The sequence below is a fragment of the Sceloporus occidentalis genome, unplaced genomic scaffold (genome assembly GCF_023333645.1).
Source record: "Sceloporus occidentalis isolate IW3139 unplaced genomic scaffold, rSceOcc1.0.p SCAF_4, whole genome shotgun sequence".
Lineage (NCBI taxonomy): Eukaryota > Metazoa > Chordata > Lepidosauria > Squamata > Phrynosomatidae > Sceloporus > Sceloporus occidentalis.
In genome coordinates this window covers 169,375,410-169,487,727 of record NW_028316984.1, presented here as the reverse complement: position 1 = coordinate 169,487,727, position 112,318 = coordinate 169,375,410, and the positions used below count along the sequence as shown (strand labels likewise).

Here is a 112,318-nt window from a genome sequence, read left to right as displayed (position 1 = left end):
AATGTCTTGCTGAATGTCTTGCATGCTTTCTTTTGTGATTGGTCATTGGAAGATAAATACAGGCCTAATTTGCCAGTCTGATTTATCAAGCTCATATCTCTGAAGACATTTTGTTGTGGGTGGGAAAACAGGTCCATGCATAGGAAATGCACTGTCCCTTAATGTTGGATTTGACTCTAAACTCCAGTCCAGTACTTCCATGAGTTGTTGGACTGAAACTCCCCTCAGCATTGCCAGTGGTTGAGGATTGATGGCAGTTGCAGTTCAACAACATATGGATGATTGCACGTTCCCCATATCTGCTTTACCCATTTTTTGACAACGGGGTACCTTCTGAAACTACCTTCAGTACAGTTGATTCTCATGTTGTTGTACTAGCTTCATTCTGCATATATGGGCGCTGGATGCCCATTCTGTATGGCTTGTTTTCCTACCATATAGTGAATTAGTCATGGCAGACGCAGGATCTGAACGGAGAACTCCCTATATAGCTCAAAGCCTGTTTACCAGGATGGAATGAAGACACTTGTATGTGCTAGAATAAATCAAAGGCCATGACATTTTGCTTCTGGTCAAGAAAAACACTTTTGAAATATCATGTTTTGAAGGTCTGACAAAATAGTTTTTATTATTAGAGTAGAAGAAATAACTGTTTTGCATTAATTAACTTATGTTAATTAGTTCAATAGATAATTAGATAATTCAAGGGAAGTATTATCCATATATGTAATTCCTCAAACCAGCAGAGGGTGCAGCAATCCACGTTCTGTAAGACTAATTCTACAGTCCATGGTATAGCAATACCTTTAGGCAAACCAACATGGCACGATTTTTTGTACACACTTTCAAAATGGATTCTTCATTGGGCGATGATGGTTTTAAGAAGGACAGAGGGAAGGACTCTAAACATTGCTGCTTTTAAAATGAAAAAAGCCTATAGCTTCAAAATAGTTTTTGTGCCTCTTTGGTTGACCTAAACATAAACATATGCCAATGCTGTGGGTTGTGCAATTTGTCTTGTATGGCTGCCCTATTGTAATCACAGTAGGGAAGTGTTGTGTTTTAATGTCACAGTTGTCCTGCACTTCTTACATAGTGATAGTATGCTGAACAACCATAGCATTATTTTTGACTCTTGTATTTCTTTTCTTCCCCCCATATTGGTATAGGCATGTCAGGTGACTTTTCATTTGATGCTAAGAAAAGAGTACACTGTCTCTTCAACAAAAACTAGTCAATACATGCTTCCATACTTGTCTCAGCTCGATCTTCTCACATGCATATCGCACCCTATACTGCCAAGATCATTGACACGCATCCCCTCAAATCCCTGCCCTCAGTCCCTACACTAGTTTCATGTTGGGCCCAACACAACTGCTAGTCCTTTTCTTTCAAACGGTGGTTTATCTTTCCTTGAATGTATCAGTACTTCCGTGCCAGTGACCCTTGCTGTCCAGCCTCACTTCCCAGAACCATCCAAAAATCTTCTACTTCCTTAAAAGACTTTGCTATTTGCTCTATCTTGTACACCTCTCATAGCATAGCATTCATACCACTTACTTTCTTTTCTGTGAACCCTTGGGTACAAGTAGCTAGTTCTCATACCTCATTGAATCTACAAGCATTTTATTGAAACAACCATACACTGCCTTTCCAGTTTATCCCTGCCTCCAGTTCCCAGACTTTTCTGTGGAATTTTGAATGGTAAGCTCTCTGGGCCAGGCTCTCACTAATGTATTATATAAAATAATTGCCATGAGTTTTTATGTACTTAGGCCAGGATTCAAAAGCTTACACCCCGAACATAAAAATCAGGAGAGGGCAGCCTTCCCTCCACTGTGGCCATGCAACAGTCGTGCAATCAGGGTAATGTGAGCACTTGTTTGTTTAATGCCTGCATGAGACCATAGTAACACAAAAAAGTGATTCTGTATGCCTTCAAGTCATTTCTGACTTATGGTGGACCTATTACCAGGGTATCTTGTCAAGATTTATTCAGAAGGGGGTTGTTGTACCTTCCTCTGAGGCTCACACAGTATGACTTGCCTAAAGTCATATAGTGGGTTTCCATGGCTAAGAGAGGATTCAATCTGATTCCTAAACTCTGGCCTTGCAAGTGTTTTGGATGTCGGCTCCCAGAATCCCAGACCATTGGCCAAGGTGGATGAGGCTTCTGGGAGATGAAGTCCCAAAACCTGGAGGACCAGAGTTTGCCTGTAAAAGTCCAAGTCCAACACCCAAACTACAGTATCAGTCACTAAAACTAATATAAATTATAGTATTCGGCTTTGTTAAAATATTTTAGCCAGACAGAAACAGGACTGAGGTTTTACTTTATGTTGCTTAGCTTTGCTAGGGTGACATTATGGAGAAGCCTACAAGTAGTTTTCATTCATTGTTGTTGTGTGATTTCAAGTAGTTTCTGACTTATAGCAACCGTAATGTGAACCTTCACAGATTTATGGGGGGGCAAGATTTGATAGAGGGTTCTTTTGAGACAGAGAGTTGACTTGCCCAGAGTCACCCAGTGGGTTTCCATGGCTGAGCAGGGATTCAAACCCTGGTCTCCAGAGTCATAGTCCAGTGTTCAAACCACTACACCACACTGTCTCTCATTGATAGCCAATACCTCTTTAAAATATAATATTCGGGGCAATTTGATTTTGTTCTTTTTTAATTATTAGGTAATAAGTGTCCTCTAGACAAATGTATATACTAGTATCCACTCTAAGATACATGCCTATAAGAGATATTTGAATCTTGGGAGGAACACTTCTAACTAAATTTGTTCCAGTAACTCTCACACACCCATATTTCTCAAGGGCTTTTTACAGAACGCATTGGAATCAACAATAGTGACAAATATATATTCTGGAAATTAGCATTTGAACTATATAAGGCATTATAGAGAATTGATTAGCTCATAAGCAAAGCATGATTTGATGCATACCAGGTACGTAAATCATAGAATTAAAAATGACACAATAATAATCCATAAACCAGACTTGTTTATGGAAAAATTAGCTTAGAAATGTGCTCACAGTTTAAACAGGTCAGTAAAACAAAGCCATAGTCATATTCTGGATCAACTGACTGAAGTAGGTTGGATCTCAATTTCTGGAAATTTGCAGAGATCAAGGATAAGCAAACCGGTGTTCTGACAGCAATGAAGAAAATGAGAAAGGAAGAATAGGGAGAAGGCAAATGAAAGACTCTTGGAAGTGAGGACAGCGGTTTCCTGTGTGTAGTGATAGTACAGAAAGGGATCACTAAAGTAAAAGGAACAAGAAATGCTCAGTACAATAACACCCAAAATCCACAAAACAGATATACCTTTATTGACCAAACAAAATGCACAAAATACATGTTGCAAGCTTTTGAAGCTCTGCTGACTTCTTCATCAAAGATGTTAAAGATCATACAGGAGAGGAAAGAAATATCACAACGTTAGTCACAAGCCTGCATTTTGAAGATGTTGCTGTGCTCAGTTCAGGTGTTAGACATTCATGCAGACCAGGCCCTTCTCCTCCTGGCCATGTGGATACTTCAGGAAAATAAAAATTAAGTTTCATTAGCAAGTCAAATAGAGATGCTTCTAAGTGTTTACACAACCGCCTTGAATCCAGTTTTGGAAAAAAAAAGTGGGATATAAGTCCAATAAATAAATGATACATAGATTCCCAGTGTGTTTGCTCTGTCTGATCCTTCTGCCTTTCCGCTGCATCTCCCTTTTTGCCGGTCACTGAGATCCAGTGTGGCATAGTGGATTGAGTGCTGGACTAGGATTCTGAAGACCAGAGTTTGATTCCCAGTTCAGTCACAGAAATACACTGTGTGACCTTGGGCAAGTCACACTCTCTCAACCTTAGGGAAAGGTAATGGTAAACCTCTGAACAAATCTTGACAAGAAAACACCATAATAGTGTGGTCATAGGTCTGAAATAAAGTGCACAACATACAGAGACACAAGACCAGATAGTGTAGCCTGACGGCTTCTAAAAGACATTGACACATGTGGCACAGGCCACATACCAGAGTGAATAATAAGGGCTGGAATGGGAAGCCCAAGCAGGCCTGCCAAGTAAAAACTGGGTCTCCCTACTGTCATTTCCATAAACTAACCAAGGAAATTGATCGAGAATATATTTTTTTAAATCCTCCTAAATACATGCACACATTCCAATAACAAAGTGGAGAAATATGTGCAAGCCACATACAGAGGGGACCTCCAGGAGATAGAATTGTGTTTATTTCACTAATTATATTCATTTCAACAAGGAAGATTAAGTCCCTATTTAAAACTTTACCAGGAAAACAAGTGGAGCTGAAAGCTGTTTAACCTTGGTTGGTTTGTGCCATCAAGTTGTTGATTTCTTTCATTTCTGATCACAAGTAAAAGTTGAGTTTGGTTCTGCTTAGAGCAATAATACACAGAAGGGAGTTGGACAAAATGAGAGAATGCTGAACAAAATGACATAATATGATCTCACTCCACAGCTGTCAGCTATCTCAGTCCCTTGTTGGAGGACTCCCTATTGAGGTTCCCTGCCCATTATTCAAGGATGCTCCAAAGCAGCAGTAATATTAGTGTGGAATTTTTTAGACCTTGGAAAGTTACTTTAAACAAGTAAATATAGTGCTCAGCAATAAATCACTGCAAGCAATGAATCATTTATGATTAATTCCCCTGTTTCAATAACCAGAGCATAACTATACCACATTACAATTGTGAATTAATCCTCATCTAGATAGAATTAGCCCTCATCTAGATAGATGGGGCATTTTAGTATCGCGACATTATGTTTGATTGGAGAATTTATACAGAACTAAACCTACATGATAGGAATTTTACTTTATCACATCAAGAGTTTTAATGTGTCCCAAAGCTTCAGTTGTTTTGTCTTTTTTAATTAAAAAAAACCCTGATAATTATCTCAAAAGATCTATTGGATTTTGCCATGGGGTATTTTTTGTCCCACACAATGAAACAGAACAAGAATCCCATGTTGATTTGTAGTTGTAACATGATGCAGAGTAATCAGTGAGAGTGTTCAAATGAGAAACAATAGTTGGTTTCTGGAGGCTGTGCATGTTGCTTTGGAAGACAATTATGATCCAACTCCTCACAGTAGTTCTTCTGACAAAGACTTCACTAGATCCAACACCCTAGTTTATTATCAGCTAGTTTCTAATCTTTTTTAAAGGTATTTTGTTGTTGTTGTTGTTGTTGTTGTTTACTTGAATGCAACTGGTAGCTTCTAACTATTCCAACTTGTGTTTAGTCTTGGGTTTGGGACAGAAATAGCCTTTGTCATCTTGGTGAGTGTCATAAAATTTAAATTTGGTAAGGAAGAAGAAATCCTTGTTAGTTTTACTAGACTTGCAATAGTATTTTTTACCATTGATCATGACATCCTTCTGGCTATTTGGCTGATGTGGCACTTAAGGGAACTGTTTGTGATTCTGGTCCTGTGTGGCTGAATTACAACCAGGTCTGGCTACAGGAAACACACAACTCCCTTGCTTTTTTTATCTGCTGCCCTGCTCTGTGTGTTTGCAGGGGGGGGGGGAGTGATGTGGTTTATTTTGTACAAATAAGCATTATACCTTAGGTGTTTGGTTAACGCACCGTCTGCCAATTTTAATCTAGTGACCAGATTGTATCTCACCGGGAAATATTTATTAGACTACTTGCCCAGGTTAAAACCTTTGAAAGGATATGTTGTTTTAGCACTGCAGCACCACCACAGTTTTAGGCCATATTTTTCTAATGTACTTGGCATACATTGTACTTCCAGAATATGTATTTATCTATGAATTCAACAAGCTGTAAATCAAAGATGGGATCCATGCCTGACATGTTCCACTTTTGAAACTGGTCAACATATCTACGTGTTCCAAAAGGCAGCCAGTTTTCAATGACTCTGCTTCTTCTTGTTTTGGTGGTCTCAGACCGCACCTACTTTGTAAGTGTACAAAATCCGGTCTACTGTTTCTCTACCATGCCCTGGAACTAGATGCCAAAATTCTGCCAAGGCTTGATGTCATCCATGATGTACACCTGCCAGGAGTAACTGGCCAGCGTATGCTCAGTGATGTGAAGGAGCTTTCACAAATTCATTTGGGAAGGATCCCTCTTTTTCTGTTCCCTGAATACATGCTGTGCCTATTTGTTCTACTGATGATGTGGAAAATATGTTTTTCTTAGGGGCAATTCAAAGATTTCTAGCACTGTTGGGTTTTTGCATTTGATTTGGCTTGGGGCAGTCCAGAATGATGTCTCTTGCTGCTCTTAGGAAGAACTGTCAATGGATGTCTCCATTAGGTTCTTCCAGCCCTGCTGCCCTTGACATCAGTATCTTTACTTGGTTCGTCATACAAGTTCATTCTGGTACTGCAGACAATAGATCCAACACCTTCTGGACACCTTGATTGATACCCTTGATCGCTTCCTCAAATTCGGCTTGAATCTGGTCTAATTTTTTTGGCAACTGCCTTCTTGGCTTTGGACTTGGCATGTGACTGTTTGCTTCATTTGACTTTGGACTGTCTATCTAGATTATACTTCTGCTTCTATAGACATTGTTATCAAAATGGGACTGTACTGGTTTCCTCTGATTCAACCTCCAGAGGTATATACTTCTGGGTACTTTCCTGGTTTGGAAGAGAACACTCCACCCTTGGTCTTCTGACCTTTGGACAACTATTTCCATCAGACCTGTTCTACATATATTTTGATGTGTTGCCAGAGACTGCTTTTTTGTACTTTCTTCATTTTTGCTTCTACCTGTGGAAATGGATATCCCCTCTTGCCCCATTGAGAAACAATAGCATTGTGGGATCATTTATATCAACCCATCCACCCAGACCACTACAAATTACTTTAGATATCCTACAAAAACATAGAATCATAGAATCATAGAGTTGGAAGAGACCGCAAGGGCCATCCAGTCCAACCCCCTGCCATGCAGGAAATCTCAATCAAAGATAATGGGGCAGCCAAGAATGATCATCCTGTGAGCACTAACTCTCCCAGCAGGGGTGCCACTAAGCAGGTGCAGAGTGTGCAGGCTTCCCTCAGATGACACCCTAAGGGGGGTGATACTACTACTACTCAATCATTTTCCTTTTGATAGGAATGGTTTGTGGCATTCCCCTACATCTCTTTAAAATGTTGAGGAGATGGGGTGAGTGGGATGAGGCTCCGCGAGAGGAGAAAAGAGAGGTCCTAGTCATTATTTTTTTAAATTAAATTCTAATTAAATATTAAATTTAAAAAATCAACAAATTAAAATTATTATTTTTTTAAAAAAAAGCATAACATCTTACTACATTTTCACTTTAACCACATGGAATTATACACTTATAAATACATTTAAGCTGTGCATATGATATTGTAATTTAAAGGTATAATTTTAATTTTGCTAATTTATGTCACAACTATTGCCATTACATTCAGTGATATATGAGAATTAAGATTTATGAGTAATATTAGTACTCTGCCTAATTTTAGCACTGGAGCCAATACCAACAGAAAATTATTCATCTTTGGGGAGATTCTGAACAGTTAATTGAGGCAGACACTTGTCCAATTTTGAAAGGTAAATTTGAGTGTATTAAACCTGGTTGTATGGACAAATTTCTTGGGCCGGTAAGGACAACTTCTTGTTTGTTAGGTCCACCCTAGTTCAATACAGCTGATAGTGGAGAGCTGACCATGAATTTTGCAGATGAAAACTGAGATATGTGTGGCCAAGCAACATCAGAGTGTGGTCAAGATGGCAAAAGTTATTAATGAGGAAGAACACATGAGCTAGGAGAGGCTGCAGCAGTTTGCTTTTGCTTGATTCCAGCCCCTCCTCTCTTCTGCCCCTGATGAGTTGAGTCCAAACTATGGTACTTTTTGCCTTTTGAATATTTGTTTTCAGCAGCTGAAAACAGGGGGAGGGGAGAAATTGGGACATTTTAAAAATTAGCTGAAAAAGTTGGATGACAATAGATCAATTGGAACTGCCCCTGCCAAACTTGAGATAGTTGGAGGGTATGCAAGTACCAAATACAATGGTGGTGTAGTCCTTGCTCGTGTTTACATCAGGGATATAGTCTCATTGCCATTCTCAGAATCTCATCAGAATTCGCATTCCCTCCCCGCTCTGTATCAGGTTGCAAGACTCCCCCACCTTCCTGCATGAACATTTGTGGATATTTGGGGTGATGTTTTCTTTTTGTATGCCTACATTTTTGTAACAATGTTTCCATTGCTAAACTCTGCTTATGCACTCTTTTCAAGCACATACATGTTTGCTGATTACATTTTTGAAATGTATGTACAGTATTGCACCCCTTTTTATCATTCAAAATGTATTCAACCCTTTCAGACCTATAGGTGTCTAAGGCTAGATGTCCTCTCTCTCATTGCCAGGTCATAGGAGATGCACCATGCAAATGTTTGTCCAGGCATGTGAATCTAACCATTTTTGTTCCATTCATAGCACACACTGACAGGACAGAACAGTTCCTTATCTTATGGCCTGCTACGTAGCTAAAGGTGTCCAAAAGGGAAAACGTTACTCTTCAGTGGCTTCTTAGGCTAAGAAAGCACCCTTTTTATGTTGCACAAGGAAAGTGTGGGAATTCTGAGAATAAACTACCTACATTTTCATATGAATGCTTTTCATTTTCAGAGAAAACACCAGCTGCTTGGAATGAACAGAAGGGAATATTATAATGTGTTGATGCTGATGAAGTATAAATGTAAAGCATTCTCTTAAGTTGCTTATTTAAAGGGCAAGGGCCAAGGCCATGCTTAAATGGTTTTGCTCACAGCATGATTTAGGCCTCAAGGTAAGTAACAGTGTGCAACTTGCAATGGCTACAAAAGTCAATAAGACTGTGCACATTAAATAGAGTGACATTAAATGAGGGAATATATAGGTTAATAGTGCTATATGGTGCTCCTTTTGAACTGTGTTCTATAGACACTGTGTGGAGTGGCACGTGGCACCTTGGGAGCAGAGTGAGAGCATGCATCATCTAGACGCGACACCCCAACTCCACCCCCACACCAGCCTTTTAGGCCAGTCTGTACTGGGTCTGTATCTCCCTGGTATGAGCCGGCCTGGGCTCTGAGATCCTCAGGAGAGGCCCTTGTCGCAATCCCATCACCATCACAAGCACAGCTGGTGGGGACAGGGCCTTTTCCGTGGCTACCCTCTGACTCGAACTCCCTTCCCAGGGAGACCAGAATGGCTCCTTACTTGTTATCCTTCCGCTGGCACGGTAAGATTTTTTTGTTTAGACAGGCATTTAAAAGAGAACACTTTTAAAGAATAGACAGGGCTGTTGTATTGTTTTAGAGTGTTTTAAACACTTTTATATTTTTTTAACTGTATTTTATTCTTTTAACATGCAATCTGTTTTCATGTTGTAATACAGTCAGCATTCCTTATCCATGGATTCCCCCCACCCCCACTGATTCAAGCATCCACAGCTTGAAAAATATTTTTAAATATAAATTCCCAAACCTTGATTTTGCCATTTCGTATTACAGACACCATTTTACTATGCCATTGTACATAATGGTACTTGAAGCATCTGTGGATTTTGTTATCCATGGGAAAGGCTGTTGGAAACAAACCCCAGCTTTGTTTTATTTTAACGTATCACTTTTGTATGTCTTTAATTGTACTGCATTTTAAATACTGTACGCCGCTCTGGGTCCCAATTTGGGGGAAAGAGCAGGATAATAATAATAATAATAATAATAATAATAATAATAATAATATGATTTATTTATATTCTGCCTTTTCCTTACAGATTCAATGTGGATTAGGAAACAAAGGCATCAAAATACAATATACACCCCCCATCAAAAACATCACAGCAATATTATACAAAAAACAAAAAATAAATAAAGAATACAGAGTACAAAATCCAAAATACATAGCACAATAATTTAAATGGCAATCCCCAGCACTTTCCTGGCAGCAGAACAACTACCAATATCAAATTACATATGTTAAAATAACATGACATGGCATAATAATCAAACATAACATAACAAGCAATATAACAATCCCCAACTCTCTCCCGACCACAAAATAACAAACAAGTACAGACTACATGCTTAAAATAGGCATGATGATGATGATGATTAAATTATTGTTAGAAATTATTATTGTTATTATTAATTTTATAAAACAGGATGGACTATAATTATTATTATTATAAATTAGAAATTGTTGTTATTATTACATTATTATTAGAAATGAGAAGATAATGCTACCTGCATGCTCCATCTCACCTGGTGGGCTGCTGGCCTCAGACTGCTTCCGGCCAGGACCCAGGACGCAGGTACCCAGCCAGGAACACCTGTTTCCCTTGGGAAGGGGATAAAGGCTGGGTGCCTGCTGCAGGCGGGCCCACCGTCAAATAATATAATTATTATTAGAACTTAGCAGAAATTATTACTATTACTATTATTAATAATTTTATAAAACAGGATAGACTATTTATTGCTATTATTATTAGAAAGTATTGTTATTTTTCAATTATTTTTCAATTATTATTCTTAATAATACAGTAATAATTTTATAAAACAGGAAGGACTAATTATCATTATCATTATTAGAAATTATTATTTATTTTATAAAACATTATATTATTATTATTATATTATTATTTTATTATTATTATTAGTCCAACCTGTTTTATAAAATAAAAATTATCATTATTATCATCATCATTATTATTAAATATTGAATACCTGCAGTGCAGATGCAGCCCTGAGTGTAGGGTGGGTGATATAGGGTTAGGGGCTGGGCTGAAGGACCCTCCCCTTTCCAGCCTGCCCCGCCCCCTGCTTCCTCTCCAGCCAATCATGCTTCTCTCTGGCCTTCCTCCAGGCTGGGGATCCCTCCCACCAGAGAGCCTTTCTGGGTCTTTTTACCCTGATTCCTCTTGTCTCCAAAGGAGGAGGAGGAGAGGGAGAGCCAGGCAGAGGAGGCACCTTTGCTTTTGCAAAGCAGGGGCTGGGGCTCTTTGCTGCTGCATCCCTGGCTGTGGCTGGAGCAGGGAGGGAAAGGCAGCAGACCCTTTCAGGGGAGCTTTGCCATGATTGCCTTCTTCCCCTGAGGCTGAGACAGTGTGACCCAGGGGGGTCTCCATGGTCTCCAGAGGGGGAGCAGAAGCATCCCTTTCCAGCCCCTGAGCCAGGCGTTGGGTCTTGCTGGGAAACTGAAGGAAGCAGGTGGAGGAGGGCTGGAGAAGCAGGGAGCCCTTCCTCTCCTTCCAGGTAAGGCAGCTGCCTAGCCTTTGTGTGTGTTTGTGTCTCTGTCTGTGTAGCAGAGGCTGGCTTTGGGTTTGGAAAGCCTTCCCTCTTTGGGGAAAAGGAGCTGGCGTGGCTCTGGGCAAAACGTGGAGGCAGGCAGGCAGCCTGGGACCAAGGGAACAAAAGGCTGGAAGGGAAGGAACAAGGGACCCTGGTGGCTGGGTCTCTCTGGCAGGGTCTCTCTGTGTCTGTGTGTGTGAGAGAGGGGGGGTTTCATTTTCTCCTTCCCTCCACCCCACTTCTTTAAGCCCCCCCCCCAAAAAAAATTGCATTCCTAGGCTGCATCCACACTGCAGAAATAATCCAGTTTGAGACCGTTTTAACTGCCCTGGCTCAATGCTAGGGAGCTCTGGCAACTGTAGTTTTGTGAGACATTGAGCCGCCTCTGCCCCAAGAGACTTCTGGTGCCACAGTAAGCGACAGGGTTTCCCTAGCACTCAACCCAGGCGGTTAAAGCGGTCTCAAACTGGATTGTTTCCGCAGAGTGTTTTGGAGCTTTAACTGCCATGGCTCAGTGCTATGGAAATCTGGGAGCTGTTGTTTATTGTACATCCACATTGTAGAAGTAATGGCACCAGTCACCACAATTCCCAGAATTCCATAGCATGTAGCCATGCCAGTTAAAGTGGTGTCAAACTGGATTATTTCTAGAGAGTGGATGCAGACCTTCTAGTCATCAGAATGTGACTCAATGCATGCAAAGTCAAGGAGGGAGATCTGGGATCGCCCTAGGCTTCCCCATTTGAACCAGTGCAAAAATAATAATAGTAAAGCAAAACAGTGTCTTGTATATAACCTGTGAGTGTGACTGGAAGGAGTATGTGTTTGTGCATGCCTAGTGATCTTCATGACTGAGGACTCACTATCTGGTGTTGGTCTGTTGTGATCCTCTGCTCAATTTGCCTACTTTGTGTCACAGTTCTGTATGTGTCTACTCAGAAGGAAGTCCTTCTGAATTCAGAGACATAGCTGGGCCATTCTGGAAAATCAATATGCAAAGGGATCTTGCAGCACCTCTGAAACTAACTAAAAGATCAAAGTTGGTAGCATGAGCTTTCCTAGACTTGAGCCTACACCAGGAGATGCATTTGGTGGCCACAAAATGTATCTGAGTGAGCCAATGTGGCGTAGTAGTTTCAGTGCTGGTACTACGACTCTGGAGACCAGGGTTTTATAGCCGTTCGGCCATAAAACCCACCAGGTGACTTTGGGCAAGACACATGCTCCCAGCCTCAGGGAAAGACAATGACAAACCTCTTCTGAACCAATCTTGTTAAGAAAATCCTTTGATAGGTTCACCTTAGGGTTGCCATAAGTCAGAACTAACTTGAAGACACACAACACACACACACACACACACACAAAAGCATCTGAGGAAGCAGGCTCAAGTCTATGAAAGCTCATGCTATCAATTTCTTTCGGTTAGTCTCAAAGGGGCTGCAAGATCCTTTTACATACTACTAAATTTGGTGGAGTTTACCTAAGCTCAGTATGTATAGGACTGCAGTTAGTTGCCCAACCTTGAATTACCCAACCTTGAAGGACTCTTGTCCTTCAGGGATCTCTATTCAGCCTGTTCAGACATCTGCTTAAAGGGGAAAGGATTGTTTTGGTCATCAGTCCTAGTCTTGGGTTACTCTGTCTCTCTTCCCAGACAGCAGTGGGTGGGGAGGAAGCATTTCAGCCAATTCTGATCAATAACGTGTTGAAATTGCTGCCTACCTCTTCTCAACACAACCATTACTTAATTTCCTCTAAGTTTCACCTACCCGATCTAGCTGGTACATATGTTCCTTGTTTTAAGTGGTGCTCCAAAGATTAGAAAAGTGAAAAGGTAATTTTTAATTTACAGAGGAGTTTATCACACAAATGAGATCGGGGGTTTATCACGTTAATATCCCAGAAAAATAGCATAATTACACATAATGATTGCACACGCACAAAAACCGCCATTAAAGTGATCACAAAAAAGCATTAATGTGCATCTTTTTCACTTTCAGGATTTATGTGACAATGCATTTCCAATATCACTTGAGGTTAGGAAGACCCAAAACAAGCTCAATGTCCATTTTTAATTGTGGTGCCCAAAACTGGACACAGTATTCCAGGTGGGGCCTGACCAAAGCAGAATAGAGTGGCACTATTACTTCCCTTGATAGTGCCACTCTATTCTGCTTTGGTCAGGCCCCACCTGGAATACTGTGTCCAGTTCAGGGCACCACAATTAAAAAAGGACATTGAGAAACTGGAGCGTGTCCAAAGGAGGGTGACTAAAATGGTGAAGGGTCTGGAAACCATGCCCTATGAGGAACAACTTAGGGAGCTGGGGATGTTTAGCCTGGAGAAAAGAAGGTTAAGAGGTGATATGATAGCCCTGTTTAAATATTTGAAGGGATGTCATGTTGAGGAGGGAGCAAGGTTGTTTTCTGCTGCTCCAAAGACTAGAATGCGGAACAATGGATGCAAACTACAAGAAAAGAGATTCCACCTCAACATTAGGAGGAACTTCCTGACAGTAAGGGCTGTTCGACAGTGGAACACACTCCCTTGGAGTGTAGTGGAGTCTCCTTCCTTGGAAGTCTTCAAACAGAGGCTGGATGGCCATCTGTCAGGGATGCTTTGATTGTGATTTCCTGCATGACAAGGGGGTTGGACTGGATGGCCCTTGCTGTCTCTTCCAACTCTACGATTCTATGATTCTATGATTCTAAGCTTGTTCCATCTTCTGTTCTCTCAACCTTCCTTTACAGGGCTTTGTTTCCAGACCCTTTAGCATCTTCCTCATCCTTCTCTGGATATGCTCTACCTTGTCTATGGCCTTTTAAAAGAGTGGTGTCCAAAACTGGACACAATATCCCAGGTGACATCTGATTAAGAGAGGATGAAATGGTGCTATTACTTCCCTTGACCTATAACTACATTGGCTTTTTTGCTACCACACCACTGTTGACACATCTGCAAAGGGATCCTGCAACGCCTTTGAGACTAACCAAAAGACAGAAGTTTGTAGATGATTTTTCATAGACTAGAACCTACTTCCTCAGATGCATGTGGACACATGTTGACACATGTTAAGCTTATTATGGTCTATCAAGACTCCTAGATCCTTTTCACATTTCAAGCCAAGTATCACACATCTTATATTTGAACATCTTGTTTTTAGTCAAATGTACCTTACATTTATACCAGCTGAAATTCATTTTGTTAATTTTGGCTCAGTGCGCCAATCCGATGCTGTTGTCTTGAGTCCTGATACCATTTTCTGAGGTATTATCTCTCCTTCCCAGTTTTGTGTCATCTGCACCTTCATTGAACAGGCTCTCTGTTCTGTAATCCAAAAGGTTTATAAAAATGTTGAAAAAACTGAGCCCAGGACAAAACCTTGTGGCACCCCACTTGTCTATTCCCTTTATGAGGAGGAGGAACTGTTGAAATAAAATCCTGTGTATGTGAAAAATTGGTTGTGCCAAGACTGATGTAGAGGAGCCATTGAATGGAGCAGGAGACAGATTTCACCCATGGCATTTTGCCACCTGAGTCATAGCAGCCAGTGCACACACACACACACACACACACACACAAAACTCAAGACACCTGAGTTTCAAGATCCACCACATTGTTCTGGCACTTTAGGAAAAAATGCACAAGTATATCTTTTCCTCCCTAGCAGTAAAAAAAATGCAGTGCTGATAACTTAACTAAAACTTGCTTTTTACTGTCATTCAAAATTAGCTGCCTGCTATGGTCACCTGCTTTGCATAATCAAGGGCCAGTCAGGGTTATCAATCGGTTGCACATCTCTTGTTACACAAGCTTATGTTAAAAGTGGTTGAGTGCAGGGACTATGGCAAGTGTTAAGAGGAAGAGGGGTTTTGTGTACATTTACTTACTCTGGTTCAGTTATTTTGGGCCATTTTCCTCACTAACTTTTACAATAGGGAGGCACATAATCTCTTTATAAAGAGGAATAAAGCCTTTCTGTTGGAGAAGCAACAGTGAGTCTGCTTCTAAAAAAAGAAATGTTCAAAACACCAGTGTTTCTCCATAATTTCCATAGTACCCGCTGTCACCCTTCCCATGTTGTAATTTTTCCAGTTGAAGTCAGAAGTGTATGAATTTTGAAGAAAGTTGTTTTATAATATTGGATCGTGCTTATGGCAGTGAAGTGTTTGAGCTGAGCCTCTCCGATGGTATGGAATGGTGAAGGCATCCCTGAATGCAATGTGAAGAATTGTATGTTTTCAGGCATCTTTTTGAAAAGCAAGTGGAAGCTGGCAATTTGACAGGAACATTTATCCTACAGGGAGAGGTTCTTTCTGTTAGGCTGAAGGCTTCAAAACATCCCTGGAAAAGCTAAGGGGCAGAGAGCTTAGACACAAGTTGGCTGAAGAAAAGGAACAGGAATGCTGCAGCCAGGGTATTAAGCACCAGGGAAACTCAGAAGAAGAGTGGATGAATGACAAACCTAGTAAAAAAGAACAGAAGAGATGGAGAGCTGAGATCAGACAGCTGGGACTGGATGTTTGATTGTGAATATCTTGCCCTTACTCTGTAGAATTCTGCATCAGTAAATCAGGGCAACTACTCCAGATTCAGGGAATTTCATGTCTCACAGTTCTTCTGCACTACAGAAATGAAGCAGTTTGACCCCACTTTAACTATCCTGGCTTCATCTTGTAGACTCCTGAAATTTGTAGCTTGGTGACATATTCAGCCTTGTCTGTCAGAGAGCTCTGGTGCCTCACCAAACTATAAATCCCAGGATCCTGTAGAATAGACTCATGGCAGTTAAAGCGGTGTCATTTTGCTTTATTTCTGCAGTGTGGACACATCCTCAGCCACTTTTATTTTTTTAATTGTACTCTCCTTGTCCTAAGTAAGCATTCTAATTACAGTGGACCCTTGTTATATGCTGGGGTTTGGTTCCAAGATCCCCCGTGGGTAACAAAATCCGTGGATGCTCAAGCCCCATGAAATATAATGACAAAGCAAAATGGTGTCCCTTATAAAAATTGGAAAAACAAGGTTTGATATTTGAAATTTATATTTTTTTTAACATGTGGATGCTTGAATCCGTGTATAAAAAAATCTGTGTATAAGAAGGGCCGACTGTATTACAAGTCATTATGGTTTCATTTGTCAGCCCTTTGGCTGCAGGTATCTAGTCTTCTCCTTCAGTTATTAATTGTTCTTGTTTTGGTATTCTAAAGTGTCTTTACAAAAATTATTGTACATGGCTTGTTTAGTAGTGTGACTGTATGTCAGCAGCAGAAGCATAGAGACATAAATATTGCAGAGAAAAGAAGTGCTTGATGCCTCTGCAAACCTCTTCCCCCCCCCCCCCATCATCTTCAGGTATCATCTAAAAAAGGCCAGGATCTGAATATCATTTGGTTAGCTTTGGGATGCAAAGATCCTTTGGACCTATGGTTTCTATTTTCTCCCTCCCTACCCCTTTTACTTCATGGAAACTTCTTTTGAAACTCAAGGAAGCTGCAAAAGCAGACCTTGAAACAGTATACAGTATCATTCAAAAAGAAAGTATGAAAAAATTAAAGAAGGAAAGCATGCATTTTTAGGGATATATGAAAGTGGCTCTCTATGTCCTAGTGTCCGTGGTCTGCAGTGAGAAGGCTCTTTCAAAAACATTTCCGCTTTTGCTACAGTACATTTTTATTCTCATTTAAATAATTATGCCCTACTATTTTCAAAGTAGCTCACCACTTATTGTCATAATACTACCATTTCCCTTTTTTAAAAAAACCCAAACCAAAAAACTCATGAACTCGGCATCATTTAGTCTTGTGGCTGGTGGAGCATGCTTCACTTTGGTTTTCCAAACTCAGTATGGTTAGGAATGAGTGCACACACTAGTATTTCCTTAAAATAATGTTAAAAGCATGGCTTTAGTAGCCTGGATGTTGTGGAAACCAGTGAGCAATGAATTTCTTTTCCAGATGGATTTCTGAACACTGAAAGATCCTAGATACATTTATAGAGCTTTTAACAAACTTCCCAATGAAGTGTCTGCATCTTTAACCCTACTATCTGACCCTTGGCAGGAAGAGGAGCTAAATATTTATTTGTACTCATAGTTATCATTGAAGTTTATATTTATAAAGCGCTGTAAGTTTTCACAGCGCTGTATGTGCTGAATATACAAAGTATAATTAATTAAAAAGCTGCCTAGGGCGTGCAATCTAAGTACTGGGTTAGTTGTTTCCTTGATCATAAACCTGAACTGCAGGTTCAAATCCATGTTTTTATTTAAATATGGGAGCACACGAACTATTCTGTTCTGTCATACAGAACATCTGTGTAGCTCTGTAACTTTCTCCTGTTAAGATGCAGTTTTAAAAGTTAAAATAGGCCGACTGAATACATCTTACAAACCCACAAGTAGGCCATAAAGGCAATGAATAGCCTTCTGCTGAAGAAGTTCTTGTGGAAATACAGTCAGCCCGCCATACCATGAATTCTTTATCCACTGATTCAACTATCCACATACAGATTGAAAACATATTTTAAAAAAGCAAACCTTGATTTTTGCCATTTGATGTAAGGGACACCATTTTATTATGCCATTATATTTAATGAGACTTGAGCATCCACGGATTTTGGTATCCATAAGGAGTCCTGGAACCAAACCCCAATTCCTTGCAGTTATTGTGGTTGTTACCTGTTGGTGCATGTATCTTTCAAGTGTTTACCTAATCTCCTTTTTAAGCCATTTAAGTTGTTGGCCATCACTGTATCCCATGCAATGAATTCTATATTTTATGTATTGTGTGAGAGGCATTGTGATGTAGTGGTTTGAGCATTGGGTTTGATTCCCAGCTCAGCCATAGAAATCCACTGGATGACCTTGGACAATTCAAATGCTCTCAGCTTCAGGGGAAGGCAATGGCAAACCTCCTTGGATAGGAATGCTTTACTCACCATAAGTCAGAATGACTTGAAGGCACGCAACAACAATAAATGTATTATGTGAAGATGTAAATAAATACTAGGCAATGTAAAACGCCTGCCTGAGCAGATACTGGTTGTGAGGCAGGTAGCCACAGCAAGATGTTGATGCTGTGTTTTTCCATAGGGATTGTTGCCTTCAGGTGCAATGCAGGACATTTCTAACATTGAAATGTTTCAGTTATCAATCCAATCAGTCCTATAGCTGAAATGAGGGTAGTGGCATTCCCTTTTGTCCCTTGCTTCAGGCAACAAAGTGTTTGGGGCTGGGCTGGTTCTAGCACTATGATACACTTCCAAAAGTCATGACGGAGAAATACACTCTTTTGGCATTTGAGGGACATTCACATAATTCCCTGAAAAGTTAAGTTGCCCTTTCACCCCCCCCCCTTTTTTTTTTTTTTTTCTTTTGGATTCTTCCCAAGTGGAAAATATTCTTCCCCAATTGTCTTCTTTGCATGGGTCTTTCATGGCCCCAGGTTGTAGACCTTCCAGGGCAGCAGTGGTGGTTTCCCTTGGCACGGAAAGGAGGAGTTCACTCCAGGATGCTGACAAGTATTCCATAGGAATAGCTGCCTGCGATTTCAGCTTTTTATGGAAGATATTGCTTCTCAAGGAGCAAAACAGTGGACCCTTGATATCTGCTGGGGTTTAGTTCCAAGACCACACATAGATACCGAAATCTGTGGTGGTAGTGGTGTTTAGAATCATAGAGTTGGAAGAGACCACAAGGGCCATCCAGTCCAACCCCCTGCCATGCAGGAACTCTCAATCAAAGCATCACCAACAGATGGTGATTTAAATATCTGAGAGGGAGTTTGCCGGCCTGAGAGGGAGTTCGCCAGGCAAGTCCAGTTCCATCAGGACGAAGCCTGAAGGAAGGAGACTCCGCCCTCCACAACTGCCATCTGCCGGCCTGAGAGGGAGTTCGCCAGGCAAGTCCAGCTCCATCAGGACTAGCCTGGAAGAAGGAAGAGCCCTCCGTCCAATTCATCTGCCTTGGTCCATGTCTTAGAGGGAGAGAAGAACCACTGGACCTCATTCCCTTTCCCTCCATCATTCCCTTCTCCTTCTGTTTCTTGTCTTTTAGATTGTAAGCCTGAGGGCAGGGAACTGTCTGATTAAAAATAATATTGTAAGCCACCCTGAGAGCCATTAGGGCTGAAGGGCGGGATATAAATACCTAAATAAATAAATAAATAAATAAATAAATAAGATGGCCATCTAGCTTCTGTTTAAAGACCTCCAAAGAAGGAGACTCTACCACTCTCCAAGGGAGTGTGTTCCTCTGTTGAACAGCTCTTACTGTTAGGAAGTTCCTCCTAATGCTGAGGTGGAATCTCTTTTCCTGGACCTTGCATCCATTTTTCTGTGTTCTGCGTCCTGTGTCCTGTTCTCTGGAGCAGCAGAAAACATGCTTGCTCCCTCCTCAGTATGGCATCCCTTTAAGTATTTAAACAGGGCTATCATATCACCTCTTAACCTTCTCTTCTCCAGGCTAAACATCCCCAGCTCCCTAAGTTGTTCCTCATAGGGCATGGTTTCCAAACCCTTTACCATTTTGGTCACCTTCCTCTGAACATGCTCCAGCTTTTTCACATCCTTTTTGAATTGTGGTGCCCAAAACTGGACACAATATTCCAGGTGAGGCCTGACCAAAGCAGAATAGAGTGGCACTATTATTTCCTTTGATCTATTAATGCAGCCTAGAATCACATTGGCCCTTTTAGCTGCCGCATCATACTGTTGACTCATGTTCAACTTGTAGTCTACTAGGATTCCCAGATCTCTGAAGGTTGTTTGCCTTCAAGTCGTTTCTGATTTATGGCAAACCTAAGGCGAACCTATCATGGGGTTTCTTGGCAAGATTTGTTCAGAGGAGGTTTGCCATTGCCTTCCCTTGCTGCTGAGAGCGTATGACTTGCCCAGGGTCACACAATAGGTTTCCATGGCCATATAGGGAATTGAATCCTGGTCTCCAGAGTCCTAGTCCAGCACTCAAACCATTATGTCACACTGGCTGTGCTCCCATTAAATATAATAGCATAGTAAAATAGCATCCCTTTTATAAAATGGCAAAACCAAGGTTTGATTCTGAGAATTTATATATTTTTAAAAAACATTTTCAAGATGTTGATGGTTGAATCAGTGGGTATTTAGGGCTGACTGTATTTCAGCTGTGTTACAAAGGAAGCTTCTCCGCAAACACCATCTTATTTTTATTTATTTAGCTTAATATTTTTCAAGGAGGGGTGAGAGAGAGCCCTCCCGTTGTTTGTCCATCCGTCTGTCTGTCTTCTCCCATCCTCTCACTACTCCCCCTTCTCTACTAAGAGGAAGCCAACTAGGCCTAACCCCTTTGTGTTGCTAGGCAACTGCTCACAGAGCATCTCATTTCTAACATTTCCTTACCCCACCCCAGATGGCAGCATTCTTGGGACTATTAATTCTTGAAAGCTTATGCTCAGACATATATCTTTTTTTAACAGAATCCCTTTTAAGTATAAAACCTTACCTCTCAGCCAGAAGACGCATGTTGAACCATCTGGAAGGTTTTAATACTGTAATAATTACCCTGTTGTCTGGTGTGGGACCCATGCTCCCTGTAGTAGGTTTGTCGTGGTGAAATCAGTTTTTATGGTTTTCTGGTCTTTAAAACAGAGCCAGTGTGGTTTGGTGGTTTGCACATTGGGCTATGACTGGAGAGCAGAGTTCGAATCCCTGCTCGGCTATAAAAATCCACTGGATGACCAAGTAACACTATCTCAGCTGCAGAGGATAGCAATGGCAAATCCCCTCTGAAGAAACCTGCCAAGAAAACCCCTTAGGATCGTCCTAAGTCGTAAATGACTTAAACACACACAACAACAAAAGTCTTTAATTATTATTATTATTATTATTATTATTATTATTATTATTATTTGTATTCTGCTTTTTCCCAAAGGAATCAAAATGGATTCCAACAGTATAATTAAAACATCAAACAATTAAAACTTACAATTAAAAAACTCCAAAACCCAACCCTCCCCCATCATAAAAACAGTGATCAATCCATAAAAAGAGATTAAACATCCACATTTAAAACTGAATAATAATATCTTTATTTAAAACAACCTATTTCTCTTTTAACCAAATGAATCTCTCATCCCGCCTCTGCCAAGCTGACATGTAGATTGCAATAGTGAGTTCTTGTCCTGCTGTGTTAGAGAGATCATTTAGTCATTGTGTCCAAAAGTAGGAAAGGTATTTTGCTGCAAGTCAAAATGCAGGTATGTGGTTATGTCTTACCACCTGAAAACTTGCTGTAGATAAGAACCACTATGTCTGTCTGTTTTTCCCTTTCCTCCCTGAGAAGGAGAGAATTTTAGATGAAAGACCTGTAGAAAATAATTGGTTATGTAACAGCAAAGTGTTTGGGTTTTTATTTCCCCCTTTTGACAGATTGTCTGGCTCAGAGACTTCTCCCACCTTTTCAACAGGTTGGGCAGCGTGAGACATTTTTCAGCTTATGGCAGACTTCTTGGCACATAAATATATATAGCATAATTTATAGATGCTTCCACCTGTGTTCTGTGCAAAACTGAAGACAATCATTGAACGTAGGAAGGCTCATGTCTCTTCTGTGTTTACTACTAGAACCATTCCCCCCCAGTTGCTAGGGAAAAAAACCTATTCTCCGGCTGCGTATAAAGACTTTTGCCTGAGTAGAAATTAAATGAAAGAATGAGTCACTGGAAGAATACCCAAAGCGCTACCATTTAGAGGGAGACAGAGAAATCATTAGCCTGGAAAGACACACTTCTCTGCTGTGACTACACATTTTGAATCCAAGATGTTTACCTTCCCCTAGTATCTTCCTAATCATTGTAAGTTATTAACACCAATAATGGAACTAATGTCAGCCTCTGGCTTTATTATTTTCAGGTGCCTATGAGTAGCACCTGATGCCGCAGCCTAATTGATACGTTATTCTTTCTGTGGTGTAAGTGGGAAATTAGGTTATTTCATAACCTGGTATATTATCTTGCAGAACAGGGCAGGAGCAAGATTTTCCCACAAAAGGGAATGTATATTGATTTGCAAAGATAGATGAATGAAGAATGTAAAATTCATATTATTATTATTATTATTATTATTATTATTATTATTATTGCAAATGTTACATGGGAAACACATGTCCAAGAACCCACTGTTTTTTTTCTGCAATTGGATCTTTTAAGTGCCATTGCTCTTTGTGATTCAGCTTTAAATTTAAAGCAGATATGGGCAAAGTGTCGTCCTGAGGCTGCTTGCAAGGCTGTTTTGGTGGTCTTTGATCCTCTCCAGACCTCCCTGCCCCACACCCAAAAAAGTGAATTTCCGCTGCTGAAAGGTTGTAGAACTCTCCTACAATTTTAAAGATATTTTTAAAACTATTTTTAAAATCCAGAAATAGACACATATACACTTTCTTTGTGAAGTCAAAAGGCTTTCATGGCTGGAATCCATAGGTGTTTTTTTTTTGTTGGGTTTTTTGGCATTTTTCAGGCTATGTGGCCATATTCTGGAAGAGTTTATTCCTGATGTTTTGCCAGCATCTGTGGCTGGCATCTTTAGAGAAGATGCCAGCAACAGATACTGGCAAATTTCAGAAATAAACTCTTCGAGAACACGGCCAAATAGTTAAAAAAAAAAAACCCACAAAAAATTATCTCTTCCTTTCCTTTCCTATCTTTTCTTTTCTTTTCTTTTCTTTCTGAACAGTCTATGGCCTGTTACAGACTGCCAAAATAAAGCTGCTTCGGGTCTCTTTGGAGGTATGCTATTTAAATGATGCATGGGTCCTAAGAGTCCAGAGGTCACGCCAAAGCCACACTCCATTCCTAAGCACTGGAGTGCAGCTTTGGTGCAGCTTCCAGATTCTTAGGGTACATGCATAATTTAAACAGCATACCTCCAAAGAGACCCGAAGCAGCTTTATTTTGGCAGTCTGTAACAGGCCTATGTGTCACTTAGAAAGTGCCAGGAACAGAAAATTGGTCTCTGGACCTGCAGGTTTAAAGCATCTTAACAAATATGTACCACCTTGCAGCCACAGTGAGAGCAGAACACTAGATTATATAAGTCTTTGCTCTTCTTATGTTTTTAAGGTTGTGACATATGTGAGCCTGCAGAATGATCTCAGTGCCATCAATAGACAGAAAGGTTTGTGCCAAAAAGAGCTAACTTTGTGCCTCAACAAATCAGCTGTGTATTTGCAGTGGGTAGGTAGTTATAAAAATCATCTTTGTATTTGCAGTGCAGTTATGTAACAGGAAAATATTTGCACAGATAAATAATGCAGCATCAGTATTAAGCATCAAGACACAATGAGTAATGTTTGAAGCTGATCCTTTCCATCACTGGGTATTATTTTAAAAGGCTTAGGCAAAAGGCTTTTCTGCTACAACTCTGATGAGGCTATTTCACAGGAGAGCATCGCTTGCTCTGAACTAATGCATTTTGATTCCCCTCCTGTTGGTAGTATTACAATACTAGTTTAAACTTCTTTAGAGCCATACTTTTAAATATCCAGTAGGGCTGTACTCTCAACAAACATACACAGGTTATTTCTGTAAGGGTCTTTTGAAACTTGTAACTTCATTTTGGTAGTCAGTGATCCCATGGAAACAAAACAAGGAACCTTGCAGCTCATGTGCTGTAGTAGGAGTTTTTGTGGACCAGAGCTGACTTAGGCCCCATTTCCACTCACCCATTTGCCCTGGATAGAACTGGGCAGATCCAGGTCCCCCCACATTGAATCTGCCTGGAAACAGGTTTGTATTACCCTTTACCTCGATCAGGGCAATTTACCCCTCTGAAGTTCACATTTGCGGTACTGGTTTAAAATGGAGCCTCTTCTGTTGTCAATCAAATTCACTTCCACTTTTGTCAAAGGTGACGTATCCTACAGCCATTGGCCAACGGAATGGGTGCTTTCCCCCGTCCTTTTTAAAAAAAACTGGCAGCAGTGTGCACATATTCTGTCAACCTGTCAAATTTAAAAACTTCCAGGGGTGTGTGTGTGTGTGTGTGTGTGTGTGTGGTGTGTATTTGGGTCATTACAGATTATGGCAATCCTAAAATGACCCCATCCTGGGGTTTTCTTGGCAAGATTGGTCCCAAGGAGATTGCCTTTCCCCTGAGGCTGAGAGAGTGTGACTCCCCCAAAGTCATGGGATTCCACATTCACTTCCAGCTCAATGCTACCTCCAAAGCCCTTGCCTCCCCCCATGCCATCCCCTTCCCGTCACAATAATAATAATAATAATAATAATAATTCCTCACCCCAGAATGCCATCTCTGCATCCTCTTCCTTTGCTTTCCCTCTGACTGTGACCCCAGAGTGCCTTTACATATGTAGCAAAAGCATTCACATATTGTATCAATTTGCCAAACTGAAAGGGAAACATTTGTAGCATTTGCATATTACACACAAAAAATAATTTAAAAAAGGCCTCTTGCAAAGTGAAGTGCCCTCCTGGCAGCAAGCAGAAAGGGAAATGTAGCACAAGCACACACATTCTATCAATATGTATATGTATCAACCTGTAGAACTATTTGCATAGTCTATCAAAAATAAAAATTCCAAAAAGAGAGAGAGAGAGAGAGCTGCCTGTGAGAGGGGAGGCATGTTCTGCCCTCTGCCCTCCTGTGACCTAATCCCTCCCCTGAACTTGACCCTTCCTCCTGCTCCTTCCTCCTCCTCCTTCTTCACCCCGATCCTGCCCTCCATGGCACCCTTTCTCCTGCTCCTTCCTCCTCCTCCTCCACCCCATGAAGGGGAGGCATGTTCCACCCTCTGCCCTCCCTCTGACCTAATTCCTCCCCTGAACTTGACCCGAACATGACCGGGGCCAAGTTCACATTTGCTGGACCGGGTTTTTCTCAAAAAATACCGGTAAAACTCCACTTTCAAAACACCTGCGCCAAGGGGCATTTGCCCCTCAATGGGTGTGCAAACCTCAAATTCGGGTGTTAAAGAATCAGGGCCAATATGAACTTCCCACTTTTAATCCAGTTTCTGAACTGGGGTAAAAGTTAGTCTCAATGGCCCCGTAATTTCACACATCTAACTGTTTGCTGATTTCATCTCTCTTATCCCTGGGCTCCTCAGATGCATGATTGCTGCCTTTTTGACAGGTAATACTGGGCTGTCAACAAGCTTCTTATGCTCCCTACACATTGTAGTCTAGCCTGAATTACATTGGTGAAACCTTTTAATACTAGATAGCTTTAGGAAGTCATTGAATAGCAAACTGGAGATAGTCAGATGGCCTTCCCATATTTACTGTTGAGATGTTGCAGTATGCATACTGTTATTTTTGTTTATATAGTTAAATGGATGTTGTGGGGTTTGGAAAACTAGACAAAACTCACAAAACTACTAAAGATTAGGACTGTAAGAAATCTAAAAAGAAGTGTACATTTCCATAGCATATGTACCAGCATTGCTCTTGTTTCTGCAGCAAGCACACAGTTTAAACACACACACACCACCAATATATCCTTAAAATGCCCTGGGAATATCCATTGAACTAGGAGAGGCAATTCACACATTTTCCTTTCCTGCTTCCCATGTTATCTGAAGAATCTAAAGGTCAAGGATTTGTGTGGTGGTGGGGTGTTGTAAAACATAAATACTTCCGCTGCAAATGGCTTTTATCTTTTGCTTTCACATGAAGTTCCCTAACTATTATCAGAACTTGATTAAGGGTTTCTGAGGCCCAGATACCCTAAAGGCACCAGATCCCATCTGATCTTGGAAGCCAAGCAGGGTCAGCCCTGGTTAATACTTGGATGGGAGACCCATGCACACACAGTGCTTAAAAGAGCTGGATGCCACTGCCCAAATCTCTCCTGCTTACTGCACTTAGAAAATCCATATTGTTTTTCCTCTGTGTTCTGTTGGATATTGGAACTAGCTGTCCTTAAGAAATAAGAGGAATCCTCCACCTTAAGTGACAGAATAGGAGACATGGTAAATTGTGTTATATTGTGTTGCACATCCCTTCCATCCAAGATCTCAGGCAGAAAAAAGGTGTTTTTGGTGAGTCTGGCTAGGGCTGCTCTTTTGCTACAGCAAGACAATGGTTGGTGGGGTTTCTTGGATCAGCTGCCCACCTCAAACTGAGAGACCAGAAATCTGCAACCAGAGCAGCTTTCCAGAGAGCCGCTGAGGCAGAAATGTTTTTCCTGAAGGGTGATTTTCCTCAGAGAGAGGCATTTGGGCTTGACTGCAGTTCTCAGGAGAGCTATGCATTGTATTGCTACAGGACCAACTCTCCAGTGACCAGACCAGTCAGATAGGATGTAGTGGCAGAAAGGCTATGGACAGCTGTATATCCCATTCAGCTGTTTTGGGAATGTGGTGATTTTGCCACATTTTATACATATTTTTAGAATTTTATAAATTTGGAGGCATGGTTTAACTGGGAACAGGGCTTCATACTGAAAATGGAAGCTGTATATAGTGATTAAGGAGTTGAGCTTTGAACTGATCTCATGCACCTAGCACTTTCTGACAATGCCATTGCAACATCCTTAGGAAATCCAAGCAACCCATGCCTCCAGATCTAAATGATTTTTTTCCCTTTGGCTTCCTTAGGGTAAAGTGAAAGAACTGGAGGGATGGAGGGAAAGAGTATAATTCATACTTTCTATTCTTGGGCACCAAAATGTCTTTGTATAGCTGTGAAAAAGTAAGGGGAACACTAGTACTGCAGTGATCTTTGGTTTGGATTGGATCCTAGTATTTGCAGAGTAGGAAGATTTATCCCTGAAGAACGAGAGTTTATTTACCACCCAGCCCTGTGAACTGCCCTGTTGGCACAATGACTCACATAGTCATTAGAATTCTGCTCATATAAGAGTGCATATGAGTCAGTTTTGTGGTTAGGTACAAAACCACCTCTGAGCATTCTTTTCCTTTTCACAGGAAGCCCCAAGAAATTCATGGGGTCACCATAACTCAACAGGTGACTTGAAGGCATGTACACATACACACAGGTCCTTTAGACTATTTCTGCCACAAGGAACGTTTTTCTTTGTATGGCCAATCCTTGAAATGGCCAACCCTTGTTCAGGCAGTTCAGACATGAAAGTGAAGATCACATTCTGTTGCTCCAAAGCCTAGAACATGGGAACAATAGGTGCAAGCTACAGGAAAAGAGATTCCACCTAAACATTAGGAAGAACTTCCTGACAGTAAGAGCTGTTTGACTGTGGAACACACTCCCTCAGAGAGTGGTGAAGTCACCTTCTTTGAAGGTTTTTAAACAGAGGCTGGATGACCATCTGTCGGGGATGCTTTGATTGTGAGTTCCTGCATGGCAGGGGGTTGGACTGGGTGGCCCTTGTTGTCTCTTCCAACTTGATGATTCTATGATTCTATACCTATCCAGTTACAGTTTTTGATCCCTTCAACCTGAGAGCAATGAAGAATGCTAGAAGAGTCAGAGTTTGGAAAGTTTTTAGTAAGTAATTATAGTTCCATTTACACTTTTAATCATGCCCTCCCCAATAATTAATTACTGTTACAGTTGCATTTTTAAAAGTAAAAGTATTTACTTACTTTTTATTCAAACGTAACTGGAACAATTATTTTTAGTTACTTTTTAAGAATCATAACATTAAAACAAACTACTGATCTGTGGCAGAAAACACCCTAGATAGTTACAAACTAACTAGAAAAGTAACTACTTGTAATGTGGTAACATGTCTGTCACAGGAAGTGTGAACTGATCTCATGTTATGTTACCATTATAATGCAAGTTAGTTGTTCCTTAGTTACTACAATGGAAGGTTAATTAGAAGTAACTAATTATTTATAAAAGCATTATTTAGTTATTATTTCCAAGCTGTGATTATAATTTCATAGTAAACTATCAACTTGCCCAATTGTATAGTATACTTGTTTTTAGACCTTTAATTAGTTTTATTTTGTTTAAAGGAGAGTTATGTATGGTCTGAGTATTTTATGGGTGTGGAAAGGGAGGGTTGGTAGGTAAACCATGTCAAACTGGAGGGACAAATAATTTTATCCGAGCAGAAGCCTTTCTCCCTGTCTCTTTCCAAAGGTTTTTTTGGGACACTTAAAAGAAAAAGAGCAGGGTGGGAGGGAGGCAGCGGAAAGTTTTATCTTAGGCTCACCCAGTGTGTGAAACTCAAGATAAAGAGTTTTGCTTCTTCATATCCTACCCTCTTTAGATTTCCACCAAGACTTTCTCACTGAGACTGCTTGGGAGAGATCGGTCCTCTATTTGAAAATTACTCATGTTACAGTTATTCAAGCAAGCCGAAAGAACAGTTCAGATTAGCCAGGTGGGAAAAAAATACAGCGAGATATTGAGGTCAAGCTATCCCTCCCGGTCTCAAGGGCAAAACTAGAAAGAACACACACTGTTTGTGAACTTAAATGTCTTGAATGGAGGCCACAACAACTTGGCCTACTTATTTGAAACCCCACTTGATTTGTATGGAGTTAATTTTTTTTTAAGTGCATTTTACAGCAGCAGATGGTTTTAATGGGAAAAGACGGTAACAATGATATACTCAAACTTCTCAGCTGTGAATATAACTTGTCAGTTTGCTTCTCTGCAGTGAATAAGGAAGCTGTATAAAGATTAAAAAAACATGAACAGGGAAGGAGATGTGGAGAAATGCCAAGAGGAATTCATTTGAGCCAGGATTCATCAGATCTCAGCCCTAGAAGCTGTTTTCAATGCCATGGCTCAACCATGAGTCCTTGCTAAAAGGTTTCTGGATAGGATTCCTAACCTCTTTTTTATTTAATGGCAAGGTAGAGGTTTTGTACAAGAGAGCCAGTGTGGTGCAATTTTTTGAGTGTGGTGTAGATGATTCTGGAAGCCAGTGTTTGAATCCCCACTCAGCCGTGGAAATCCACTGGAAGATCTTGGGCAAGGCACACTTTCTCAGGCTCAGAGAAAGTCAAAGGCAAAACTCCCTCTGAACAAATCTTGCCAAGAAAATCCTGTGATAGGGTTGCATTAGAATCAACATAAGTCGGAAAGGACTTGAAGGTGCACAACAACAACAACAACAAAGGGTTTTCTGCTATTAACAAATTATAAAAGAGACAGAAATTCAAAGTAGTGGATTCACCATATTCATAGAGGGTTGGTGGTGCATTTGAATATGTAGCATTTTCCATCACTGCATCTTCATGATTGGAGAGCGGCACCTATTGGATGTCTATTTCTGCCTAGGAATCATGCTGGATTCTGTCTTCTACTATTTCTGGTCCAAAGATGTATACAGGCATTTGTAGACAACTTTGCTATCTGCTAGATTTTCTCCTCCCCACGAGAGGAGTAATAGTTGTTAAAACATAGTAATTAGACATGAGAGGAGTAATATTTGTTAAAAGATAGTAATTAGACAATTAGACTCCCAATTAGACATTTCTGCTGAGTTTCTTTGGCATATTCTATTCACAAACTGTACAGAAAATGAGCAACAACTGAGCAGAAGCTCACTGATTTGGCTGTGGTTTCTGGAATCCTGTTGAAATTTATGGTACAGTACTTGCATATTACATTCCCTGAATGTGTTGAGACAGCTTCTTTTTTAACCCACTGAATGGGCTGAGTAAGAGCTTCTCTGAGTGCATGCTTCCACAGCTACCCCTACACCTCTGGAATTAGAATTGGAAGTCACCAGCAAGAGGTATGTATGACTTTGAAGCAGGACAGGTTCTTCATTTTTTTATGGTCGAAGAACTTGCTGCTAGAGAGCTTTTCAGAAGTGAGTTTTCAAAACTACATTTATTTTTTTGGAATTTGGAGACCTGATGAATAGTTGCCTGTTTCTCAAGAGTCTCTATGAGAAGTATTCAGCAGTCCGTGTGTTAGGAGGCTGGCTGTATTCCCCTAGTTGGCTTTGCCTGCTCTTGCTTTTGGGTGTCTGGGTGAAATATTATATTTGAATAATATTTTAAAATGCAATCTGTGTAGGAAATGTCTGGGTACAACAAAGCCTTCTTCATTATTTATATTCTGCAATAAGAAGTTATGCATCCTGCTGTGGAAAATGAGGCATTTTGTACAAAGTTGTTAGAAAGGAACTGGCACTGAGTTTTAGCAAGAAATCTCTGAACTATATTTTGCACTATAATTACTGCAGAATGGGAAAGGAGATCATGTAGACCCTCTAGATTTTGTAATACTGAAGCCCCTAGCTTTCTTCACTATTGGCTGTGCTAGTTTTGAGCTGCTGGGATATGCAGCCAAACAACATTTGGATGTTCATATTATGCCATGGAATCATGACTTATTTTAAGACAGGGATGGGGAAACTGTGGCTCTCTGGGTATTTTTCAACTGTAGTTCTGTTTGACCCATGGTCATGCTGGCTGTGGCTGATGCAAACTAGAGTCTATTGGCACTTGGAAACCCACAGGTTCCTATACCAGTTTTAAAAATTTGTTGTTCCATAAGGATTTTCTTTGTTGACTTGGCTTTATTTAATTCCATCGCAATCGGTAGTGGAATTTATGAGATCAAGATCTTTCCATGGAAATTCTCAAAAATGCACATAGATGTAAACATTACGTTGGTTTCTGGGAGATTTTGTAACTTCAGACAAATACAGAGCTCAGATCCATATATTTCTATCTTTGTAGATGTCCCACTTGGATCTATGTAGTCTAGGAAGATGCCAAGCAGAATATTTCCAGGGTCCAAGACATTTTTAGCTAAAGCAACTCTTTATTTCCTTGTTTCTCACGGGTAACTGAAATAGTTACTGTTTCATTACTTAAAACCCTGTCTCAGTGCTGCAAGCTGCTAGCCTATGGTAGAAAACACACACTTTTCATAGGGACATAAGAACATAAGAAGCTGCTTTATACTGATTCAGATCACTGATCGAGCTAGTCCAATATAAATAATAAATAATAATAATAAAAGTTTTATTTTTATACCGCCCTTCTTGCAATCAGGGCGGTGTACAACATTACACAGAACATAATACAATAAAAAACAATTACAATTAAAATCACATTAATTACATTAAAAACCGGTTCTGGCCAGCTTGCCACTGCTGTCAGAGGGGGGGAAGACTAACTAGAGCCTGTATCCGGGAATGCTAATTTGAACAAGAAGGTTTTTAATCCCTTCTTGAACTGGGCCAGGGAGGTGGCCGAGCAGAGCTCTCCGGGCAGCGAATTCCAGAGGGTCGGGGCCGAGGTGGAGAAGGTCCTCCTAGATGTGGAGGCCAATCTTGCCCCTGGGACCCTTAATAGCTGCTGCCCAGATGTTCTGAGTGTGCGGGGCGGATTGTATGGGGAGAGGCGGTCCTCTAGGTATCCTGGGCCCAAGCCATTTAGGGCTTTATAGGTTATAACCAACACCTTGTATTGCGCCCGGAAACGTATGGGCAGCCAGTGCAGATCTTTAAGCACTGGTGTTATATGGCTGGCCGTGGATATGCCAGTGACCAGTCTGGCTGCCATATTCTGTACCAGTTGTAGCTTCCGGGTTTGGTACAAGGGTTGCCCCATGTAGAGCGCGTTGCAGAAGTCCAATCGAGAGATTACCGGAGCATGTACTACCGTTTCAAGATCCCTCTGGCCCAGGTAGGGACGCAGCTGGCGAATCAGCCGAAGCTGATAATAGGTGCTCCTGACCGTCGCATCCACCTGAGATGTAAGGTGGAACGACGAGTCAAGGAGCACCCCCAGACTGCGTACCGAGTCCTTTACGGGAAGCGTGATCCCGTTCAGGACAGGTGGAACCACCGCCATCCCCGGGCCAGGAGAACCTATCACGAGTACCTTCGTTTTCTCTGGATTCAGACTGAGTCGGTTTTCCCTCATCCAGCCCATTACCGACTCCAGACAGGCCACGAGAGGAGAGACGCCATCCTCAGTCACTGCATCAGTCAGAGACATAGAGAAGACTATCTGGGTGTCATCAGCGTACTGATAACCCCGCGCCCCATGTCTCCGGATGATCTCTCCCAGCGGTTTCATGTAAATGTTGAAAAGCATGGGAGACAGAATGGCTCCTTGAGGGACCCCGGATATAAGGGCCCTCTTATCGGAGCACACGTCTCCCAGCTGCACCATCTGGAACCTCCCTGAGAGGTAGGATCGGAACCACTGGAGCGCAGTGCCCCCGATTCCCATCTCTGCCAGGCGCTCCAGAAGGATACCATGGTCTATGGTATCGAAAGCCGCTGAGATGTCCAAGAGCACCAACAGGGACACGCTACCCCTGTCGATGCCCAGACGGAGATCATCGACCGAGGCGACCATGGCCGTCTCAACCCCGTAACCTGCCCGGAAGCCAGTTTGAAATGGGTCCAGATAATCCGTTTCGTCCAAGATCGATTGAAGCTGGATTGCAACCGCCCTCTCGATCACCTTCCCCAAAAATGGCAGTAGCGAGACTGGCCGATAATTATTATGCATCAGGGGGTCGAGGGAGGGCTTTTTTAACAGCGGTTTTACAATGGCCAATTTTAAGCTGGATGGAAATTGCCCGTCCCTCAAAGATGTATTTATAATCCGGTGTAACAATGAAGTTACCACCGGTCCCCCCTGAGCCGCTAGCCATGAGGGACAGGGATCGAGAGAGCAGGTTGTCTTCCGAACGCTTCTAAGGATCTTGTCCACATCATCGGTACTAACCTCTGATCCTAGCCTTACTCGGGCTGCATCCATACCACAGAAATAACCCAGTTTGATACCAATTTAACTGTCATGGCTCAGTGTTATGGAATTCTGGGAGAGCTTTGATGCTACCTCAAAGTACAGTTCCCAGAATTTCATAACATTCAGCCATGACAGTTAAAGTTGTGTCAAACCAGGTTATCTCTGCAGTGCAGATGCAGCCCTGGAGATCTTTCCCTGGTGTTCTCCCACCCAAATATTAACCAGGCCAACCATGCTTAGCTTTTGAAATCAGATGAGATGTGTTCATTGTGGTGTGGTGGGTATCCTGCCCATCTCATTAACACTTCAGTAATATAACAAGAAGGAAAAAACGTACTGAACCTTGTGGTAATCCTCCACCACCATCCATTTATGCAATATCTCTTTAAGTGTAAATGAAAAATGAATGAAATTATTCCTTGGTAAGTTACAGTTGTAAACCAATGCAGTTATACCTTTTGATTAGCAAAAAAAATTACAGTAATTACAAGAAACTATTTTGATCAATTAAACTGGTTACTTACAAGCCCTGGAGAATGCAGGGAAAGGAGGCTAGGCACAGAGTAGTGTAAAAACTTGATCGTGTTTATTAATCTCTCTCTCTTTCTAAATACTGTAACTGTATGGTCCAAAAGTTTTAAGTACCAGAAGGATGAGCAGCTTGGTTGACAAATAGCTTATCAGTGCCAATTTCAATTGACTACACCATTGGAAGCAAGTGTAGTAATGTTTGCCTGTTTCTGTGGCTATTGCCTGCTCAAGCAAAAGATTTATAAAAATATCAGAAGTCACATTTCAAATAAGATCAGCAAAATTTATTAGTATGTATCTTCACATATGTATATGAACATCACCAACTCTGCACCAGTGTTTTTCTGTTGTGAATCAAGATACACTTGTATGGAAATAAGTACCAATGGCTTCAGTGGAATTAACAGTGAATGAATGCTTTAGAGTTAAACTTACTTATTTTCTTTATTTTCATTCTTTTTTTTTTCTTCAGTGATTCTTTTGTAGAATCAAGCCTTCAAACACACCTTTTCAATAATGCTGTGTGGGGATTACAGTTTTTACATGGGTTTTGCCATCACCCCAAAATATTTTGTAAATAGAATTGCTGCAAGAGCATGATTTTTAAATCAGTCATGGAGCATTCTAGACAACAAGTTAACCTCTCCACTCACACCACAACTGTGTGCAATTTCCATCATCAGACCACTGTGGTCTGATGATGCTGGGGGCTGTAGTCCATTTCTTCTGGAGGATGCCGGTGGGAAGGCTGGGCTAATCTGATCCTTTCTGTTATTTGTATGATTTAATGTGTATCTCTAAACTTTTCTTCTTCCTGAAAGATGCTGCATTTCATATGAGAACAAGCACTTTGCAAGGTGAAGCACCTGCCCTCTGCTGACTGCACTATCTCCTAGTGGTGTGAAGATGACTAGTAACAAGCAACAAGCATGACCTCACTGGCTAGTATCATTGCTTCCCAGCAGTCTGAGTGGGTCTCTTTCAATGATGGTCCACACCTACCTGTTCCTTCACAGTGTGAGTTCTTTCTCTCTGATGAAATATACTGTTGTCATAGATAAAACTAAAATAGCATTCAGAATAAGGTCTTGACTTTTTTTTATTAGAGAGGTAATGTTTTTGAGGCAGATTCTTTGGAAATTGCACTTGCCAACCAACTTGCAAATGTTCTCTCCATGGTTTAGCCTTTTAAGGAGAGAACAGTACTTTCAACACTACTTCCAAGATAATTTGTTGCTCCAGAAAAGTTTTCACTGCCTTTCATTTTCCTGGAGAGAAGGTATAATGGGCTCCCTGTACACAGCAATAAAAGATTTGTAGCTCTGGGAAGACTAGAAGACTTTACTGTGCCCTCTGCTATACAGTGATACCTAGAGAAAGAGCTGTTCAGATGTTGCCTGAAATCATTTGTGACCTGTTAGTAGATCACATTAAGACTATTAAAATCATCATAGATCTCCTGTGAATTTCTAAAAATATCAGCAATGGACCACAAAGTGGATCTGTTGATTTGCCACATTATCGCCCTACCCTCTTACAGTGCTTCTGGTCGATTTTTACTACTCTGGCTGCCTCCTGTTGCATTCTGAGGCTTGTAGTTCAGTGAGGACTAAGAGCTCTGGCTGAGAATTCTAAATACCTCTTCTTAAACTGCAAATCCTAGAAGAGGCAGCCAGAGCAGCTAAAGCGGAATAGCAGTGCTATAAGAGTGTAGTGCAGTAATCTACTTGGTTAGCATTGTTGATGTTGGCCTGCAATGATATGTTACTTTATTAATATTTAGTTGTGTTCTTTTATTTTATTCCCTTTGTGTGATTCCTTATATACAAATAAATGTTCTGTTCATTTTAGCAATTATATTGTATTAAAATAAGGTTTCGTAATAGACATTGTGCTACAGACAAAATAAAATTTATCAACTAGTTACTGGAAAATCCTATTAAAATGAATAGCGAAGCTAATGTCCATAGGAAGTTTCTTGAACTTAAATGTTGGTTAATTGCAGTAGCGTGGTTGCTATTAAAATAAGCCAATGTGGAAAAGTGAGTAGAGTTTTGGATTTGTAGCTGGATCCAGTTTTCCATTTAGCCCTGAAGCTAACAAGGTGACTGTTGGCCAGCCACTCAGCTTGGCCTACCTCAAAGGATTGGTGTGAGGACAACATGGAGGAGGCTACTATGTACATCACCTGATATTCATGGGGGAAGGACGGATTAAAACTAGTTTAAGGATTTGCTTACAGTTCGACAGCTAGGCCACAATGCACCATAGTTTAAAAAAGAGATTGCAAAGGTATGATGACATAGTAATTGTGAAAGATGCTTTGGTGTGGACAGAAACTGAGTTCAGGATTAATGATTAATGGAATTCCTTCCAGCCCTAGAGCTTTCTGCTGGGAATGACTACATGTTATAAGAAGCACATGTTTGGTGCTAGGAAAATAAAACAGGAGCCCTGTGCTGAATTTCCTGCTTCTTTCTGTTCCATCGCATGTTTCAATTTGCCTCCATAAGTTGCTGTTGTAATGTGTATTTAGCTACTTACAGTTTTTGTAGCCAGCACTTTTTGATTAACAGGGACAAAGGCATCTTCTGCCATCCCCTTCAAGCTTCCCTGTTCCCTCGGATCAATTCTTACAGTGTTGGGAAGGGTGTGTGTGAATTTTCCCAGAAACAATACATTGTTTATGAGTTACCCCTGTTATGTATAATATTTGGGGCAGCTTGGTCTGGAATGGGCAATTAAGAGTCCCTAGCTTTACTAAAGATCTGCTTGTGAAGAGGCCAAAACTGCTTGAAGTGGTTTACTGATATGGATCAACACATTTGCTTGCATTTTTTCCCACTGGGATTGTGGCTAAAAGGGCTGTCATGATGAAACCTTCAAAGATTACCACTACAGCACTGCCCAGCTTATGTTCACATCATTGACTAATGGGGATAGGTAAACGCATAGCACAATGACGGGGAGGGCACAAAGTAAGTTGCTGGTTGCTTTACAGAATATCTGTAATGGGGGATGAGGAGAGAGAGGAGAATTTAACCTGGTGCTACTGAGGCAGTAGACTTTAAGTCTATGAAAACTCATGCTACCAACTTCTTTCTTTCAGTTAGTTTCAAAGGTGGTACAAAATCTCTCTACATACTGGTACAACTACAGTATATTTCTCATAACAAATAGTTCCACTCAGGGCCGTCGAAGGCTTTTAAGTCATTTTTTGACATAGGTAATTTACAAAGAATGAAAAAAAATCAAGAAAGAAAAGGTTATGAGACAGATGCTGCATTACTCTCTTCTATATTTTGGCTGTCACTTCAGGCCATACTGAGGAACCACTTGAGGGATTTCTTTCTTCTTCTGATACATCTTCTGAAGGCATCCAGAACCTGGATCAAGAATTGCAGAGTCTTGCACAATCTGAGTTGGGAGATGAAGTGGACAAACCAGCTGTGGAACCCACGTCAGTATGTTCACCTGAAATCTACCTGTCTCCAAAGACTGATTTATCTTCATCCTTTAGCACATGGGTCCAGTTTGAAGATGCGCCCTGGACTAGCACTTCACTGGAGCACACTCACACAGGTTGGAATGTCATTTTGAACTAAGGATTATTGTAGTAATGTCTGAGGGACTAGTGTTAGGTAACACTAACAGAGAGAGTCTATGAACTAATGCATACTTAATTTCATTGATCTTAGGGGGAAATGGAAGTAAAATATATTTTCCTTCCTTTCTTCTGGTGGAAAAATGTGGAGGTTTCTGTCAGATTTGATCTAGGATTGTGTAGACTATGTATGGCTTTGTCCAGCAGAAAAACTGGGACTTTGTTGATATAGAAGGAGCCATTTCTAAGAACCTGGCCTTTCACAAGACATTTTATAATTTCCCTCCATTCATTAACCCATGTAAACAAAAGGAGTTAAAGGATAGTCCTCTGCTTCAAATGCTGTCCAGTATGATCATCTGGAACACTTTTTCTGAGATGGGATATAACGTATCAGCAGATCTCAGAGCTGGTCAGTGAAGTCATTTGTACACAATATAAAACAATGTAAATAATTTAAGTGCATTATAATATTCTAACAATTTTAACTCATACAAAATAAAACACACAACTTGACATATCAGAACTAAGCCACCATTTTTGCCACCAGGTAATAAGGCGAATAACTTGTTTAGCTTGGTGCCAAAACAAAGGCAAAATCAAGAGTTCTGTTCTTTCACCTGCTCCCTCATCCCTTTTCAGGCTGAGCAAGGATCTTTTACATGTAAAGCATGTTTTCTACCACTGTGCTGTGCAGAGCTTGGAAAAGTTATTTTTTGGGACTATAGTTGCAAATTGCCATTTTGGCAGGAGATTCTGTGAGTTATAGTCTATTGTGATTTGTGACATCTCCCTCCAAGCTTCTCTCAAGGAATTTGTCTGATTTCAGAAGGCTCAAATAACATGAACTATTATCTCGCATACTTGGGGAGGCACCATAGAGCAAGAGTCACATGATACTTATTATATATCCACTCTGGAGCTAGAAAATATTAAGCAAGCATGTAATACAGTCAGGGAAAAAGGAAGGCAGAAACACATCTAAAGTACTATCTTGTGTAAGAGTGAAAAAGTTGTTGCAGCGAATGGAGCTGGGGATTTAGGCTATAATCTTGTAGCTACTTATTGGGAGTAAACTACATGGAACACAATGTGCTTTATGTCTGTTATTGAACTGTATGGATATAATATAATCAAAAGAGAGATGGAGAGGAAATTTTTGGCGTTAGAGGCAGTGAAAGTATATTCGGCTGTGACTTTTAATATTCGAAATGATAGAAATTGTTTGGATTTGAGACTTTAGGTTGGAAAGAATAAATCCACCCACGCGCTCCAAATGAGTGTTTGGAGTGTGAAAGGGATGATGGAAACAAGCCCAGTCTTTTCTTTTCCCCTGCATCTGTTGATCATATCTGTTTGCATGGAATCTAAGAACATGAAAACAGTACAAATGGAGATTCGGTATACAATATGGAACAAACTGCATTTTGCAAAGAATGGTATTTCTTGAAGGAAGCTTGTATGCCTACAACTTGTTAACTGTGGTTTGGAATTACTCATCTCATTTGCAAAAATCTAAATTTAAGGTTACTGTGAATTAGGCAATTAATCTCAAAAAGCCTCAGACCTCCATGATACCCCTCTACGCTTTCTTTATGTATAAGAGGAGACTAGTGTAGATTTTGGCCTTCAGCTTGGACTAAAACAGTGTTTTACCTTAAGAACAAATTTTGGAAAATTAGCAAATTAGTTAATTCTAATGTTAGTTAGATAAGAAACCCAAGATATCAGCCTGTAGTTTACATCAAATGTGATGAGCAACCTCTTTTTTGTTGGAGGTCACTGTCCTTCAAATGTACTCTACTAGTAGGAATGGCATATTGGCAATGGGCAGGCCATCCTCTTTCTTTCTCTCTGCTACTAGTTTTGTCTCTGTCATACCTTTTTCCCTCCTCTGACAAAGTGAAGAAAAAGATAGCTTCTGCCAGAGATCTAATCACTTGAAAGGGGAAATTAATCTGGGGCTTCAGGTTGCCCTCTGGAGTATAGAGGTATGTGTGTGTAAATTCACTAGTGTTTACTTTATAACAGCTGAAGAGTATTCAAAAGATCATGCTACCAATTTCCCTGTGACATGCTCAAAAACACACTTCTTGCCTTAGGGAAGCTTGCCAGGAAAATTCTGAGAAAGTACATTCTCCTTTGGTTTAGATAGGCTTCTGGCCATTAACTAATTGTTGCAAAGAGAGGAAAGGTGATGCACCTTCAGTGAAGAGTGGTGCTCTCCTCTTTTCTTTTCTTTTTTCCTTCACTTAATTTGTTGTATTTTAAGTGCTTTCAAACTTTTTAGTTCAGTGCTGTTTTAATAATGCCAATGATTTAGTGTTTTTTTAGTGTTATGATGGATTCCTAGCTGTATTTTGTTGTAATCTATGTTGTAAGCCCCTAGGTATGGGGAAAAAGTAGGATGTTAATTAATTGATTAATCAAACAAACATTCCAGTGATATTTTCCACCATGCAATACTCTAATTACTAGTGGTCCTCCCTGCTCCCTTTTGGTGCCACTCTCATTCCACAAATTTTTCTCTCTTAAGCCTCTCTTCCAAAAACATTCTGCTGGGCATGTCCCTCCTTGGGATCTTCTGAAAGACAGCCTCTTGCTTCTGACAGCAGTTGGACAACTACTTCGGAGAACACCAGCAGCCTAAGTATCACTCCTTCTTATACAGATCTTCAGTCCATAAATACAGAAGATCTGACCAGCGGAGGAGTATCTGCAGCAGACTCTACTGGTAAGCAAACCCTTAATGCCCTACCTGAATAAACCATTAATATCAATCTCAGTTTATGATAAATCCTATAGGATCCTATAACAAGTACACTATTACAATGCAACCTTAAGAAGGGCAGAAACTGATACAGGGCTCAAATGAGTTGCTGACAAACCTTATGTTGCTTTACACCTGTTTTATTGTACTTTCTATTGCTCCATTTATCAAATAATTCCTCTCATTAGACAGTGGATATCTTGACACACTTTATGGATCACTTAAAATTGCAGCTAGGACATCATTTCTGTTCTAGCATATTTTCCTTTCCTTCATTCACAGGTTTTTCCACTTTAAAAGTTTCCAGCCCTTCATGATTGGTGTCTAGTTCAGAGAACTCTTTTTCATTCCTTTTAAGCCCTATTTACTCATTCAAAAAATAATTTATCTTTAAATATGGCCTGGGGGTGGGAGAGGCAGGCAGCACAGCCTATTAACCAATGCCATCCATGTGTGTTACATAGGGTCCCTATGGATGTCTACATGGATAGCATGGTTCTTTTACAGAGCTAATAGGAACTGAGTTGGTTAAACTCCCTGTCTCCCAGTGATGCTGTGTAGTCAGAATCTGAGCCTAATTCCCCACATGTACTTCAGAGTGGAGGAGGATGACAGTGAGAACTAAATAACTGATATTCAAGTCATGTATGTTTGGGTCTTTAGAGAGAGAAGCAAATAAACTGTGTAACTTCTAAAAAGAAAACATAGGGGCTTGACAGATCGGCAGAAAGGGGTGGTGGGACGCCACCCCTTTCTGCCCCGGAAGCAGGCCATGGCAACCACATGGCATCGCTTGTGCACAACAGAAAAAGAAGCCCCCAAAAGGGGGTTCTTTTTGTGCCGCAGAACAAGTGCCATTGGTGCGCACACATGCCAAAATGGCGCCCCTCATGTGCCGTGCCGTTTGGACATGGCACATGAGACATGTCATCAGTGCGCATGCCGTTTGGATGCATGTGTGCCAAGATGGCACCAAGACAGCGCAGTAGGGCTCGGGAGCATGTGGACACTCTGCTCTCCCGAGCCCTAAAATCGGTCCCAGGTTGGCGCATAGCGCCAGTCTGTACCAAGCCTCAGTTAGGTTCCAATTTGCAATTTAAAATTAAATTCTTCCCAGTGTGCTTAACCTGAGATAGCATAAAGATTCATGAGAAGGATGACCCTCTATCACTGTTTTAAAAGAATTAAACATTTGAGTCTTGTGCTTCCAGCATTGGGTTTTGGAGACAGCGCCACAGCGCTTTGTAACTGGGAACTGTTTCTGGGCAGTGAGAAAATGTGTAACAGTTTTCAAGGATAGCTGCTTCAAATTGAAACTATCAGCTTTCCTGGGTAAAATGCTCACAGTGAAACTGAACAGGGTAAACTTAACATTGTGTGAAGGCTCTGCAAACAAACAGATGTCTTGACTGGGTTTGGCATGCTTCTTTTGGCTTTCTTGGCCCTCTGTCATCATACATTATGGAAAGTCAAACATCTTTGTCATAACCAGTGGTTTAGTGTGATAGTTTGCAGCAAGACACAGTTATATCATACTATTAAAAAAAAAGCTGACAGAAACGTGTGGTTTTCTCCTTCGACTAGAAGGGATCTAACTGCAAGCCTGAGAAGAAGAACATGGCATTCTTTGATTAGGAGCTACTGTACACAAGGTGTGCAGTTGGAAAATAAGAACAATTGCCAATGATAGACTTGCTTGTGTATGCCCCCTGTGATCGAAAACAAGCCAAGATTGGTCAAAACACTGTAAATTTGTAGAACAGAAATGTTCACTGACTAATACTTAATCCTGCTGCACCACAGTGAGCTAGCTTCTTGTGAATTAACTATATGGCTCATCAGTTTGCTATCTTGTGGTATGGTTTTCAAGTGGCTGAAGATCAAATCAGTGAGGTTTTAGTGGTAGCACAGATTGCTATTACTAGTGACTTGTCTCTTATGCTCCCACTGTTGGAAATAAGCATATTGCCAAGTGTACAGAACTGTTGGAAGTGTGTGTATTGCCAGCTGTATCCAAAGCTGGCATTTCCCATCCTCATAATCAAGCTGTGTCCACAGAAACTGACAGGGCCACACAAGCAGTTGGAAGGGGAGGAATAGGCTCCTCACACAGAAATAAGACTCTGCTTCTTTGTACCTTAATGTGGTTGCATCAAAAGAATGGGAAGGGATGAAGAAATCAGACCGGTAAGATGTAGAAGAATGTGGTTCAGCCGTGATGAGAGGTTTAGAGGATCAATTTTAGGCCTAGCTGTTCTTAAGCATAGGGAGCTAATTGGAAGCAGATTTCATATAAAAGATGAAAAGAATGTCAGGAGAAAACAGTTTAGCTCCAAATGTTGTCTGCTCTTCTTGAATGGTTTGTTCCCAAATAAAGGGGATTTATTCTGGGTTTGTTTGTTTTATTCCCCCCCCCCCCCCCAATATTGTTGCTAAGGTTGAGAGTTGGCATTTTAAAAGACTTGAATTGACTTTAGCCAGTTTATGATAGTACAAAAATGGACTGTTCAATTATTTATTGCCTTCTTATGTAGTAGTATGACAAGCATTGATCAGACCTGCATATTCTAATTTATTTGCTTTGAAAAGAGGAAGCCCTCTTCCAAAACAGTGTTGCTGTCAGTACTGAAATGAAAAGTATCTCTTTTATTCCTTGGTCAGAAATATTCAAGGCACAGTTTCACATCATCTTATTTTTGGAAAATAAGGGGTCTCCCTTGTTAATTATAATGGGGATTTCAACAATGTGTTTTGATGTTTTTGAATTTGAAGGCTTGGTAACACTTCTGAAGTTCTGAGGTGTGTCTATTAATGTTGTTTGTTGTGTGAGTTCCATGCAGGCACATGGTTTTATAATGTATGCACCACTGTAGCCTTTTCTAAAATGCTGAGTTTGGTCCTTCTCAGTCCTGCTCATCACTATGATTTTTTAGAAAGAACATTGTTTTGGGGCAGGATAGAATCAGGGGAAGCAAGAGATATGGAAATATCAATTCTCCCCTCTGTTAAAAGCTGGCAGTGTGCAATTGAAATTTCAATTTCAATTGTACAATTATTTTTTGTTATACTAACACTATTTTCTCCTTTACTTTATATTAAAGGACAGAAAATGGACAAATAGGAAAAGACCAGGAAAATAATATGATGTAATGCTTCTCTTATATGCTCAAATTTAATATTATTCAATTTCTATAATGGATCTCCTAGAAATATTTCATGGCTTTAATTTCCTATTTTTTGATATTATGATGTAAGTTAGTAACGTTAAGAAATTACATGATAGGTTATATGGAATTAGATAATTAAGGAAAGATATATCAACTGAAGGATGTATGTAATAGGTTTCAGGAAGTCAATTTTAATTTGTCTTATGTCTTGTAGTCTGTACGTCAACTGTTTGTAATTCAATATTATGTCTTCTGTTTTCTTTTCACTGTTTTTTTCTCTTTTCTTTCTTTCCCTCTTTTCCTTTTTCCTCTATCTCTTTGATGTGTTGTAAATTTGTATTTTTTTATATATTGAATAAAATCTTTATATATATATATATATCTGGCAGTATGCAACACTTCTAGTAGGAGGAAAGCACCCTCCTTTTATTGTGCTCCCAGAAAGAAAATGCTTAAGGTTGGTACTAGTGGAGGCAGAGTTTGATTCAGCATTTGAGAACTTAGTGGAAATCTACATATTTGATGTTCAAGAGATTGGCTGAGCAACAGAGAGCCATTCAGTATCCCAGGGTCAGGGATTTCATTTCCCTCACTCACTTAACAGGTAGCAATGGGACACTGTCATAGTTCTCTCACACCATCAGGGTTCTGGCTCAGAACTTGAATACAGCTGCTGACACGGTCACAATCGACAGAGCACAGAAATCAACTGAAACAGCTTCTCGTATGTTCTACATCTCTCTCAAAATGTAATTGGAATTTTAAAAAAGCCCCAATAAATACATTTCCTGATTTGAAATTAGAGGTGTCAGTCATAAAACTATACACATTTTTTAAATGAAGCTAGTGGAGAGTTTGTGAAAGTTCAAAAATGTATCAAGTTGAGATTATAAAGTGGTCCCAGAATCTAGGAGTAGTCTCCTTTCTCTTGGACCACTTTAGATATCAAGTTTTCTTGACTTTGAAGGCAATCTAAATAGAGGGGAGTGTTTGCTTCAGATTCATACCATGTGTCTGGTGTTTGCACAAACCTATTGATAATCACTTTGCTTTCTTGGAAAGGAAAAAGCCTAACACTGGCATGATACAGACCACCCCTTTCCCTGACGGATCAGGGCCTGAGAGGCCACAGCGACACCCCCAGAGGCCCCAATCCTCCGCTTCATGCCCCAGGACACACCGACAGTGGCGGGGAAAGAGAGAAAGGGGCCACTTGGCCCCTTTCCCTTCCATATCTCTGGCGCAGTGAAAGGAGCTCCATTTCCAAGCTCTTTTCTGCGCCACTGAAAGGGCGCTACAAGCGCCCTGTAGTAGCACCAGTACGTCACGGCCATGCCGTGCCATTTGAACAGGATGCGGCTGTCACGTCAAAATGGCAGCGCCCATGTAGACAGGGCACTGCTATTTTGACATACGGAGGACATACTAGGGTTAGGGAGCGTGTGAATGGTGCGTGCTCCCTAACCCTAGAATCGCTGCTGCCACATTACATTTTGGCAGTATGTATCCCGCCATAGTTTCTTCCCCTTTCAGATTTTCCTTTGAGCAGTTGTTATACCTAATTCCTAAACCTTCTACTGTTTTTTTAAAATGTGAGAGCATTTAAAAGCAAATTTGTGGATAATAGAGACACTACTGTTCAGACCAGTCTTCCCCTCATCTAGCACCCTCCAGATGTTGTGCTGGGACTGTGACTTTCATCACTCCCAGCCAACATTGCCATTGGATGTTATACTTCATAACATCTGGAGGGAACCAATTTAGGAAGCTAGCTTAAAGATCAAGTCTGTTTGGTGATATGGCTTGGGCTAAATAATAGCACATACATTTACATATGCATACCAGTGTGTGACAAGCCTGCTCAAAATAATGTGAACAGCAAATTCATTGGCTTTTGAAAAATACACTTCAACATCCTGTGTGAAGAAAAATAATTTGTGTTTATTGTTGAGTCACAAATTTTATGATTGTTAGCATGTATAGGGCCTAAACAATGTGGGACTTTTTCTGTAACCTTTCTCTGCTCCCTTCTCACGAAACTTCTCACACAGTCAGGAAAAAAAAATAAAACATTGTATTTAGCCAGAGGGATTCTTTGCTGAAATCACCAGTTGGATTGAAATTGGAGCTCCAGGTAATATTGGAATAGGTAGGCGCCTGCACAGACACTTACTCACTCCTGTCTTGAGGTTTGCTGATTGTTATCAAAGAGGCTTAGGAATGGGGATGAAAATTAAAAAGTGCTCTACTGTAATTTCCTGAAATGTCTTGAAGCTGATTTTGAAGCAAAGATATAATTTAATAGATGTGCATAAATGCAGGCAACTTAACCCCCATCTGCCTTCAGTAATGTGCAAGAAATTGAAAACTGGAGAAAGTAGACTGAATGTGCTTATCCTATCACTGGAATATTAATCATACTACAGTACTGTCTTAAGTATGTTTATTCATAATTGTAAGTAAGGCCTGTTGAACTCAGTGATCTTTTTACTTTCATGAGTTTGTGCTTCAGATTCAACATCTGGCTGTGAGAACACATATTTATTTTATTTAACTCCCACCTTTCTCTGACCACAGGACCTAGGATAACTTACAATAGTTTAAAATGAAATTTGGCTAAAAAAATTTGTACAGGTTAAAAAGCAAATAAACAAATATATCAAAAAGCATATGATTGAAAACAGTTTAAATACATTCAAAAATAATCAAAAAGATTTGCGCACACAGCAAACCACTTTTGAAACATCATTCTGCTTCACATTTTAAGAATCAAAGGTCCACCTAGATAGAAAGGATTTTGCCTGTCAGTGGTACAAGAGCAGAGAGGAAGCCAACTGGATCTCCAATGGAAGGGAAGTTCATCAGCAAGGGAACAGACACTGAGGAACCATATGTGTGTCCGCATCTACACACATGGGTTAATTAACTTGCTGTGCATCCAGATAGTACCAGAGTGTGGGAGATATTTTAAAGATATTTTGCCTCTTTCTCTACGCTAACCAAGATCCCACTCTAAACATAGTTGATATTCCTACAGCTGATATACTGATGAGCTCTAATCTTGACAGTATAGATCTACAGATAAAGAGAAAATAGTGGTGACTGACATTAACCCTCTCAGTATCCCTGTTGTGCCATCCTGATATACCTGAGTTGAACATCTCAGTTCAGAAGTGTCTTATACAATTTAATATTTCTTCAGGAAACATGGTCCCTTAGGCTTATTCTGCCCAGTAATTACACAACTGTTTAGGCTGTGCAAACTCCCCTAACTTCAAGCAGCAACCCTAGGGTGGATTGGTTTGCTTTTTAGCAATCACAGTGAAAGAAAGACCCATGTAACATGGCATCTGACCCCTTGGACTGTGGCAGTTCTCATTAAATTTACTCTTTCCACCTTGGAAATGATATTCTCATTCTGAAAACCACAGCATTTAGAACACAGAAGATCCAACATATCGAGGGCTATTTTATGTTAATGGGTGATTTCAATGCCCAAGTAGATCCTAACTGGGATTACATGGAGCAAATTACTTATCTTCCACCACAGGCCCCTACATTGATGGAAGTAATTCTAAGAAACAAAGTGTTAATATTTGGGGAAGTAAACTTTATGTATCACACCTTTTGGAGAATCTTCAAAGTTGGATGGATTCAGAAAATCTTTTGGATGCAGAGTAAATAGGATTTTGCCATGGCAGATGGAACAATTGACTATGGTTTTCTTTTGAAATATCTAGGAAAGAAATTATTTCAGCCAGTCTTTGATCCCATATCTCAGCCCTGCCTTCCACAGAAATTAATCCTCCTGAATATGGACTTGATGATGCTAAAAGGAATCGACGGGTTGTACAATAATTCTAATATACTCCAGAGGTCTCACTTGGAAGCTACTTTTGTTAACACTGGAGTACATGGGATGTCTACTAACATTTTTCCTACTCGACACGTAGTTCATTATTTAAGGACTCAATCGTATGAGATAGTAAATCACAATTAGAGCAAGAAAAAAGCATCTTTGGAAGGGACTTATCCACAATGCTATGTCTGTCTCATGGTTGCCTTGTATTTTGATCATTAGTGGTTTGCATCTTTTAATTGACAGGAAAAGCCCATTAATGACTGCAATATAAAAATAAAACAACTGTAAAAATAAAACAATAAAACTACTGTTTCACTATTGTTTCTAGTGCAATATATTCCGTAGCAATACTGTGGCAGCCTTGTGATGTGTGGGCATGGTTTCTTCTCCCCCTTGCTATCCCCAATCGGGGGGGAATTCATTACAGGGCAATGGAGCCAGTCTTCCTCATTGCCTCCTTGGGTAATTGAATGATTGCTATCATATCCCCTCCCTTCTGACAGTTTCTCCTCTCCCCCCCCCCCTCTCTCTCTCTTGGAATGTATTCACACATGCTCCAGAAAGGAGGAAAGGCAGCTCATACCCAGGCAGGAAAGAGAGAGAGATCATACTCATGGGTCATTAGTCTACTTAAAACACATATTCAACTTGACTTAGCGAAGATGCATTTAAGGAATTGCAGGGTAGGAATGGGCAACCTTTGTATCCTGTGGATTTGTGAGAGTTGTTCTTTTCTCATTAGTTGTTGTTTTTTGTTTTGTTTTCTCATTAGTTGTTTTTTGTTTTGTTTTTGTTTTGTTTTTACCACACACTAGTTCATTTTGGTCTCCTTTCCTCCACATTTGTTGTGCTCAATAAAGCACCTTCCTGCCTTCTCAGGACAGGAGTTACAAGAATTTCATTAGACCTAAAAATAAACTGTATTACCTGAAAACATACAAGGATGAGAAAGAAAGGAGAGAGGGTAGATTAGGCTTTGATGACAAGAGAGATGAGTATTATTAATAATAATAAAATTGCTGCAGTTGCACAAATACAGCAAAAAAAATAAACAAACAGCTTGCATGGGTTAAATAGGACAGGCATGAGTAGGAAGGTGGGGGTCATTGAGACACTATCGAAGATTGATACTGGGACCATGCATCACTGAAGCTGTTCCATAATGCTATTGCAGAGAAATGTGATAGTCATTGTTTCCTTTCCAGTATGTTTCCATTTTTGTAATGCGATTGCTATGAGACAGCAGGCTGGTGGGATAAAGTCCATTGTCTCATGTCCATCAGGTGGGTCCTTCTTTATCAGGTGTGGACATTTTCCATCTTCTTTTATAGTGATAAAAACATTTTTTTCCATATACATGGGAGGAAAGGGATGTCTAGACTTATCAGATCCCCAAATGCATACTGTGCTAAGGAACTCCTAACAGTTACCGTATTTTCCGGCGTATCAGACAACTGGGCGTATAAGACGATCCCCAACTTTTCCAGTTAAAATATAGAGTTTGGGATATACTCACCATATAAGACTACCCCTCTTCCAACGCACACCAAATAAAAATTTTAAAAAATCAGATTTGATTTCAATATGGTAATTTTAATTCAAATGACATGCAGGTACTTTGCAGGAAACCTTGTTGTATACAAAGCCTGCTTGGATTGGTCAGCTTTCCCTGCCTGCCCAGCCCTCCCTGTCTCCAACATTATCAGAGTGGTAGCTGCTTTCATACAATCGTCACATACGGTGGGGATGTGGCCGCGGCCGTTGCTGAGCTCCTCCCACCACATGCGGTGACCGCAGATTCTTCAATCCGGCTCAGAAATTTCAGCACCTGCCCTATAAGATGACACCTGGCGTATAAGGCGATCCCCGACTTTTGAGAAGATTTTCCTGGGTTAAAAAGTAGTCTTATATAACAGAAAATACAGTACTCCAAAATTATAATGCTGCTGTGTGGAAAGAGATGGCAGAAATATGAATGACAGCTGGACAATCAGTGACTGGAGTAAGTTGACTGTTAGTCTTATAACTATTTGAGTGTGACATTTAAAAACTTTGGATCTTGGTCCACTCATTTGAAAGCTGCTGCATTAACGTCTAATACTATTTTCTGCTATACAGCCAGGTCAGATACTAGGAAAAGGTTACACAGGAAAGGAACTGGTTATAAACAACTCATTGCTTGTAACTAGACACAGGTGCTATTTTTACCTGATTGTATCTACTGGATACGTAACTCATCTAGTCTGGATTAAGAGTTTAAGATAATTTCTTCATGTTAGCAAGGTTCTAATTAACTAGACATACAATAAAATGTAAAAAAGGCAAGTTTGGTGAAATGCATCAGAAAAAGATATATAGATATGACAATAGATCATATAAGGAAGCTAAGCCAGCAGAATGGGTTATTATATTTAGAGACTGTCATTTTATTTTAAGAATGAAATTACAAGAGATTTAAGTATAAGGAACTGTCCAGGCCATGGGTAAGATGAGTAAGATCTGAAAGAAGGCATGAAACCTAAGCCCTGTTAATCACACATGATCTTGGAGTGGGGGAGTAAGAAGGAAGTAACAGCAGATATTTATAGTAACTGGCTAATCTATTGTTTTATTTAAAATATTTGTAACAAATTTCATTGTTAGTTTCACCTTCAGGCCCCAGTGTGAAATCTATACCATGTTTGGCACTGCATCACTGAAGTTTGCATTAAAAGATATTTTAATATATTTTTCACAAAATAGTAGAGGTACCTGTTGGAACACCCTGATTCCATTTGAAAATTAGATGTCCCTCAAAAACAAACAAACAAAATCTCCCAAGCTTTGCTCTGTAGCAGGGACTTAGTTAACAGAACTTCTGGAAATTCAGATCTAATGAAGGGCCAGTGGTCCTATTCCAGGGGTAGAAATCATGCAGTCCTTTACATGTTGGACTGCAATGTCCATCATCCCTCATCATTGTTAATGCTGGCTGGTGTGCTGGATCTGCAGTTCAAAACATGTCAGAATACACTATTCTCACCTTGATTTGTACAATATATTTATACAGAAGGTTTGAAACTAGTTGAAAATCAGTGCAGAACCAGTGTGGTGTAGTAGTTTAAGTGTTGAGATTCTGCAGATCAAGGTAAACCTACTGGGTGACTTTGGGCAAATGATATGCTGTCAGCCTCAAGTCAAAGGCAGACCTTCTATGAACAAATCTTGCCAAGAAAACCTCATGATAGGTTTAATCTTGGGGTTGCCATAAGTTGGAAACAACTTGAAGGCACATAACACACGCACACACAGATGAAAATCAGTAGAACCATATGAGTGTTGAAATCCAAGATAAATGTCTTCGATCGTAGAGACATAAATAACTATTTATAACAGGTCAAGCTATTGGTCTTCCTAGCTCAGCATTGTATGTGTTGCCAGGCAGTAGATCTTTAGTGCTTCACACAGGTCTTCCCTAGCCCTGTGCTTGCAAAATGTTTTGCAGTGGGTTGTTTCACTGAGCAACAATCTTTCCCCAAGGTCTCAGCATTCAGTGATGCATGCCCCTGTTCGTCAGACATAAACGAATAACTTCCTTTATCGGTCTGTCAACGTTCACTGGTGATTCTGTGTTGCTCAAAGAATGCCAAACTACACATGACAGAGAGATCCTTGACTGAATTTCCCCCTTTTAACTCCAAATGCAGGTGCAAGAGTTTAGTGATAGTCTTGGGTAGTGGCAACAGAGAAAAAGTGTTAAGTGTTTCCTTCTTCACCATTTTTCCAGTTTAATAACCTGACGTTGTGGCGAGCCTGTATTATGGGAGAAAATATAAATAGTAGCCACATAGATGCTGATATTCACAGAATTAATATAGGATTGTCCAAAATTTGGTAAATACTGATATTTACTGTAATATACTCCTCGCCCCAGTGTACAACAAAATCTGCATTGTGATGCTGATTTTTGGTTATTAGTGTTTAAGCAGATGGCAGATACTGAGCTTTATGTACAAATTCAGAAATAATACTGAACATCTTCTAGAGGCAGGTATCCCAACTATTTACGTGGTTTGACAAACGCCTCTAACTATTAAAAGAGTTTAGTTCAAAAAAGATAACTATTCCAAGCTTTGATCTCTAGTTAATACATAAATGTACCTGTCTTTTTAGCAGGGAGCCTCAAACTTTTGGCTGGGTGATAGAGGTAATACTATCTGTATAAGGATTAAGAATTGTGTGCTTGGGTGAGGTGGGCAGGATGTTTGCCAATCTCATTTATTTCAAAGACCTGCAAAAGCAGACCCTGTAAAGTGTCTTGGCTCTGAAACTGGGACAGTTAGATTTCCTCAGAGTGCTTTGCAAAGCTTCTTTTGTACCAGGGTGTTAGGACCTAGTTGGGGAACTTTATACAAAAGAACTTGGGGACTGTGAAGGCTTTGCTTTCATTAATTCATTTCTTCTCCTCCTCCTGAGCTGATTCGTTTGCAGAAGCTCTGTTGCCTTAAGCAACCGTAATATCAGTACAAACTTCGAGGTATCCTTGGAGATCGGCTGAATTCCCTGCAAACCTTTTCAGCTTTTATTCTTTTTAGCGCATGAAACAAACAGACGTTTTCTTCAGCAGGCCCTATTGCTTAGTCCCCCCACCCCCTTGCTTCTCCCTCCCTCCCTCTCTCTCTCGTAATATATGTAAAAGTAGGCTGGTGTGTTTTACAGGCAGATAGTCTAAAATAGTTTGTTTGCTTCAGTCTCTTCTTGCAGTCTTCTTAATGCCTTTGAATGATGCTTTAACTTTGGAAAGCAACAAGGGGATTCACAATTGGAGGCAGGTGAAAAGAAATGTGTAGCTCTTTTTGGCTGTGCACATTTCCTTCTAAACATAACCGAATGAAATTTAAATTTAAACAAGAGAACTGTCAGAGGCCTCAGAACTGACTGATTTGTCTATCCAGGCTGCTTAACTCTTAAATATCTGAGATTATTAATAGGTTTTTTATTGTGAAGTCAGAGACTTTTTATTATTATTTTATTTACTTATGTTCCACCTTTCTCCCAATATTGGGATTCAAAGTGATGCATCACAAATTTTCAACAGTACAGTTAAAAACTATGCAAAAGTATTAACATGTATAAATATTTTTTAAAAAAAATAAACAATTTTAAAAGTTAAAACAATTATGCATTAAAGCATAAAAATGTGTTTAAAACTCTAAACAACCTTAATATCTGAATTACAAAGCATTTAAAGCTCAAACTTTGACAATTTGAAAGGGGCTGATGGCACAAGGATGTTTTTATCTGCTGCTGAAAGGAGAGCAGAGATGGGACCATCCTGGCTTCTCTAGGGAGGGAGTTCCAGAGCCTAGGAGCAGACACCAAGAAGACCTTCTCTCTTGTTCCCACCAAACACGCCTGAGAGGCTGGTGGGACAGAGAGAAGGGCACCTCCAGATGACTTGCCACCTTTTTTGAGACAGCTTCCTCATCTTTAAAACCTGCATAGCAGGCAGGTGCAACACCATACTGTCCCAACATTTTAAACTTGAAAACTGGTCAAGGAATGGAGTTTGGTTAAGATGGCAACAGTTGTTAATGGGGAAGAATACACAAACTAGGAGAGGCTGGCGGAGTTTGCTTTTGCCTAAGCTTACTGGGAAGGGGAAGATGCCATTTCCTCTCCTCCTCCTCCTCTTGCTGTTAATTGAACAAAAACTTTGAATTCAGTTTGCAGCAGCTTAAGTAAGTTGAGGACAAAGGAGGAGACCTGGGAGGGGGAGAGAAAAACCAGGACATTTTAAAAGCAGCTGAAAAGTGGGACAGCAGAAGACTAACTGTAACTGTCCCAGATAAATCAGGGTATTTGCAGACAGGGTGGGGGGTGGCAGCATTTGATTTGGCCAGTGCAATGCAACTGCAGTGATACTGTTCATTCTGTTTATAAAAATAACTGAGCAAAACCCACAAATTTTGCCATATGTAGATGCAAAAAACATGGAAGAAGATGAATTAGCCACTATATGGAAATTTGGGGTGTTATAAAAAACAGAGTGTTAGTTACTTAACATTTCAATTATATTTTTTTGTCAGGGAGAAAAGTATATGTGCAGTTTTCTGTGTCCGGTGCCAAAATAATTTGGCTGGCCTTGGATACTCTGTGCCTCAACTTGTGAGGTGAGGATGTAATTTGCTGTTTGTCCTCAGGGAGCAAAATCTCTTGGGACAACACTTAAAAGAGCTTATTTCAGTTATTAATGTCATAACATAAAGAACAAGGAACCTTCAGCCAATCCTATGCAGATTTCATTGATTTGAAACTTAACCATTTCCTTGAGTTTGCAAAACAATATGCTAATGGACCAGTCTTAGCCCTGTGCTAAGGAGATAAGTTTTTAGGATGAGCCCTTCCTAGAAGCTCAAAGTGATTTCAGACAGTCATAGCTGTGGAATTTTCTTCTTCTCCTTAGTTGAAACTATTCCTTCTTCATTAATTTTTCTGTAGCTGTTAAGAAATCCATTTAGGGCGCTTTGTAATCATGTTTATTTTTTGTTTTAAAGTAAGATTTTAAATAATTTTAATTCTATTTTAATCTTAATTTTGTATTTTTTAAAAACGATATATAGTAAGCTACCTTTTGTCCCAGTCTGGGAGAAAGGCAAGATATAAATAAAGGAATGGATGGATGCTTAAGCCATATCTGGTGCTTCTTTTAGTCAGAGGCTTGGGAACCATTTGAGGTGGTATTGTAAGGCATTGGGGGGGGGGATTTATTATCATCATAGCCCACTGCCTTTCCCAATAAAGATCCCAATTATAAAACTGAACTGCATATAAGTAAATATTTATTTAAAAGGGAAAAGGTTATCTTTTTCCTCCCCACAGTGCTACTTTCTCTCTTAACTGATGGATGAACTCTGTGGCATGGTTATGAATTTTAAAGAGTGTCAAGCAAAACCCTACTTTGAAATTAGCTTTCATTGTGCCTTTGCTGAAAAAGCAGTGGAACAGCCCTTCTGCCTCCTAATCTCTGTTAATAAGGGTGACTGAGCACATCTTCATTAAACTGTTGGTGTTGCTGTGATGGGGGATTTATTCAGCCCCAGCTTTCTTTCAGATCATGACCTCGATGAATCAGCCATAATGCTTTCACTCTGAAAACCTTTTGTTGGGTTGTCGTAGCTCTGAGAGCAATTAGTAGTTCAGCGCCATGTATTTTGAGATGGGTAGGTCCCTAGCATTTTCTCTTTTTTAATGAGAGAGTCTAGCTGTCACATACCTTAGACTTCATTTGATTGATTTGAGCAGCATGTTCATGCTCTCACCCCAGATCCAGGAAAGACTAGGAGAACATGTAATACTGCCTGTCACTTCTTCCAGGTCATTCTGTTCTCCATATAAATACCCACTTTTGCAGCCCTAAATTCTGAAGAATGTATATTATTATTATTATTATTATTATTATTATTATTATTATTATTTCTATCCCGCCCCTCTGTGCATGGCAATCGGGTTACAACATTAATATTAATAGGGAATGAACTTCCAGGTGCTCAGGGAACAGAGCAGTGTTGTGTTACAAGGCTATGCTTAAGATTTCAGGAGACGAGAGGACAAAGAAATATCCTGGGGAGCAAAAATCTCAATCTGTTCATGGAATAATGTGTGTTCTCCCTTTTCTCCCTCCACCTTGTTAATTGGTTTTCATTTCCTTTGAGAAGGAAAAGCTGGATATAAGGAATACATTAAATGAAACTAAACAAATATTCAATGCACTTGCAGAAGAACAGTGTAACAATGGTACAGATTGAATCTCCCTTTTCTGAAATGCTTGGGATCAGAAGTGTTTTGGATATCTGATGATGATGATGATGATGATGATGATGATGATGATGATGATGATGATGATGATGATTGCATATACATAATGAGGTTTTGGAGATGGGATGAAAGTCTAAACATGAAATTCAAGTATCTTTCGAATACACCTTCTACACATAGTATCAAGGTAATTTTATACACATTTTAAAAATCATTTTGTGCATGAAACAAAGTTTGTGCACATTGAACCACAAGGAAGCAAAGGTCTATTTCAGCCACCCATATGGACAGTTTTGGAGTTTGGATTTCAGAATTAATTGTTATCTTTATTATCCATTTATATTAAGGAGTTAGGGGGGATTTCTGCTTTCAGCATATGTGGTCTGTAAAGCCATGTAACTGTTGGTTGCAAGAACTGTTTTGCATAGAGAATCTGTGAAATGGTCAGAAATAGATCATGTGAAAGAGGACAAGGACATACCTCAAACTTCCCTAAATGGCACTTTTGCACAGTTGACAATAAGATGAATCTGACCTTCCTTTTAGTACCTTCTAAATTGTCCTATCCTCCTGTGGCCAGAAGGTGGTGCAAAGTATCATGGAGTTCATACAGTCATGAAAATTGCATATAGCTTCATTCCACCAAGATCAGAGATAGGAAAGTAAGTAGTTACAAGCAGTAAGGATGTAACAAAGTTATTTTTCCAAAGTAGAGTTATGAATGGAAGTGATAACATCATAGGGGTTTTTTTTTTTTTTTGGGTGGGGGGAGTAGTGAAAACCTTTCTAGAGGGCTTTTAAGTGGAATTTTTCAAGTTTTATGGTATTCAGTTCTCAGTCTTAAGATTTAAAGAAGTTATGAAAGGCATAAAAAGGAACCTGCTAAAACACTAGAGCAATCAGTGACAAATTATCTTTTTAAACATCACAGTGAGAACAAATTACTTTTATAAAGTAACCTTCTACATTCTGACTGTGTTGTACCATTGGCTTGTCTCAGTAAAGCTAGCATATCAATTGTTTATTTTTTCATAATTTGACAACTGTCAAATATAGTCTCCATTCAAACATTTGTGCATGACTTTATAAACTATGTCACTTCTAACATTAATATTGCTTTTTAAAAAAACACAGGTTGATAAGTCAGTATCTTATCCAAAAAAGTACAGTGCCTTAAATCTACTACTTATGTGATCCATGAAGGATAGTGGATTATACCAGAGCTTATTTAGGTGCCAGTTTGTTTTTGCTAAAACATTTCTGCCACAATAAAAATATTTTGCATCTTGACAGTGTTGAGTATCATGTATACATCAAGCAGGAACAATGCAAATTAAATTCATTTCAGTTCTTGATTGTAAGACAACATAATGCCCCAAAAATCAAAGAGGGGTGTTCATATTTCTGCAAAGTATTTAGATTCCCCATCATCTGTAGGTAATTTATTTCCATCTGTCACTCATTCTCATTGCTCCTTGATTTGCCTTTCATGATTGATATTATGTAATATTTATCTTCTTCTTTCTTGCCACCATTTTAAACACTGAAGAATGAAAGATTCTTGCCAAGTAGAATTAGAAAGATAGCAGTGGTCATCCTTCTTAGAAAGTGCGCTACAGGTCATATCCAGAATAAGAGATGGAGGCATTCTGAGTGAACTTTATGGCAGATATGCAGGCTTCCATGCTGCATTGCTCTGGTGAAGAGCAAAGACTAAGTTTGATTATGTCATAGAGGGTGATCACAAGGTCTTCTTGCATCTGTTTCTGAAAAATTTCATCTCCAAAAAGGCTGAAGAGAAAATTAACAAAATATGTATTGAGATTGCCTTGTTACAGATGAAACATTCCAACATTTGGATGCAGACCTTAATAAGGAATTTACCCTTCTGTTTCTCCTAAAAACGAATGGAAAATAACAGTATTTTATTCAAGGTGAAAAAGACCTCTCTTTCTGATACTCCAGGTGTGTCTCTAAAGGTCACCATTGGGCACTAAAATGTCAGGGCTGAGGGTGCTGTTGACTTAGCAACCATATTATTTCTCCTCCATGCACAAATGATCCCCAGAAACCTATATTCAGAGCTATATTGCCCCCATTAGTGGAAATATTGTACTGTATAGCCATCATTACTAATGCAGCTTTTTCCTCCAGGAATTATCCTAGTAATCTCTTAGAGCTAGGTTGGCAGCCATCTCTACATTGTTGGATGGAGACTTTCATAGTAAGTAAGCTTGTGAGCCAGTGTGGTGTGTTGTTGTTGTTGTTGTTATTGTTATTATGCTTTATTTATATAGAGCTGTAGATTTGCACAGTGCTATACATACAAACAATAAAATAGATAAGAGTAAACCTGCCCATGGCTTACAATCTAAGAAATAATAGAAATAATACCTGTAACAAGGCAATCTCAATACATATTTTGTTCATTCTCTCTTCAGCCTTTTTGTAGTGGTTGGAGTGTTGGACTGTGCCTTTGGAGACCAGGGTTCAGATTCTGCTCAGCCATGGAAGCCCACTGGGTGACCTTGGACAAATCACACACTCTCAGCTTCAGAGAAAGTAAATGACAAACCATTTCTGAACAAATCTTATAAATAAGAACCCATGATAGGTGCAGCATGAGTTGGAAAGCACAGCAACAAGAAGTGAACTTGTATTTCTACTTTTCACCTTATCCTTCAGAAAAAAGATACAGGAAAAAGAGGAACTTTTGTGAGTCTACCTGTGCAGTATTTTCTCAGGTGGTGATTCATTTGGGAGGAGCATTAGGTTGAGTAAAGGTGACTCCATAAGGGCAGTGCCGCACAGGCAGGATAGCACAGGGCTTCAGTTTCTGGGTCAGTAGTTAGAGCCAAGAAGTGTTCTCCTTCTGCAAAGATTTACAACTGAAAAGCTAACTTTTTGAGAGAATTGGCTAATGCCTATTTGAGTAAATATGTTTGCTAGTTCCAGAAAGACTGTGTGGATTTTAAATCCTGATTTTAATTTGAGTTTGTCCCCTGGAGAAAGGGATGATTGGTGCTGATAACATTGTTGTAAACAAAGCCGCTTTAAGATGTTCCTCCATGGTCTGTCTGTGTTTTATTAGTTGAAAGGAGTTGTTCTCAAAATGCCATCTACCAGTGTCATTTTCTCTGCTGGAACTTTAAAAGCAGACTGATGGACAAATCAGACTTTACAATCAGTTCACAAGTCCAGGAAATGTATTTGAATCTAATGTTGCCTAAGGCTATGGCAGCAGTTGATAGGGTTTTAGAACTTGTATAAACTGCTTTTCTAAGTTATTCATAGCAATGGAATAAATTGCCATGAATAATTAATTTCTTTTTCATAAAAAGCTGCATTTCCAATTTATTTGTGCCGGTGGCGTGAGAAATCATCTAAGCATAGATGAAGTGCCTTTATTTCACCACAATGTAAACATTGTCTGTCATATCAAATTAAAACATCAGGTTTTCCTTCATTTAAAAAGGTAACTATCCAGGCAGTCTTCCAAAAACTACTAAATCCCCTTTCTTCTCTCCTATCCACCCTCCTTCCTTCCTTTCTTTCTTTCTTTCTTTCTTTTTTCTTTTTTACTAAAAAAGAAGTTACATTGGCTTATAGGATTTAGAGGTTGTTCAGTTATGATGACCATGCTGTACCTTCCTCTTTTCTTCATTCTCTTCCATGTGCCTGGTTTGATTTGAAAGTAACCTGCTGCCAATTTTCTCTCTCACAGAGACACACACACACTTTTGTCCTGCCCACACCAACCAAGCGGGCTGCTGACAGGCAGGCAAACAGCCACGGGTCCTGCTCAAGCATGCATAATGCATACCTCCCAACACACCACTCCCACACACAACCCTAGAGAAGCAAAGGGAAGCCCTTGGCTTGGCAGTCATTCTACAGGAACATGCCGAACTGACTGGCACCCACAACACCTTTTCCTGGGGTAAGGACCACAAGGTCATCTCTGGCTTGCTTTCATGTTAAATGTGGGGCAACTGACTAGGTGGGAAGAAAGGCAAAACCAGGAGCAGATGTTGGAGAAGGGGAAAGAGAGGAAGGGAAAGAAAGAAACAAAACAGCTGAGCAGTGTGTTGCATTGCCTGCTATCTACTTTGAAACCATAGTGCTGAAAATCTTAACTGAATTTGTAACCTGAGAGCACTAAGGTGGGGTGATGACTCTGTTTGCTTTTAACTGGAGATTTGTGCTGGGGACTGAGATGGATGAGACAGGGCTTCCCTTGCATACATAGTGCACACTTCTTATAAAGTTACTCCTTTCTGATCCACCCTCTGCAAACGCTGGCTCATTCGGTGCAGCAGCATGTAGAATAAACTTACCCTGGGGTGGTTTAACTTTTCTTTGCATCTCATGAACAAATCCTGAGGTGTTTGAGTCTGGAGGAATGGAATGGAAAGCTGGGAGAGATTTGTTAACTACTTTGGGTGGCTAGAGAAAGTGACAGGTTGACTTATCTTAAATAAAAACAAAGCTCAAGCTGGGTGTTTTACCAAATAGCATGCAATTATTTTTAAAACTTGTTCTTATTTTTATGAAAAAGAAAATAATAACAACTGAATGGCATGTTCATCAGTTAAATCTTTTTTTAACCTTTCTCCACAATCTGTAATTTAGATGTTAATCCCAGCACTAATTATAATATAGTTTGTTGATATATGTTTCTAAGAGGCACCTTATTGCTTTCTGCCTACTGTAACATTCACAGACTAAAAGTGCCAAGTGCATCAAGTGCAAAGTATCAAGTACCAAAACATCTTTCAGTTAGAGCAAGGGTGAACAAAATATAGATTGAGACTTGCTGTTAAATCTGGGTAATTTGCAGGAGATTGGCAACAATCAACAATGTCACCAATCATATAATTGCTTCCTATCTGCACTGGGCTGTTGAAATGAAGAAAGTTTGGTATGAACAATAGTACAGTCTAGTATGAAAGAACTGTGAGCTCAGTTCAGTTCTAGTACAGAAGACACATTTCTAGGCTCAAAATATTCACATTAACACCTGGTTCTCTAATTCCATGTGTGCAACTTTTGTTTGTATCCTTAACTGATGGATGCTGGGACTACAGTAAAAAATGACACACACAAAAATTAAGGGATCCAGTGGAGAGGCTTCCTTGTATCCTTGCACATAATAGCAGTATGATACTATACACATTACTACTATACCCAGTATGATACACACTACTGGGATTTACTTCTGAGTAGACTTACTTAGGACTGGACTGCAGAGTTATGCTCTCCATGATCCTAATAATGGTGTGTTAGAGAATTTTTAAAAATAAAGTTTACATTCCAGCCAAAGGTGGTTTGCAGTCAAATCAAGGATAAGTAGGAAGATGTATGAAATAACTTGATTTTAATAATAATTTTTGATGTAGGAGGGGTAGAAAAATAAATTCTTTGTTATACTAAGGTTTGTATTAGTTTTATTAAGCTGAGGTACTGATAGAAGAAAACTCAATGTATGCCTTCTATCGTTTCTGAACTTTTTATTTCCTTGATGTATAAAGGAATAGGTGGCTTGATGCATAAATGATGTGAACATCAGAAGTCATGCTGTGAGCAAAGAAATCAAAAGTCTCTTAAGCTTGTGAGAATCTCTAGGGGATATTAATTTGATACTATTTTCTTTTGTTTAAAGAAATCCTCTATGATTTTTAAACAGAGTTTGGAGCTCCAATCTGATTATCGTTAAAAGTATAGAAGTTGCAGCAACACATTTGTATATATCCTGAAGAGTTAAGATTTTAATGCAATAAATGCAACGTTGGGTTTTTACATTAGATTTGACTGAATGCTCAAAATAGATGTCTGTAACAAAAATAAAAGATTATATGAGAGTAGTCACACCCCCTTCATGTTTTTTCCTTTCATTTTAAAGGAAATTTCGTTATCTTTTGCCAGAATAATCATGCCATGTGTGTAACAAAATGGGCTTCATTCAGTTATGCAATCCTACCTCAAAAGAAATCTGTGTGTGTGTGTGTGTGTGTGTGTGTGTGTGTAAGTAAAATCTAATTCTTAAATAAGAGGGTCCTGTGACATCTTAAAGTCACATGTGCTGTGATGGAAGCTTTTAGTGACTTGGATTCATCTGGGGAAATAGGTTTTTATTTCTAAAAATTAATGTCCATGATAAGTGTTTAACTTTTTTTTCCTGCAGACATTGTTTACTACACATATAGTTTACTGCAGGGGTAGGCAACCTTTTTGAGCCGGGGGCCGGGTTGCTGTCCCTCGGACAACTGGGGAGCCGAAGCCGGGGGTGGAGCTTCCACCCTAAGGGGCGGGGCTGTGTGCCGGGGTGGAGCTTCCACCCTCCGGGGGCAGAGCCGCATGCCGGGGGCGGAGCTTCCACCCTCCGGGGGCCAGGCCTCCCCCTCTTTGCTGGCCGCTGACAGGGCCCCAGGCCCCATCAGAGGCTGGCAAAAAAGCCGGTGGGGGCCGCCAGCGCTGGAGGCCTCCTCCTCTTTGCCGGCCCCTTTGCCATCGCCGGGGCCCTCTTGGAGGGCCCCGGCCACTGCAGAGGGCCTCCTAGAGGCCGCCACCAATGGCGGTGAAGTCTTGCGCAACCTTTCCTGTGGTCGTGCGAGACTTCACCTCTAGGCTGCCGCCATTTTGTTTCACAAAATGGGGGCGAAGTCTCATGTGACTTCGCCGCCATTTTGCGAAATAAAATGGCGGTGCCCGGAGCGGCAAAATGCCGCAATCGGTGGCGGCGGCAGTGGCAGGAATGAGCAGGGGCCAGCCAAAAGGCCTCCACGGGCTGCATCCGGCCCGCGGGCCAGAGGTTGCCGACTCCTGGTTTACTGCAGTTAACAAAGCATCTGACAAAGGAGCTCCTTTTTACAAACTATTTTATGCCCACCTTTTTTCTCTTTGACCTTTATCTGGTTGTACATTTTTTTAGTAGTATTAGCACTGAGAGGATGGCGAAGAAGGGCTGACTTTCAGTTATGAGTTGCAACAGCATGTCTGTGGAAAACAATGCAATAAAGCTTGAGCTGTGAAAGAATGGGATTCTATTCTAGATAATCCTATTGTAGCTGTATGGGCCTGTCAACAACAGGCAAAGTAAAGAGCAACTGCTTCCATAGTCCCTTATATGAACAGCAAAACAGAGAGAAAGGGGGAGATCAGAATACACTGGCTCACTAGCTACCTCCAACATGTTTCCAAACATGTTGTAAGACGCTTTCAAATGGTCTTTAGAAGGTTCAAAATGTTGGGTTTTTTTACTTAAGCAAGGCTTACCTGACCAAGGTGTTTCATTTCACAATGACGTATTGTTAGTTTTGAATTAAAAAGTATGCATGTTGAAGTACTCTTCCTTTTTGTATTGAAGGAACCTATCCCTGTTCTTTCCTTAGGTACCAAATTTTATAACAGAGATGGGACAAATCTGCTTTAAGTGGGTATACTTGTATTACTTTTCTCCCCCCTCGGTCTTGGAGTGTAAAAATACAGTCTTGTTTCAAAATGAATGTTATATATATATAACTCTATAAAAACCTGATTTCTCTCCCTACAAGCAAGTTTAATATATTTGCAGTGTAGTCTGTCTACCTTGAGTGCTTATTACTGATCAGTTTTTGCCTGAAAACATACAGTAAAATTTACCAGTGCTTGTCAGACTGGTTGTAAACATCCTATTAAAAATTCTTGGGAGGGTGATGACTTCAGTGGTCAGGCCATTGACACTCTGCTCTGGAAGTCAGTGCAAGACAGGCTATTGCTGCACAGTGTGAAAGCAGCATACAATGGAGGGGGGGAAGAGCCTACAGCATAATATGTTGGAGACAGGTCTATAATTACTTGTGGCTTTAATCTGTTGTTGTTAATTGAGTCTAGACAGCATCAGGTCCTGTTGTTTGTTCTAAGGCTTTAGGTAGAAGAGTTGTTATTTTGCCATCAGGTCAGATTTCCAAAAGCCACAGATATCGACAGTCTTGCTCAAGTTTTTCAAATGCAGGTCTGTGCCTTCCTTTATGGAATCAGTTCATCTACAATGTGCTCTTCCTCTTCTCCCACTACCTTTGAGTTTACTGAGCATTATTGCCTTTCCCAGTTAATCATGTTGAGCATTAATATATAGATTCAGTCAGTGCACTGGGGAGCAAGTGATTTGTCCCTTTCCCCACTTCCTTAAATTTTGATTTGAAAGGTTGGGAGACCTTCCAAAGGAGATTTGGGTAGGGGGAGCGACAGAAATAAAGACAAATAGAAACCCACTCAATTGACTTCTGGATTTTGCCCATATTTCAGAGCATTGGTGGACATGTCTCTGAATCACCACTGACTATCTCTGTCCCAAGACACCTGGCCTGAGCATGCAGGGCTTCTTTGTTATTAAGCACAGTTACTATTACTAGCTAACTGAGGTTTGGCTCATAATTTTATGGGTTATAAGTGGAAGTCGATCTGGCAAATATGTATTTCCAAAAGTCAGTCCCACTAGATAACATTGTAAGTGTTGGAGAAAAGTTAACTTGCTTTCTGTCAAGCAAGCAAATACATATGCCTGGAATCAGCCTGGATTTGTCATGTGGGTAAACATATAAATTAATGTACTAAGTGGAATGTTGTGAACATTATTTTTGAATCCATCTTTCCTCAAAGTAATTCAGAGTGTCATATTTCCTTTCCCTTTTACTGTATTTTCATAACACTCCTATGAGGTTGGATGAGCCAAATTGGTTACCACTCCAAGTTGAGCTTTGTGGCAGTGGGGTTGTGAACCAAGGTCTCTCAGGTCTTAGTATAACTGCAGTCTTACCGTGCCAACACATTGTCTCTCTCCTCTCTCTTGTGTATGTTCCTCCCATACAGTTTAACCACTGTTTCAACTATTTATGATTTAAATGATGGAGATGACTTGCAGGAACAGTTCTATGAATTTAATTCATGTGCAGCCTGAGGACTTGGTATTTATACCAAAAACCACACTGGAACATTCCCCTCCATGGAGTTAATTTAATTGAGAAGAAAGTGCTGCTTCAAAATTAACACTTTGGATTAAATTTTTAGAATATTAAGAGATTGGTATATTTTTCTGTGTTGATGATAAGGGTTAGGCAGAATATGTAATCAGCTGTATGGAGGCTGGACAGTACATCCTTTGATGCTATTGTCTTGTCCTCATTGTCATGCAAAGGGATGGGGGAGCTTTGGGCTCTTGTGGCTTTCTGGAGACAGTACTCTTACTCATCCATTTTGTTTATGCACTTCATAATTCAAGCTTCATTTTGGAACCTTATTTCTCCTCCTCTGGTGTTGATAAACAATGCTGCTCATTTCAAGGCAGTTTTTGCTTTCTGATTTTTTGAGCGATAAATATTAACATACTCACAGCCCAAGTAGCTTTATTGGTAAACTTGCAAAGGTGACACTGCAAATGTGTAGTTGTAGGTCAGCTGTAAATTGTTTATGGAACAATAAACAATTGGCTGGTGAATAAAGCTAGTAAATACATTGTGAACCATAAGTTCATTAGTAATAAATCAAAACTGTTCATTTTCTCTTAATTGAAAAAGGATTCATAGGGGGTTTGACAGTGCAGCTTAATCCTGTCAGAACTCGCAGGTCTCAGTGTTCAAGTGGCTGCTGACTGCCTGTATGGAAAATGAATGATGGATATTTTTTAAAAGATGTCTGTATATTTCATGATGCATAAGAAAAAGGGAAGGAGATGATTCTGGGGTCTCAAGAGCGTACTGGTTCAAAGCCCTGAAGGGTTGTCTTTTCAACCTTTGTAACACAGCCAAGGAGGAGACCCTAGGGTAATGTAAAACACTACCCTTAAATCTGAGAAATAGAAGAAACAGACTGAGATGTTGGGTGCAACATATTTCCAGACTATATTCAAAGGGCTGTGTTCTAGGCTTTGATGTCTTTAGAAGAGGTCTTCTCTTGGTCTTGTCACCCCTGGGGCATGCTTGCTAGGGCTAAAAACAGAGGACCTGCTTGGTGGCTACTCCCAGGCTGTGGAGCTCCCTTCCAAGCCAGGCTAGGCTGGCCCGTTCCTTGTTGTCCTTCTGCTGGGCTGGCAAATGCCACTTTGTTCAGGTGGCCTTTTGGTAATTACTGGCAGCTAAGAAAAAAGTGCTTGAGTGCTAGAATTATGTATTTTTGAGTCATGTTTTTAATAATTTATTTAATCGTGTTTTAATACTATAACTTTCTGTGTTCTTATATCTGTATGTTTTAAAATCTTTTTGTGGGCTCCCTTGAGTCCTTATTTTGCAAGGCAGGCAGGATGTAAGAAATAAATGGATGTGGCAACTCTACAAGTGATGAAGTGGTATGGCTGTCCCTCCAACTATCCTCTTAGGCTGCATCCACACTGCAGAAATAATGTAGTTTGACATCATTTGAACTGCCATGGCCCCATTCTATGGAATTTTGAGAATTATAGTTTTGTGAGATATTTTGCCTTCTCTGTCAGAGAGTTCTGGTGCCATAACAAATTACAATTCCCAGAATTCCACAGCATTGAGCATTGGCAAGGTAGTGTCAAACTGGATCAATAGAAGTATAGTGTCTAGATCAAGGGAAGTAATAGAGCCACTGTATTCTACTTTGGTCAGGCTCCACCTGAAATACTGTGTCCAGTTCTGGGCACCACAATTCAAAAAGGATGTTGAGAAAGTGGAGCGTGTTCAAAGGAGGGCGACTAAAATGGTGAAGGATCTGCTTCCTGGTCAACAGGGGAACAGAGTCCCATCAACTGATCCAGCTGCTGCTCAATATGGGAAATATTGTTGTTCCAGTGAAAAATCCACCAAACAGCAATACCTTTATTGACCAACCAAATACACAATATACATGTTACAAGCTTTCAAAGCTGCGCTGGCTTCTTCATCAAGCAAGGTGTTACAAACCAAACAAAAGAAAAAAATTGAAGATGTTAGTTTGGAGATGTTTAGCCTGGAGAAGAGAAGGTTAAGAGGTGATATGATAGCCCTGTTTAAATACTTGAAGAGATGTCATATTGAGGAGGGAGCTCGCTTATTTTCTGCTGCTCCAGAGAACAAGACCTGGAGCAATGGATACAAGCTACAGGAAAAGAGATTCCAGCTCAGCATTAGGAGGAACTTCCTGACAGTAAGGGGTGTTTGACAGTGGAACAAACTTCCTTAGAGGTTTTTAAACAGAGGCTTGATGACCATCTGTTGGGGATGCTTTGATTTAGATTTCATGCAGGGGGTTGGACTGGATGGCCCTTGCAGTCTCTTCCAACTCTATGATTCTATGATTCTATAGGCCTGCATTTCTCATAATTAAGATGGTATGATGTTATGGAGGGACATACCTTGCAGGCTGGCACCTCCTCCTTCTGGCCATGTGACAACTGGGAGATTTTCAAAGTTCAGGAAATTTATCATCCATTTGCATCACAACAAAGACACTTCCTTTGCATTCCAATATTTCTTCACCCTTGTGAGGCCATAGGCCTCTTTGTTAGGCAGAGAACACTGGATTTCTAAAGAAGCCTCCATGCTTATTCATCAGGAACACTTTAGATGGTGTTGAGGTAAAACATGCCAAATCCAGTCCAAATTTAAGAAGAAAAAAATGGTTTACCTTTGTTGGAGGTCGAAACCTCAAAAGGGAAGGATCCAGTCCACTGGTTGACTCTTTAGGATTACCCTATTGCGGTATCTTAAAATCCAGAAAACATCCAATGGTAGCTATGTTGCCATTTAGCAAATCCAATCAAAATCCACCAAATAGTGATACCTGTATTGGCCAACCAAAATGCACAATTTACATGTTGCAAGCTTTCAAAGCTTCACTTGTTTCTTCTTGGTGTTGTTGTTGTGCCTTCAAGTCATTTTTGAACTATGATAACCCTAAGGTGATCATGGGTCTTTTTTCCTTTTTTTACAAATTTCTTCAGAGGCAGTTTGCCATTGCCATCCTCTGAGGCAGAGAGAGTGTGGCTTGCCCAAGATCACCCAGTGGGTTTTATGGCTGAGCCAGGAATCAAAACCTGTTCTCCAGATTCGGAGTCCAACTTTCAAACCACTACACTATGCTGGCTCTAGGGTATACATTCATAGATGCCATAAGGGATTGCAGCAAGTTACTTGGCACCAGAAGGCCTCTAAATTGAGAAACAAGGAGGGCCCCCCCCTACGTCTTCCCATGGTGTATCGCTCCTACTAGCAGGACAGCCCCTCCAACAGACCTCAGTCAGGCATAGCTATAGAGAGAGATGCTCCCTCAAGTATCAGAAGAACCTTGTTGTATCATTCCTTCTTTACACATGGACCTAATCATAATGCATTTTCTGACTGTGGAGCATTCTGGTAAGGACAGATTTCTGTTCATCAGGGTCAGTTCATACAGGCAGATTACCATATGCTGAGACTACCAATGAGTTGCTGATGCTGTTTTTTTGCAGTTTGACAGCTTCAAAATGTGGGTCACGCCTGCGGGGGTGAGTTGTAATCTTGACCTATATTGGCGATGTTGGAAGCTTTTACAAGGCCTTGCTTACAAACCTCACTGATGTTGGCTGTGAGAACAAACACTTACACTAGCTCTCATGCAGCTGGGGCAATGTTTCAGTGACTCAGCCACATGGGTGGGCATGACTTACACAGGACCAGGTCCTAGAATTGGCATCCTGACAGATCATTTACACATTACTCTAGTCATCTGACTGAATGGCTGACCGAAAAGCAGCTCCCACACTGGTGAGAGAATGTTTAAAGGGTCCATGTAGAAAGAAGAATGTGGTGAGCATGGACTGTTATGGTGCAGCTGGTATGAGTGTGTCCACATGCATGTGCATGCTGTCTAAATCCAGAAAATTCAGTGATGCTGCTATTTATGAAGTGGTGTTCTCATGTTTTGTTTTTTTCTTTCATAATACACAAGCAGTATCTAAAAATTCTAGACTTGGAGTATCTTTGTAATGCAGAATGTTCCCTGTATTGACCACTTGTTAGGAGGGGGATTTACCTCCCCACTGAGCTTGGATGCAATGTGTTGCATGTAATTAATTCTTTTCCCCAGTAAAAGAAGTATAACTAAATTACAAGGGTAATTTTGATTGTGCTGCTGGAACAGGCCAGTGTCCTTGCAAATAAGTGATTTTTGTGTTGTTCTGTGGATCTTCATGAGTGCTATAATTATTATCATCACTGGTGCTGCTACTACAGATCAAAGGGTGAATTTTGGGTTTTCTTAAAATTTGCTGTACAAACTCCATCTGGAATAATCCACTCCTTTTGACCTCTGAGTAGATACGCATAAAATTAATTTTGGCAATGTTGTACTCCTTACTGTTTCTTCTCAGTACAGTAGGCAAGCAAGGTTGTTTCAGTAATACTTGGTTGGTATGCCTTTTCTATATAATGAGTTACTTTTAAGTAAAACACAGAACTGCAAAAATATGGCTTTGGCATACTTTGTAGCTTTCTTATGAATTGTATGGTGTGTGTGTGTTGTTTTTTAAAGCATTGTATATATATTTATTTTTTCAAGTTTGCTTTAAATTAGTACTTACAGCATTCAGATACATGTGTTTTAAAGTAACCTTTGAGAAATAAGAAGTAAAGAGGTCCTTTCAAAAATATAATGTAAGTTTAACATTAACTAATCCCTTTTCTAGGGTTCTTCGAACTATAATAAATTACTTTTAAACAGTAGCTTTTGAGCCCTCCTTTTTTCCTGGTGGGTGGTTGTTTGCTAGAATTTCATTATACAGTTTATTTCCAGTTGTGCTTGCATCTTGCTTTTAAAAATGCAAACTGTCCTTTCTCAAAATGCAACTCAGCAATAGAAATTGTAGAAACAGCAAGAGGTTGTTTTATTCCTGCTTCCTTGTCTCTTCTAACAGCCATCTTATAGCCTACAGGGTCCGGCTGCGACCAGACACTTAAAGATTGAAATAGTCTCAGGAATGCTGATCTAGCCACTTTTCTGTTCTGACTTGAACTGCTGGATCTTTTACAAGAAGGGCTAGCCCAGGCTTCCAGAATCCACAAACCATTTAAGAGCACATTGAGCACAAAAGGTGTACATAACTCCTTGCTATTTATAGTACAAATGACATTCAGAAATGATACATTACCAACTGAAATGTGTTCTGACTATTAATTGTACTCCCCCAAAACAGATAAACTTAGGCTATCTAGTTTAGTTCCAAGGAATCCAGCTGCTGAAAATCTGTATTCCTAAACACATTTCCCATATAATAAATCCCACTGAACATAGTGGAGCTTACTGAGTAACATGAATAGGATCCGTTTATGTATCAATTGAAAATAATGAGATGGCAGTTAGGTCCGGTACTAGACAACAACTCCCAGAGACATCTGGTCAGTCTCTGTGAGAAAAAAGTATACAGGACAAGATAGGCTTTGCTCTGACTAGCGTGGCTCTTCTTCCCTGCCTTTTGACTTCTTTGTAAATAATGAAATATCTGATGTCAAAGGGCACAAACTGTGATTCAAATTTTTAGCCAGCATGCTCAGATTTTGACGTAAGCTTGCTGCCACACTGAAGAATTAATGCAATTTGACACTGCTTTAACTCTTATGGCGCCATCGTATGGAATAATGGGATTTGTAGTTTGTTGTGGCACCAGAGCCCTCTGACAGAGAAGGTGGAATATTTCACAAACCTACAAATCCCAGAATTGCATAGCATTGAGCCATGGCAGTTAAAACAATTCTGCAGTATAGATGCAGCCTGCCACATTTCTTAGTCTTTTTGCTTATTTCCTCTAGTGACCAAAATATCCAGGATCCCTTTCCACATAGCTTACTCACTACTTTTGTAGAGGAGACCATGTAAAAATGCCTTTACTGTGCCATTTCTGTCCTTGCCTATCTGACGTCTGTGAGTTCTCAGTGGGAACTGAGGACTTCTTTTTAAAAAGTCATTAACCTTTCCTAAACAATATTTAGATATCCAGGTCAGCATAGTTCTGGTTTCTAGTTACTTCTCGTTTTTGTTTTTGTTTTGGGGGGGAGGTCTCCTTGAGCTTAAAACAGGGCAGCTTTCCCCAAATATGCCCCCTGGATGCTTCTGTGGGTGTGATTTATCTACTTTTAGGCTAAAATATGTGGTGTATGTGTGGGTGGGAGGGGGGCAAGGTGAATTGGGGTCAAATAGCAAATGGCTCCTGGGCCTCAGAGGATTGGTGCAGATTCCCCAACTCCTGGATGTTGATCACTGCCCTCTAAATTTATGGTGGTGGTTGTAGTGAAGTAGATGCTTTAAAGGCATGAGATCTTGTCTGATCCTGAGATCTAAGCAGAGTCAGCCCTGATTAGTATTTGGGTGGGAGACCATCGAAGAATACTAGGTGCTGTAGGCTATATTTCAGAGGAAAGAAACTGGCAAAGTCACCTCTGAGTATTCCTTGCCTAAGAAAACTATGAAATTTAGGTGGTCACTGCACATGAGGCAGGAATTTCCACAAGTGCTTTTCACCTTTCTCAGGTAGAATACAGTAACAGTAAATTGAAGAGCTATTTGTTTTCCTCTAAGGGCCTAAATACTGTAAAGGTACTACATCCCATCTGATCTTGGAAGCTCAACAGAGTCAGCCCAGTTTAACTTCTTGGATGGGAGTCCAATTATACCAAGTGCTATAGACTATTTTTTAGAGGAAGGAACTGGCAAAGTCACCTCTGAATATTCCTTGCCTAAGGAAACTATGAAGTTCAGGTGGTCACTGTAAGTTGACAGATGACTTGAAGGCACATGCACACATGTAGTAAAATAAGTTCCACCCACAAAGCCTCCTTTTTGCCTGGGTTACTGTGGGATATGATATCTTATTTAGATCAGAGCTTGTAAACTTTACTTTCTTGGACTGGGTTATTCAGGAGTTGAAGTTCAAGAAGTAGGTTTCCAAGTTCTGTTTCAGATCTGGGAGAGATCTGAAACAATTATTATTTGACAGGGTGGAAATCTTCAGTAGTTTGACAGTAGTTTGTAATCTGATAAAAATCTACCAATAACAGATGTTCCTAGAGCTGGCCCATATTGTGTTTCATATAAATTAAGTCTTCTTCCACAGAGATTTGCTCCATGCAAGTGTCCTTCTGCCCCCCCCCCTCCCCAACAGTTAGACTAGCCAACAGATCAGGAGAGAATACAGCAGGGGTGAGAAACTAGTATCAACTGTGATTATCCCTGAGAATGATGAGAATTCGAGTCCAGCAACACCTGCAGTTTTGTAGGCTACCCACACAAGGGTTACAGGGACCGATAGACTATATAAGGGAAGAAAGTTAAAGAAGAGGATGTGGAGGTTTGTAGCCACTCTACTTCAACTAGCCATCCTCATCTGCTTAGCAGTCTCCTTATACTTAAGCAGAAGTGCTGAAGAGGATAATGTGATGCATGGCAAAAGCCCATCTTCATAAGAAGTATCTCTTCAGTTGCATGTTGTCAATTCTGAAGCAGAGTATGTGTTCATATAAACTGGCATTAAGATGACAATTCTGTGAGGGAATTTCACACATTTTATAATTTTGTTTCTTTGAATAGTTGATGTTTCTTTGTATTGTAGTTTGCAATGTGCTATTCCTGGGGTGTGATCTGCCCCCAACATTTTTTTTTTTTTTTTTTTTTTTTTGTGATCTGAGGAATTTGTTTTTGTTTTACTTTTTGGTGCTGGTGCTGTCTTCCCCTGTCCCCACCACCACTACCCTCATCTTTTCAGCTACATCTTTCTCCTGTGCAGCAATTCTTCAAAGTGTTAACAGCAATACACTGCTTCATTAAAAGATACTCATTGTACTGCTTCAATAAAAGATACTGATTGTGGGCTGGACAGGGATTTGGAACTTATGGGATCATAAAACAAGCAGCAAATTTTGCCATTGAATCTTGTTTGCCTTGCTGCTATAGCAACAGGTTCAGAATTTCCCCCCTCTGGGCTTGTTCAGAAGAGCTGGCTTTGCAGATGGCTGTGTTGTCTACAGTATAATTGTTTTTCAATTAAGCATCATCTTGATTCTGGGGATAAAGGAGCTAATACAAAACAGAGGCTTAAAAGAGAAGGGAGACAGATCAGATGAAAGCGGTGTGTGGGGGGGAAAATATCTTAATATATGTTTTGACTGTAGGGGAGTGTCTGCTTCCTTGAGAGAAGTGGGATAAAGATAAAGCTTCCTGGAGCCATCTTAACAGTTTTGATTTAATTTACCAAGTAAACTTGTGGTGGTGTATCACTAGCTATATCTGGATGGCACTGATTACATGGGCATATTTCAACTGAATGTTGTTCATTATATGGGATTAAGACATCATGAATCACTTTGATAAGCAGTCTGCTGGGAATTGGACTGGGGAAGGGAAGGACAATTCTGTTAATTCTTAAAGTCTCATTTGTTTCTGATACTGTCAGTCATGGTATTCTTGTGGGTTCTGTGGTGGGATGGTGGGGCCATGGGTAGACTGTTTTGCAGTTTCTCCTGTTTTTTTATATCATGTCAGGTTCCAAAGAGCATGCTGGGAGATAACTTTTTGCCTCCCAAGGTTTTTGGTGTCCCACAGGGTTCAACCCTATCTCTCATTTTATTTAGTTTCCACATGAAATCACTTGGAGATGTTAATAGGCAATTTGGACAAACATGCACCACTGTGCTGAAAACATTCAGTTCTATTGTTTCTTGTCATCTAAAACCAAAGAAGTATTACTAAGGTTGGCATCACCCAGTGTCACCCTCCATTGATCTCCTCCCATAGTACACCAAACAGAATCTTTAGTAATGTCTTTTTGTACTAATGTTACTAATACATCACAATTGCCATATATCACTGAATGTAATGGTTATAGTTGTGATATAAGCAACTAGCAAAATTAAAATTATACCTTTAAATTATAATATCATACACAACCTAAGTTTATTTACATGCACATAGTTTCATGTGGTTAAAGTTAAAATCTGGTTAGATATTATGTTTTTACAGAAAAATTTAAAAGCATTTAAAAATTTTAAATTATTATTTTTTATTTAACTATGTGGAGACAACCACATGTGAAGGCTTCTCTGCCAGATCTTGAGATATTTTAGTGATGTCAACCATGACCTTGCAACCTTGTTTTGGTAGCCAGAACTAAATGGGCAACCCATCACACAAACTGTTTGCTATATGAAACTGTCTCTACTTTGTAGATTTGTGTGTCTAAATCAGACTTGAACTGATGATGTTCATTGGAACATTCTTTTATAGCAGTGCTCTGAGAAAGTCACAGAAGTTTTTCTGGCCCTACAAGATTTTGCTAGGTCAGAGATCATTTTAAAACAGCACAAATAATATGTTTACTGGTTTTTGTATCACTTGTGTGGAACCTGTGATTTGTAGCCAGGAGTGAAACTCAAGAAGCAACAGGTCTCCAATTTCTTAAGGAAATTAAATGTTTGTTGTTGATGGTGTGAAATGGTGGAGGAAAGATGGATTTCCTGTCCTTCTTAGCATGTAATCCCAAAATAATTGCCAGATCTCATTGTCATGAATTGCATGCTGTTGTTCCTTGCTCATTTGTGAGATTGTGGTTTTCTTGGAGGTCAGGCTTTGTTCTGAAACTGGAGAGTTTAGTTCCTAACATTCTTTATAGTAAACTTCCTCCCCTCCCTATTTTGCCCATGTGGCCCACAGGAGAAGGTGAGTGTGAAATGTTGTGAGAGAGGAAATGGTGGCCTCTCAGTTAATTCCGTTCCATGGGCTTCTGTGATGTGACCCTTGGCAACCCCATGAACTTGGATGGCTCTGTTTGCACACAAATAAAGGGGAAACAACAAAATGCAAGTGACAGCTCAAAGATAACACCCAATATTGGCTTCTGTTAATTTCCTGCAATTGTGCGTAGTTCTGTTAGCAGCTGAGATTTTCTTATGAAGGCTTGTTTATCTGATCGGTGGAAATATTTATTATAGCGGGATCCCAAACTGAAGCAGAGTCTCTTACTTCAGAGCTGAAGGTCAGTAAATGAATAGCTCTCTTGTTATGGGTGAAGCACTGTGAACCTACATGGTTTTTGGAGCCTCGGTGTCTGAAGGGGAAAAATTACAATAACCACAGATACAATACTTTAGGAATCCAAGTATGTCAGTTTCCCAAGCAGAGAAAATACAGGCTATCCAAAAGCAATGTGGTTGAAAACTAGTTGTTGTGTGCCTTCAAGTCATTTCCCACTTACGGTGAATGTAATTAGGGGTTTTTCTTGTCAAGATTTCAGGGTTTGCTTTTGCCTTCCTCAGAGGCCAAGAAAGTGTGACTTGCACAAGATCATCCAATGGGTTTCCATGGCTGAGCAGGGATTTGAACTCTGGCCTCCAGAATCATAGTGCAGTCCTCAACCGTGGTTCTTATTGAAAACCAGATTGCTTTATAGGCTATTTGTTCAGATCTGGGAGTAGGGAGTCTGTAGCTTACTTACTTATAAAGTGAAGCAAAAGGTAAAGAGGGTATGGTGAAGTGGTTTAAGAATTCTGACTATAATATACAAATGGACTAATGTGAAAATGTGGTCAAAAGGATTGAGATTTGTACTAATCTGTGGGGCTGTTCAGACAGCCATGAAGGGGCGGCATGGAGCCGGCCCTTCTTCAGCCGGATTGGGGCCACAGCACCCTCACGCTGCGGCCCCGATCTGGTCTTTCCAGGGCATGAAAAGGAGCTGCAAAAAGTGGCTCCTTTTTGTGAATTGGAAAGGGCACCATAGCCATGCCACCACAGCTTGGTGGTTCACCTTCAGTGCTGCGTTGTATGGATGCAGCACCAGAGGAGCACCATGACAGCGTGTGCCATGTGGAGCAGTGCGCAACATCATGGTACCTCGGGGGGTCGGGCATGCGTCATGTGGATGCGACGTCCTGACTCCGCCCCCAGGCCGGCCTATCTGTACAGGGACTGTGATACAAAAGAAGATGTTTACAAAATTAATGTCTAGAAAATTATGGATTGTTGCTGCAAGAATAGTGTATGGCAAAATGGGTTAAGAATTTTTGCCTATAACATCCTGATGAATCAATGGGAAAATATGGGGCCAAAGGGACTGAGATTTATATTATGTCATGATTTTAAAGAGTAATTTTGTAAAACAATTTTTTTAGATAATTATGTATTGTTACAAGGGGTTCAATAAATTGCTTAGAAAGCTATTTAAGTTGTATGCAAATATATGATTTAAAAAAATAATGTTCAATTAAGGCTGGAACTTTTCTCTTTTGCAATGATGAATATACAGTCAGAAGAGAGCCATGGAAGATTAATCTATTATATGATTAAAGCAACAAGATATTTGTGGGGAAAGATGGAAGAATTCAACACTATGCAGTATGGAGAAATGGTCACAAAAGCTGATAAAATTAATAGAAATTGACAAATTATTTGATTTGATTTAGGAATGGTTACATTTCTTAAAGATCTGGAAACCCTTATGGACCTTTTGTGACAAACAAACAAACAAAATGCATTGCTAATTTTTGGCTTTGAAGGTTAGAGAGAACTGAATGAAGAAATTTACTGTAATTTTTTGATTGAGAGGTTTGAATAACTATATAGCCATCTAAAGGAAGACCAAAAACCACTGTTTTCTTCTTTCTTTGTTCTTTTCTTTTAGTTCTTTTTTTCTTGTATTTTTTCTTATAATTTATGTAATTTTTATTGTACTTTTAAAATTCTTAATAAAAGAAAAAAGAAAAGAAAAACTGACAACAGTCACATCACTTCCTGGTTAAATTTTTCACATTCGATATAACTGCATGAAAAACAAAGCCAAGGCTGATGTACCTTATTAGATAAGTAGAAGAGAACAGGGCAGCAGCAAATTGAGTCCTCCAGACAAAATTAAGATATGAATGTGATTTCCTCCTTTTAAGGATTCAGTGTGAATGTCAATTTATGGCAACCTCTGGTATTTCATAGGGTTTTCTTAGCCAAGGAAAACTCAAAGGTGGCTTTGTCAGTTCTTTCTCCTGAAATGTAGCCTATAGCGCCTGGTATTTGTTGGCAGTCTCCCATCCAAGTACTAAGTAGAGCTGACCCTGCTTAGCTTCCAAGATTAGATTGGCTCTAGTGTCTATCTACCATTTTTAATAGGTGATTTCAGTTGACTTGGACATTTTAATCTTTTTTTTTAACCAATGCACCTGAACGGTGCATTTACAGGGTAGGAGGAATTGAAGACAGCAGTATCGACCTCAAGTGATCTTTGAGGTTAGCAAAGCTAGCAGTGAGACATTTCTTGTCCTGATCCCTCCTGCTGGTCTGAGGTTGGGAAGGTGGCATAGTTATTGAGAGTGCACCACTCCTTTCATTCACAGAGCAATGTCGATGCTTCTTATGGCATAACTGAATTGTCGGCTATCTTTTGTGTCTTCACCCTCAAGGACAAAAGCAACTCCCCCAACAATAATTGTGTGGGGATGACAGTAATTTTATCACCAGCAACCAAGTTAGTGACTCTCTGCAGGTAATGTAAAAGGCAACCAGTGCTGCTGTCAAGTGTTTATGTAAAGGTGCCTGGATATAGGTTATGTCCAACAGAAAGACCAAGAAATGACCCTCTTATGTGAATTATGTACAGCTCCCAATTTGTGTCCTTCCTTCTTCCACTCTGTGCAATCATTCTATTGAGCTTATTCAGCAAATGGAAGATATACTGAGTCTGAGAGATACTGAGCAGAAAGTATATTACTGAGTGAGGTAACATTTGATCCCTGGGAAATACCCTCCTGGGTTCAAAAAGCAGGAAGCCAGTGTTACTATTTTTGAATCCAGGAGAAAACCAATGAGGGATAGTCTGGGTAATGTTTTGAAAATAGAAATGACCAGTGCTTTTCCATCTTGCCCTTTGTATGAAAGTCTGGAGGCCAGGTTATAAATCTGTTCACACATCCTGTATTCTTAGAAGTGGTTAAACCCTAGCTTTGAGCATCAATTGTCACCCATGAAATTGGGATGGTTACAGTCAGACTTCAAATGTAAAGATATGAAACTCTTTCTTAAGCTGGAACTGCTAATTTTGACCTAATAGCCACTCATCGACAGACTAATGGGCCAAGTGTAAGACATGTTTCCTTGCATACCACTTCAGAACAGAAACTCAAATTGTCTCTATTTTCCCAGTGGCTGGTTTTGCAGAAACCCTCATATAATTCTTAAATCAGAGCACATGTATTGTTCCAATCACTGGAATGCCACTGTGATTTTCTTTATATGAATGGAGTGTCCTTATATTGGAAAGGAGGGAGTGAAAATCTCTGTTTTAGACTGTGTTTTTCATAGCGAGATTTTAAGGCAAATATGCTACTGTGTATCAGATAAAGAGCAAAGAAGAAACATCATATAAAAGGGAACTTGCCTGAACTTGCTGTCCTTTTGATGCTTTAATGCCCACTGGATATCTGGTGTGTTTCTTTCTGGTGTTTGTCATTCCACTCCTTGAAAGTTTCAACTTGAAGAAATGGGCAGCATTACCAATAATGAATCCTGTGTAAGATCTCATCTGAAAGCTCTGGCACACATTAGAGAAGCTTGCGTGTTGTTCTCTTAGCCTTCTGACATATTCCTGACATCAACACTGATACAGTATTTGTAAGAATGACGAACTTTCTACATGTGTCCCATCTCTTATGGGAGCTTAAGATGAGGCAGATAATTCAGATGTGTGAGGCTGTAATTCAAGACTACAGCCCTAGCAGACTAACAGATCTTCTCTTAAGCATTTGTGTATCTGGTGGCTGAAATTAGACTTTCAATCTCAAGAGGTCACTCTGGTGACATTGTGATCTCTAGTCCTTGAAAACATACATACTAATAAATAAGGTTTTTTTTTAACTTGCCATAAGACTTTTTCTAATAATCTTGTATGAATTCCTGGTGCACTAGAGCACAAACTTAGATGGATTTAAAGGTGAGTTTAGGCTAAGAGTAAGGAAATTTTGATCTTCTGTTTGACTGCAGTGTCTGTTTCCCTAGCCACTAGCTATGCTGGCTGAGATGATGGATGGCTACAGGTTGCCCACCACAGGATGACAAAAAATTTTGGAGCCAGTTTGGTACAATGGTTGAGCATTGGACATGGACTCTGGAAATCAGGCTTCGGTTCCTCGCTTGGCCACAGAAACTCACTGGGTGGCCTTAAGCGAGTTTCCCACTCTCAGCCCCAAAAGATCCCATGATAGGTTTGCCTTAGGGTCACCAAAAGTCCAAAACAACTTGAAGGCACACAACAACATAAGTAGCTATTGGTGATTATGCTTGTTTGCGTCCTTCACAAGTTCTGTGGCCACTTGTGGTTTTTAAGCCATTTGTGCTTAATATGAAGCATCTGCTTGAACAATGAAGTGCTAAACCTGGTAGAAACAAAAGGGTGTCAGGCTGTGGAAACAGGTGGGATGTTGCCCCGTCCTGACTTAGAGACTGTAAGTGTGGACTTGGGTATGGGAAACCCTGTTTCATTGCCTCCTCCAGTGTAAAATACTTGGATAGATTATTATATTTCTGCCTAATTTCTAGATCCGAACATTAATACTTAAAATGCTTCCTTGAGTTTCTTAGAGACAAGGCAGAGTAGAGTACAGACACCAATGATATACTGTCCCTATGTAGCTTTAAAATGCAGATCAAAATGCCAAAAATATTCTACTGGCAAGATAAATTATCTCAGTGTGATGGGGAAATTTTTTTAAAAATAGAAGACATTTAAAAAATCAGCATGGATAAATCATAGAATCATAGAGTTGGAAGAGACCCCAAGTCTAATTCCCTGCCTTTGCAAGCATCTACCACTAAAGCATCTCTGAAAGGTGGATAGCCAATCTCCCTTCAAAAAACTTCACTGAAGGAGAGACAGACATCTTCAAGGAAGTCTATCTACCATCAAACATCTATTACCATCAGGAAGCTCTTCCTCATGTTTAGGTGGAATCATATTTCTTGTAATTTGAATCCATTAGTTTGGCTCCTGTGCTCTGGAACAGTAGAAAACAAGCTTACTCCATCTTCCACTTGACAGACTTGTAGTTATTTGAAGATGGCTATCGTATGGCTTGCAGACCATTTAGCATCTTAATCATCCTCTTTTGGACACATTCCAGCTCAACCACAATGAGACCATGCTCTTATGAAGGTGATCACCTATGTGTCTCTTAAAGCCTAATTCCATTTTGAAGTCTGTTCAGTGACACAAAAAGTTCTTCCATTATTCAGTTTCCTCTGACTGATTTCTGGATTGAAAGGTGGTGCTGAGTATTTGATTGTAGCCTCCAAGGAAATATTCCTTATCTAATCCCAGTGGCTCAGAAATGAAATAATCAGTTATAGCGACCAATAAGATAGCTTGAAAATGCTGGTGTAGCACACAAAATAGTCCCATTACATATGCCTTATCGTATTATGTACATCCAAACCAATCCTAAGTTGTTTGTGCCTGGCTGCAATCATACGCATGTTTGTCCACACAGGTACTTTTATATTGCTTGTGCAATTATTGCTCATCTTTACCTTGTATGAATTATGAAAAGGTGTATTCCTCTTTCCATTTTATGGGAATACTGTGAATATTATGGGAGTTCATTCAGACACGACTTAAAATAATCTGCTTTCTAGACAGAAAAGTGCAGATAAAGAGGGTGGGAAGTTTGCTCTTTAGTTGCTCCTGGTCCTCTTATGAATTCTCATCATTTCTTCCTCCTGCTGCTGCCTGCTCCCCTATTGCAAGCAGTTTTCAACCCACGCAGCCTGCTGTATCCATGAATACATACAGTATCTTGTATGATAAGCTGCAGGAACTGCATTCATTGAAGTCCTTGTGTGACTGGAGGTGTGTTCCCAGACAAAGAGTGTTTTCTTTTTCCACACAGCATTTGGTACAAGGTCACAGACAGATACTGAAGTCACTGTGCCCAAATATATAGTATAAATCTATTTTACAAAACCTAATCATCAGAATCTACTTTATGATGCCTAATGTAAGAGAGATATTTTAGGAAAAGAAAAGGTGGGTGGAATTTTGACTTATGGATCAGTACAAAAGAAAAATACTTGAAAATCATCATCAGAGAAGTGTCATATCCAAAGGATCTTGCTGTAACATTTCATCATCAGTATATTTAAACTTCTTTTTTCCTTTATTAGAAAATCAGTGTTTTATTTCCACATGCCCAGCATACTTACTTAAAGGTACCCCTACTTTCAGATAAAGGAAAGGGACATTTAAAATATGGTGTATAGTATCCAAACTCAGCCAAGTTATTTTGGCACATGAGGCAGGAAATCCTACAAGTGCTTTTTACCTTTCTCAGGTAGAATACAGTAACAATAAATTAAAGAGCTATTTGTTTCCCTCTAAGGGCCTAAATACTGTAAAGGTACTACATCCCATCTGATCTTGAAAGCTCAGCTGAGTTAGCCCAGTTTAACTTCTTGGATGGGAATTCAATTATACCAGGTGCTGTAGACTATTTTTTAGAGGAAGGAACTGGCAAAGCCACCTCTGAATATTCCTTGCCTAAGAAAACTCTATGAAATTCATGGGGTCACCATTTTTTGATAGGCAACTTGAAGGCACATACATGCATCCACATGCATGCATGCACACACACTTACATCCTGCTGCCTAAAAAGGACCGACCTTTTTCTCCAATGATAGGGCTAGCCCTGTAAAGGGAACCCCTAGGCCACAAATAGAAGGAATACACTGTCATTGATCACTTTGGCAGACATTTTTTTGACTTCTACTTGTATAGTGAGGGAGAAAACATCTATGCTCTGTAGGTAGTGTTAGTTAGTGTCCGGCTTCTCCTTTTCAGCAGTAAGAAATTAACACGAACCTTACTGATAACATCTGCTCATTTTAAGGGTCTTTTCTTCTTTTTACCTCTACAGGAGCAATACTTGGTGTTATACTTAACCAGTGAACAGCTTTAAATTACTGTATGCTACATGAAAACTGAAGCCCTACCCACAGACCTGGGGGCTCAACAGACAGGCAGAAAGGGGCAGTGAGATGCCACTCCTTTCTGCCCCCGATGGAGGCCACAGCAACCTAATGGTGCGGCCTCTGGGAGGGCACAAACATGGCGCCATTGGCATGGCACGGTGCTGTTTGGGCACTTCACCACGTGGATGTCATTGTTACATGCCCCATCTATATGGGGACACACCAAGATGGCACCAGTAGCGCACGGTAGAGCTTGGGAGCATGCAGATGCTCCACTCTCCCGAGCCCTAAAATCAGCCCCAGGCTGGCATATAGCACCAGTCTGTAGCAGGCCTTACTGAGAATCATAAAATAACACAGTTAGAAGAGGGCCATCCAGTCCAACCCCCTGCCATGTAGGAATACATAATCAAAACAGTCCTGACAGATGGCCTCTGTTCAAAAGCCAAATGAGAGACCACGACTCTCTGAGGCAGCATAGTCCACTGTCGAACAGCTTTCTTCTGTCAGGAAGTTCTTCCTAATGTTTAGGTAGCTTGTATTTTCCTGTAGCTTGTATGCATTGCTCCATGTACTGGTCTCTGGAGCAGCAGAATAGAAATCTCCTCCATCTTCAATATGGCATCTCTTCAAATATTTAAACATACCTATCTTGTCACTCCTTAACCTTCTCTTCCCCAGGCTAAACATACCCAGCTCCCTAGCCTGCTCCTCACAGGGATGGTTTCCAGATCTTTCACCATTTTAGTTACCCTTCTCTAAACATGCTCCAGCTTGCCAACATCATCCTCCTTGAATTGTGGTGCCCAGAACCAGATGCAGTATTCAAGATGAGGTCAGACCAAAGTAGAATAGAGTGGTGCTATTACTTCCAGCAATCTAGATACTATACTTCTATTGAGGGCTACCAAAACTGACACTCAGTATAGCCAAATCAAACATGCACTGGTATTCAAAATATGGCCAGTGTTCTGGTTTTGTGATTTGTATTGTCAAATAAAAAATAACAGAGTAAAGTCTGGATTTGCATTTCTTTGAATGTGATTTGTTTGTTGTTGGAAAATTGCAGTGTTTTAATCTTGCCGGTTCTTGTGTTGTTTCCTACTGATTTTGGCTGTGTTAAAATGTGATATTTCATAAGCTGCCAGCTCTGTTATTAACTACATTTGTCTGAAATCCTGTTTAAGTCCTAACTAGACTAAACCCATTGGCGGGATACAGATGGGCAAAAAGGGGTGTGTTCATGACGTCATGAAGGTATAGCCTTCAGACGGCCCTTACCTGAATGCCGCCATGAACACGCCGCCCGCACGCCCCAAGCGGGAAGAAGCGGCATTAAAAAGGTGCTGCTTTTCCCTGCTTCTTTTCTATAAGCTGCTGCACCGGTACGCCAGAATTGTTACACCGCTAATTTAAGTTGCCCATTTAAAAGTTCCGTGTCTGCTGCGTCGCATAATGAGTCGGGGTCCTGGAACATGCGCAGTTTGCATCGAGGCTCTAATTAAAGCGTCAGATGCCATGCAGATGTGGAAGCTGCAGCACAGCTGCACTCTATTTTAATGCTTGTAACCCTAACCCTAACCCTAACCCTAACCCTAGAGCAACATGTACGCATGCGCTGCTAGAATTGGGGAAAGTTTGGAATTTAAAGTGAACCCCTACACACATTCCTGTGTCATTTTCACCTAACAATAAAAAAACCCTAAAACTTTAAATATTTACACATGTACAAGGGAGGTGATGGGGGACGGCAGGGGGACAGCGGTGGCAGCGGCGACAGCTGTGGCTGTGCATTGCAGATTCAGCAAGAGCGTGGGGACCAAAGGAGAGGAGGCATTCATGATGCTGGTGACACTACCAACGTGCAAGCGGACAAGGATGCCAACACCAGCTGATCACCAGCTGGCAGGAGACCACCATTGTTCTTGGGCAGGGCGAGGGAAAAAGTTTAAAGGGGCCTGGGTGCTTTAAATGTGCACATAGGCTTTCTGCCGCCGGTGCTGAGCGCCGCAGCTGCGCAGCTGCGCATCCGCCAGCCGGCAAAAGAAAAAAAAAGCCCCGTTTTTGGCTGCCCGTGCAGAAGCTGCCTCTCTCTTTGCAGCGTCCTCCGAGGCGGCGGTATGGAAACTGCGGGTCAGAAACGGCCCCAGGTGAGGCGTCTTCACTGCCCCCCATGTGGAAGCCCCATACACCTGAGATCAAACCTGAAGCCTGGAAGCCAAGATGGCGAAACAAAGGCTTTTGTACTTGGCCACATCATGAGAAGGGAAGACTTACTAGAAAAGGCAATAATGCTCTTACTAGAAAAGGCAATAATGCTAAGGAGGTAGAAGACAGCAGAGAGAGGAAGCCTGCACACCAGATGTATGGACTGAATCTGGGAGGTCACAGGCCTGAGTTTATAGAACCTAAACAGAGCAGTAGAGCACAGGGGTGTTTGGAGATATTTCATCCACAGGGTCGCCATGAGTCAGGGATGAATCAAGGACAGTTAACACACACATGACTCACAATTCAACCATTAATTGAATGGGTCTACTCTAGTTGGGACTAACAAACAGGATGCCAGCCATTGTACATCATCTGTCATCTACTGTAACATATAGTATCACATGCCAACTATAAAAATACTCTCAGATAATAAACAATATTGTATGCCAGCCAGCAAGTGCAGTTAAATATGAAAAGAGCTAATGAAGAAACTAATTGTGACAGCAATTGTGACAACAAATGTAACATTGTAAACAGTAAGAATCTCTGCAATGACATTCTATCATTTCAGTTTAGGGAGAGGGGACTGTACTTGCAATTAAGCATGTAAAATTCTAACAATATTCTCAGAAGGAAGTCATCTAGTTTAATCTGATTTTATGGCACCACCTTCTGGCCATACTATAGAATTACTCAGATTTAACAAAATTAATGATAGTGCACTTCTGTCTAAATCAGGAGGTAATATGACAGACATTCAAGTTCCTAATTCATACATTAGCTGGCAATGTGGTTGTTACCAGGAAAACTGCTTCAGTATGATATAGGTACCAATTCCTATTTGTAACATATGCAAGCAGCATTTGCATGGTTTGCTCCTTCCACCAGCATCACATCGTCATGTGTTCTAGGTAGCATAGATAGAGAACTAACCAAAGTGTGGACATACTACTTTATTGGCTTGCAACTCCCATAGTCCCCCAGCCAGTGTGGCCAACTGTTTGTGCTACTGCAGCTATAGTAGAACAGCGTACATAGCAAACCTAATTGTATTCTCTCACCCTTTATGTAATTTGTACAAAATGTCCAGTAGGCTTAGAATAATGCCTTCACCACCAGTGTGCTAATATTATTGCAGATACTGAAAGGGGACAGCCAGTGTGATTAGTGATTTGAGCATTGGACTATGACTCTGGAGACCAGGGTTCGAATCCCAGCTTGGCTATGGAAAGCCGCTGGGTGACCTTGGGTAAGTCAAACTCTCTCATCCTCAGAAGAAGACAAAGGCAAACCTCCTGAACAAATCTTGCCTAGAAACCCCCATGATAGGATCACCTTAGGGTCAACATAAGTTGGAAATGGCTTGAGACACATGAGAAATGAAGTTGGGTTAGGACTGTGCCTGTACATATAAATTATGTGGTTTGTGGGTGAGTGCTCTGCCATTTGCCAAGATTTTCATACTTATGGTAGCTTAGGCCCAGTTCTATGCACTCTGTGTGCTGAATGAAAGGGTTAAGGCATTATGTATCAATGAGGTATTATTGGTTATGCTGCTGTGTTTGATTATGAATTCCATCCATCATTAGATTGTAAGGTAACAAAGAAATAGAACCCAACTGGTATTAAGTAAATAGGAGCAGACTTTGCAAATAAGAGTACATCCATAGGAACATAAAAAGAGTCCCACTGGATCAGACCAAAGATCAATCTAATCAAATGTTCGGTTTCCACAGTGATCAAGCAGATACCTTGTGGAAAGCCCACAAGGAGGACTTGCAAGCAACAGCTACTTCTGCTATTGTTCCCCAGAAATTAATATTTTGATGTCTCTGATTCTGAAGATAGCCTGTACCCAGGACAACTAGTAGTCATTGAACTAGTCATCCACAACTAACTTGCCTGATCCCCATTTACATTTATCTAAGCGCATCTCATAGAAAACTGCATTGTTTAAGTTGGATAAATGCATACTTCCTTTCCCCCATGCTACCAACTTCTTTCTCTCAGTTCAGGCTGGAACAGACAACCCCAAAAAGTCATCAGTGTGCGGCATTCAGACGCCGCAAGTCCCAATGATGCCAGGAAGCCAGCTTGAAGCCACCTGGCGGCCCAGACATGGGTGGACTCATACAGCGTGTCTGCGTCATTCGCAGGCGCGCTTTACGCGCACTTGAGCTTACGCGCTCAAGCCACGGGGCACGTGTGGGGCAGAAGGGGCAGTGCATCCCATTCAATTGAATGGGCGCGCGCACCCGTTGCGCCCCGCATACTGCCGCACTGCCACACCGCCGTGCACGAGCCCCATTGTTTCCAATGGGGCTTGAGCATAGGTGGAATTCGCCTTACGCGGAGGGATCCGAAACGGATCTCCGCGTAAGGCGAGGGCTGACTGTACCACTCCTGTACCAACGCAGCATTTACACACCACACCTGCCAGAGCATCATGAAGCCACCATGGGACGGCAAAGCCAGTTTTTACCCAGCCGAAAAAGGAACAAATCTTATCCACTCTTTTTTCACCGGGTTCAAGGTGGATTGGGGCCACAGCATGTATTTGCCATGGTCCCAATCCATCTTCAGCAGGGGTGGCTTCCGTTCCATCTCCCCCCCCCCCCCCGGTGTCTCAAAAGTGCTACAACATCTCTTCGCATACTGATTTTCCAGTCTAACACAGTTATTATTTGAATCAACGACACTGTAACCTTATCTCATGGAGTTTTGTCCAGACCCCTGTTTGTTTTGATTTCCTTTTTCTGCACCAGTTCTAGCTTTACAATATCCACATTTGCTATTTTAGTGTCCATGTACTCAGTTCAGAGAGATCCATCTAGAGTTTTTGTAAACTATCCTTTCACATGTTTCCTTTCACATTGTTTCCAATTCATAGCAACCCTAAGGTGAGCCTATTACAGTGTCTTCTAGGCAAATTTCTTAAGAAGGTGTTTGCTATTGACATCATCTTGAGGCTGATAGACAGTGTCCTGCCCAAGGTCAGCCAGTGGGTTTTTATGGCCAAATGGGGATTTGAACCCTGTTCTCCAAAGTCATACTCCAAGGCTAAAACCACTGCACCATGTTTGCTCTTTTATAATATCTTCAATACCCTGGGCACTCTAACACCATATTATATACCAAAACATTAAAAAGCAGCAGTCCCAAAAATGTCCTTGATGGATCTAACTTTTTGTATCCTTCCATTTTAAATCATGTCCATTTATTACTACTGTACTCTCAAGTTCTTGAAAGGGGTCACTTCTCTTATCTTTTAATTTCTAAATTTTATTCTAAATTTATTCAGTTGCCTTGGGCTACCATTAAAAGTAAACAAGTTACATGTGGCAAAACTGTTATGAAGAGTAAAGCTTGATTCTCTAAAGAAATTGAGATTGCCTTCCAGTGCTCTTTTATTTCTGCCATATAAATGAAACTTTATCAATAACTGTTCCAGGAAAAAATCATTGCTATGCTTGAAAACACTGTTGCAGTGGGAGCAAAATTTCTACTTTCCCCTTTAACACTGGCTGTTTTGTGTTTCACTGGGACATGATAGGGAATGCATTGTGTCCCTACCACAACACTTGGGTTGCAGCAAGAAACAAATCTCTCTTCATCCATCCACCCATCCATCCAAGTTTTTCTATTTGAAGAAGTCTACAGTCATATAAATATGCCAAAATTAAATCTCACCATTAGGTTAATATCTGTTTGCTTTGTTCTGTAACTACATGACCTAGGATGGCTATAGGAAAGAGAAAAAAGTCTTATAAAATCTATGTTTCTTCCTCCCCACTCTCCAAATAAATTATTTGCCATTAAGTATCTAAATTACTTGTTCCATTTCCTTTGAACCTTTAGTGTCTCATTGTAGATAAGCTGAACATGGATGCATTTAGAAGTCAAGAATATGCTTTTATGATAAAATAAGTTTCCATTTTTAAAAATGCAATTAAAGGTTGCTAAACTGTCACTGAGTGTTTGGCTTATTTGTCAATTGTTTTTTCTCTGCCATAGAACATGACAAACTGAAAGATTGTGCATTGACTACTGTCAGGTTTAAGTGGGTGACAGGATCATTGGCAAATATAAATGAGCAAAAGAACTGTGTGTTTGTGAATTGTCTATATAGTAGAATCCTGTCTTTTGGCTTTGAGAATCTGGCTTACTACCTGACACCAACAATTAATAGCTAACAGCAAAGCATGATGAAAAAGAAGAAGATAATGCCCATTTTCATACAAGCCCTTTGGAAATTAGAATGCTTTATTTCCACATGAGATTCTGTTATTGCTTCCTGTTTCTAAACATTAACAAGGGTACTTTTACACAGCTAGCATAGATCTCCCACCCCCACCCCCACCCCACCCTACACACATACCCAGGTATTTTGGAACACATAGCACATGGTGGTATCAGCATGACATTATGTACATAGTTAAAATGATGGCATATATCATGGTATCTAGAACTCTCATTATGGTAATGACACTCTTTTTCTTTGTCATCCTTTCTTTTAGACAATTCTTCTTCTCTTCTAGAAGATGAAGAGCTAGGTATGGAAGGCAGCAGCTGGCACCTGAACAGCACATCCATTAATGGCCACATTGAAACTTCAACAACTGCTCGTTTTCCCAGCTGGGTAACTTTTGATGATGACGAAGTCAGGTGCATTTCTCCACCAACTTTATCCCCTGTGAAACCAGACCCACCACCATTTCCAACATCAACACTACCACCACAACCAGCAACAACAACACCAACAACACAGATCATAGATGTGAACTCTAGTACTCTCTCCTCGTCCTTTAAAAAAAGAGAGCGCCCCAGAAGCACGCTGGGTGACATCTCTAAAGTTCAAAAACTAGATCTTTCCTCTATAAGCAGGTTGCCTTCAGTTGTTGGGACACCCCCTTGGAGTGCTACTAATCCTTTCCTTGATGATTCTCTGAGGGATGTTCAACCTTCCCCTATCAACCCATTCAGTTCTTTCTTTGAAGAGCGGGACAGACATTGCCAAACCTGTCCTGCCTCAGACATCTCTGGTAGAAACAACAGAGATTCCCTTATTATCCTCCATCAAGAGCCTGACACCATCAGCTTCAACGAGTCAAGTAAGCATCTCAGGCACAGAAATGCTGTTGAGCAACTGAAACAGCTTCACATTGGAGACCCTGATCAGCTCAGCAGCCCTATTCTACCTGATGATGATCCTAGCATACCAACTGAGCTGGACAGTACCTTGTTCACTCTGGGACCACCTCAGCAAAAAGATGGCTGGCCGATGATGTTGAGGATACCAGAAAAGAAGAATATCATGTCTTCTAGGCACTGGGGCCCAATTTATGTCAAATTGACTGAGAAAAGGTGTTTGCAGCTCTTTTATGAGAAAGGACTGGAGAAGCCTTTCAAGGAATTCAAACTGGATATCAATCATGAGATTTCAGAACCCAAGCTCCAGAATTATGATGAGAATGGAAGGATACACAGTGTGAGAATAGATCGAACTACGTACAAGGAGAAAAAGAAATACCAGCCAAAACCATCCGTCTTACACACAGCAGAGAGAGAACAGGTTATTAAGTTAGGCACCACCAATTATGAAGACTTCCTCAGCTTCATCAGAGCAGTCCAGGATGCACTGATGGATTTGCCTGCTTCATCAACAGACCTGAGCACTGTAGGATTAAACTACCAAGAGGAGGAGATCACAGTGGATGTAAAGGATGAGTTCTATGGCACTTTGGCCAAAGGAGACAACAGGATTTTGCAGCATAATGTGTTGACACGAGTGCATATTCTCACTTTTCTTTCTGGCCTGGCAGAATGCAGGCTGGGTCTCAATGACATCCTTGTCAAAGGGAATGAAATTGTTTCCCGGCAGGACATAATGCCTACCACCACCACCAAGTGGATTAAGATGTATGATTGCCATTTTCATTCATGTGTGGATGAGGAGGCATTTGCCACTGCCCATGTCATTCAGTTCAATCCCTTGGATGCCTGCAAGTTTGAACTGATGCGCTTTAGGACTGTATTTTCTGAGAAGACACTGCCTTTTACATTGAGGGTGGCAGCTAGTATCAATGGTGCTGAGGTGGAGCTTCAGAGCTGGTTGATGATGTCACCAGGGTTCTCCTCCAACAGAGACCCTCTAAATCAGGTCCCCTGTGAAAATGTGATGGTCCGCTATCCTGTGCCTCAGGAGTGGGTGAAAAACTTCCGTAGAGATAGTGTTCTTGGGGAAAAGTCATTGAAAGCCAAGGTAAACAAAAGTGCTAGCTTTGGATCCACCAGCGTTTCTGGTTCTGAGCCAGTAATGAGAGTAACACTAGGAACAGCCAAATATGAGCATGCCTTCAATTCCATTGTGTGGAGAATAAATCGACTGCCTGACAAAAACTCTGGTGAGTATTGCTCATTGGACCGGATAATCTTTCCATAAATTGCTGGAGCATGTTGTTACAAGGTTCAAACTGTGCCTAGGTAAAGTAAAACTATGTTCTGAACATCTGAAATGTGGCAACAGTAATGCTGATAATGTAACCATCCCTGAATTGACAGAACATTCAATCTGATGATGCCTTACTGTTTCTACCAGTTCCTCATATTATTTAAAAATAATCATATGTCTTTCAGATTTGCAGACAGAGATGTGGCTAATGAAAGGCTCAAAGGGAGTATGGAACAGGAATTAACCAGTGTCACTTAGATATTTAAAATTCTAGGACGTTTAAAGCCTGGGGAGCTTTTTTTTTTCATTTTTTAAGGGAAAAATAATATTTTGGAAAAATTGAAGTAATACTTATTTTCAAATCAAGCCTAAACTTTTTTTTTACTGCTTTAGAATAACAGTGGTGGAAGAGACCACAAGGTCTTTGCCGTGCAGGAACACACAATCAAGGCACTCCCGACAGATGGCCATCTAGCCTCCGTTTAAAAAATTCCGAAGGAGACTCCACTACTCTCCTAAGCAATATGTTTCACTGTTTCATAGCTCCTACCATAAGGAAGTTCTCCCTAATGTTTAAGCGGAATCTCTTTTCCTGTAGTGTGAATCCATTGCTGCTGGTTCTAGTCTCTGTAGCAGCAGAAAACAAGTTTTTTACTGCCCAAAAGTAACTTACATTTCTCCCTGTTGAAATTCATTTTTAGTTTTGGACCAGCTTTTCTAATCTGTTAAAGGAATTTTTAATTCTGATCCTGTTCTCTGGGGTATTGGTTACCCCTCCTAATTTGGTGTCATTTGCAAATTTCATCAGCTTACCCTCTATCATTCAATAGCAATAGCAAGTACATTTCTATACTCCTTATCAGTGAACTAGCACTCCCTAAGCAGTTTACAATGTATAAGCCACTTGCCCCCAACCATCTGTGTACTCATTTTAGCGACCTACGGAAGGATGCAAGGCTGAGTAGACCCTGGAGCCTTGCGGGATTGAACTCACAATCTTGTGGCTATGAGTAGCTGGAGTACCAGCATTTAACCACTCTGCCACCAGGGCTCCTTCAAGCCACTGATAAAGATGTTGAATAGCACTGGGCCCAGGACAGTACTCTTGTGGCACCCCACTAGTCACTTCTCTCCAAGATACAGAGGAGTCATTGCTGAGCGCCTTTTGTGTTTGACTGGTTAACCAATTACAAATCCAGATGATGCAGCACCAAAGGAGCGCCATACGCTGCGCTGCCACTGCTATGACACCTTTGGAGGGCACAAAAATGAGCCACTTTTTGCAGCTCCTGTTTGTGCCCTCCAAAGGCCAGATTGGAGCTGCAGCATGAGATTGCCATGGTCCCGATCTGGTCAGGAAAGGGGCAGCTGCAGGCCTTTATAGCCCCTGAATTTAATTGCACAATTGGGTGCTTTGCTATAAAAGTGGAAAGTGCTGAATAAACTGGTTTACAGGGCAATTCCCTCCATGATTACATAGAAGCAAGTCTCATTGTATTTGTAAATGTGCACAGGTTTTTAGCCTTAACCTGATTAATGTGGACTTTGGCTTCTTATAAAATTGACCCAATTGGGGTCTTGCTGGATTTATTTTGTGATTATGCATAAAAGCACCAGTTGTGCCTTGCTAAACATAAGGCAAGTGTTGTTAATTGTGCAGCTGCCTTTTGTTGTGTTTGAGGAACAGCTGTTTTTGTATGTCAGAAAGCTAGCCCTACCAACAACAACAAAAAACAGACACTCCCTCCACTATGTTGGGGCCAATTTGGAGCTGTAAGATCAAAACAGAGAAATTGGATTACACGAGAAACATTGCTGGGATTGTTCCAAGAACAGCTTGGTAAATTCTCTTGCAAGCATTCCCTTGATTCATAAACAGCAAGTGCTGGCTGATATAATAAGCCTTGTTTACAGGTTGTTAGGAGTCTCAGTCCCAACTGGACATGATTCAGTGGTTCTGTACAGGAGTTGGGGTGAGTGGATGGGGGTGTTTTGGTTTTTTAAAAAAAAACTTAAGCAACAGGCAAGCAGAACAATAAGTGTTAAGAAAGCATTGATTAATAGAATATGTTTCAGCCTTGACTGTGAGAGAACCAATGCATGCTGAATGAGAATATGATTTAAATCACAGCTTGGGCTCTCAGCACTAGAAATCTGGCCCATAGTCACCATCAGGCAATACTGAACATCTCTTTTTCTCAAAGTGCATTACACTGAGCACCAGAATCTAAAAAGTGAGGTACTTTTAAAGCACATATCCTATAATGTTAATTCATTACTTAAAAAAACTATATATACAAGATTTATAGTTTACTCTAAATCATATATTTTGATGTAGGAAGAGGAGGACTCTACTCTTTGAATGAAGGTGTTTGAAATTAAAAATTTTAGAACATGTTCTGATTGGTTCTGCTGTTGCTTGCATATCCTAACAGCCATATTCATCCTTCATTTGCTGTATACATGATGGGAATACTTATCAAATTTGCAGATGACACCAAATTAGGAGGAATAGCTAATACTCCAGAGGACAGGATTAAAATTCAAATTGACCTGAATAGCCTAGAAAGCTGGGCCACAGCTAACAAAATGAATTTCAACAGGGAGAAATGTAAAGTACTGCACTTAGGGCGGAAAAATGAAATGCACAGGTATAGGATGGGGGACACCTGGCTTAAGGAGACAAGATGTGAAAGGGATCTAGGAGTCCAAGTAGACCACAAGTTGAACATGAGTCAACAGTGCGATGTGGCAGCTAACAAGGCCAATGCGATTTTAGGCTGCATCAATAGAAGTATAGTGTCTAGATCAAGGGAAGTAATAGTGCCACTATATTCTGCTCTGGTCAGGCCCCACCTGGAATATTGTGTCCAGTTCTGGGCGCCACAATTCAAAAAGGACATTGAGAAACTGGAGCGTGTCCAAAGGAGGGCGACTAAAATGGTGAAGGGTCTGGAAACCATGCCCTATGAGGGAGCTGGGTATGTTTAGCCTGGAGAAAGAAGGTTAAGAGGTGATATGATAGCCCTGTTTAAATATTTGAAGGGATGTCATATTGAGGAGGGAGCAAGCTTGTTTTCTGCTGCTCCAGAGACTAGGACCCGGAGCAATGGATGCAAGCTGCAGGAAAAGATATTCCACCTGAACATTAGGAGGAACTTCCTGACAGTAAGAGCTGTTCGATAGTGGAACACACTTCCTCGGAGTGTATTGGAGTCTCCCTCCTTGGAGGTCTTCAAACGGAGGCTGGACGGCCATCTGTCGGGGATGCTTTGATTTGGATTTCCTGCATGACTGGATGGCCCTTGCGGTCTCTTCCAACTCTATGATTCTATGATGGCAATGTCTAACTACACAAACAGAAGAGGTGCGTACTTCTCCTTTATGGAGTTGTGCCTGCTTCAAAAGTGGAAATGGGGAATTTATGGCCCTCCACATTTACTGAACTATAGTTGCTTTGATTGCTCACCCCTGAGTGTTGAAATCCAACAATATCTGTTGACCACTCCTGTTCTAGTGTGTATGTGTGTGTGTGTTTAAGGTGCCTTTATCTCACCTGTTGACTTCCCCACTGATTTCATAGGGTTTTCTGAGCAAAGAATACTCAGAGGTGGTTTCACTAGTTCCTTCCCCTGAAGTCTATCTTATAGCACCTGGTATTTGTTGGTGAATCTCCCATCCAAATATTAACCAGAGCTGGCCCTGATTAGCTTCCAAGATCAGCTGTGACCTGATACCTTTGTGGTATTAATAAACATAAAACCCAAAAAATAAAAATAAAAACTTCACCCAGGTGGGGTTATCATGTGCCTTCAAGTCTTTTCTGACTTAATGGCAATCCTATCATAGGGTTTTCTTGGTAAGATTTATTCAGAGGAGGTTTTCTACTTCCTTCCTCTTAGATTGAGACTGTGGGATTTGCCCAAGGTCACGCAGTGGGTTTCCATTTCTGAGGGGGGATTTAAACCCTTGTCTCCCAGAGATCTAGTCCAGCATTAAAACCACTGTACCACCCTGGCTCGGTTGTCAAAATTTTAATGTTTGTCACTATGTTTGTGCCACAAGCAAAATTCAAAATCTGTTGAGATACTATGTTTTGCTCACAACCTGGAACAGCTAATATTTTGGACTACAGCGACCCCATTTTGCAGACAAGGAAGCTTTAGAAGCTACCCTCTAGGGTAAACAATCCCCTTGCCAGTCCAGAGCTAAAGTATGTCTGACAGATGGGTATCCAACCTTTGTTTTAAAAGCCTTCCACACACAGATACACACACACACAAACCAAATAATTCACAACTTTCCAACAGTCACTCCACTCTTGAACAACTTTTACTGTCAGTTCTCCCTAATGTTTTGTTTGAATTTTTTAAAACCCATTGACTTGAGTCTTAATTTCTGAAGCACCAACAAACAAGCTTGTGTCATCTTCCATGTGATATCCCTTCAGATATTTGAACATGGCTGTCATACCACCTCTCAGGTTTCCTTTCTCTGGGCTTACCATACCCTGCTCCCTCAAATATTTATTATAAGGCTTCATTTCCAAATATATTTATCATGTTTGTTGCCTTGTAGATATGTTCAGCTAGTAGATTTATGTCTCTAGCAGAACTGAGGAGATCCAAAGACACACTCAGCATACTTAGGCACAATTGTACAGTAGCTGTGCTTAATCGGGAACTTCCCAGCAAGGGCTCTTTCTTCACCTTTATTGACATTCCTAAAGGATCTCTCTAGGCTCCACTTAGTGACATAAATTCTATGAATTTTAGAAAGTTTTTTATTGTACTCAAAAGTTCTGAACATGCCTTGAATTCTGCTTGCTAGTCTATAATATTGAATTCCTTTAGAACAATGTGGATAACATGTGGCTCTCCAGGTGTTATTAGACTGCAACTCCCATCATCTGTCATCATTGGTTCTTCTGGCTAGAGCTGATGGTAGTTACAGGGGGTTTACAGATCACCCTTTTGGGGCGGCCTGTTCCTGCCCCTTTCCCCGCCGGATCAGAGCCTCAGCTGCCACAGCGGCAGCCTCTGAGGCCCGATCCACTGCTTTCCAGGCTGTGGGGAAGCGGCAAAAGGCCGCTTCCCCGCAGCCTGGAAAGGGGTGTCCTTGGGGTTTCAAACCCCAAGGATACCCAACAGTGGCGGGGATGAAGAGAAAGGGGCCACTTGGCCCCTTTCTCATTTGTGTCGCTGGAGCAGCCATGTAAAGGCTGCGCCAAGCAACACAAACCTGGAAGGAGCTCCGTTTTGGAGCTCCTTTCAGTGCTGCGAAAAGGGAGAACCAGGCGCCCTCGCACAGCGCCAGGACGTCACTTCTGCACTGCTCCTTTTGAAGGCGGCGCGGTCGTGATGTCCCAATGGCTGCACCCATGTAGAATGGGCACTGCCATTTTGTATGTACTAGGTATGTACTAGGGTTGGACGCCCTTTCCTAACTCTAGTACGTACTTTTTGCGTGTCTGGAATGTGCCATACTCTGATAATCTGTGGAAGTCTACATCTTTCCTATACCTTACCTTTGGCAAGTCCCATTAGGCTCTTACAGGCTTACAAAGTAACCTTGTTTTAGGACTAATAGACACAGAACCAGATGAGTTTTGCATTGCTCTGTTTAAAGAATTTTGGGGTGTCTACACTTTCCAAAGTCTTACAGCTAGTATGGCCACTGGTCATTCTGGCTGGGGTTTCTATGCATTACAGTCCAAAAAAAAGTAACATTCCTATACATAGTTGTGACAGACAGGTTTTAATTTGTACATTCTTTTGCTTCTCTACTCTCCTATAGCTTCAGGCCATCCTCACTGTTTTTTCTGCCACTTGGAGCTTGGCTCAGACCGGGAAGTGCCTTCAAGTTTTATCCACTATGTGGATGTGGAATTTGATATGCCAACTACTTCTGCATCCAAGAGCGCCATCCGGTCTATCTGTGTGGAAGGCAAGACAGATGTCAGGAAATGGGTCAACTATTCAGCACACTACAGTTACAAGGTGTGATTCAGCAACTAAACATTACATGTATGTGCATTTCTTTTACCAGGACTAGGAGGAGTGAGTAGAAAATAAAACTCTTGGTAGCAATGACTCACTGCAGTGAACAGTCAGATCCCCTGTCTCCAAGTTTGGAACAAACAGAGTCTTGGGCTGCATCTTCCAGAATCCCATAGCCCACATGAGTTACCTATGTTGCCTGGGTGCTTTGGGTAGTTGCAACACCAAATAACAATCTTTCCAAATTTTGAAATGGCCCTTTTGTTTGACATGATAAAAGATATTTTATATGTTATAAATCTGGCACAGGGAAGAAAGAAGTACTTCAGATATTTTCATCCTTTTTGCTATATTTTACAGAAGAAAGATAGGGATTGCTGCACTAAGGCCCTACCTCCATGAACCACCCCATATTCTTTCTAATTTATATCAACCAGGTTGAAGGATCCTTTCCATCAAAAGGAACAACATGTCATTAATTCCATAGCTCTGTCCTTGCCTGCTGTTTAGCCATATTTCCAGAAATTCAAAGAACTTCTTGGGGGGAGGGGTGTCTGTCCTATTTTGCCAAATGGGAGTCCCAGATGTGGACAATGATTATAGGCCATCATCACTTTAGTAGCTGCCAAATGAGGTGACCAGAAAAGGAAAAAAATAGGTAGGTGTTCATTATTTTCAACAACTCTTTCATTTCCATGTTCATTTTCATTTCCAGGTGGAAATAGAGCAGAAGAAGAGCTTGAATGCAGAGATGATGAGTGAAGATACCAGTAATCCCAAAGACTGTGCTGTGCAGTGAGGGAAAGGTCCATCTTCAGCTGGAACAGTAAAACTGACAGGGACTGAAGAAGAGAGAACACAGCACCTTGCCTCAGTGGTCGGAAGATCCAAGAAGTATTTAGAGTGCTGTAAGGTTTCCTTGTCTTCTGCAACCTTCTTTAGAGAAGAAACTCTTTTGAGATTTGTTTACAACAGCCTGGTGACTTCGACAGAGGCATACTAAGAATGTTGGCTTACAGTTCACCCAAGCCTGCCTAAATCCCTACCGTTATTTGACCTGCAGTAAAATAATGGTATTTTGACAGCCGCAACTCAAATGTGGTGTAGCCATAGTCTTCTTAACAAACTTTTCCTAGTATGTACTGGACACATCCTTTTTTAAAAACTGCTGATTTAGTCCTCAGAACAGATCTCGCAGGTCATCTGTAACATGACTGAAAGGGATGGAAGAATGAGAAAAATACCACAGGATCCCTTTTTTTGCCTCTAATCAGTGAAAAGATATTATAACCCTTTCATCTCAAACCAAGTGGATAGAACCACTGGGGATTCCAGTAGCTGGAAGACAGTTAAATTGACCTGCCCTATTTGCCATCTCTGAGACAGAACATTTAAATATTGCACATTTTTCTTGGATGTTAGTCATTGGAAAACTACCTTTGTTCAGTTAAGTCTGTTGCTGGGTCCAGGATTATTCTTTAGACATAACTTTAGCTGCTACTTGACTGATATTTGATCAGTGTTGCTTGGGAGGATACTTGGAGGAAATATAATTCATCTGAACTTTTACTTGGCTGGTTGAGTGGCAAATCTTTTTTACCCAGATTAATGTTTTGTTGAGAAACTACAGTTTCCCTTCTAAATGAACATGGTGGAAAAGAGATGCTCTGTTTGTTTTTATCATTTCTTTGGTAGATTCTGATAAGGCTAATTTCAAACACTACATCTTATCGTAAGAAAACCACAGTGTAAAGTTTCTGTGTGCTATCAATAATGGATGCTATTCCTTTATAATATACAGACATAATGGCTTTGGTATCGGGGATGGCTGTTTGTGTCTACAATAGTTCCATGCAAAGGCAAAAATCTTTGCTTTGAGGAGTTGGGGGCACAAAATCAGATTTGCTAGATGATATGACTATAGAAAGTCTGGGTGTGCCTCAGCAGGGTGTTTGCAGTGGGGCTGGCTTGAGCAAGCTGAATACCTACTAGACAAAATAAGTGACTCTTGATTATTTTGCATAGCATATTCGCAGTCTGTTTCATAGGGCAGAATTTCAGTTATATTTGATTGCATTTTGGAGAGGAAAGGAGAAAAAGGGAGAAAGAAGAAATATAAGAACACACAGCCCTGTAACGTTGAAGGCTTTCATGGCTGGCACCCATAGTTTTTGGTAGGTTTTTCGGGCTATGTGGCCATGTTCTGGAAGGGTTTATTTCTGATGTTTCACCAGCATCTTAGCTGGCCTCTTTAGAGAATGCTGGCATGGAAGTGAGTGGGATATATACACAGCCCTGTCTTCAGTATTTCTCCTTTATATCAACAAATTCCTGGTTCAGATAAATTAGAAAGACCAAAATTGATGGGATCACATGTCATATCCCTTAATTAAGGAGGGAAAAAAACAGGCTGGGGCCATGATGCATGGAAATGGAGTTTGACACACCCGCATACCAATGTTGCAGTTCAAATGAAACTTGCCTCTCCAGAGCTGCTATTCATACAAGGGGAATGCTACCACTGGCAACATCAGCTTCACTCCTAGGGTGAATGTCCCATGGATGACTCCTATGTCTATTTACAGTCGCTCCTTTATTTTCACTGACTTGGAGTCTGCGTCCCTCACCCTTTTGCAGGTGGCAAATAGAGGGGGACAAAATGGGGTGCGTACCACCATTCAAGTCAATGGGGCTTGAATACTGGCGATTTTTTGTTTTCATTGGGGGGGATGCCCAGAAGGGTGTCCAGAAGGTCTTTAAACAGAGGCTGGATGGCCATCTATCAGGGATGCTTTGATTTAGATTTCCTGCATGGCAGGGGGTTGGACTGGATGGCCCTTGCGGTCTCTTCCAACTCTATGATTCTATGATTTTATGATTCCCCTGCGAAAACAGAGGGGCGGCTGTATATATATATATATATATATTTCAACAATGCCCTTGAGAATAACACTGTCACAATTTAGTTCGGGTTTTTTTTGCACTTTCTGGAAATGGCTGATGGTTGTGGTTGTCTCACACCCTCACATATTGGTATCCCATCATCAAAGCCAGGTCTGCCATTAAGTTGTGTGACGCAGTCCCCCCCCAGGCAGCAAAATTTGGGTGACATGAAAGGGCAGGATGGGATCATTATTTATTTGTTCTTATTTTGGAATTTTCTGCATCATGTTCAAAAATAAATTGTCTGGCTTAGGATGTCATTTATCCTCACTGTTATACATTAATTTTTCTACTTCAGGCATAAAATGTCTTTGCCCATCCCTGTACGCCACTATCACAAAAGTGTCACAAATATTCCACTTCTCCACTTTTAAAGTGCAAAAAAGAATCCCTGGCCTTGTTTTAATGTGGAGGGTCACTGTATACAGAGTATCATAGGTAGAATGTTTATATCACATCCCATGATATCATCCTTAACACATAGATAAAGTCCAACTGTATATGGCCACAGTTCTTTCCAAAACACTCATTATACCCATCAGCCTTTTGGTGTGAAGATGAAACAGAGAAGCCCCATATTCAGCCACTCCTTGCTCTCCATCAATAGCTGACAAGGTAAAGTTACTGCTTTTGAAGGGACGTGTATACATACTACTGGATCAAGGGGTATCAATTTGGGGACACAATTCATAACAGCTAGGGCATATATCTGCTTTTATACCCTCACTCACTTGGGGCAAAATCTTTTCAGTGAAGTTGGTTGGCACATTCAATTGCCAGCCATCAAATACCCAGCAAGCAAATACTTTCTCTAGTGTATGTACATCCACCCTTGGTACATTTAAAAGTGTACCCACAAACATTGTAGTGGTTTGAGCATTGGACTATGGCTCTGGAGACCAGGGTTCAAATCCCTGCTCAGCCAGGGAAACTCATTCCCTCAGCCTCAGAAGAAAGCAAATCCCTTCTGAACTAATCTTGCCAAAGAAACTTTGTGATAGGTTCACCATAGGATTACCATAAGTCCAAAACAATTTGAGGGCAGACATAAACAAAAGGTTTCAGAAGCACTTCCAGAAGATGTATGTTGGGTAGTACTCTTTGAGAATATGTATGTTCTGATATAGGAACTAGATGGATTTATGCCCTATTTAGCAAGTCACATTTCAGCTGCTTTTAGATAAAGTAATTTTGGGGAAAGGCATGGAAAGGGAAGAATGTTACCTCTTGTCTTGTGAATCTTAGGGTATGAGGTTTTTAACAGTAAAAATTAGCACTTTGTGAATTATGCCCAGAAGAGGTCCATTCATACACTTGGAGCTTCCGTGGGATGCACTATCACAGTTAAGGATCCAAGGGCATACATGACAGTTAGCTATAAATCCAAACTCAGCAGACCCAGAAGCATCCTGTCATTGTAAATGTGTGGGAGAGGCTGGGGGGGGGGGGGATTATGAGCCTCACAAATGGATTGCCACTGCTACCAAATTACATATGTATTTTGCAGATTCACCTTCAGTTCAGGATTACAAACTGTCATATACCTTGTGACAAATGTCCTTCTTATAGACAAAAGCAATTACGGTATTGCTAGCTGTGCAGCAACTAATGAAAACCCCTGTTTAATAATATACTGCTGAAATAACTTTTTTTAAAAACATACTGTTTTCCATAAAGCAGTCTTGGGAGCCCTTAAACTTTAAGCCTAGTCATGATCAATATAAAGGGCTTGTGTTGCTCCCAGCCTATTTTTCACTGCCTCCATACAGAGAAATAGTTTATAACCTCTTGCACTATGGTGATTGAGTGGGGGTTTTTTAACATGTTTTGTAACATTTCTACCTTTGATGTTGTACTATGAGAGTCTACACACTGGCTGATTCTTTATACATATTGTTATGACCTCTCCATCCCTGGACAGTGTTTCAGAGAAATGTCACTTTGAGCTTCATTGTGAGAGGAATTGTTGAATAAATGCAAATGAAATTCTACCTTTGCTGAAATTACTTTTTCATTGTCACATTGCTTTAATTTCTCCCCACTGATATGTTCTACTGACACCAATATTCAGAGGAAGACAAGGACTGGCTGGCATTCTGCTTGGGATGTACATCTTCATAAATGGCCTTACAGGTGCGCAAAATTGAACTGAGTAGTTTCACAACATACATATTCAGCTGTGGGCTGCTGTGGCATTACAATGTATGGCCATCCATTGTGTAATGGTGAAGTGACTAATAGAGTCATGGCCCAATGCACAATGGGCACTGATGCACCAGGAATGCCCTATGTGCACCAAAAGTGTCCATTGCAAATCAGAAATGATGGATCCACATTGGAGCACTGTTGCTAGTGCCCAGATGAGCATCTTCACAATTTACTCATAGGGTTTCATGGTATCTCTGCAACATTAGGGCTTCTTTTAAACCATGAACATATCAAAATGTATGTCCATGTACATTAAAAGGCATGCTAAAAATATGTGCATGTGGAAAAAGTTGGGTGCTTTGGAAAACTTTGCATAATAGTGATATTTCTTGCAGGAATCATACCTTGTTGAACAGCACTTCTACTTGTGTAGGGATGGGGGGCATTCTGGAATTTTCTCATATTCTAGAACTTAAAATATTACTTTGGCGGGGGCTGTAGTTCCCACAATCCTCCTGTGAGGGGTCCTAAAAGTTTCTTTTCCAACCTCTACAACATTCAAACCAGGAAGTGGTTGAGGAACAGAATTTATTTGCCTATTAATATCAGCCATAAATTTTATTGAAGAAATGCTCATTGTTATAATGTAATCTCTTCAGTCTTATTGAGTCATTTTGCCACAAAACTAGGAGATCTTGCTTTGATAATGTTCAGTTTATAATGCACTAATTCCTTCTCTTTTGAAAGTGTTTCTAAATGGAAGAGCTGTTAACATCTGCCTGATTTACATTACTCTATTGGCTTCTGAAAGTCCCAAGGGAAGAAAATCAGCAGGCCAAAGCATTTTGTCTACTTAGCATGGGGAATTTATTTTCCTGCATTTATTGTGCATGGCCCCAGGACAGCTTCTCCCAACATGGTACATCAGGTATTTTGGATTACAGTACCCAACCAGCACTTTTCTACATAGTCAGTGATCACAAATTAGTCCTTGTTAATTGCCCTCAAGCCAATTTCGACCCATGGTGACATGTGGATGAGACTCATCCAAGAACCCTTGTCCTCCACTACTCTGTTTTGGTCCTGCAAACTCATACCCATGACCTCTCTAATAGAGTCCTTCCATCTAGCATGTGGCCCTTCTTTCTTTCTGCTTCCTTCTTAGCATTATTGTTTTTTCCAGTGAGTTGTACCTTCTTAGGATGTGTCCAAAGTACAACTGCCTCAGTTTGATCATCTTAGCTTCATTTAGACCATTTATTGTGAGTTTTTCAAAACCCTAAAATATTACCGTGTATTCCAGCACTGGTGAAAACACAAAGTGCCTTAGATTGGGGATATGAAATGCCATGGTGGGTGGCCAAAAGACCCTGATAGCTGTTTCCTGCAGCCCAGTTAATTGAACCCAGAGCAACAGATTCAGATCCTACAGGATCAGAGGTTCCCCCTCAACATTACGAAGAACTTTCTGACAGTAAGCTATTTGACAGTGGAATATATTGCCTCAGAGAGTAGTGGAGTCTCCTTCTTTGGAGGTTTTCAAATAGAGGCTGGCCATCTGTTGGGGGTGCTTTGACTGTGTATTCCTGCATGGCAGGGGGTTGGACTGGATGGCCCTTGAGGTCTAAGATACTATGATTTTATAGCACATCTGGAGAACTTAAGCTGTACACCAGGAATGGACAGTGTACATCCATGGGACCTCTTGTGGACCTCCTAGGCTCCTTTTGAAACCCTGCTAGACTCCCCCAAATTGCCTCTTTTCTCCCCCTCCCTGATGAATTTGTCTGTCCTAAAAGGCTCCAGAAGCTGCAACTCACTTTTTAAACATCATTTAACAATTTAAAAAAACAACCTCTTTTTTCAAAACCAGAAGTGGACTTCCAGAGACTTAGATGTTTGTTTGTTTGGCATTTTTGGAAGTTCATGTGGCCTTGGAACATCCCAGGGCAGACAGTAGTTGCCATACCTGCCACAAGTGACCACTCCTGTAGGAGGTAATATTGAGCCAGGTGGACTTAAACATAAAAACAAACAAACCTCAGTTAACAGTGACCAAAGTACACCTCCATCCTGGTGGGAGATGTTTAAATATTTTCATTCCTGCAGATGCATATAGATAGGGGTAAATGGGGGGCAATGGATTATAACTCCATTTGTGTAAAACACATGTTCACAGTGACACAAAAATTACAGGAACTTTGAAATTTATTAACATTATTATTTCTATGGGAGCGTTATTATTTCATGGGAGCATATAAGTAAGCGTGATTTAAGAAGATTAAAACAATTTGAACCAAACATAGTTTAAACATAAGTTTAAAAATATATTAAATTATTTCTTTGAGAATGATTTAGCACTCAGTCAGGACTGTCAGAACAGAGCTTAAGAAAAACAAAGTGGAAAGGGAGTCTGGAATTTCCAGTCCCAAAATGTAACTTTCCCAAGCTGTGTTCCAGAAAAACCATCATACTAAATCAAATCGAAACAGCAAACCACAAGCATAAACTTAAAATCTTAATTGAACAATATATGTTGGAATAGTCGCTTCATCTACTTGAATTGTCTTGATTCGCTTTGCGATACTTCAGTATAAATTTCAAAACAAGACAAAACATTTTGTATCTTTACTCTTGTGAGGAACACTTCCACCACCATGTGGTCTCATGCAGGTACTGTATTTCAGTAGTGAAGAAAACCAGAAGCAATCTGTGGATGCTCAAGTCTCATTAAATACAATGTTGCGGTAAAATGGTATCCCTTATATAAAATGGCAAAATTAAGGTATTTAATATTTAGTATTTTCAATCCGTGGATGGTTGAATCTGTAGATAAAGAATCCTTGGATATGGAGGGACAACTGTATATGTTTTTAATTTGTAAGACACTTAGATTCCCGAATTGGAAAAAAAGTGGGATAGAAATGGTGATGATGATCATGATCATCATCACCATTATGATGATTATGATACTCCTTTCCACCTCAATCCAAGGAAGCTGTGGGGGTCCTACACCAGTGCCTGTCATCAGTAATGGAATGAAGGTGAACAAATTGAAATCTAATCCAGACAAGACAGCAGTGCTCCTGGTCATCTGAAAGGGATTAAATTTATGTTGGATGGGGATACACTCCCCCTGAAGATGCAGATCTGCATCTTGGGTGTGCTGCTGAATTAACCCTTGAGTCTGGAAGTTCAGGTCTTGGTGGCAGCCAGGGGTGTATTTGCACAATTAAGGTTGTGCACCAGCTCCTCCTATTCCTTGCGGTGTCAGACTTGGCCACGGTGACACATGCCTTAGTTACATCCCATTTGGATTACTGCAATGTGTTCTGCGTGAGGCTTCTTTTGAAGAGTGTTCAGAAACTTCAGGTGTTAACTGGGGCTGGCTACTGGGAGCACACCACTTCCTTATTGCAGCAACCCCACTGGCTGCCCATCTGATTCTGGGCAGAATTCAGTGTGCTAATGGTGGCTAATAAAACCCTATATGATTCAGGTTCAAATTATTTGAAAGACCATCTTTTCCTGTATGAATCTGCCCATAATTTGAGAAATTCTGTAGAAGTCCTGCTCCTTCACATGTACTTTTGGTTAGAACATGGGTGAAAGTTTTCTGTTAGTGGCTGCTCTCAAATTCTGGATCTCTTTTCCCAGAAAGAGTAGTCTGGTACCCTCCTTTCTCTCTTTTTGTAAACAGGTAAAACCCCTTTTATTCTTATTATCCTTTGATAATTGAATTTTCAGGGGAACAATTTTTATAATGTGTTTAATTATTGCTCTTGTTTTAATTTGTTTTAAGTGGTTTCAATCTTTTGATTTTTTTTTTCTTTTTAACTTTTGTATGCTGCTGAAATAAATGTAAAGATTAAACAATCTTTAAGGCTGCTTTTCCTTAGATTTATTTATTTATTTGGATTTATATCCTGCTTTTCAGATTAACACAGCTACCTCTCTGATAATATACATCGGGTGGTTGCATATCACAAAAATGAACTTTGTGTTATTATTGTTGTTGTTGTTGTTGTTATTAACCTTTATTTATGAAGTGCTGTAAATTTACACAGCGCTGTACATACAATCTTTTAGTTAGACGATTCCCTGCCCTCGGGCTTACAGTCTAAAAAGACATGACACATCATTTTAATTTGCACCCTATGTTTTTATTGGTGTTTCTGGTTTCATTCACTTTTTGCATTACAGTGTTGTTTTTTAATTAGGACACAATATTTTAGAGATAGTGACACCAAGACCTTCTGAAAAAACTCCAACACCTTAAGGCTAAATGCATGAAACTTCACATGCATGCAGGGGCTTTAGGGGATTACTGTAGGAATCTCAAAATCCCTAGGGGTTTGAGAATATTGAAAGAACCAGGCATGTCCCCCCAGAATGATTCATTTTGCAAGAAGCGGTTTGCTATTCTAAATAAGTGCTCTATGGACCTGATGATCTTATTGGCAGAAACTTCAAACAGTGAAATTGAAAAACATAAAATGGAAATTAATAAAATTGAACAGGAATTTTAAAAAAACAATGGATAATACTACATTCCAACAGAGAATTTTAAGTATAGATAAGGATTTGGATAAAGAAACCATAAAAATTAGAGAAAATAAATTGAAAAAATTCCAAAGAGACCTAAGGGATTATCAGGAAGATAGGGTTTACAATTGGAAAAAATCAAATAGGTCTAGAAAATCTGTATCCTTTGCTTATGAATCATCTGATAATGCCATGAGCCCTGAGGATAGCAGGAGTGACACCTCATTTAATGCCAGCACTGATGATTCTATGACCTCAACAGCCCCATCCTCCACATCGTCTTTTTTACATGTAAAACAAAACAGAAACATATACAATATGAGAACAAGACAGGACACCAGACCTACCAGGTTTCCCAGCAAAAGGCTATTAAAGACCAGGAGATAGTTAATCTATCTACAAGGGAATTCACCCCTTACCAACTTCAGGTATTGAAAAAAGGCTTATCTTTTGTTCCCACACCTAAAATAAACCATTTCCAGACCATGATTGAGGTACAAAGACTATTTAGAAAAATTAAAATTGCAGACTTTTTTGGAATGGAGCAGACTGACAAGGGCAGAGAGGCAAGAAATTTTAAAGGGAAATCCACCTTTAATCCAGTTACTACCAATCACAACATCTTGGCATTTGAGGACATTATCCTCATGGAATTAACATCTATTAAGGACCAATCTCCTACAGTCTGGCATAACCTATCAAAACCAGAGAATTTGGCACTTAAAGTACTATGCCAATTCCAAGATGTTGTTTTCAAGCCAGCAGATGAGGGTGGAGCTATAGTAGTTTGGGGCATGCAAGAATATGTAGCTGAGGCCCACAGACAGTTAAATAACTCTTTACATTATGCCCCTTGTGGATGTGACCCCACTAAAGAAATTAAAAGGTCCATTTCTGACATAGTGTATGAGGCTCTCACTAATGGTTACTTTAGCAAAAATATATATGAATTCTTGTTGGAATCAGAGGATCGAGTACCCCTCTTTTATTTGTTACCCAAAATACATAAGAAAAAATTCCCAGTCCCGGGCAGACCAATTGTATCAGGATGTGGATCTATACTGGAACTCCTTGCAGAATATGTGGATTCTTTTCTCAAACCCTTTGTCCCACAGATACCTACCTACATAAAAGATGCTGGACATTTTTTTGCAGGTCCTGGAACAGATAATTTTTCCCAATGAACACTGCATCCTGGTGACATTTGATGTGGTATCCCTCTATACTAACATAAACCATGATGAAGCGATGTAAATTATAGAATCAACATTAAATAAGAGGAGAGACCACCTATATCCTCCCACCCATTTTCTGTGCACATTAGCTGAGATTTCCCTTAAGCAAAATTATTTTTCATTCCAGGATAAGTATTACTGGCAGATATCAGGTACTGCAATGGGGTGCAAATTTGCACCAGAATTAGCGAACTTGTTTATGGACAGCTTTGAGCAACAGCATATATTGAATGATGATAACATCTTTAAAGCTAACATACTAGAATTTAAAAGATATTTGGATGATATCTTTATTATCTGGAATGGATCAGAGAATGAGCTTTTTGAATTCCATCAATATATAAATAGTGTGCACAATACGATAAAATTAGAATTGAATTTTGACTACGTCAAAATTAACTTCCTGGATGTATTAATGGTAAAAAGAGGAGTCCTATTGAAAACTGACCTCTACAGGAAGGAGACTGACACAAACTCCTTCCTGAGATAAGATAGCTTTCACCCACCCCACATGAAGCAAAATCTACCTTACTCTCAGTTCCTCAGACTCAGAAGGAATTGTTCTGGATTAATAATAATAATAATAATAATAATAATAATAATAATAAATTTATTTCTACCCCGCCCTTCCATAGATATGATCAGGGCGGCTTACAAAGTTTAAAAACAGTACAATAGAAAAGAAAAATTCAAATATAAAAGTTAAAAACATTACTACAAAAACAGGAACAGGAGATCAATAAAATACGCGTGTCAAGGGCAGAGAAAAAGAAGAGTTAATTTACAGCAAACCGGGGTCAAAAGGGGAAAAATAAGGGGCAGGAAAAAACAATCTAACTAAGGCGGGAAGGCCAACCGAAATAAATACGTCTTCAGATTTTTCTTGAAGATAGCTGGTGAGGCGGCGGAGCGAAGCTCTGCGGGGAGCTTATTCCAAGATGAAGGGGCAGCGATGGCAAAAGCCCTCTGAGAGGTCCGTACAAGGTTAGACCTAGGGACCTCCAACAGGTTTGTCCCGGATGTTCTGAGTGTTTGATAGACAAGCCAAAATTCTCATAGAACAATTCGCAGTACGAGGATACCCTAGAAAGGGCTTGAAGCAGGTTTACTTCAAAGTAAGGAGGATGGAACGAAGGAGCCTCTTCATAAAAAAACAAAGAGAGGGAATACAATCTAGAATGTTCATACCCATAACGTATAACGGGAATACTAGGCACATACAGAATGTTATTCTTAAATATTGGAACCTGCTTCAGGACATCCCTGGATGCTCAAAAAAAACCAAAACACCTTTTTGTGTATAAACGTGCCAAGAATCTTGCGGACCATTTGGTCCATAGTAAATGCACAGTTCAGGAGACCCAGCCAAATTTACTACAGAGGAGAACCAAAGGGAATGCCCCATGTTACAACTGCAGTGCATGTAAATATTGTGTGAAAACTACTGAGTTCATTAACCCTGTGAATAACAGATTGTATACTCTGAATGATTTGTTTACTTGTAATACTAAGGGAGTTGTATACGCCATTCAATGTCCCTGTGATCTCTTGTATATTGGCATGACCACTCGAAAAATAAAAATGACGATATCAGAACATAGGAGCTGCATTAGAAATAGAAGAATTACTGCACCAATGGTCCAACATTTCATTCAACGCAAGCACTCGGATACGGATATCAGATTTTGGACGATTGAAAGAATTTCTGGAACTGGGACATATCTAGAGAGACAACTCCGGCAAAGAGAACTGTTTTGGATTTTCACTCTACAAACACAGAAACCACATGGATTGAATGAGAACTGCAATTGGTCTGAAATTCCGTAATTATTTGGTTATTCCTTTTTACTTATGTTAATGTTTGTTGTCATAAACATTATTTGTTTGGCTCATTGTACTGGTACATTTAGATCAACATAATGGAAGGGGTTATTATTACCTACAGGATCTTACTTGCTGCAGAATGGTCTCAGGTGGGGTTCAACAGGTGTATCAGTTTTTGTCATTGGGAAGGGATATAAACTCCATTAGGGCTTGCAATTACATGTGGGACATCCTAGTCCTAGGTAAGTATGGATACAATTTGGAGTGCATTTTTGTAATAATTTTTTTTTTTACTATTACAATATATATTTCATAAGTTGCCTGCATACATACTTTTTCAGGCATGATATAAGGTTTATGAGGACCAAAAACTTACCTACAGCGATGGGATGTCCCCACATACCATTTGATATACCTTACAAGGCTGCTAGATTAGGTATTTATGTATTATGTTTTTTAACTATATGGTCTTCTTCATTACTCATATGCTGTTGTATGTGACCCACACCTATTTTATCTTCACAGTTTTTCTATGACCACTGACAAAGATGTTCTAGTCGAAACGCATTTGGTCTTTGTTTTGTACTTTCTAACTGTAATGGGCATACTGTGTTATCCCTTTTAATTTGTCCTCAGTTGTGCACTCCCCAACTGTATGGGCATATTGTGTTATCTCTTTTAATTCCATGTTGAGAGGCACAGAGGAATTGGTATTTTGTGTGCTTGATACCTCCGTATGGGATTTGCAGTTTCCTAGCCCAGTACTGACTGGTTAAACTAGCCTTGTGCATGTTAGGGCGTGGCTCACAGGCCAGAACAAGCCTTTTTGTGTTCAGGATAGCATATACTCTATGCTTTGTAATTCCTTTTAAGATCTTTTCAGCATTCCATTGCAACACATTGTTTTAATAAAATTGCTGTTTCCCTTTTATCCCCCTAAACTTTTTGTTCACTCACTTGTTTGTTTCAGTTTAGGGCATCACCTCCCAGTTTTTCCTTCCTCCTTCTCCTCCTCCAAAAGGAGGAAGAAACAGTCGCTTAGCTAACAAGGGGAGACATCAGAGAAGGGACTACTGGGAGAGGATATTAGGTGGAAATATTAGCAGAAAGGAGCCATAACAGACAGATCATGAGAAGACAGAGAGATGGGAGTATTGAGATCTGAGAGCATGGGGGGGGAGTATTTTTTTGGCTACCCAACTCCAAAATGCTGCCACAATCACAAATGTGAATATGAAGCAGTTACGAGATCATGAGTCTGGTTTATGATATTGTAACTGCCTGACAGACTGCTAGACAGCTTCTCTAAACTTATCAGGAGTGCAATGGAACATGTGGGGAATCCAATGGATGCAAGGACATAATTTAGTAAAGTCTAAGCACTTTTAGCTGACATCCCATTAATTCAATGGTTGAGTCTTAAGCATGTACTGAAACCAATGAGGTGCCAAATAAAAGCAATTATCTATCTATCATCAGATTTATACCCAACCTTTCTGCTGGAATGGGATCTAAATTAGCTTATTCCTGCCTAATCTTGATCACTAAGAAAAGTAAGACTAAAGAAACCACTCTGTTACCTCTAATATACAAAATGTATAAACAGTGTTTGCTACCTGATAAAGATGTTACATGATGTATGCCATGTACCACCCAGAACAATGAAAATTTTATGAATCTTACACTGCAGTATGATCATTCATCATGCAGTTACAAAATCTTTAATTTGAGGTGTGGTGCTAGAGAAGAGTGCTTAGGATACTTTGGACAGCCAAAAACAAATGTAACAGATGGGTCTTGGAACAGATCAAGCAAGAGATCTGCAAGCTATCCGTAGCTCCTTAGAGGAGGCATGAGATAAAAATGTATTAAGTATCTAGTACAAACTGTACTTTGAACTTAACAGGTATACAATAATGATCGTGTATAAATATCTTGGATTCTAAGGGGATTCTTTGTCAGTGTATATTGCAAACTCGATTTTTGTAAGGATTTTCATTTTTAGATCAGGTAGTAAAAAAACACAAGTATAATCAAATCCCAGCTGGGTATTACATACACATATACATGCACACACAATATTTCAAAAATTAGGAAATCAGTTACAGAACATTACTATCTCAGAGAATTCTGTTGTGTATAAGCCAAGCCACAAAGGCAGGCAAACTCCTAAAGTCCTAAAATAAAATAGTAAGATAGACAGAAATACATCATAACACCACAAGAATAGGGATAGCTTAGTCAGTCTGGTAACCTTTTGACTGGACTGCTGGGATGTGTTGTAAGTGGGACCATCCTTTGCAAGGGTTTGAAAGCACCGACTAATCCAGAGTGGGCTATTAGAAAGTTGATAGGTGCAACCATATTACACTCATCATAAAAGAGATTGATTGGTCTAAGATCAATTCAGGGACATAGTACTTACCAATGAACAGCTAACCAGTTTAGGACTCAAATACCTGAAGGTACATCTAGTCTGTCCATGTCTTAACAACTGCAGGTAAGGCCTTCTAATAACAATATGACATCTGTAGAAAGAGCTTTCTCTATTGTGGCACATCATTTGTAGACCACCTTTCCCAGAGAAGTGTGGCTGGTAACTTAGCAATCAATTTGATGCCAAGTCAAACTTTTCTGTTTCCCTGAACATTTTAACCTGTCCAGACAGGTATTATTTACTGACTGCCTTTATTACTGCTTTATTGTTACATTTTACCATTCTATCGTATTTTGTAGCAGTGCAGCTATTTTATGTTGCTGGTGTTATAGTTATCATTCACTGCTCTAGTAACTTGGAATGAAGAGTGGCTTAAGAATATCTACTTAAATTAAATGAAAGAGCAGCCTGTGGTGTAAAAATACATATGGCATCTAAAATATGATTCTGATACTGCATGTAGGGTTTCCAATATTAATTTACCAGTCAGATATATACACCATCCCAATTCAGAAATAAAGCCAAAAGTAATTTATAAAATTTAGCAGGACTGTTCTTCATATTATCATATTCATATTATTTCCAAAGTATTCTTAGTTACTGAGAAAGGAACTACTAAATTTAGTTCAGTAAATCTCCAAGGACCTTATCACATAAAGCCAATAAAGTGGGATAACAGGATAACAGTATGGTTGATTTCTCCTGCATGATGTCGGTGCTGTTCCATCAGTATAGCATAAGAGACCATTGTAAAAATTGTTCTTTTTTACTTAAAGAAATAATCCAATAATGACTTCTTTTAACACTTCTGTCACATATGATTCACAGTGCAAAAGTTCAGATGTGCTTTTCTGTTGAGTTTGATTGGTCAGTGGGCATGGTTTGAGTATGGAAATGGTACTGATCAGGGGACTTCCAGCCCCTTTCCAGAGTCTCTGTTGATGCAATAGTACTACAGAGTGCTCTCTCGCTCTCTTACACACACACACACACACACACACACACACACACACGAGACCCTCCCTTCTACAGTGGTACCAGAGCCCACTTCCTCCTCCCCTCCTCCATCTTCTCCCCAAAGCTTCTCTCCTCTTGCCCTCTCTTCACAAGCAGAGTTCTTGATCACAGGGCTTTGATATATAATATGCCACATGGGAATCTTGAGGGCAGCTAGTATGTACCACAGTTGGTGGACACAATAGTGTAGTAGGACAGGCAGAGAGGTCTTTTCATTGGTGGCAAGGGGGAGGGATAAGGAAAAGCTCTCTCTCTTTGTAATAGCAAGTCTCTTTGTAATAGCAGTGACATTGGAGATTATCATATGGGGAAAAGTGGAGGAGCAAAGCAGATTGTTCCCATCCTTATTGCACGACTGCACAAAGATTATCAGATGACACTGCGCTTATCCCATCCTTCTCTCATCAGTGAAGTGGAATGGCCCTGTCACTTTGTATTAAAAGAAACTCCCGTTAATAAAAAATAACGGAGCCATTCCACTTCACTGATGGGAGAAGGATGGGATAAGTGCTACACGATAAGGACGGGATAAGGACAGGAGTGCTCTGCATTGCTCCTTCCTTTTCCCATGTGATAATCTCCATTGTGGCAGTCTTCACTTATGGTGGCAGAGGTGATTTAGGCAGAACCTTACAACTGGTAGGAAAAATGGGTGGAATAAAGAGGTGGGAAGACATCCCTTAAGGAGGCCAGTGATTAGGTTGAAAGGAGCCACACAACTATCTACCTACACCCATGTCAAACCTCAGCACATTACCGTAACAGAGTGTTTAGAAGCCACAAGAAAGAAATGAGATAAGAAACTTCCCTGGGGAGTAAATACCAGTGTATGCTGATGAAGA

General features: G+C 40.3%; 1 protein-coding gene across 3 annotated transcripts; it reads left to right on the top strand.

Moving 5' to 3' along the window:
• Positions 1 to 10,964: 10,964 nt before the first annotated feature.
• Positions 10,965 to 100,261, top strand: STON2 (stonin 2). 3 transcript variants are annotated; one of them, XM_089522335.1, is made up of 7 exons: positions 10,965 to 11,293; positions 34,343 to 34,538; positions 36,840 to 37,103; positions 39,662 to 39,859; positions 87,395 to 89,281; positions 95,125 to 95,327; positions 96,043 to 100,261. In XM_089522335.1, the coding sequence occupies exons 2-7, from the start codon at positions 34,451 to 34,453 to the stop codon at positions 96,124 to 96,126; spliced, it is 2,724 nt and encodes a 907-aa protein (XP_089378461.1). In that variant the 5' UTR covers positions 10,965 to 11,293; positions 34,343 to 34,450; the 3' UTR covers positions 96,127 to 100,261. The 3 variants fall into 3 exon arrangements, with proteins under 3 accessions (XP_089378461.1, XP_089378463.1, XP_089378462.1); XM_089522337.1 differs by lacking the exons at positions 10,965 to 11,293; positions 34,343 to 34,538; positions 36,840 to 37,103; positions 39,662 to 39,859 and adding an exon at positions 58,554 to 58,661; XM_089522336.1 differs by lacking the exons at positions 10,965 to 11,293; positions 34,343 to 34,538; positions 36,840 to 37,103; positions 39,662 to 39,859 and adding an exon at positions 84,090 to 84,126.
• Positions 100,262 to 112,318: the final 12,057 nt, after the last annotated feature.

Excerpts from the sequence above, each read along its gene's own strand:
- STON2 (XM_089522335.1), top strand. The coding sequence starts at position 34,451 with ATGACCTCACTGGCTAGTATCATTGCTTCCCAGCAGTCTGAGTGGGTC. Across the intron at positions 89,282-95,124 it reads ACTGCCTGACAAAAACTCTG|CTTCAGGCCATCCTCACTGT; the intron begins GTGAGTATTGCT and ends ACTCTCCTATAG. Across the intron at positions 95,328-96,042 it reads CAGCACACTACAGTTACAAG|GTGGAAATAGAGCAGAAGAA; the intron begins GTGTGATTCAGC and ends TTTCATTTCCAG.